Source organism: Hordeum vulgare, chromosome 4H (assembly GCF_904849725.1).
Source record: "Hordeum vulgare subsp. vulgare chromosome 4H, MorexV3_pseudomolecules_assembly, whole genome shotgun sequence".
NCBI classification, from domain to species: domain Eukaryota; kingdom Viridiplantae; phylum Streptophyta; class Magnoliopsida; order Poales; family Poaceae; genus Hordeum; species Hordeum vulgare.
The window spans coordinates 537483534-537627712 of NC_058521.1; positions in this window are offsets into that span (position 1 = coordinate 537483534).

Here is a 144179-nt window from a genome sequence, read left to right on the forward strand (position 1 = left end):
AGAGACCGGATTGAATCCGAATGCCCATGGACGATTCATCATCAGTGTTGACCAGCGTGGTTTCCTGGGTCGCTGAGTGTTCTGGTTCCTCAGATCCCTGCGTGAATCCAACAAAGACCGGGCGAGTTAGATTTGGCGTCACCACCGGGCGGACGTACCTGGCCGGCTCGACGATGTCAGAGGAGATGTCCGACTCAGGCACGGACGATCCAATCATGCCGATGAAGACGCTGATCTTGCCGAAAGGGACCCTGTAACCAGATTCGATCGAATCCGCCTCGGGTCCCCATAGCAGGTTGTTGATGTAGTACTTCCCACGGTGGCTCCGAGTCATGAGCCCCGTCGTGTAGCTCCCAAACCCTGGTAGGGCTCCCTTTGAGAACTCAACTCCACCGTGCGCAGGCCCCACGGTGGGCGCCAACTGTCGTGGTTTTGTCACGGCAGATGTCCTCGTGAAAGGACTTAGTATTGGAGCCATCGCACCTTGGTGGCGACTCAAAGGGGTTGAACGGGAGTGAGACGGCGATTTACCCAGGTTCGGCCCCTCGAGAGGAGGTAAAAGCCTACGTCCTGCTTTGTGTTGTATTGATGGAGTTTCGATTACAAGGAGGGCGTAACTCGCCAGACCTAGCACTCGATGATTTCTAACCTACCTCCTTCTTCCCTGGGACTCGCCTTTATATACAGGTCGAGTCCCTAGGGTTTACAAGGGTACTTTCCTTTCTACAGACCGTGACTCTTACGATCTCTAAGTCGCCACCTTTCCAAAGCTTGGAGACCTTCCCCGTCGTGGACTCCTTCCGGAAGTTGTAAACCGCCATACAACCTCCGGTCCTGCCAGGCCAAGGCCCGAACCATATTTTAGATGAATCGCCAGATTTGGTGACCCGGCCCAACTAGGGCGGGTTATCAATAGATAATATCTCCAACAGTACCCAGCCCACATGTTTTACGTCTTACGAGCACCAACTCTGGACAGTACCAACCATGCACGGACCAACGATGTGACTGGAACTCATAAAAATGGCATAGTCGTCCTACCCTGCACGACCCCATCACGAGAGTGACCACATATCACTCCCGCCACTAGTAATGTGGCTCTTTGCTAGCACCAACCAGAGTAATTGACATAGCCCCGTCCCATAAGGGGTAATGTGGTCGTACTGGTAAGGTTGGGATGGTCGACACATCATAAATCTAATCCCATTTCCGAAACCTTACTCACACAAATACCGGGTGCATCACTTCACCAAAAGTGACCACCTAACTCTTCATCACCCTCGGGCATTAGTGGCACCCGACGGGGTTTTCATAAACTCTTGCTTTATGACAACATCATGCTCATGATGAACCTACATCTATCTTTACTTGTCAACATGGTATTAGCATGACCCTAAGGGGTAGAGTCAAGCTCAATGCATGTGCTCCGGGGGAGCCTTCGGTAAAATCATATCAAATGATTACCGGCACTTATGATCATATGCAACGGGAATACTTGCTACTATAACATGCAAAGTAACATATGCTCAGTCATGGTCAAAGGGCTGCTTGCCTTGGTCAGCTAAGTATCCGGGGTCTTCGAGGTCTTCTGCTCTGATTCCCTCGTCACACGGGTTTTCTATCGTCGATAAAACAATAAATAAGAAATAGCTCACACAGAAAGAGTCCACAAAGTCATTTTAAAAATGTTCCCTATTACTGATAAATCTAAGTTATCATTTAAAAAATATTTGCCTTAATTTCCCTTGAAGGAATATTTTTAAAAACAACCAAGCAGAAGCAAAGCAATTCCATTTTAACCCTTTTTAATATTGTAAAATAGATTAGTTGCTGGAAAAAATTCATCTAAGCATATCATTAAATACTATACATTTTTAGAAGAATAACAGTGGAAGAATTATATTTTTACACTGGTTAAATGTTTTTATAAAAATCTTACAAATCCAGGTTTAAAAATAAAAGAAAAATAGGCCAGCTCCTGGCCTGGCTCGGCCCAGAGTTGGGGTGGCCCATGGCCAGCCGACGGCCTGCCTAGGTGCGCGTGCCGTCAGCTTTGAACCTGACGCGCAGGGCCGTGCGGTCAGCGACCGAGGCCAGCGCGGGGGAGGAGGCTGGGCCACCGACAGGTGGGGCACACGTGTCGGGGTCGTCTCCTACCTCCAGCCAGAGAGGAGGAGGAGGACGCCGACGAGGCTGCCAACGTGCTCATGCCCTAAGGAACACGGGAATGGGTCCGCCTGACCGTCACCTACCTGCAGGTGTTCGAAACAACGATGGGGAGGCAGGGGTTCGCCGGCGACGAGGAGGCCGTGGCGGAGGGGTTTCGAGAAGTGGTCGAGGGGGTGGCTAGAGACACGGAAAAGCTCGGGCGAGTTAGGGGAAAGCTTCCTGGGGTCAAGGGGGTCAGTTTGGTGGGTCGAGGGGCGCAGGAGCCGTTGTGTAGCCGGAGATCGACCGGAGCTCCGAGGCGGAGGGGCCTCGGTCGATCTCGAGCACCGGGGCTCTGCTGGGTTGCTGGGGTGGCTAGGGGGATGCTAGTGGATGCGGCGAAGGTATCTGAGGGGTGCTGGAGCGAGGGGGAGGGCTATTTATAGGCCCGCGACGGTGAGCAGACTCGGGAGCGCCGGTGACTCACCGTGGCGCGCATGGGGGCGCAGAGAGGCGTTGGGGTTGAAACCACGGTCTCAGGACATGGTATTGGACTGCCCGAACCGTCTGCTGCAGAGAGAGAGAGAGAGAGAGAGAGAGAGAAGAGCCGTGCATTCGTGGTCACGCAAGCTTGGCCGAATCTGGAGCACGCGGGCACGCGTCCCGCGAGCTCTAGCGCAAGAGAGGAGGGGCCCTGAGGCTTGCCCGACGTAGAGGGGCTGTCGGGGAGGAGGTTGGACATCTCGGGGGAGGCTGGAACTGGCCGAGGGCGTTGCCCCCACCTTGGTGACTCCCTGTAGCGCGCCCAGAGCGCAGTTTTGGCATGCCACGGCATGCTGGTGCGATCTGAGGCACTTTGGACGTGTCTAGCATGTCCTGGCACTTGCTGGGGGTGTGGCTAGCCGTTTGGTTTTAGTGGGAGATTCGGCTGGTCAAAGGAGGCAAGAAATACTGGTGCTGTCAGTCATGAACTGAGGTCTAAATTGGGTTTTTTGGCCTTTTCACTTTGAACCAGTGAGGGGCCAGTTGACTGGGGTTAGATACATGTGCTGGCTGTTTAATCTAAGAGTTTGAAGCAAAGGAGTTTGGTTTAGCTGTGGCTAAGGTGGCTTTTTCCTATCTGCCAGAAGGTGTTCGATAGTGGTCACAGGGGGTTGCACCCCACCACTCGTGCTGAGACTTAACATGTTTGGTTTTGGTGATAAACCATGGAGTTCCACCAAATTTGAGCTCCAATGGACAAGTTTAGCTTTGTAAACTTGAAATCACTCAAATATGACCAGATCTGTTCCTTCCAAAGGGAGTGTGGGCAAACTAAGTCCCACAAATCCCATTTTAGGTGTAGAACCCTCCTTTGAGGTATTAGGCACTCCTGCAAACTTTTAGCCTCATTGGACAAACTTTGCTATGTAGAGTTGCTCTAACTTGATTCTGGACACACAAGTTTTTTGGGTTATTTGGGGTCCTTATCCACCTTTGATCAAGGTGAAACTTTATGTGGACACCAAACAAGGCTTTGGGACATCACTGGAATTTTCTAGGAATTTATTGGAAATATCTCAAAATGCCAAAACAGACAGAAATAGCTTTTATAGTTTTAATCAATAAATATAATATAAAATGGGGTTTAAAATCCTATGTATGGAAAATATATGTCCTTCTGATCATCTCTAAATTTAATCAGATTTTTCCAAAGTAGAAAAGTATTTTTCCATGTTGGAATACCAATTCTGACCTTAGAAATGGACAGGTTATTTAATTAGGAAAATACTCACAAAAATAATTATTTTTGTGGTTTTGAAATATATGGATAGGTAAAAATCAGATTACCAAATATGAGTAGTAGCACTTCTTGCTATCAAGGACATGTAGTGCAACTTAAGGTGGTTTTACTATGGTTATCAAAGGTTTTTGGAAATCAGCAAAATACCGAAAAGGAATTTAGGGTTTTGAAACCTCACATGATCAAGCATACAAGCATACAATGTCAATCATGGCACTCACAATATTAGTTTTGAAATAGTTTTAACAAGCTCGGAATTTTACAACACAAACAGGTGATAGCAAAAATAGGGTGTGACAAATTTGCATGATTTGAATGGAACTAACTCGGACTAACCCTGTTTTCAGCAGAATTGCCATGGTGTTGTTTTTGTGCAGAAATAAAAGTTATCGGATTGTCCTGAAAATTTACGGAGAATTTTTCTGGAATGAAAGTAAAATACTTGCGCAAAGATCCGCCGGAGGGGGCGTGCGAGTGGGCCACAAGCCCGTGGGCCGCGGCCACCCCCTAGGACGCGCCGTGAGGGCTTGTGGGGCCCACGTGGCACCACCGCCCCCAAACTCAGCTCTATATCTTCCGTCTCGCCCGGAAAAAAAATTAGGGAGAAGGATTCATCGCGTTTTACGATACGGAGGCGCCGCCACCTCCTGCTCTTCATCTGGAGGACAAATCTGGTGTCCGTTTTGGGCTCCAGAGAGGGGAAATCGTCGCCATCGTCATCATCAACCTTCCTCCATCGACAATTCCATGATGCTCTTCATCGTTCGTGAGTAATATCATCGTAGGCTTGCTGGACGGTGATGAGTTGGATGAGATCTATCATGTAATCGAGTTAGTTTTGACGGGGATTGATCCCTAGTATCCACTATGTTTTAGATTGATGTTGCTACTACTTTGCCATGCTTAATGCTTGTCACTAGGGCCCGAGTGCCATGATTTCAGATCTGAACCTATTATATTGTCGCCAATATATATGTGTTTTAGATCCTATCTTGCAAGTTGTAGTCATCTACTATGTGTTATGACCCGGCAACCCCGGAGTGACAATAGCCAGAACCACTTCCGGAGATGACCATAGTATGAGGAGTTCATGTATTCACCGCGTGTTAATGCGTTGGTCTGGTTCTTTATTAAAAGGAGAACCTTAATATCCCGTAGTTTCCATTAGGACCCCGCTGCCACGGGAGGGATGTACAATAGATGTCATGCAAGTTCTTTTTCCTAAGCACGTATGACTACATACGGAATACATGCCTACATTAGATTGACGAACGAGAGCTAGTTACTTATCTCTCCGTGTTATAGTTGTTACATGATGAATCACTTCCATCATACTCATCCATCACCGATCCACTGCCTACGAGTCTTTTACTAATGGTCCTTGCTATGTTACTTTGTCCTGGCTTGTCCCTTGCTACAAAAGGGATTGGGCCACTTTGCTGCTACTGTTGCTACTGCTGTTACTCTGCTGCTGCTGCTACCGCTGGTCCTTGCTACTTCGCTATTACTTGTTGCAAGACCCTTTTCCAACACCGTTGCCGGGAAAGAATAGTTACTCGTCCACGTGCAACTTACTGTCGCCATTGATACAACAGTTACGAATAGTCTGCCGTCAACAGATCTTTTTTGACACCGTTGCTATCATACTACTTTGCTACTGATACTTTGCTTGCAGACACTAATCTTTCAGGTGTGGTTGAATCTGACAAACTCAGCTGCTAATACTTGAGAATATTCTTTCGCTTCCCCTTGTGAGCGAATCAATAAATTTGGGTTGAATACTCTACCCTCGAAAACTGTTGCGATCCCCTACACTTGTAGGTTATCACACTACTTCCCACCAATCCCCCCTCCTCGCAGCCCGCGCCTGCCAGCCCTGTGTTACAAACACCCGAATCTGCATCATGGCCCTCACTTATTGGATATGCCTCCCCTCTTGTTGGCCGACCCATCGCATCCACCTCGCTTTTCATGTCGCCCACTACCCCATTGCCACGTCTGCTCCATCACGCTATTTTGGCAGAGCCAAGCCAAAATTTACACCACATGTCCACACGAGCTAAATCTGGTTTTATCATGCCTAAACAACCTTTTCTAGCTAGCTCCACTTTGACCGCCCTTTCCCCTATTCCACCCACGTACAAATCCGCCCAAAAGGACCCAAATTGTCTATAAGCTATGCAAGATTAATTTCATGCTTTAACGAATAACTTCACTTGGTCTTTGGTGCGTGATACGTCTCAAACGTATCTATAATTTTTGATGGTTTCATGCTGTTATCTTGTCAACTTTGGATGTTTTATATACCTTTTATATCTTTTTGGGACTAACTTATTAATTCAGTGCCAAGTGCCAGTTCCTGTTTTTTCTATGTTTTTGACTCTTTTCAGATATGATTTTGGAACGGAGTCCAAACGGAATAAAATCCCCGAAATGAATTTTTCCACAACAGAAGAAGATCGGGGGACTTGAGGGCCAAGGCAGGAGGCCCACAGGGAGCCCACAAGCCCTGACGTCGCGGCTAGGGGGGGCCGCGGCCACCAGGCTTGTGGCCTCCCTGGCGCTCCCCTGCCCTAGCTCTTTGGCCTATATATTCCCAAAAATCCCAGAAAAAATAAGGGCGTCCACGAAACCACTTTGCCGCTGCCGCAAGCTTCCGTTTCCGCGAGATCTCATCTGGAGACCCTTCCCGGTGCCCTGCCGGAGGGGACTTTGGAGCTGGAGGGCTTCTACATCAACATTATCGCCTCTCCAATGACTCATGAGTAGTCTACTTCAGACCTACGGGTCCGTAGTTAGTAGCTAGATGGCTTCTTCTCTCTCTTGGATCTTCAATACAAAGTTCTCCATGATCTTCATGGAGATCTATCCGATGTAATCCTCTTTGGCGGTGTGTTTGTCGAGATCTGATGAATTGTGGATTTGTGATCACATTATCTATGAATTATATTTGAGTCTTTGCTGATTTCTTATATGCATGATTTGATATCCTTGTAAGTCTCTCCGAGTCTTGGGTTTTGTTTGGCCAACTAGATCTATGATTCTTGCAATGGGAGAAGTGCTTGGTTTTGGGTTCATACCGTGCGGTGACCTTTCCCAGTGACAGAAGGGGCAGCAAGGCACGCATCATGTTGTTGCCATCAAGGGTAACAAGACGGGTTTTCATCATAGATTTGAGATTGTCCATCTACATCATGTCATCTTGCTTAAGGCGTTACTCTGTTCTTATGAACTCAATACACTAGATGCATGCTGGATAGTGGTCGACGTGTGGAGTAATAGTAGTAGATGCAGAAAGTATCGGTCTACTTGTTTTGGACGGGATGCCTATAGATATGATCATTGCCATAGATAACATCATGACTTTGCGCGGTTCTATCAATTGCTCGACAGTAATTCGTTCACCCACCGTCTACTTGCTTTCATGAGAGAAGCCACTAGTGAACACTACGGCCCCCGGGTCTATTCACAACTATCATCTCAGCTTTCACTTTTACTTTGCTTTGTTTACTTTTTGCTTTCAGTTCTCACTTTGCAAACAATCTATAAGGGATTGACAACCCCTTCATAGCGTTGGATGCAAGTTCTTTGTGTTTGTGCAGGTACTTGTGACTTGACGCGATCCTCCTACTGGATTGATACCTTGGTTCTCAAACTGAGGGAAATACTTACTTCTTCTATGCTGCATCACCCTTTCCTCTTCAAGGGAACACCAACACAAGGCTCCAAGGCCGCGGGGGAATCCTTTGCATATTTGCCAAGGAAATCCCTATAGGCGTAGCTAGCAGCAGAAGGACCTCTGACGCCGTTGCCGGGGAAGGTCTTTTGTTGCCGTAGCAGTGCCTAAGCCTGCAGTTATGAATATCTTCACGGGAAAATGGATACTTTGGGACAAATTCTATGCGGATGTCATGTTGGATCACTACAAGGCACGATGGGCTGTGCGCGGATTCACTCAATAGGAAGGTGTTGACTACAACGAGACCTTTAGCCCCGTGGTGAAACCAGCAATAATTCGGGTTGTGCTCAGTCTTGCCACCACTCATGCTTAGCCTATTCATCAATTGGATGTCAAGAATGCCTTCTTACATGGAGATCTCAAGGAGACCGTCCACTGTTCTCAACCTGCCGGGTTTGTGGATCGCTGATGCCTAGATCATGTTTGTATACTGTGCAAGTCCTTATATGGGCTCAAACAGGCTCCCCGGCAATGGTTTCTCAAGCTCAAAAGATTCCTCCTCGCCATTCGTTTTTGCGCTTCCAAGACTTATTCTTATATGTTAATTCTCCACCAAGGCACCGCTATTGCTTATCTACTCGTTTACATCAACGATATCATACTCACCGCCAGTTCCCCTACCAAACTTCACTCCATCACCACCTCTCTCAAGTCTGAATTCTCCACATCAGACCTTGGTGAGTTGCACCACTTTCTCAGCATCAATGTCACACCTAACACCTCAGGTCTCTTTCTCTGCGAGCAGCAATACACTCTTGAGGTCTTATATCTGGCAAAGATGCTCAATTACAAGCCAATTTCTACTTTGATCGACACCAGCTCAAAACTCTCCTCCGCGGATGGCCACCTCCTCTCCAGTCCAACCCATTATGGGTGTCTCGCAGGTTCCCTCCAGTACCTCACTCTCACACGGCCCGACATCACCTATGACATGCAACAGATGTGCTTGTTCATGCACGTTCCCCGCGACACACACATGCAATTGATCAAGTGGATCCTTTGGTATCTTCGAGGTACTTCCCACAATGGCATACAATTTTACAAATCCTCCTCCAAGGATGTGGTGGCATATAAAGATGCGGATTGGGCCGGCTGTCGTGACACCCATAAAGCCACATCTGGGTTTTGCGTTTTTCTCAGCTCCAACCTCGTGTCATGGTCCTCAAAACATCAACCCACTGTTTCACGATTCAATGCAGAAGCTGAATACAGAGGAGTTGCCAACTGTGTCACGGAGTCTTGCTGGCTACGACAGCTGCTGCTTGAGCTCAAGCACCCGCCACCTTGTGCTACACTAGTCTACTTCCACTACTGCAGGAAGGCTTAGCAGTGGCGGGCGCAAAATGGCCATCACTGGCGGGCTAGGGGCCAGGCAAGCCCGCCATTGACCTCCCGCCACTTCTAAAAGGCCACCAGTGGAGGGCACTAACTAGCACCCGCCACTAGTAATTGGATGCACCAGAACCCTGCACCTCACCCACGCATGGCCATGCCTTTACCACTGCGCTGCTGCGCTGCTACTAAACAAACAGGCGCAAAATACCAGCTAAACCTGACCTGCTATTGAATCCACACACGAAAGCATTAAACCGAAAAACAAAAGGGCCAGGGGGAAACTCGAACCCCAGACCTGCCACGCGAGAGGTGGTTCTGATGCCACTGCGCCGCGCTTCGGACACTGACCCATACGAGGAATCAATCTAGGTAACCTCTTACTGGCGCTACTACAACAAGGAAGGAAAAACATATAGGTTTAAAAAGGGGCGCTTGGGGAGGATCAAACCCACGCCCACCTGCACTCCATGCACGCACGCTGCCACTATGCTATGCCATCGTTGCCCTTTTGGACAGGCCCCTCTGACTGTGCATCTACCGCGGCGGCCGAAACAGGGGAGGCACACCGGCGAACACTTCGATGCCTATCCCACAATCTAACCACCAGCGAGGGATGCGGGGTCCCTGAAGGATCCATTCCCGGGGATAACCCACTTGGAGGTAGCCCACGACGGCGGCGCGACGGGGCTGCTGCATCGGGCCAAGCAGAGCTCGACGCCGGCGACGAACACGCGCAGATAGGAGATCCTATGCGCGGGGAAGGAAGAGGAGGAGATGGCGCTCACCCGGGGGGGGGGGGGGGGTTCGGAGACGAGCGCGGGCGCCGAGAAGAGAAGAAGAGGCGGGGCGGCCTGCGACGACCCGCTGCTCCTCTCCAGCGATGTCGACGTGGACGAGACGACGGGGAGGGGGAGTTTCCCTCTTAGCGACGGGAATGGAATGAGGATGCCTCCTGCATTCTCGTTCCCAACTTGGCCTCCACGGGGAGTTGCCGACGAGAGGGGAAACGGCGGCGACGACGGCTTGACACCCTCTGAACCTACTGAAGCCTCTGCTCTCTAGATCTCACCTTGCAGAGGGGAACGAAGGAGGGGGAAAGATGTGGCGGTGGGGAGAGGGAACCCTAGGAAGGCACGCATGCCGATGAGGCTTAATAGGCGACGGGGCTGATGGCCTCGACGTCCGTGAAGGTGCCACGCGACACCCACTCTCTCACGTGTCCCTGCTATTGACGGAAAAGGGCGGGAAGGGAAGGAACAGTGTCAGGGACGAGAAAGGAGAGGGAGGTGGGCTACACAAGGGAGAAAGGGAAGATGGGCCAGGAGGAGAGGTACTAGCCCAGGCCTCTCTCTCACTTACACAAAAATAGGCAGGCCTTAAAAAAATAAATCCAAACGAGTTTGAATTAAAACCAGGAGAAAAGAAGAGATTTTTCCCAAAGCATAAATTCATAGACATTCAAAAATGATCCCCCTATTTATAAAAATAGGTGGGGCATTTTTGAGCAAGCAAAATAAATTGGTTTCATAGAAATTGGCCCTGTTTTTAAAATAAAAAGAAAGGAATAATAATTCAAATAGGTGAGTGTTGCCACCCACAAATAATTAAAAGGTTTTCCAAAGATGTTGAACATTTTTAATGGGCCAAAACAGAAACTTCAATTCTGCCCCAAGTTAGAAAAGAGAGAGGGGCTTTATTTGGTCCATGGTGCAACTAAGATTTTTTGAAGGGCTCTTGTTGCACCCACACCACACTCCACAAGAACATCACAAGACACATGCAATCACATATTACCAGGGTGGCACAACACACAAGATCAAGGACGAAGCAAAAGGAACAATATGATATGCATGATGCATGAGATGCACATGAAATGACAAAGCCACAACCTCAACTCCATAACATTGCCTCGACATGGTTGCCACATATGGAAAAGCTTACAAAAGGGGAAAGAAAGCACTTGGGCTGTTACACATTCTTCACACGTGTTTGCAGACCTCCCAAGGAGCGCGACAAATGCTTGAAGGCACTATGCGTCCTAGGAGGGGGATGCTGAGCAGAGGCTATTCTGGGCACAGTTCCAACCCCCGAGCAACCTCTCCTTGTCCCCGATCAGCTGAGACAATTGATTAAGCTTGAAAGGATCGATATGGTTGACTAGAGGGGGGGGGGCTGAATAGGCAACAACGAATTTTAAGCTTTTCTTTAGCAAATTACGTTTAGTAACAAATGGGTTGTCTAGATATCCAACTAGGTGAGCAACCTATACGATGATAACAATAAAAATAATAAACAAGTAACAAATACAAGTAAAGGTAAGAAGTAAACACAAGTGGAACCGATGAAGACGAGGATGTGTTTTCGAAGTTCCTTCCCTTTGAGGGGAAGTACTTCTCTCTTAGAGCGGTGTGGAGGCAGAATGCTCCCCAATATGCCGCTAAGGCCATCACATTCTCCTCACGCCCTCACATAATGCGAGATTCCATTATTCCACTAGCGGTTCCCTTAAAGGCGGTGACCTAACCTTTACAAACAAGGTTGGGGCAATCTCCACAACAGAGTTGGAGGCTCCCAACGAAACCACGGATCTTCACCATAATGGAATATGGCTTCAAGGTGACCTCTTCGTCTAGGGTGCTCAAACATCGAAGAGTAACAAGATCCACAAGGGATTAATGGGGGGAACAACTTTTTTCTTGGTGGAAGTGTAGATCAAGGCCTTCTCCTCCATACTCTAGAGCATCAACAAGAATCAATGGTTAGGGAGAGAGATTGGGCAAGATTAAGCTTAGGAGCAACAATGGAGCTTTTTGAGGAAGAAAGGTGGGGTCTCTTGGGGGAAGAAGACCTACTTATATAAGAAGAACAATCTGGCCGTCGCGCATAAGCAGTAGTACCGCTTAGGGGAGCGACACTTCTGCTTGCACGGAAGTACCGGGCATCACAGTCAATTGGACACAGTCCGAGAGGCGGTAGTTCCTTGGAGCGATACTACCATTCCCGCCAGTGGTAGTTCCGCTTTGCACTGATGGACGCCCGAACATAGCATAAATGAGGAGCTACACGTCAGTACCATCCAGAGCGGTACTTCCGCGTATTACTATCGCTTTAAAACTGCTCGAGTGCAAAAGACAATAGAGAGATAAAATAAGCGGAAGTGGGGCTAGAAGAGGAGGCGGTAGTACCGCCAGAGCGGTACTACCGCTCCACTCCTAGCGGTACTTACGGTCAAAATGGGCAAATGCATTGAATTAAGTCACCAGAATTAAAATATAAACGGAAGTGGGACCGGAACTGGAGGTCAGCACTACCGCTCGGGCGGTACTACCGCTCTTCAGCATGGTACTTCCGATTATATGACTTTGAGGGACTTTGGGAGGGGGGGGGGGGGCAGAAACGAGGCTCCAAAGTGCCAGGAACCGAATGGGGTGCAAATGTATACGTGTTTGTTCCTCCCAACCTTTCCAAATGCCAATCCGCTTTTGATAGTACGGATTTTTTCCTATGACTCAAGTCTACCAACACTAAATCGATAGAAAAACACCATCTTATCTTTTAACCACCAAGGGGATAATAATCGTCTCGTGCCACCTCATAATCTCTGAAAGCTTTATGCACACAACTAGTCTGCAAGGGCATCGTCATCAACCACTAAAACTACTTAGGATAAATTATGCTTTTACAGTCTCCCCCCTTTTGGTGGGTTGATGACAATACGGGATTTTCCATTTCAAGAATAAACAGAAAGACTTAGGCAAACCCAATATCTAGAAAATATATATAGGATCACCTAGATGTGTGCTCTATTTGAATAAGCTTTTGGAATGCAAAAAGCAGACACTAGTATCAACGCTCCCCCTATATTTTATAGACACGACCATACTTGCACATACAGGAAATGAGTTAAACATGGATGCAAGCATAGGCAATATAATCTCACATAATACCTAAAGTTGACATAACAAAGTAGGAGAGTTAACATATGTCTTACACCATACTTTAGTTCATATAAGTCTGGACAACACAAACCAAAGCAAGCAAATAAATTGAGTTCACGAGAGGAAATAGCAGATAGAAGATAAAGCACTCGTGACTCGGCAAATCCAGCCCGAACACTCGTCCCCCTTTGGAATTGAGACACCAAAAGGGGCATAGAGGACTAAAACAAGCCAAAGTGATTGTGAGCTCATTCCTCCTTATCATCATCTCCCTCGGACTCGTCAGAAGTGTTGGGGAATTTTGCATGGGAAACAAAAAAAATTCCTACGCGCACATAAGATGTATCCATGGTGATGACAATCTACGAGGGGAGAGAGTGCATCTACATACCCTTGTAGATTGCTAAGAGGAAGTTTATATAACGCGGTTGAGGTAGTCCAACATCTTCGCGATCCAAATCGCAATCCGTCCTGCGATCCCATCATGCTCCGTCCCAGGAACTCATCACAATCCGTCCCGCGATATCATCACGATCCCTCCCTCAATCTAGTGCTAAACAGGCGACACCTCCACGTTCGGCACACATATAGTTCAATGACAATCTCCGCCTTCTTGATCCAGCAAGAGGGAGCGGAGAGGTAGCTGAGTTCTCCGTCAGCCTAACAGCATGGCGGCGATGGTGGTGGAGTTGATCCGGCAGGGCTTCGTCGTGCACTGCATAACCTATTCTAGAGGAGGAACGAACTAGAGGGAGGGAAAGGGGATGTGCCTTGGAATAAGGTGTTGGCTGCCCTCTCTCCCCTCTAGTATATATAGGAGGAAGGGGAAAGGGAGGCGCACCAAGAAGGAGGAGTCCTCTTCCACTAAGGGAGGTGGAGTCCTACTCTTAGTAGGATTCCCTTCCACTTGGCCTCCTCCCACCTCCTTGGCGCGAGGGCTTTCGGGGGCTGGCTGACCAGCCCACTAAGGGCTGGTGTGCGACCTCTTAGGCCCATGTGCCCCCGGGTGGGTGGACTTCTCCCGATGGACCCCCGGGACCCATTCGCCATTACCGGTACACTACACTATCGGAAATGTCTGAAACCATTTCGGAGCCCAAATACCCTCTTCCTATATATCAATCTTCATCTACGGACCATTCCGGAACTCCTCGTGACGTCGGGGATCTCATCCGGGACTCCGAACAACCTTCGGTCACCAACATACATAACTCAACTATACCGAAACGTCACCAAACCTTGAGATTGCAGACCCTGTGGGTTCGAGAACTATGAAGACATGACCGAGACACTCTACGGTCAATAACCAATAGTGGGACCTCGATGCCCATATTGGCACCTACATATTCGACGAAGATCTTTATCGGTCGAACCTCTATGTCAAGGATTCAGTTAATCCCGTATACTATTCCCTTTGTCCATCGGTATGTTACTTGCCCGAGATTCGATCGTCGATATCTCTATACCTATTTCAATCTCGTTACTGGCAAGTCTCTTTACTCATCCCGTAATACAAAACCCCGTAACTAAATCCTTAGTCACGTTGCTTGGAAAGGCTTGTTGTGATGTTGTATTACCGAATGGGCCCCGAGATACCTCTCCGTCACACGGAGTGACCGAGTGACAAATCCCAATCTTGATCCTTTCCAACCCAAGAGACACCTTCGGAGATACCTGTAGAGCACCTTTATAGTCACACAGTTACATTGTGACATTTGATACACACAAGGTATTCCTCCGGTGTCCGGGAGTTGCATGATATCATGGTCATAGGAATAGTTACTTTGACATGCAGAAAATAGTAGCAATAAACTCATACGATCATATGCTACGTTCATAGTTTTGGTCTTGTCCATAACATCATTCTCCTAATGATGCATCATGTTATCAAACGACATCTCATGTCTATGGTCAGGAAACCTTGACCATCTTTGATCAATGAGCTAGTCCTTCAAAGGCTCACTAGGGACACTGTGTTGTGTATGTATCCACACATGTATTTGAGTTTACAATCAATACAATTCTAGCATGGATAATAAACGATTATTATAAACAAGGAAAGATAACAATAACCAATTTATTATTGTCTCTAGGGCATATTTCCAACAAGAAGAAACAACCACCGCCTCCTCAAACTCAGTCCACGGACAATGCGCCTTGATACAGTCCTTCTCATTAGTGATCTTGTCCTCAGACCTGCTCTGGACATCTAGGCCAATCTTCCTCATGATGAGCTTGTCGCGACTGTGCACCTTCTTGGCCTCTACATGTGCCTTATACTGTCCCTTAACCTAGAAGCATAGAAGATTCTTCATCTTTGTCTTGAGCTTGGATGCCCATGAAGGTTCAGTCTGAGACCTTGGTACAAACTCATAGTGTGGCTGTCGCTCATCATGAGAGTCAGTGGGGGTAATCTCAGGAACCGCAGGTGGAATGCCCCAATTCTCCTTCACACGGAGCTTAAGGATACCATGATGCAACAAATGGCCAGTCTCAAGAGGCTCGTTGGGGAATGTAGCAATCCAGGTATCCTCAATCAGCTTAAAGAGATAAGGGCCATAGATAGGCACCTTCCTGTCAAACATGGCTTAACACATCTCCATCCACATGATGAGGGAAACATCAAAAGTAGACTCATGGCCCTTCTCCTTTATGCACAAAAGTAGCAGGTTCACGAGATAAGAATGAACCTGGTCCTTGTTCCAAATGCGAGGAAACAGAGAGTTGTGAAAGATCCTGTGCATGATGTCCACAAAGGGAATGAGCTCAATGTGGTCACCCTTGGCAGTCTTCACAACCCTGGAGTAACAGATAAGCTTGGACTTGTGAATAGCTTGAACTCCCTCAGTGTCTGGCCTTACTGCAATAGACTCCTCGAGACCTCGATCAGCATAGCCTAGAGAGTTCAGGAAGGTCTTCCAGTTGGAGCGTAACACACGACCACTAGTCATCCTTGGTAAGCTTCTATCTTCACCCCGGTGAAAGTGAACGATGGCATACAATTGAGCCACAATCTCGCTGTCAAAGTCCTTGTTGAATCCGATGATGGGAAAAAGACCCCACTGCAGACAGAGAGCACAAGCTTCAGCCAAATATTTGGTGTGAGGATGGGTCCCAATGTTCCCTGTATCAGTAGACTTGACATCCACATAGAGGTTTGTCTTGTGTTTGGGAACCCCCGCATAAATGAGTGTCTGGGTCTTGTTCCAAAAAGGACGCCCAACAAGAGCCTCGTCCTGAGGCAGGCGATATGGATTACATTCACGAAAAGCTAGAAAGTCTTGGGCATTCATATCTTGAGGATCTGTGGGAGTCTTCTTTTTTCTAATAGTTTTCTTCTCATACCGCCGTTGAGGTTGAGCACTAGAACCAGCCTATGCATCGTTAGATGTGCAAAAATGCTTGGAGCCACGGCGAGGGTTCATGCGACTAGCAGCAGGAGCAGACCTACCATCATCTGGAATGCACAAAAAGAGTGGCGAGGAAAAACAGGTGTAAAAGAACTGCATAAGCCAAGGGAAAAATGAGAATAGAGAGAAGCACAGAGAAGACTTGTATTCTGTGGCTCAAGCGGTAGTACCGCAGGTGCATGACTGGTACTTCCGCCACAATGGTAGTACCGGTCATGCACGAGCGGTAGTACCGCCCAGAATGCATTAGAACTTCCACGACATGGGGACGACAATACCGAATCCGTAAGGCCCAACACTTCAGGTGACCATCTACTCTACTCAAACTAACATCCATTTCACATCCATCCCAAGCCAAGATAATGCGAAAGAACGTGGAAACCGCATGCATTGCCCTAGATCTAAGATCCAAAAGTTTAAACCAAAGATAAGATGATCGAGGGAAATACCGGTGTCCATGGGACAAGGGATACGGGGGGAATAATCCCACCGGACGGAAATGCGAAGGACGACACGGAATGGGAGATCCGGAGTCGGCCTCTGGTGGTGTTCTTGGTCGCCACAAGGAGAAACTGAAGGGGAGGAGGAGTGAATGGGTATGGGGGAGTTAGAACTCCCCGTGCCCACCACTTTAACCGTCTAGGAGTCCCGGAAGCGGTAGTACCGCGGTCGAGTACGGTAGTACCCGCCTGCGAGCATTAGTACCACTTGCAACCAACAAACATCCCACCAGCAATACAAAACCAAGACCTATGCATCTATTCAGTTTGAGAGAAAGATAAAACCTAAGAAGGAGATTCACAAAAACATTCAGTGTAATAAAAGATACTCCAACTTAAAAGAGTCCAAACATGAAGAAAGAAACCTTGGAGTGACTGATGTCAGCTGTGCTTCCCCGGCAACGGCGCCAGAAATGCTTCTGCTACTACAACAAAAGACCTTCCAATGGCGCCAGAAATAGGCACGTCGACGGGAGAATACTTGGCTTGATCCTTCTGCTGCGGCTACGCCTTAAGGGACTTCTTGGGCAAGTATGCAAAGGATTTCCCCCGTGGCCTTGGAGCCTTGCGTTGGTGTTCCCTCGAAGCGGAAAGGGTGATGTAGCGTAGCGGTGGTAAGTATTTCCCTCAGTTTGAGAACCAAGGTATCAATCGAGTGGAGGAGTATCTCAAGATCCTGCACAAACACAAAAGCTTGCTCCCAACGCTATGAAGGGGTTGTCAATCCCTTATAGATTGTTTGCCAAGTGAGAACTGAAAGCAACAAAGTAACAAAGCAAAGTAAAAGCGGAGGTGTAAAGGATGGATGTGAATAGACCCGGGGGCCGTAGTGTTTACTAGTGGCTTCTCTCATGAAAGCAAGTAAACGGTGAGTGAACAAATTACTGTCGAGCAATTGATAGAACCGCGCAAAGTCGTGACGGTATCTATGCAATGATTATATCTATAGGCATCATGTCCAAAACAAGTAGACCGATACTTTCTGCATCTACTACTATTACTCCACACGTCGACCGCTATCCAGCATGCATCTAGTGTATTAAGTCCATAAGAACAGAGTAACGCCTTAAGCAAGATGACATGATGTAGAGGGATAATCTCAAACCAATGATAAAAACCCCATCTTTTTACCCTTGATGGAAACTACTTGATGTGTGCCTTGCTGCCCCTACTGTCACTGGGAAAGGTCATCACATGGTAGAACCCAAAACCAAGCACTTCTCCCATTGCAAGAATCATAGATCTAGTTGGCCAAACAAAACCCAAGACTCGGAGAGACTTACAAGGATATCAAATCATGCATAAAAGAAATCAGCAAAGACTCAAATAAATATCATAGATAATCTGATCACAAATCCACAATTCATCGGATCTCGACAAACACACCGCCAAAGAAGACTACATCGGATAGATCTCCATGAAGATCATGGAGAACTTTGTATTGAAGATCCAAGAGAGAGAAGAAGCCATGTAGCTACTAACTACGGACCCGTAGGTCTGAAGTGAACTACTCACGAGTCATTGGAGGGGCGATGATGATGATGAAGAAGCCCTCCAGCAGGGCGTCGGGAAGGGTCTCAAGATGAGATCTCGCGGAAACGGAAGCTTGCGACGGCGGAAAAGTATTTTCGAGGCTCCCCTAATTTTTTGCTGAATATTTGGGAATATATAGGCCAAGGATCTAGGTCTGGGGCGGCCAGGGAGGCCACAAGCCCTGACACCGCCACCTCCCCCTGGTGGCGGAGTGGGAGTTTGTGGGCTCCTTGGAGCCCACCTGGCTTGGCCCAGAGGCCCCCTGTTCTTCTTCCATTCGGGAAAAAATCATTTTGGGGTTTTTATTCCGTTTGGACTCCGTTCCAAAATCAGATCTGAAAAGAGTCAAAAACATAGAAAAAACAAGAACTGGCACTTGGCACTGAATTAATAAGTTAGTCCCAAAAAAGATATAAAAGGTACATAAAACATCCAAAGAAGACAAGATAACAGCATGAAACCATCAAAAATTATAGATACGTTTGAGACGTATCAATCATCCCCAAGCTTAACTCCTGCTCGTCCTCGAGTAGGGAAGTGATAAAGAATGAATTTTTGATGATTTCATGCTACCTAGCATAGATGTCCTTTGTAATTCCTCTTATGTGACGTGAATGTTCAGATCCATTAGATTCAAAACAATAGTTTGCTATTGACGTGGAAACAATAATAATTCAAGCAAACTAGCAAGGTAATCATGAACTTTCAAAATAACAAGGCCAAAAGAAAGTTATCCCTACAAAAGCATATAGTATGGCTATGCTCTATCATCATTGCACAAGGAATTTAAATCATGCACAACCCCGGTATTGGCCAAGTAATTGTTTCACACCTTTACTTTCTCAAACCTTTTAAACTCTCACGCAATATATGAGCGTGAGCCATGGTTATAGCACTATAGATGGTGTGGAATGTGGTGGAGGTTGCAAGACAAAAAAGGAGAAGATAGTCACATTAACTAGGCATATCAATGAGCTGTGGAGATGCTCATCAATAGATATCAATGTGAATGAGTAGGAATTGCCATACAAATGATGCACTAGAGCTACGAGTATGTGAAAGCTCTTAAAGAAAACTAGTGGGTGTGCATCCAACTTGCTTGCTCACGAAGACCTAAGGCAATTTTGAGGAAGCCTATCATTGGAATATACAAGCCAAGTTATATAATGAAAATTTCCCACTAGCTATATGGTGGTGACAAAACGAGAGACTCTCAATCATGAAGATCATGGTGCTTAATATGCACAAGTGTGGAAAAAGTGGTAGCATTGTCCCTTCTCGCTTTTTCTCTCATTTTTTTATTTGGTGGGCTCTTTGGCCTCTTTTTTTGTGGGCTTATTTGGCCTCTTTTATTTCCTCACATGGGATAATGCTCCATTAATGATGATCATCACGCTTTCAACTCAAAACTTAGAGCAACTATGACTCTATATGGAATTCCTTCGGTAGTGTACCGTGGCAATGATCTAGCATGGCATAGACATCAATGGAAACATCATGCTAGCTATCTTACGATCATGCAATGTCAATGTAGACATGGTGGCACATGTCATGGTGGTAGTTGCATGACAATATATCTTGGAATGACTTTGAAAAAGCCATAGTAGGTAGGTATGGTGGCTGTTTTGAGGGAGGCTAATGGTGGGTCTTGTGCACCAGCGGAAGTTGCACGACACTAAGAAGATAGTGATGGTGGTAGGTGAAAGTGCATCTAAACCATGGACTCAACATTAGTCATGAAGAAGTCATATACTTGTTGCAAAAGTTTTATTAGTAATCGAAACAAAGCATTCAACGCATACTCCTAGGGGAAGGGTTGGTAGGTATAAACCATCGCACGATCCCGACCGCCACGCAAATGATGACAATCAATATACTAATCATGCTAAGATTTCATCACATAGCGGTTCACCATACGTGCATGCTACGGGAATCACTAACTTCAACACAAGTATTTCTAGATCCGCAACACCTTACTAGCATGACTTCAATATTACCATAACCACAACTCAAAACTAATTGATATGAATCAAACTTCTCTAACTATTCAATGCACATGAAGGTGGAAGTTTTCGTATCCCTTTGGATAACTACCCCTTTTGAGATTACTATCAAAGCATAGATCAACTACCAAGCCACTCACCGCTGTGCTCTAAAAGATATAAGTGAAGCACACAGAGCAAAAGTATCTAGCTCAAAAGATATAAGCGAAACACATGTGAGCTGAATTGTCTACCAAAAGATATAAGTGAAGCTCGACAAAATCATGGTGTGTGCATGTCTCTCTCTCTAGGTGTGCAGCAAGGATGATTGTGACACAACAAATATAAAAGACTCCTATGATACAAGACGCTCCAAGCAAAAACACATAACATGTGGTGAATAAAAATATAGCCCCAAGTAACGTTACCGATGGATTGAAGACGAGAGAGGGGATGCCTTCCCGGGGCATCCCCAAGCTTAGGCTTTTACGACATCCTTGAATCTCTTGGGGTGCCTTGGGCATCCCCAGGCTTGAGATCTTGCCACTCTTTATCTCTTTGTCCATAAGAACTTCACCCAAAACTTGAAAACTTCACAACACGAAACTTAAACAGAAACTCGTGATAACATTAGTACAAGAAAGCAAACCACCACTTTCTTAGGTACTGTAGCAAACTTAAATTCTACTTGTGCTGATGTTGGGTTACTGTACTTTCAATCTTCCATGGCTAATACCCCCCGATACTATCCATAGTTTCATCAAAATAAGCAACCAACACAACAAAAACAGAATTTGTTAACAGCAGACCAGTCTGTAGCAATCTGGTACTTCAAATATTCTGAAAAATTACGATAGTCTGAAGAATTTGCGTAGAAATCAGCAGCAAAAAGAATCAACTTAGAAGCTCTTACAGAAAAAATGCAAATTCCTTTCGGGAGCAGAAAGTTTCTGTCTTTTCCAGCAAGACCAAACGATCATCCCCAAGACTAATCATAACGATTTTGCTTGGCACAAACGCAAAAAGAAACACAAAAAACACAATCATAACAGAATTATGAAAGTGTGAAAAACACAAAACAGAAAGAAAAAGGATAGATTTGTCGGGTTGCCTCCCGACAAGCGCTTTTGTTTAACGACCTTAGCTAGGCATTGATTTCAATGATGCTCACCTAAAAGACAAGAATTGAAGAACAACGAGAACATCATAAAGCATGTGAAAATCACATCGAAGTCTAACATACTTCCTATGCATAGGCATTTTATAGGAAAACAAATTGCCAAGACAACCAATAGCTGCCATATGCAAGGAAGAAGAAAGAGACAAGAGCAATCTCAACATCACGAGAGGTGATTTGGTGGTATGAAAGTTTCTACCACAATATTTTCCTCTCTCATAATCATTACATGTGGGATCATATTAAAATTCAACGATATAGCTATCCCATAGGATATTCTATTCATGACCCACATGCATGCAAAGTTGACGCTCTTCAAAAATAGTGGGATTATCATCAAATAAACTAATGACTTCTCCAATCCCACTTTCAGTATTGTTGCAAATATCATATTCATCATGAGTTTTGAACAAATTCTCAATATCATAAGAAAGATCATCACCCCAATCATGATTATTGCAACAACTAGGGGACATAGCAAAACTAGCATCCCCAAGCTTAGGGTTTTGCATAATTTTAGCATGATTGTCACTAATAGAATTTATAGTGAAACCATTGCAATCATGCTTTTCATCCAAGGAGACCTCGTGAATCACTTCATAAATTTCTTCCTCACAATTTTACAGATTCATGCATCTCACGCAACACTCCATAAAGATAGTCAAGTGCCCTCAACTCACTAGCAATTCGTTCCACATAAGTGGGTCTCTTAAAGAGATTAACAAACGAAGATGCAAGCATATTGAAGGCACATGGCACACAAGCGAACATAAAGCAAGCGAGAGAAAAAGGGCGAACGAAAAAGGCAAAAGGCAAAAGAAAACGGCAAAGGAGAAAAGCAAATGAAAACGGCAAATGTGAAGTGGTGGAGAGGAAAACGAGAGGCAACTGGCAACAAAAGTAAATGCAAGAGAAGAGTTTGTGAGACCTACTTGGATAGATCTTGATTTCTCCTCCCCGGCAATGGCGCCAGAAATACTTCTGATGTCAGCTGTGCTTCCCCGGCTACAGCGCCAGAAATGCTTCTGCTACTGCAACAAAAGACCTTCCAATGGCGTCAATAATAGGCACGTTGACAGAAGAATACTTGGCTTGATCCTTCTGCTGCGGCTACGCTTAAGGGACTTCCTGGGCAAGTATGCAAAGGATTTCCCCCGTGGCCTTGGAGCCTTGCGTTGGTGTTCCCTCAGTTTGAGAACCAAGGTATCAATCCAGTGGAGGAGTATCTCAAGATCCTGCACAAACACAAAAGCTTGCTCCCAACGCTATGAAGGGGTTGTCAATCCCTTATAGATTGTTTGCCAAGTGAGAACTGAAAGCAACAAAGTAACAAAGCAAAGTAAAAGCGGAGGTGTAAACGATGGATGTGAATAGACCCGGGGGCCGTATTGTTTAATAGTGGCTTCTCTCATGAAAGCAATTAGACGGTGGGTGAACAAATTACTATCGAGCAATTGATAGAACCGCGCAAAGTCGTGACGATATCTATGCAATGATTATATCTATAGGCATCAGGTCCAAAACAAGTAGACCGATACTTACTGCATCTACTACTATTACTCCACACGTCGACCGCTATCCAGCATGCATCTAGTGTATTAAGTCCATAAGAACAGAGTAACGCCTTAAGCAAGATGACGTGATGTAGAAGAATAATCTCAAAACAATGATAAAAACCCCATCTTTTTACCCTTGATGGCAACTACTTGATGTGTGCCTTGCTTCCCCTACTGTCACTGGGAAAGGTCACCACATGGTAGAACCCAAAACCAAGCACTTCTCCCATTGCAAGAATCATAGATCTAGTTGGCCAAACAAAACCCAAGACTCGGATAGACTTACAAGGATATCAAATTATGCATAAAAGAAATCAGCAAAGACTCAAATATATATCATAGATAATCTGATCACAAATCCACAATTCATCGGATCTCGACAAACACACTGCCAAAGAAGATTACATCGGATAGATCTCCATGAAGATCATGGAGAACTTTGTATTGAAGATCCATAGAGAGAAGAAGCCATCTAGCTACTAACTACGGACCCGTAGGTCTGAAGTGAACTACTCACGAGTCATTGGAGGGGCGATGATGATGATGAAGAAGCCCTCCAACTCCAAAGTCTCCTCCGTCAGGGCGCCGGGAAGGGTCTCCAGATGAGATTTCGCGGAAACGGAAGCTTGCGGCGGCGGAAAAGTTTTTTCGAGGGTCCCCTAATTTTTTGCTAAATATTTGGGAATATATAGGCCAAGGATCTAGGTCAGGGGGCAGCCAGGGAGGCCACAAGCCCTGACACCGCCGCCTCCCCCTGGTGGCGGAGTGGGAGCTTGTGGGCTCCCTGGAGCCCACGTGGCTTGGCCCAAAGACCCCGTGATCTTCTTCCATTCGGGAAAAAACATTTTGGGGTTTTTATTCCGTTTGGACTCCGCTCCAAAATCAGATCTGAAAAGAGTCAAAAACATAGAAAAAACAGGAACTGGCACTTGGCACTGAATTAATAAGTTAGTCCCAAAAAAGATATAAAAGGTACATAAAACATCCAAAGAAGACAAGATAACAGCATGAAACCATAAAAAATTATAGATACGTTTGAGACGTATCAGTGACCTAACACACGAATAAGCTCTCAAAAGGAAATGCCTGACTTGTAGGGGGCGGTGGCCGAAGCCACCTATGTTTGAGTCAATTAGTATGGCACCGCGAAGATTTTAACCTTGCGACCATGACCAAAACTCGTCTTTGAAGCACAAGTGTCATCTAAGATGACTAATGTGAAAGACTTGATTGATTTTTTCATAATAGGGGAAGGGAGAGTTCATTGAGAGAACAACACTCCCCCTAAATCCATGCCTACATCTAAATAAGGTAGTATGATGAGAGTGGTGGGGTGTGCCTAAAATCAATCCACATTTCTTGAATCAATGATATTTAGCTCATGCCTCAACTCGCAAAATCTTGCTTCATCCAATGGCTTTGTGAAAATATATGCAAGTTTTTCATTAGTGTTGAGGTGAATAAGATCAATATCCCCACACTTGTTATGATCCGGGATGAAATGATGACGAATATCAATGCGCTTCGTCTTGCAGTGTTGAACCGGGTTGTTGGAGAACAAGATTGCACTTTCATTATCACAATAAAGAGGCACTTTGTCACAAATGACACGATAACCCTTTAAAGTTTACCTCATCCAAAGTAATCGAGCACAAAAACTTGCAGGAGCTACATACTTAGCCTTGGCGGACGAGAGAGAAACATAGTTTTGTTTCTTTGAAGACCAACTTACCAGAGAGCGACCAAGGAATTGGCAATCTATGGAAGTTGACTTACTCTCCACATGATCTCCCATCCAATCCGTGTATGAGTATCTTATGAGATAAAATAAAGCACCTTTGGGATACCATAAGCCAAAGTTTGGGTAATGAGCCAAATATCGAAAGAATCGCTTGACAGACACCAAGTGACTTACCTTTGGTGCGGATTGAAATCATGCACAAATTCCCACACTCAACATATTATATTATCTAGATGCACAAAGGTAAAGCAAAGATCTAATCATAGAATGATATACTTTTTGATCCACATTAGAATGATATACTTTTTGATCCACAACTTTACCATTGGTATCTATGTCAAGTTGGCATTTGAGTGGCATGGGAGTGTTTGCCTTGGCCGGTTTGAGTTCATCCATCTTGAACCTCTTGAGAATGTCATGAGTCTATTTTTCTTGGTTGATGAAGGTACCTTGGCTTTGTTGCATGACTTAGAATCCAAGGAAGAACTTCAACTCTCCAGTCATAGGCATTTCAAACTCTTTGGTCATTAGTGCAACAAATTCTTCATTAAAAGCTTTGTTAGGAGAACCAAAGATATGATCAACATATAGTTGGCATATGAACAAGTTCCCTTTGACCTTCTTCGCAAAAAGAGTGGGATCAATTTTCCCAATTTCAAACCATGATCTTGCAACATCTTGGTAAGGTGCTCATACCATGCACGTGGGGCTTGTTTAAGGCCATAGAGTGCCTTATGGAGAACGTATACATCATTGGGGAACTTGGGATCCTCGAACCACGGGGATGGCTTGACATATACCAACTCCTTAAGAGTACCATTAAGAAATGCACTCTTCACATCCATTTGATGAAGTTTTAAATTATGACGAGATGCATATGCAAGCAACAAGAAAATAGATTCAAGGCGAGCAACGGGAACAAAAATTTCATCGTAGTTGATACTCTCGACTTGGGAGTATCCTTGTGCCGTGAATCTTGCCTTGTTGCGAATGATGACACCATTTGCATCTTGCTTGTTCTTAAAGATCCATTTGGTCCCAATGACATCGTGATTCTCCTTGGGTCTTGGAACTAAATTCCACACTTTGTTGCACTCGAAGTTCTTGAGTTCATCATGCATGGCATAAAGCCACTCCATTGTTGGGGAACGTTCCATCAGAAACAAAAAATTACCTACGCTCACCAAGATCAATCTATGGAGATCAACATCTACGAGAGGGGGAGTGGATCTACATACCCTTGTAGATTGCTAGCGGAAGAATATATAATGTGGTTGATGTAGTCGAACATCTTTGCAATCCAATCACGATCCGTCCCGCGATCTCATCATGATCCGACCCGCGATCCCATCACGATCCGTCCCGATCTAGTGCCGAATGTACGACACCTCCGTGTTTAGCACACATACAACTCGATGATGTTCTCCACCTCCTTGATCCAACAAGAGAAGGTGGAGAGGTATATGAGTTCTCCGACAGAATGATGACATGGCGGCTTTGGTGGTGGAGCTGTTCCGGCACGGCTTCGCCAAGCAATATCGAAACCAATGTAGTGGAGAAAACTGATCTATGGGACAGATAGGGCTGCACCATTGCGTTAGATTTCTCCAGCCCTTCTCCCCTCTCCACTATATATAAGGGAAGGGAGGAGAGGCTGCATCCTAGTGTTCCCCCTAGGAGGGGGGGGGGCAGCCAAGAGAGGGAGGGGCCGCTGCGCTAGGGGTGGCTTGCCACCCAAGTTAGGGTTTCGCCACCTCCTTGGGTTGGCCCTCCACTAGCCCAACCGCATGGGCCTTAGGTGGGGTGGTGTGCGTAGGCCACCAGGGGTTTGTGCGCATCCCTCACAACCCATGTGGCCCCTCCGGGGCTGGTGGACCCCCAGAACCCTTCCGGCACTCCCGGTACGTTACCAGTAACGCCCAAACTTTTTCCGGTGACCAACTCGAAACTTCCCATATATCAATCTTTACCACCAGACCATTCCGGAGCTTCTTGTGACGTCCGGGATCTCATCCGGGACTCTAAATAACCCTTGGTCACCATCATTCATAACTCAACAATACCAAATCGTCACCGAACTTTAAGTGTGCAGACCCTGCGGGTTTGAGAACTATGCAGACATGACCTAAGACACTCTCCGGTCAATAACCAATAGCGGAACCTGGATGCCCATATTGGCTCCTACTAATTCTACGAAGATCTTTATCGGTCGAACTATGATGTCAAGGATTCAACCAATCCTACATATTGTTCCCTTTGTCCATCGATATGTTACTTGCCCGAGATCCGATCATCGGTATTTCCATACCTAGTTCAATCTCATTACCGACAAGTCTCTTTACTCGTTCCATAATACAAGATCTCGTGACTAAATCCTTAGTCACATTGCTTGCAAGCTCATTGTGATGTTATATTGTCGAGTGGGCCCAGAGATACCTCTCCGTCATACGGAGTGACAAATCCCAGTTTCGATTCATGCCAACCCAACAGACACCTTCGGAGATACTTATAGAGCACCTTTATAGTCATGCAGTTACATTGTGACATTTGATATACACAAGGTATTCCTCCGGTGCCTGGGAGTTGCATGATCTCATGGTCATAGAAATAGATACTTGACATGTAGAAAACAGTAGCAATAAACTGGCACGATCACATGCTACGTTCATAGTTTGGGTCTTGTCCATCACATCAATCTCCTAATGATGTGGTCCCGTTATCAAAGACAACTCATGTCTATGGTCAGGAAACCTTGACCATCTTTGATCAACGAGCCAGTCCTTAGGGGCTCACCAGGGACAATGTGTTGTCTATGTATCTAGGCATGTATTTGAGTTTCCAATCAGTACAATTATAGCATGGATAATAAACGATTATCATGAACAAGGAAATATAATAGTAACTAATTTAGTATTGCCTCCAGGGCATATTTTCAACAGTCTCCTGATGACGAGTTGATGTATATGCTTCTCGCCCCTCGTTGGACCCCAAGTGGAAGGTAGAGATGTAGTCAACAGCAAATTTCCCTCACACAAAGACTGTAAGGTTTATCGAACTAGTAGGACTCCTAGGATCAACAAGTAGTTGTCTTCCATCCTGGCGCTAGCAGAAGACGTGGACGTGCACACACAACAAATAACTTTGCTCCCAACAAGTACAAAGAGGTTGTCGATCTCTCCGGCCTTCTAGTTTGCAAAGGATCAAAACACAAGCGGGAAGGTAATTGTGATTGCAACGGAAAAGTAAATAAAGCGGTAAATAGTGGAGGTGTAAACAATGATGGTGATATGGACCGGAGTCACATGATGTTCACTAGTGATGTGTCTCTCCCAAAAGACGATAAACAACTATGATAGGGTAAACAAATCATAGTTGGGCAATTGACAGAATTATGATCGCACCGCAATGCTAATTATGCTCCTTGATAGTATGAGGTTCAAGCGTAATGGGAAGTACGACAAGACAAGTAGACCGTTTATTCATCAGCATCTACTTACTAATCATCCACCTTGAGATATCTATCCAGAACATCTCTCCGGTACTAAGTTGCGAGCCCCACCCAAAGTGTAAACTCAAAGCAAGAAACAACTGCATTAACGAACTACGCGTAAGGTAAACAATCCTTGCAACCATGGTCACAAGCACCGTTGTTTTCCCCCTGGTGGCAACAAGAACATCCCCTAGTCTCATGTTTCTGTCAGTCAAGCTAGACATCGAGGGGCCCGAACCCACAATCATGCATAACGCTCCCTCTTGGAGTTACGATCTACTACTTGGCCAAAGCAATAAAAAGCAACGGAGAACATGCATGAATAACTAAGGAACATAATATAAAAGGATAATCAAATATATAACTCATAACAATCTGAACATAATCTCATCCATCGGATCGCAACAAACCGAGCATAGCAAAAGCAAGAGAGTTACATAGATGCCTTGATCATGTAGGGCAGCTCACAAGGACTAACCATTGAAGCAAACGATTGGAGAGAAGACATCACATAGCTACTGGTGCAAGGGAAACTACTCACGGCACATCCGGGAAGCGTCCATGACGGTGGAGAAGCTCCCAGAGGTCAATCCCCCCTCAGACAGGGTGTCGGGAAGAGGTCTCCTGACGCTCCCGATCTTGGAAGCGCTGTGGCGGCAGAACGATAGAGAAATTCGCGATTCCAGAAAGTCTGTGAGGGTTTCCTCACAGAACACTAAATATAGGCCAAAGGAGGGCACCGGAGGAGGTGGGGCCCACCCAGGCGACCTCCTGGCGCGGTTTGGGCCCTGGCCGCGCCAGCAGGCCGCCTGGGAGGCCCCTGGCCGTCTTGTGGCCCTCCTTCGGTGATCCCGAAGCTTCTGTTTCGCTGTTTATTTTAATATATTTTCTTAATTTTTTCGGGCTTCGGAAAATTGGGTAAAAGCCCCTGCAAAAAAGACATCAGCAGACAGAAACTGGCACTGGGTGTACTGAGTTAGTAGGTTAGTCCAAATATGTGTAAAATGATATGAAAGTGTAGCAAAACATATAACAATGTCACCCAAAAGATCATGGAACTAGCATAAATTATAGATACGTTTGGGACGTATCAACATCCCCAAGCTTAATTTTTGCTTGTCCTCGAGTAGATAAATGATAACACATTAATTTCTCTGGTGACATGCTAACACACATATAAGAACTTCAAAGTAAAGTAAGTGAGATATGCAACTCAAGTCAAGACAATAACAAGCAAGAGTCTATATCTAGGATTGAATTTAGCAAAGTAAGAACATAAAGGTGCAAGAGCTCTCCCTATCCGTGACTCGAATGTCTCCAAATGGTGTTTGCGTGCAAGAAGTGGGAGATGGCTTCAGAGATAAAATATTTTTTTAATTGAGAACTCAATCTAGTAAACCCCACACTTAGTCTCCTTTGGAATCTTATTTTGACTCATCCCTAGACCACTTGTGAGGCACAAGTCAAAATGATCCTCTCCCTTTCGACTTTGATCACTCATGCAATGAATGAGCATAACAAAGATATGTTGGCACTTAGGATGGCAAATAGAATAATGATGGGGAAGGAAGACAAAAAGGTGTGAAAGGCTCACATCAATGAGGATAACCATAGGCGAGAGAAAGCCGAATGATATATGTGATGTGAGGAGTAGGGATTGTCATGTAACGGATGCACATATGAGCTAAGGTAAGCTCTCCAATGGAACTAGTGGGGGTGCATCCAACTTGTTTGCTCATGAAGACCTAGAGCTCATTTGAGGAGGCTCATCACTGGAATATGCAAACCAAGTTCTATAGTGTAAGTATCCCCACATAGTTATGCATGAATGATAATCTCTATGTAGTACCAATATAGTAATTTAGTACGAGTGTGGATCTTTCAAAAGGAATAGTAATGTTGGCCCCTTCTCTCTATTTTTTTATTTTTTCTTTTTCTTTTTCTCTTTTTCTTTTTATTTTTTTGTGGCTTCTTTGGCTCTTTCTTTTTATCTCTCATTTGTCCTCTTTGGGATCTTTTGTTTGTCCTCTTTGGGATCTTTTCCTCTCTTAAGGACAACACTCTATATTTTACATGAATAGAAAGAAAAATCATCACACTTTATAAGAAGTACTCAACATAAAGACAAGTGAAAACTATCATGATGTATGCAAATGTATGCCTCTGCCAGTGTAGCAGGATATGCAATGATACTAGCGCGTCATGTAGCAGTAATGAGGGCAAGGCCCAACTAGCATGCGACTCTATGATCAAGCAAAAGCATGTATGACATGAAGATCAAGTCATGAGATGATGGATGTTACATGGCAATGTATCTCGGAAAGGCTATGTAAATGCCTTAATAGGTAGGTATGGTGGTTGTTTTGAGGAAAGATATAATGAGGCTTATGTATGACAGAGCGTATCATGTCATGGTTTGGATGCACCGGCGGAGTTTGCACCAAATCTCAATGTGAGAAAGGGAAATTCACAGTACCGAAGAGGCTAGCAAAATATGGATGGTGGAAGTGCCAAAAATCAAACACTCACATTAGTCCGAAGAACTCATACACTTATTATCGGTAACTCTTTATCTAGTTAGGAAATTCACAAAAAGGCAAGTACCCCGAGGAGGAATGTTTGGGGGTTTGGTTATCCTTGCGCATCCCCTACTCATGGTAACGTGAGGATACTCTATATATTCCAACCCCTCAAGAGGTTAGCGATCAATTTAGTAGCTAGAGTTCTCAACTAAATTTTAGTTTTTGAAAAACACACGGATTTCCCAAAATACGACACCTATCACTAATAGGCTCAAGCTCTTGGCACCGATAGTTTAAACATTACTCAAATCAATACCTCAAAACGATTGCAAGTTACTATTATACTTAAATAGCAACCTCAATTACCTACTTATGCAAGACACACAACTCAGTGCAACAAGCAAACTCTCTAAACAAGATAATCATGATAACTCAACAGAGTTCCAAAATCAACCTAAATAAAAGCTCTTAAAAAGATAAGCATGAAAACTAAGAGCTAAGCATGACAATAGCTAGGAAAAGATGAGGAACACACAAAAATAATAAGCAAGAAAACCTATGTTGTGTTCTAGAGTGGAATGGAGCGTGTCTTTCTCGTAAAAAAGGTAGGCTAGGTTCTGACTTGTTATGACCAGCAAACAAAACTAAAACAAACTAAAAAGCAAATAGCGGGACACTCCAAGCATAGCACATATCATATGAAGTGATAGAAATATAGTATGGAGATGGACGACATGATGATTGTTTATAGAGAAGGGGATGCACGGGGGCATCCCCAAGCTTAGACGCTTGAGTCTCCTTGAATATTTCTTGGAATGCATGGGGGCATCCCAAAGCTTGAGCTTTGACACTCCTTTATCTTCTTTCATCATCTCTCCCATCGCAATACTTGAAAACTCCCTTCATACAAAACTCATCATAAGCTGATTAGAGTAGTTAGTTCCCTTAATAAAATAATTCAATACTTGTTGGAAATAAAAATTCTCATGAAAAGCTACTGCTTCTCATGAATGACAAAGGGTTTTTGCAAATAAAATCAAGCTTAGGATTCGCAAAACAATGAAAACACAAAACATGGCAGAATCTATGAAAACAGAACAATAGGTAGTAAATAATTTATTCGGGGCACTTCTGCAACTCAAATCAAAAAACTCAGAACAGATGCCAAAAAGACAATTATATAGAGCATGCTGTCAAAAAAGTCAGGTCAAAAAGATGATCTCATGATTTTTGGCGAATTTTTCCGTCAAGCAGACAAAATCTGTTTCTGGACAGCATGTCACAATTTTTGAACTTTCTTGCAATTAGAGGCTATAACTTGGCACAAAGCTTAAAAATAAAGATACAATGATGTTGCTACAGCAGTAAAACACATCAAGACCACTAAAACAGAAAGTAAAAACATATTGGGTTGCCTCCCAACAAGCGCTTTCTTTTATGCCTTTGAGCTAGGCACAATGCAAGAAGATCAAGTTTTATCAATTGAACCATCATCAAGATCATCAAAGAGCTCTTCAATGACACAACTAGTCTTAAGAGGACTCTCAAAGAGAGGCTTAGTGGCAACACTTCTAGGAGCAAAAGCAAAGCTAGTAAGACCAATTGGAATTTCATTTCTAATTCTATTTAAGAGAGGTATCTCTTCCAAGGTCTTCACAGTTTCAACAACCTTAGCAATATGCATACTTTTTTGGGTTGAGGAATGATACGTCCCCATCGTATCTACTTTTCCAAACTCTTTTGCCCTTGTTTTGGACTCTAATTTGCATGATTTGAATGGAACTAACCTGGACTGACGCTGTTTTTAGCACAATTGCCTTGGTGTTATTTTTGTGCGGAAATCAAAGTTCTCCAAATGTCTTGAAAATTTACGGGGAGCAGTTTTGGAAAATATCAAAAATATCAGCGCCAAGTTCCACCTCAGGGGGTGGGCGAGTGGGCCACAAGCCCGTGCTCCGCCACCACCCCCCTGGTGGCGGTGGGCAGGCTTGTGGGGCCCACAGGCACCTGCCGCCCCCAACTCCAGCTCTATAAGTTTCCTTTTGTCCCAAAAAAAATAAAAAGAGAAGTTTTCATTGCGTTTTCGATACGGAGGCGCCGCCACCACCCGTTCTTCATCTGGAGGGCAGATCTGGAGTCCGTCTTGGGCTCCGGAGAGGGGAAATTGTCGCCATCGTCATCATCAACCTTCTTCCCTCTCCAATTCCATGAAGCTCCTCGTCATTCGTGAGTAATCTATTCGTAGGCTCGCTGGGCGGTGATGAGTAGGATGAGATCTATCATGTAATCGAGTTAGTTTTGATGGGGATTGATCCCTAGTATCCACTATGTTCTGAGATTGATGTTGCTACTACTTTGCCATGCTTAATGCTTGTCACTAGGGCCCGAGTGCCATGATTTCAGATCTGAAATTATTATGTTGTCACCAATATATGTGTGTTTTAGATCCGATCTTCCAAGTTGTAGTTACCTACTATGTGTTATGATCCGGCAACCCCGGAGTGACAATAACCGGAACCACTCCCGGTGATGACCATAGTTTGAGGAGTTCATGTGTTCACCAAGTGCTAATGCGTTGGTCCGGTTCTTTATTAAAAGGAGAACCTTAATATCCCGTAGTTTCCTTTTGGACCCCGCTGCCACGTGAGGGATGGACAATAGATGTCATGCAAGTTCTTTTCCCTAAGCACGTATGACGACACACGGAATGCATGCCTACATCACACTGACGAACGGGAGCTAGCCACATATCTCTCCGTGTTATAGCTGTTGCATGATGAATATCATCCAAACAAATCACCCACCCATTGCCTACGAGTTTGTCCTACTACTGCTGTTACTTGTCTTGATCTGTTGCTGCTACTACCGTTGCTACTGCTATTACTTGTCTTGCTCTGCTGCTGCTGCTACTACTGTTGCTACTGCTGTTACTTGTCTTGCTCTGCTGCTACTGCTACTACTGTTGCTACTACCATCGCTTGCTACTGTTGCTACTTGCTACTGCTGTCACTACTACTGTTCCTTGCCACTGCTATTGCTCGTTACACTTCCGTTACTTGTTACTTTGCTGTTACTACTTTGCTTGCAGATACTAATCTTTCAGGTGTGGTTGAATCTGACAAATTCAGCTGCTAATACTTGAGAGTATACTCTCACCTCCCGAGGCTTATCAACAAATTGGGTCGAATACTCTACCCTCGAAAACTGCTGCGAACCCACGCGCTGATGGGCCATCAACAACATTCTTCTAGTCTCATTACTGGGGAGTGCTTTCAGCATTCTTCTGGTGCCGTTGTAGGAGAAGGTTTGTTGTCATAAGCATTCGTCTAGTTAATGCCAGAGATTGCAAATCAGCATTTTTCTGGCGTCGTTGCCGAGGAGGTATTGCTATATTCTCTGAGTTACTTGGGATTTATATCTGCTGATCACTATGAAGAATCTGAAGGATCCGAAGACCAAAGTCTTGCCCTCAACTACGAGGGGAGGTAAGGAATTGCCATCTAGCTCTGCACTTGATTCACCTTCAGTTATGAGTAAGTTTGCGACATCACCTCCTGCTAGAAATCTTGATATGTCGCCTATGCTTGATGATGCTTATGATGCTACTCTAGAGATGCTATGCTTGATACTATGCCTGATGATACTATGCTTGATACTATGCCTGATACTGCTTTGCCTGATACTGCTAGAGATGCTATGCTTGATACTATGCCTGATGATGCTAGAGATGCTATGCCTAATACTGCTTTGCCTGATGATGCTAGAGATGCTATTTTGCCTGATGATGCTATGCTTGATACTGCTAGAGATACTACTTTGCCTGGTGTTCCACTAGGAGTGTTCCTTGATGCTCATATTGCTAGAGTTACTGCCAATGCTTGTGATGCTTCTGAAACTACCGATACTATTGAGATAGAACCTGCTTTTGCTCCTGCTAGATCTAGCTCTCCTAGATATGAATTGCCGGATATACCAGAGGGTTACGTTATGGAGGGAGAGATAGCTGAGGATTTTCTGGCGTGTAAGGATGCCTATGACACTGAGAAATTACTTCTCAAGTGGAAGGAACAATCTCGGGAAGCTAGGATGAAAAATGACCCAAAGTTTGCCACTTCGCCTATCTTTGTCACCTATAAGGATTATGAATTCTTTGTCGACCCTGAGAAAATCTCTCTAGTCGAATCTGATCCTTTTCATGGTTATGAGTCTCAGACGGTCATAGCCCATCTTGCCAAACTATCCGAAATAGCCAACCTCTTCACTAATGAGGAGAAGATCCGCCACTACTATATCCTTAAGCTGTTTCCTTTCTCTCTAAAGGATGATGCTAAAGCCTGGTTCACCTCTCTTGCTCCTGGATGTGTGCATAGTCCCCAGGAGATGGTCTATTACTTCTGTGAGAAATATTTCCCTGCCCATAGGAAGCAAGCTGCCTTGCAGGAAATATACAACTTTGCTCAACTCCAAGACGAGAGTCTTCCACAAGCTTGGGGGAGGCTCGTCCAGCTACATAAAGCTTTGCCTGATCACCCTCTTAAGAAGAACGAGATACTTGATGTCCTCTATAACGGACTTACCGATGCCTCTAGAGACCACCTAGATAGTTGTGCCGGTTGTGTTTTTAGGGAACGAACTGTAGAACAAGCTGAGACCCTACTGAATAACCTCTTGATCAACGATAATGCTTGGACTATTCCTGAACCACCTCCTAAGCCAACTCCGAAGAAAAGAGATATTCTATTCCTCAGTCCCGAAGATATGCAAGAAGCCAAGAAATGTATGCAAGAGAAAGGCATTAGATCTGAAGATGTAAAAAATCTACCACCTATCGAAGAGATCCACGGTCTCGATAACCCGATACAGGTAGTAGAAGTGAATTCTCTGCGTAGGTTTGATGAGAGTGATATTCCTTTTGATAAACCTGCTAGCCTATGCTTTGATGAATTTGACAACTTTGTTGCCAAACAACAGAGTTTCAATGATTATGTTAGCAGACATTTGGAACAAAGCACTCGTATGCTTAGCCATTTAAGTGCTTGTGTAGACAGAAATGTCAATGATCTGAAGGTTCTGAGTAAACATGCCTCTATGATTACTACCCAGGTAGAACAAGTACTTAAAGCTCAGAATGACCTGCTCAATGAACTAAATGACAACTCTATCAAAGTCATTACTAGAGGAGGCAAAATGACTCAGGAACCTTTGTATCCTGAAGGTCATCCTAAGAGAATTGATCAAGATTCTCAAGGAATCAATGCTGATACACCTAGTCATCCTAAGGAGAAGAAGAAGGATGATAGAAACCTGCACGCCAGTTCACCAAATACTGTCACACCTGAAGAACCTAATGATATCTCTGCGTCTGATGCAGAAACACAATCTGGTGATGAACATGAACCTGGTGACAATATGGACAGTGATGTTCATAATAATGCTCAACCCAGCCATGATGAGGATGTGGAGATTGAACCTATGATTAATCCTGATAATCCACAACCTAAGAAATACGACAAGAATGACTTCACTGCTAGGAAGCATGGTAAAGAAAGAGAGCCATGGGTTCAGAGACCTATGCCCTTTCCTCCTAAGCCATCCAAGAAAAAGGATGATGCGGATTTTGAGCGCTTCGTTGAGATGATAAGACCCGTCTTTCTGCAGATGCGGTTAACTGATATGCTCAAGATGTCTCCGTATGCCAAGTACATTAAAGATATCGTGACTAATAAACGGAAGATACCAGATCTTGAGATCTCCACCATGCTTGCCAACTACACTTTCAAAGGTGGAACTCCTAAGAAACTTGGTGATCCCGGAGTGCCCACTATACCTTGCTCCATTAAAGGAAACTACGTAAGAACTTCCTTATGTGACATTGGAGCCGGTGTTAGTGTTATGCCGCTTTCTCTTTATCATAGACTTGAGTTGGATAAGTTGACACCCACTGAAATTTCTCTGCAAATGGCCGACAAATCAACTGCTTTCCCTATCGGCGTTTGCGAGGATGTGCCTGTTGTGGTTGCTAACACCACTATCTTAACGGACTTTGTTATCTTGGATATTCCCGAGGACGATGCCATGGCTATCATCCTCGGAAGACCCTTTTTTAAACACTGCAGGGGCTGTTATAGATTGCAACAAAGGCAATGTCACTTTCCATGTCAACGGTAACGAGCACACAGTGCACTTTCCGAAGAAACGTTATCAAGAACATTGCATCAATGCTATTGAAAAGACTTCATAGATTCTTATTGGGAGCTTTGAATGCCCTATTCCTCGTGTCAAGATGAAGTATGATTTGCTTGTTGGGGAGATTCATATCCCATTGAAGTGACCTAGTGGCTATTCGAAAATTCTCCATTCTCTCTTGCGATTCGAGAAGGTTTTGTCATAAGGACTTGATCAATCCCATTGACGGATTTCTTTCGATGACCATGAAACAGATGAATCAAAGAGTCACATACCTCTGTTTTGATCTTTCCTTTTCTGTTGCTTAGAAGAAAAATGATAGAATTAGTTTAGCTTTTCCTGTTTTCTGTTTTAGCGTCCCGGAGAAAAATACCTCGAAAAAAAAAGTTCTCCGATGGTCCTGAAAATTTAGTATGATTTTTTCTGGAATTTTTGAAAATTTCTGGGCCTGAGAGCTGGCCTAGGGGCCTGACCAGTGGGCCACAAGCCCCCCCACCGCCACCTACCCCCTGGTGGCAGGGTGCATGGTTGTGGGGCCCACAGGCACCCCCTCCACTCATTCCAGCTCCCAGCCTCTTCTTCCACCTCCAGAAAAAATTGTTTCGCAGCTCAAACCCGTGTTCTTGCTCATTTGGCTGTGATTTTCGATCTCCTTGATCAAAGCACCATTCTCTGAACTGTTTTGGGGAAATTACTCCTTGGTAAGTGACTCCTCCATTGGTCCAATTAGTTTTTGCTCTAGTGCTTTATCCTTCGCGAATTCTTGCTACCTTGGTGACCCTATTCTTGAGCTAGAAAAGTTGATTTTAATTGGTCCCAAGTAGTTTTAGCGTGTGATACGGTCTCTAGGCACTAGTAGGAGTAGTTTCTACAAGGTGTGGTGGGTCTTTATTCACTTTTCTTTTGAACTTCAAAAATTTCAGCATAAGGAAATTATGTTCATGAGGAAGTTTGATGGTGGTTCCTCAAGTAAGAAGGCTCCTCGTCTCTCCTTTCGGGAGCCCAAACCTTTTCAACTAAGGGACGTACCGGTGTAACCATGTGAATGGCCTTCCGATGAGTTCATGATCGAAGCAGGCTTCAAGGATGAGTTTGATGCACTTGTCCGCAATGCCGGGTTAGAATAATTCCTCTCAGATAAATGTGAACAGTATGCTATGCTCACTGCCTCTTTCGTGCGTAGATTTAAATTTTTAGCTGGCCGTGAATCATCCATACTGTTTGATCTGTACGATAAATCCTATACCGTGGATTTGGAGGATTTTAGTAGGATTTGCAAGATACCCGATGGGGGTAGTGTTAATGATCCTCCTAAGTCTTCGGTCAGAGACTTTGTCACCAGTATAACTGTGGGAGAAACCAGAGATATCACGCAAGCCACCATAGGAAGCTTCCATTTCCCTGCCTTGCACTACCTTGCCCTCTTCATAGGTAGGTGCATTAACGGCAAGGGTGCACATTGTCACCTATGCGCTTCCGACCTTAGTATCCTTAAGAGCGCAGTAACAGGTGACGAGAGCTTTAATGTGGGAGCTATTATAGCAAGGAGGCTGAATAAAAATGCCAGTGAGGGGGACTTCTTTGGTGGAGTTTATGCTACGCGCTTAGCAAATTTTCTTGGAGTATCCATCCGTCCAGAAGACTCTCCTCTCCGTACAGCCTACCTTGATCGTGTCGCTCTAACACGCTACCAGTTCCTTGAGAGAATCATGGATCCCTCCTATACCGCTTGATATTTAACCGGTAGCGTGTTTTCCATATTACCCTTCCTGCTCCTGCTTTCTTTGACTTTCAGGTAAAACAAAGATACTACATAACCATAGGAGAGGCAGAGGAGTATGAGAGGGAGGCGACTGCTGCTCGACTTCGTGAGGCAGCTATTCAGGCAATGGTTGCAGCACTCCCGTATAACACCCATTATGACTTTGGGTTTCGCCAGGATCATCCATGGGAGTAGACCAAGCTAGGCCAAAAGCCTAAGCTTGGGGGAGTACGTGTTCTCACCGACTTTACATTCATGCTTATGCTTTCACTCTGTTAGCCGGTGATTACACTTTGCCACTGTATTATCCAGGCTAGTTTCTTTTCGTTTTCTTGTTTTCTTGTTTTGTGTCCTTTTGAGAAAACCCAAAAAGATTTTTCTTTCTTCTTTTGCTTGTTGGGAGCTTTCCTGTCTAAATAGTTTTCTTTTGTCTTTGTGTCAAGGTAGAAGATATTGGTTACAATGTTTATTGGTTCTTGCATGCTTACCTGTTTAACTTTCAAAGAGCCATATTACTTTGTCTTCTCCTTTGTGTTTGCCTGCAGATTCAGCTTAGTCCAATGCGCTTATTATCGTTTTCATCGTTCGATCGTGCAAATGAAAGGCAACAATGATGATATATGATGAAGTGACTGAGACTGAAAAGCTGGTATGAACTCTATCGATTTTGTTTTTGTAAATATGACTAGCTTGTCGACCCAGATTTAGCTTTGTTGTGAGAGAACCATGTTTGCAATGACAACTTAGAGATCATAGTTTCTGATTCCATGCTTATTTAGCTGAGAGCTTTTAATGGTTTGTCTTGGATGCCAACATAGATTTTGAGATGACTATGATGTAGTATGATAGGATGGTATTCTCCTTTGAATGTTTCAAGTGGCTTGACTTGGCACATGTTCATGCATGTAGTTGAAACAAAATCAACATAGCCTCTATGATGTTTGTGTTCATGGTGATTTATATCCTGTTCATGCTTGCATTCAATGTTAGTCAAACTCATTGCATCTTGATGACTGTTGTCGCTCTCTAGTTGGTCGCTTCCCAGTCTTTTGCAAGCCTTCACTTGTACTAAGCGGGAATACTGCTTGTGCATCCACTTCCATAAACCCAAAAGTTTTTCCATGAGAGTCCACCATACCTACCTATTTGCGGTATCTACCTGCCGTTCCAAGTAAATTTGCATGTGCCATTCTCTAAACCTTCAAGAAATAATCTGTTTTGCATGCCCGAACCGCTCATGTGGTGACAGAGGGCTATTGGTATCTTCCATGCTAGGAGTGTTATCCTCGACATGTGTTTATTCACTGTCATTCACGAGAAAAGGGGTCGGTAATTGGAATGCCGAGTTCCACGCTTAAATCGAAAACATAACTGTAAAACAAGACTCCCCCTGGATTGATGTTAGTATGGACGGTACCCGAGGATTCGGCTAGCCGTGGAGTGTGATTGATTGGTGGTGGGGGAGTTAAAACTTTACTTTTCTGTTTGGGAACCGCCTATAGCATGAGTAGCATGGAAGATATTGAGAACTCTTGGTCATTGCGTTGACAATGAAAGCATGCCACCTAAAATTATTATCTCTGTTTTCAAAGCTTGAGCTCTGGCACCTCTGCAAATCAATGCTTCCCTCTGCGAAGGGCCTGTCTATTTATTTTCCTGTCGAGTCATCCTCCTCTTATATAAGCACCAATTAGAGAGCACCTCGGTCATTTTTATGCTTTGCTTTTGATTGATATTGAGTATGACTATGACTGGATCTTCGTTGCTATGAATTTTAATGTTTAGTCAGCCCTTGATCTTTGAAAGTGCTCTGCATTTATGTTTTGCGGTCTCAGAAAGAGCTAGCGAGATACCACCTATTCATATTGCTTCATGCTTGTTTTGATTGAAGTGTTGGTATTTGGAACTCTTTATTATTTGCTCGTTAGCTGATTATGCCATTGTATTAGTTTACCATGAGACCTTTGTGTCATTTGCTTATGTGGTTAACTTGTGATCTTGCTGAAATTCTAGTTATGAGTTAGATATAGTTGCAACAACAAGATCAAACAGAGTTTGCCAATTTTTTTCTTTCTCTTTCAGTTTGTCAACTGAGTTGCTTGAGGACAAGCAAGGTTTTAAGCTTGGGGGAGTTGATACGTCTCCATCGTATCTACTTTTCCAAACTCTTTTGCCCTTGTTTTGGACTCTAATTTGCATGATTTGAATGGAACTAACCTGGAGTAACGCTGTTTTCAACAGAATTGCCTTGGTGTTATTTTTGTGCAGAAATCAAAGTTCTCCAAATGTCTTGAAAATTTACGGGGAGCAGTTTTGGAAAATATCAAAAATAACTGCGCCAAGTTCAACCTCAGGGGGTGGGCCAGTGGGCCACAAGCCCCTGCTCCGCCACCCCCTGGTGGCGGTGGGCAGACTTGTGGGGCCCACAGGCACCTGCCGCCCCCAACTCCAGCTCTATAAGTTGCCTTTCGTCCCAGAAAAATAAAAAGAGAAGTTTTCGTTGCGTTTTCGATACGGAGGCGCCGCCACCACCTGTTCTTCATCTGGTGGGCAGATCCGGAGTCCGTCTTGGGCTCCGGAGAGGGGAAATCATCACCATCGTCATCATCAACCTTCTTCCCTCTCCAATTCCATGAAGCTCTTCGTCGTTCGTGGGTAATCTATTCGTAGGCTCGCTGGGCGGTGATGAGTAGGATGAGATCTATCATGTAATCGAGTTAGTTTTGATGGGGATTGATCCCTAGTATCCACTATGTTCTGAGATTGATGTTGCTACTACTTTGCCATGCTTAATGCTTGTCACTAGGGCCCGAGTGCCATGATTTCAGATCTGAAATTATTATGTTGTCACCAATATATGTGTGTTTTAGATCCGATCTTCCAAGTTGTAGTTACCTACTATCTCATGCAAGTTCTTTTCCCTAAGCACGTATGACGAGACACGGAATGCATGCCTACATCACATTTACGAACGAGAGCTAGCTACATATCTCTCCAAACAAATCACCGACCCATTGCCTACGAGTTTGTCCTACTACTGCTGTTACTTGTCTTGCTCTGCTACTGCTACTACCGTTGCTACTGCTGTTACTTGTATTGCTCTGCTGCTGCTACGACTGTTGCTACTGCTGTTACTTGTCTTGCTCTGCTGCTACTGCTACTACTGTTGCTACTACTGTCGCTTGCTACTGTTGCTACTTGCTACTGCTGTCACTACTGCCGTTCCTTGCCACTGCTATTGCTCGTTACACTTCCGTTACTCGTTACTTTGCTGTTACTACTTTGCTTGCAGATACTAATCTTTCAGGCGTGGTTGAATCTGACAAATTCAGCTGCTAATACTTGAGAGTATACTCTCACCTCCTGAGGCTTATCAACAAATTGGGTCGAATACTCTACCCTCAAAAACTGCTGCGAACCCACGCGCTGGTGGGCCATCAACAACATTCTTCTAGTCTCATTACTCAGGAGTGCTTTCAACATTCTTCTGGTGCCGTTGCAGGAGAAGGTTTGTTGTCATAAGCATTCGTCTAGTTAACGCCAGAGATTGCAGATCAAGGAACCTTGGGTACATTAACGAACCTAGGTCCCTTCCTTGCGGGGGTTTCTACCTTTTTAGTCTTGATGGAGGATAGAGTAGTTCCTAAAGTTTCAAAAGTATCTTCGATCTTATCAATCCTAGAAGGATCCACATCATGGGATTTAAGGGTCTCCAAAATTTTATAAATTTTGTTCATGGAGATATCAAGCCTATGTAAGTTCCCTTGAATCCTACGATCTACTTCATTAGTCTTACTCATGCTTGGCATCTCTACCTGTATTTTCTCAAGTTTACTCATAACATGAGATAAAGTGATATCCTCCTTAATGTCAGCAATAGGTGGGATTCCGACAAGATTTTCCATAACATTAAGAGCCTCCCCAACGGGAGCTTCCAAGAAATTCCTCCTATTGCTGTGTCTAGAACAAACCTATGCCAAGAAGTAATACCAACGTAAAAATTTCTAAGCAAAATAGTGGTGGATTGCTTCTTGGTGGCTCTATCTTGAGAATTTTTATTTCTATACCAAGCATCGTTCCAACTTTCTCCAACCCTTTGTTTGAAGGTAAGAATCTCTCCTTCGGGTGCAACACTAGAGGCAAAGGATTTAGGCATTCTGACTAAACAAAGCAAAGTAACTAATTTTTTGTGGTTTTTGGTATAGGACTCTAAAGCAAAAACTAGAAAGCAAACTAACAAGACTAAAAAGCAAATGTAAAAGATAGTGTGCAACTCCCCTATCTTGAAGAGTGGAGTCCCCGGCAACGGCGCCAGAAATTCGCTTGATGACGAGTTCATGTATATGCTTCACGCCCCTCGTTGGACCCCAAGTGGAAGGTAGAGATGTAGTCAGCAACAAATTTCCCTCACACAGAGACTGTAAGGTTTATCGAACTAGTAGGACTCCTAGGCTCAACAAGTAGGTGTCTTCCACCCTGGCGCTAGCAGAAGATGTGGACATGCACACACAACAAATAACTTTGCTCCCAAAGAGTACACAGAGGTTGTCAATCTCTCCGGCCTTGTAGTTTGCAAAGGATCAAAACACAAGAGGGAAGGTAATAGTGATTGCAACGGAAAAGTAAATAAAGCGGTAAATAGGGGAGGTATAAGCAATGATGGTGATATGGACCGGAGTCACATGATGTTCAATAGTGATGTCTCTCTCCCAAAAGACGATAAACAACTATGTTAGGGGTAAAAAAATCATAGTTGGGCAATTGACAGAATTATGATCGCACCGCAATGCTAATTATGCTCCTTGATAGTATGAGGTTCAATAGTAATGGGCAGTTCACTAAGACAAGTAGACCGTTCATTCATCAGCATCTACTTACTAATCATCCACCTTGTGATATCTATCCGAAATATCTCTCCGGTATTAAGTTGAGAGCCCCACCCAAAGTGTAAAATCAAAGCAATGGACAACTGCATTAACAAACTATGCATAAGGTAAACAATCCTTGCAACCCTGGTCACAAGCACCGTTATTTTCTCCCTGGTGGCAACAAGCGCATCCCCTAGTCTCTTCTTTCTGTCACTCAAGCTAGATATCGAGGGGCCCGAACCCACAATCATGCATAACGCTCCCTCTTGGAGTTACGATCCACTACTTGGCAAAAGCAATAAAAAGCAACGGAGAATATGCATGAATCACTAAGGAACATAATATAAAAGGATAATCAAATATATAACTCATAACAATCTGAACATAGTCTCAAATCCATCGGATCCCAACAAACCGAGAAGAGCAAAAGCAAGAGAATTACATAGACGCCTTGATCATATAGGGAAGCTCACAAGGACTAACCATTGAAGCACAAGATTGGAGAGAAGACATCACATAGCTACTGGTCATGGACTCATGGTCCAAGGAAAACTACTCACGGCACATCCGGGAAGCGTCCATGGTGGTGGAGAAGCTCCCGGAGGTCAATCATCCCTCCGGCAGGGTGTCGAGAAGAGGTCTCGTGACGCTCCCGATCTTTGAAACGCCACGCCGGTGGAACGATGGAGAAATTCGCGATTCCAGAAAGTTTATGAGGGTTTCCTCATGGAATACTAAATATAGGCCAAAGGAAGCCACCGGAGGAGGTGGGGCCCACCCAGACGACCTCCTGGCGCAGCCTGGGCCCTGGCCGCGCCAGGTGGCCGCCTGGGAGGCCCCTGGCCCCCTTGTGGCCCTCCTTCGGTGATCCTGAAGCTTGTGTTTCGCTGTTTTTATATATTTTTCTGGATTTCCTCGGGCATCAAAATATTAGGTAAAAGCCCCTGCGAAAAAGACATCAGCAGACAGAAACTGGCATTGGGTGCACTAAGTTAGTACGTTAGTCCAAATATGTGTAAAATGATATGAAAGTGTAGCAAAACGTATAACAATGTCACCCAAAAGATCATGGAACAAGCAGGAATTATAGATACGTTTGGGACGTATCATCTCCCACTTGCACTAGAGTCAATAATCTAGTTCACATCACTATGTGATTCACACCCAATGAGCTTGGGGGTTTGATCATGTTTTGCTTGTGAGAGAGGTTTTAGTCAAAGGGTCTAATCCTTTCAGACCCGTGCGTGCTTTACAAATCTCTATGTCATTGATACGTCTCCAACGTATCTATAATTTTTGATTGTTCCATGCTATTATATTATCAACTTGGAATGTCTTATATGCATTTATATGCCTTTTTATATCATTTTTGGGACTAACCTATTAACTCAGTGCCTAGTGCCAGTTTCTGTTTTCCCGTGTTTTTGACCTTTTTCACAAAAGAATATTAAATGGAGTCCAAACGGAATAAAACCCGCGGGATGATTTTTCCATAACAGAAGATACCCAAAAGACTTGAGAACCAAGGCATGAGGTCTCGTGGGAGGTCACGAGCCCCCTAGGAGCGCCTTAGGGGGGCGCGCCTAGCAGGCTCGTGGGCCCCCTTGCCTCCTCTGCCCTACCTCTTTCGCCTATAAATTCCCTAAAATCCTGAAACAAACAGAGAGAGCCACGAAAATACTTTTCCGCCGCCGCAAGCTTCTGTCTCCGCAAGATCCCATCCGGGGACCGTTCTGGTGCCCCGTCGGAGGGGGATTCGGAAACGGAGGGCTTGTTCATAAAAAAAATTGCCTCTCTGATGATGCGTGAGTAGTTCACTACAGACCTTCGGGTCCATAGCTAGTAGCTAGATGGCTTCTTCTCTCTCTTGGATCTTCAATACAAAGTTCTCCATGATCTTCATGGAGATCTATCCGATGTAACTTTCTTTTGCGGTGTGTTTGTCGAGATCCGATGAATTGTTGATTTATGATCAGATTATCTATGAATATTATTTGAGTCTCCTCTGATTTCTTTTATGCATGATTTCGTATCCTTGTAATTCTCTTCGAGTTATTGGTTTCGTTTGGCCAACTTGATCTATAATTCTTACAATGGGAGAAGTGCTTGGTTTTGGGTTCATACCGTGCGGTATCCTCACCTAGTGACAGAAGGGGTAGCGAGGCACGCATCATGTTGTTGCCATCAAGGGTAAAAAGATGGGGTTTATATCATATTGCATAATTTATCCCTCTACATCATGTCATCTTGCTTAAGGCGTTACTCCGTTTGTTATGAACTTAATACACTAGATGCATGCTGGATAGCGGTCGATGTGTGGAGTAATAGTAGTAGATGCAGAAAGTATCGGTCTACTTGTCTCAGACGTGATGCCTATATGCATGATCATTGCCTTAGTATCGTCATGACTTTGCGCGATTCTATCAATTGCTCGACAGTAATTCGTTCACCCACCGTAATACTTGCTATCATGAGAGAAGCCTCTAGTGAACACTATGGCCCCTGGTCTATTTTACACATTATATTCAGATCTACATACAAAAACACCAAAAATACCTTGCTGCACTTTTACTTTTATTGACCTCTCATCACTATGAGATCTCACCTTGCAAGTTATCGTGAAGGGATTGACAACCCCTTTATCGTGTTGGGTGCAAGTTTGTTTGTTTTTGTGCAGGTTCATTGGTGCCTCATCTTGATACTCCTACTGGATTGATACCTTGATTCTCAAACTGAGGGAAATACTTATCTCTACTTTGCTGCATCACCCTTTCCTCTTCAAAGGAAAAACCAATGCAAGCTCAAGAAGTAGCAAGAAGAATTTCTGGCGCCGTTGCCGGGGAGTATTCAAGTGAAGCATATCTACCAAGTACCTATCGCAAACTCACCTCTTGCATTTACATTATTTTCCTTTTGCCTCTCGTTTTCCTCTCCCCCACTTCTAAAAAAAACAAAATTTACAAAAATATTTGCCTTTTCTTTTGCTTGCTTTCTGTTTGCTTGTGTGCTTGTCTCCTTGCTAAGTCACCATGTCTGAAAACACTAAATTGTGTGACTTCTCCAGTACTAATAACAATGATTTTATTAGTACTCCAATTGCTCCCGCCACTAGTGCGAATTCATATGAAATCAATGCTGCCTTGTTGAATCTTGTTATGAAAGAGCAATTTTCCGGCCTTCCTAGTGAAGATGTCGCATCCCATCTTAATACCTTTATTGAGTTATGCGATATGCAAAAGAAGAAAGATGTGGATAATGATATGATTAAATTGAAGCTATTTCCATTCTCATTACGAGATCGAGCAAAAACTTGGTTTTCATCTTTACCCAAAAATAGCATTGATTCATGGAACAAGTGTAAAGATGCCTTTATTTCCAAGTATTTCCCACCAGCTAAGATTATCTCTCTCCGTAATCATATCATGAATTTTAAGCAACTAGATCATGAACATGTTGCACAATCTTGGGAGAGAATGAAATTGATGATTAGAAATTGTCCCGCTCATGGCCTGAGTCTTTGGATGATTATTCAAATTTAATATGCTGGTTTGAATTTTGCTTCTAGAAATATCTTGGATTCCGCCTCTAGTGGAACTTCTATGGAAATCACTCTAGGAGAAGCTACAAAACTACTAGATAATTTCATGACAAATTATTCTCAATGGCACATTGAAAGGTCACCTACTCGTAAAAAAGTGCATGCTATAGAAGAAATTAACTCTTTGAGTGCTAAGATGGATGAGTTAATGAAGTTGTTTGCTAGTAAAAGTGCTCCTCTAGATCCAAATGATATGCCTTTATCTTCCTTGATTGAGAATAGCAATGAAAATTTGGATGTTAATTTTGTTGGTAGGAATAATTTTGGTAACGACAATGCTTATGGAGGTAACTTTAATCCTAGGCGTTTTCCTAGTAATCCCTCTAATAATTTTGGCAATTCCTACAACAATGCTCATGGAAATTATAATAAAATACCCTCTGATCTTGTGAGTAATATCAAAGAGTTTATTACTTCGCAAAAGATTTTCAATGCTTCCATAGAAGAAAAACTGCTTAGAATTGATACCTTGGCTAGGACTGTTGATAGAATGTCTCTTGATATTGATGCTTTGAAATTGAGATGTGTTCCTCCCAAGATTAATATGGATGAAACTTTGAAAGCTATGCGTGTTTCTATGAATGAGAGTAAAGAAAGAACCGCCCAAATTTGTGCTAGACATGAATGGCTTAAAAGGGCGTGTTCTCGTGATGAGAATCACAAAGATCTTAAAGTGCTTGGTGTGACTCCTATTGAATCCTTGTTTTCTAATGTCAATCTTAATTATGATGGGTCTGGATGTGAATCCACTTTGGTTGAGATACGCCCTAATGATTCGGAGTCTATTTATCTTGATGCTAAAAATACTATAAGTGGAGTAGAGGATATCAAAACTTTGATTAGTGATGAAATTACTACTTTGGATTTCAAGGAATTTAATTATGATAGTTGCTCTTTGATTGAATGTATTTCCTTGATGCAATCCATGCTAAACTCTCCACATGCTTATATCCAAAATAAGGCTTTTACCAATCATATCGTTGATGCTATGATGAAGTTTCTTGAAGAGAAACTTGAGTTGGAAATATCTATTACTAGAAAACTTCATAATGAGTGGGAACCTACTATACAAATTAAGATTAAAAATTATGAATGCCATGCTTTGTGTGATTTGGGTGCTAGTGTTTCCACAATTCCAAAATATTTATGTGATGTTCTAGGTTTCAATGAGATTGATGAGTGCTCTCTTAATCTGCACCTTGCGGATTCTACTATTAAGAAACCTATGGGAAGTATCAATGATGTTCTTATTATTGCAAATAGGAACTATGTGCCCCTAGATTTCATTGTGCTTCATATTGATTGCAATCTGACATGTCCCATTATTCTTGGTAGAGCTTTCCTTAGGACTATTGGTGCTGTTATTGATATGAAGGAAGGGAATATTAAATTCCAATTTCCATTAAGAAGGGCATGGAACACTTTCCTAGAAATAAAATAAGATTGCCTTATGAATCCATTATGAGAGCTACTTATGGTTTGAGCACTAAAGATGACGATACTTGATTCTATTGCCTTATGCCTAGCTAAGGGCGTTAAACGATAGCGCTTGTTGGGAGGCAACCCAATGAATAAATTTATTTTTTCTTTTCACTTTCTGTTTTTTTGAGTCTACACCATCATGATTCTGTTATGATTGTGTTTTTTATGTTTTAATTAGTGTTTGTGCCAAGTAGAACCTTTATGATTAGTTTTGGTGATAGTTGTTTAATCATGCTGAAAAAGACAGAAACTTTGTGCTCACGAAATTATTTTAAATTCCTAACCATAAAGAGATTTTGAGTTGATTCTTTTTTGCTTGTGATTGATATGCAAATTTCCCTAATTCTCATGATTTTTCAGAATTTTGGGATAGCAGAGGTATACGAAATATACAGATTGCTACAGACTGGTCAGTTTTTGACATATTCTGTTTTTGTTGTGTTGATTACTTATTTTGATGAAACTATGGTTAGTATCGGGGGGTACGAGCCATGGAGAAGTGAGAATACAGTAATACAACATCAATCTAAATGGAAATTAAGTTTATTATAGTACCTAAAAAGTTGGTGGTTTGTTTTCTTATGCTAATGATATCACGAGTTTCTGTTTAAGTTTTGTGTTGTGAAGTTTTCAAGTTTTGGGTGATGTTCTTATGGACAATGGAATAAAGAGTGGAAAGAGCCTAAGCTTGGGGATTCCCAATACATCCCAATCCAAATTCAAGGACACCAAAAAGCCTAAGCTTGGGGATGCCCCGGGAAGGCATCCCCTCTATCGTCTTCAATCCATCGGTAACGTTACTTGCTGCTATATTTTTATTTACCACATGATATGTGTTTTTCTTGGAGCGTCGTGTATTATAGGAGTCTTTGCTTTTTGTTTTATCACAATCATCCTTGCTGAACACCTTTTTGAGAGGGACACGCACTCATCGTGAATTTGTTAGAATACTCAATGAGCTTCACTTATATCTTTTGAGCTAGGCAATTTTGCTCCCATGAGCTTCACTTATATCTTTTGAGCTAGATAATTTTTCTCTAGTGCTTCACTTAAATCTTTTTAGAGCACGGAGGTGTCATATTTTGTAGAAATAAAAACTCTCGATCTTCACTTATATCATTTTGAGTGAGCTCTCTCTAAGTAACTTGGTAATTGGCGTGTGTTATGAAATTAGTCCTATATATGATAGGCATACAAAGAGGATATAATAAAAACTTTCATATTCAAGTGCATTGATTAGTAAGAGAAGTTTGATTCCTCACAATTAGTTTTGAGATATGGATATGGTAATATTAGAGTTATGTTAGTAGGGTGTTGTGAATCTAGAAATACTTGTGTTGAGGTTAGTGATTCCCGTAGCATGCACGTATGGTGAACCGCTATGTTAGGAAGTCGGAGCATAATTGATTTATTGATTGTCATCCTTTGTGTGGCGGTCGAGATCGCGCGATGGTTAACACCTACCAACCCTTCCCCTAGGAGTATGCGTTTAGCACTTTGTTTCGATTACTAATAAAACTTTCGCAATAAGTATATGAGTTCTTCATGACTAATGTGAGTCCATGGTGTAGATGCACTCTCACCTTCCACCATTCCTAGCCTCTCTAGTGCCGCACAACTTTCGTCGGTGCACAAACCCACCTTATACCTCCATAGCCCATTGATACGCCGAGTCGATGTGACCATCTCCTCCTTTTTGCCTCACAACCTCCACCACACTCTATTCCACGTATAGTGCTATATCCATGGCTCACGCTCATGTGATGCGTGAGAGTTGAAGAAGTTGAGAAAGTAAGAGTGCGAAAACAATTACTTGGCCAATACAGGGGTTGTGCATGATTTAAATTCGTTGTGTGGGGATGATGGAGCATAGCCAGACTATATGATTTTGTAGGGATAACTTTCTTTGGCCTTGTTATTTCAAAAGTTCATGATTACTTTGCTAGTAGGCTTGAAGTATTATTGTTTTCATGTCAATATTAAACTATTGTTTTGAATCTTACGGATCTGAACATTCATGCCACAATAAAGAAGTTACAAAGAACAAATATATTAGGTAGCATTCCACATAAAAATTTTAGTCTTTATCACTTCCCTACTCGAGGACGAGCAGGAGTTAAGCTTGGGGATGCTTGATACGTCTCCAACGTATTTATAATTTTTGATTGTTCCATGCTATTATATTATCAACTTGGTATGTCTTATATGCATTTATATGCCTTTTTATATCATTTTTGGGACTAACCTATTAACTCAGTGCCTACTTCCAGTTTCTGTTTTTTCCCATATTTTTGACCTTTTTCAAAAAAGAATATTAAACGGAGTCCAAACGGAATAAAACCTGCGGGATGATTTTTTCCATAACAGAAGATACCCAGAAGACTTGAGAACCAAGGCAGGAGGTCTCGTGGGAGGTCATGAGCCCCCTAGAGGCGCCTTAGGGGGGCGCCTAGCAGGCTCGTGGGCCCCCCTTGCCTCCTCTGCCCTACCTCTTTCGCCTATAAATTCCCTAAAATCCCGAAACAAACACAGAGAGCCACGAAAATACTTTTCCGCCGCCGCAAGCTTCTGTCTTCGCGAGATCCCATCTGGGGACCGTTCTGGTGCCCTGCCGGAGGGGGACTCGGACACGGAGGGCTTCTTAATGAACACCATTACCTCTCCGATGATGCATGAGTAGTTCACCACACACCTTCGGGTCCATAGCTAGTAGCTAGATGGCTCCTTCTCTCTCTTGGATCTTCAATACAAAGTTCTCCATGATCTTCATGGAGATCTATCCGATGTAACTTTCTTTTGCGGTGTGTTTGTCGAGATCTAATGAATTGTGGATTTATGATCAAATTATCTATGAATATTATTTGAGTCTCCTCCGATTTCTTATATGCATGATTTCGTATCCTTGTAATTCTCTTCGAGTTATTTGTTTCGTTTGACCAACTTGATCTATAATTCTTGCAATGGGAGAAGTGCTTGGTTTTGGGTTCATACCGTGGGGTGTCCTCACCTAGTGACAGAAGGGGTAGCGAGGCATGCATCATGTTGTTGCCATCAAGGGTAAAAAAATGGGGTTTATATCATATTGCATGAATTTATCCCTCTACATCATGTCATCTTGCTTAAGGCGTTACTCCGTTTGTTATGAACTTAATACACTAGATGCATGCAAGATAGCGGTCGATGTGTGGAGTAATAGTAGTAGATGCAGAAAGTATCGGTCTATTGTCTCATATGTGATGCCTATATGTATGATCATTGCCTTAGATATCGTCATGACTTTGCGCGATTCTATCAATTGCTTGACAGTAATTCGTTCACCCACTGTAATACTTTCTATCATGAGAGAAGCCTCTAGTGAACACTATGGCCCCCGGGTCTATTTTACACATTATATTCAGATCTACATACAAAAAAACCAAAAATACCTTGCTGCACTTTTACTTTTATTTACCTCTCATCACTATTAGATCTCACCTTGCAAGTAATGTGAAGGGATTGACAACCCCTTTATCGCGTTGGGTGCAAGCTTGTTTGTTTTTGCGCAGGTTCATTGGTGCCTCACCTTCATACTCCTACTGGATTGATACCTTGTTTCTCAAACTGAGGGAAATACTTATCTCTACTTTGTTGCTTCACCCTTTCCTCTTCAAGGGAAAAACCAACGCAAGCTCAAGAAGTAGCAGTCATATTGTAGATGTTGCTACCGCCCTCCATTTGGAACTATTCCAAAGGACTCCTCCATTTTACAAATCTGGTCTGCTACTCAGAGTCATCTGGATTGGTGTCAAAGCTTGCATCGACGTAACCCTTTACAACGAACTCTTTTATCACCTCCATATTCGAGAAACATTTCCTTAGGCTCAAGTTACTAAGGATAATTTTGACCGCTATCCAGTGATCCATTCCTGGATCACTCTTGCACCCCTTGATACACTTATGGAAAGGCACATATCAGGTGCGGTACACAACATGGCATACCATAGAGCCTATGGTTAAGGCATAGGGGAGGACCTTCGTCCTTTCTCGTTCTTCTGTCGTGGTCGAGCTTTGAGTCTTACTCAAATTCACACCTTACAACACAGTTAAGAACTCTTTCAAAATCTTGTCAAGGTATGTATTCATTGAAAGTTTTATCAAGCGTCTTGAACTATCTCTATAGATCTTGATGCTTAGTGTTCAAGTAGCTTAATCCATGTTTTCCTTCAAAAAACTCCTTTCAAACAACCCTATATGCTTTACAGAAATACTACATCATTTTCAATCAACAATATCTCAACGACATATACTTATCAGAAATTCCATAGTGCTCCCACTCACTTTCTTGGAAATACAAGTTTCTCATAAACTTTGTATAAACCCAAAAGCTTTATCATCACATAAAAGCATATATTCCAACTCCCAGATGGTTTCTCGAGTCCATAGAAGGATTGTTGGAGCTTGCATACTTGTTAGTATCCTTAGGAATGAAAAGACCTTATAGTTGTATCACGTACAACCTTTCCTCAACGAAACCTTAAGGAAACAATGTTTCCACATCCATCTGCCAGATTTCATAATCGAAAAATGCAGCAACTGCTAACATAATTCCAAGAGACTTTAGCATCGCTACGAGTGAGAAAGTCTCATCGTAGTAAACTCCTTGAACTTCTCAGAAACCTCTTTGCGACAAGTCGAGCTTTCTAAATGGTGACATTTACCATCATCGTCTGTCTTCCTTTTAAGGATTCATTTGTACTTAACAGACTTACGGACATCAAGTAGTTCTTCCAAAGTACAGACTTTATTTTCATACATGGATCCTATCTCAGATTTCATGCCCTCCATCCATTTGTCAGAATCCGGGCCCACCATCGCATCTCCATAGCTCGTAGGTTCATTGTTGTCCAACAACATGACCTCCAAGACAAGATTACCGTACCACTCTAGAGAAGTACGTGTCGGTGTCGACCTACGAGGTTCGGTAGTAACTTGATCTAAAGCTTCATGATCATCATCATCATTGGATTCCTCTTCAATTTGGTGTAGGCGTTACATGATCAACTTCTTGTGCCCTGCTACACTCTCTTTGAAGTCACGGTTCAACAACATCATCAAGTTCCACCATCCTCCCACTAAATTCTTTTGAGAGAAACTCTTCCTCGAGAAAGGACCCGTTTTTCAGCAACAAACACTTTGATTTTGGATCTATGATAGGAGGTATACCCATCTGTTTTGGGTATCCTATGAAGATGCATTTATCCACTTTGGGTTCGACCTTACCAGGCTGAAGAGTTTTGACATAAGCATCACAATCCCAAACTTTAAGAAACGACAGCTTAGATTTCTCCAAACCATAGTTCATACAGTGTCATCTCAACAGAATTAAATGGTGCCCTATTTAAAGTGAATGTGGTTGTCTCTAATGTATAACCCCAAAATGATAGTGGCAAATTGATAAGAGACATCATAGCACGCACCACATCTAATAGGGTACGACTACGACGTATGGACACACCATCACACTATGGTGTTCCAGGTGGCATGAGTTGTGAAAACAATTTCCACATTGTCGTAAATGTATACCAAACTCGCAACTCCGATATTCACCTCTACGATCACATCATAGACAGTTCATCCTCTTGTCACGACGATCTTCAACTTCACTCTGAAATTGCTTGAACTCAATATTTTAGATTCGTGGTTCATCAAGTAAATACACTTGTATCTACTCAAATCATTTGTGAAGTAAGAACATAACGATATCCAATGCGTCCTTTAGCACTCATTGGGCTGCATACATCAAAACATATTACTTCTAGTAAGTTACTTGATTGTTCTATCTCACTGAAAATGAGGCCTTCAGTAATCTTTCCCATTTGGCATGGTTTGCATGTCTCAAGTGATTAAAAATCAAATGACTCCAAAAGATCCATTTGCATGGAGTTTCTTCATGCGTTTACACCAATAGGCATGGTTCACATGTCTCAAACGATTCAAAATTGATTTAGTCCAAAGATCCATCAGCATGGCGTTTCTTCATGCGTTTTTATACCAATATGACTTAAGCGACAGTGCCACAAGTAAGTAGTACTATCATTACTACTTTGTATCTTTTGTCATCAATATTATGAACATGTGTATTACTATGATCTATATTCAATAAACCATTCATATTAGGTGGATGACCATTGAAGGTATTATTCATGTAAACGAAATAACCATTATTCTCGGTCTTAAATGAATAACTGTATTCCAATAAACACGATCCAGTCATCTTCATGGTCAACGCAAACTCCAAAAAACATTTGTTTTAGGTTCAACATTAATCCCGAAGGCAGAGGGACCGTGCGATGGTGATCACATCAACTTTGGAAACACTTCCAACACACATCGTCACCTCGCCTTTAGCTAGTCTCCGTTTATTCCCTAGCTTTTATTTCGAGTTGCTAATATTTAGCAACCGAACCGGTATCTAATAGCCATGTGCTACTAGGAGTACTAGTAAAGTACACATCAATAACACGTATATCTAATATACTTCTGTTGATATTGCCAGCCTTCTTATCTACAAAGTGTCTAGTGTAGTTCCGCCCGATTGATCATTCCCCTCATCATAGAAGCACATAGTCTCGGGTTTGGGTTAAACCTTGCGTTTATTCATTAGAGTGACAACCGACTTGTGATTCTCGAAGTTTCCTTCTTTCCCCCGCCCTTCTTGAAACTAGTGGTTTTACTAACCATCAACACTTGATGCTCCTTCTTGATTTCTACCTTCGTAGTGTCAAACATCGCAAATAGTTCAAGGATCATCTTCTCCATCCCTGGTATGCTATAGTTCATCACGAAGCTCAGTAGCTTGGTGCAGTGACTTTGGAGAACTATGTCAATCACCATCTCATCTGGAAGATCAACTCCCACTTGTTTCAAGTGATTGTAGCTCCCAGGCAATCTGAGCACAAGCTCAATGATTGAGATTTTATCTTTTACTTTGCTGGCAAATAATCTTGTCGGAGGTCTCATACCTCTCAACATGGGCATGGGCCTGAAATCCTAATTTCAGCTCTTGGAACATCTCATATGTCTCATGATGTTCCAAACATTTTGGAGCCTCAATTCTAAGCCGTAAAGCATGACGCACTGAACTATCATGTAGTCATCAAAATGTGTATGTAAGATGTTTGCAACATTCGCACACGATGCTAGGGGTAGCACACCGAGCGGTGCGTTAAGGACATAACCTTCTGTGCTGAAATGAGGACAATCATCAGTTTATGGATTCAGTCCACACAATTGCTACTATCATCTTCAACTTATTTTCTCTAGGAACATATCAAAATATAGGGGAGCTACAGTGCAAGCTAGTCATCTACAACATAATTTGCAAAGACATTTTGACTATGTTCATCATAATGAGTTTAATTAAGCATATTACTTATAAACTCCCACTCAAATTGACATCCCTCTGGTCATTCGAGTGGTACATGATCCAAATTCACCAACCCATGTCCGATCATCACGTGAGATGAGGTGGCTTCAACGATGAACATCTCTATGTTGATCATATCTACTATATGACTCATGTTCGACCTTTCGGTCTCCTGTGTTCCGAGGCCATGTATGTACATGCTAGCTCATTAATTTTAACCCGAGTGTTCTACTGTGCAAAACTATCTTGCACTCGTTGTATGTGAACATAGAGTCTATCACACCCGATCATCACGTGGTATCTCAAAACAAAGAACTTTCACAACGGTGCACAATCGGGGAGAACACAATTTTATCTTAAAATTTTAAGGAGGGATCACCTTATAATGCCAAAGTCGTCCTAAGAAAAACAAGGTGCATAAAAGGATTAACATCACATGCAAATCATAAGTGACATGATATGGCCATGAACTTGTGCTTCTTGACCTCCATTTTCAAAGAACCAACATGATCTCCATCGTCACTGGCACAACACCATTATCTCCAGCATCATGATCTCCATCATTGTGTTGCCATCAAGGTTGTCGTGCCAACCATGCTTGTACTACTATTGTTACCATTTAGCAATTAACTAAATCATTACATAGCGCTTAATGATTGACACACATGCCATACAATAATTAAAGACCACCCTATGGCTCCTGCCGGTTGCCGTAGCATCGACATGCAAGTCCGTATTAACTAGTACAACATGATCATCTCATACATCAAATATATATCATCATGTCTTTGGCCATATCATATCACAACATACCCTACAAAAACAAGTTAGACGTTCTCTAATTTGTTGTTGCATATTATATGTGGCTGCTATGGGTATCTAGTAAGAATGCTTAATACCTACACAAAAACCCAACGGTGATATGCAAGTTCCTATTTAACCTTCTACATGGATCGCCTTTGTCGAATCCGATTCAACTAAGGTGGGAGAGAGAGACACCCGCCAGCCATCTTTATGCAACAAGTTGCAGGCTAGTCGATGGAACCGGTCTCTCGTACGTGGACGAGTAAAGTTGGTCCCGACCGCTTCATCCCACAATACTGTTGAATCAAGAAAAAGACTAAGGAGGGAAGCAATCTTAATATCAATGCCCATAAACTCCTTTGTGTTCTACTCATGATGAGATCTAGCATAGACCTAGATCATGATGCCACTGTTGGAGAACGTTGCGTGGGAAAAAATCCTATGCTCACCAAGATCAAACTATGGAGATCAACATCTATGGGAGGGGGTGCATCTACATACCCTTGTAGATTGCTAAGCGAAAGTGTATATAATGTGGTTGATGTAGTCGAACATCTTGGCGATCCTACCACGATCCGTCCCGCGATCTCATCACGACCCGCCCTGCGATCCCATCACGATTCGTACAATTCTAGTGCCGAACAGACGGAACCTCCGCATTCAGCACATGTATAGCTTGATGATATTCTCCACCTCCTTGATCCAGAAAGCGAGGGTGGCGAGGTAGATGTGTTCTCCGGCAGCACGACGTCATGGCGGCTTTGGTGGTGGAGCTGTTCCGGCTGGGCTTCGCCAAGCAATACCAAAACCGATCTAGTGGAGAAAACTGATCTATGGGAGAGACAGGGCTGCGCTATTGCGTTAGATTTCTATAGCCCTTCTCCCCTCTCCACTATATATAGGGGAAAGGGAGGAGAGGCTGCGCCCTAGGGTTCTCCCCTAGGAGGGGCGGTGACCAAGAGAGGGAGGGGCGACTGCCCTAGGGGTGGCTTGCCACCCAAGTTAGGGTGGCGCCACCTCCTAGGGCTGGCCCTCCACCAATCCAGCTGCATGGGCCTGAGATGGGGTGGTGTGCCCAGACCACCACGGGCTGGTGCGCATCCCTCACAGCCCATGTGGCCCATTCAGGGCTGGTGGCCCGTTTCGGTGGACCCCCGGAACCCTTTCGGCACTCCTAGTACGTTACCGGTGATTCCCGAACTTTTTCCGGTGACCAACTTGAAATTTCCCATATATCAATCTTTACCACCAGACCATTCCAGAGACCCTCGTGACATCCGGGATCTCATCCGGGACTCTGAACAACCTTCGTTCACCATCATTCATAACTCAACAATACCAAGTTGTCATCGAACCTTAAGTCTACAGACCCTGTAGGTTCGAGAACTATGCGGACATGACGTGAGACACTCTTTGGTCAATAACTAATAGCGGGACGTGGATGCCCATATTGGATCCTACATATTCTACGAAGATGTTTATCGGTCGAACTATGATGTCAAGGATTCAATCAATCCCGTATAATGTTCCCTTTGTCCATAGGTATGTTACTTGCCCGAGATTCGATCGTCGGTATTTCCATACCTAGTTCAATCTCGTTATCAGCAAGTCTCTTTACTCGTTCCGTAATACAAGATCATGTGACAAACTCCTTAGTCACATTGCTCGCAAGCTCATTGTGATGTTATATTACCGAGTGGGCCCAGAGATACCTCTCCGTCATATGGAGTGACAAATCCTAGTCTCGATTCACGCCAACCCAACAAACACCTTTATAGACACACAGTTACATTGTGACGTTTTTACACACAAGGCATTCCTGTGGTGCCCTTGAGTTGCATGATCTCATGGTCATAGAAATAGATACTTGACATGCAGAAAACAGTAGCAATAAATTGACACAATCACATGCTAGTTCATAGTTTAGGTCTTGTCCATCACATGATTCTCCTAATGATGTGATCCCGTTATCAAATGAAAAATCGTGTCTATGACTAGGAAACCTTGACCATCTTTGATCAAGGAGCTAGTCCTTAGAGGCTCACTAGGGACAGTGTGTTGTCTATGTATCCACATATGTATTTGAGTTTCCAATCAATACAATTATAGCATGGAGAATAAACTATTATCATGAATGAGGAAATATAACAATAACTAATTTATTATTGCCTCTAGAGCATATTTCCAATATCCATGTCCTCGAGCGCTTCTCATACCTTTAGGGGTTCAATGCAAGAAACAAATGCATAATGTGCACTAAAGTTTGTGAACTAACGATGAGTGGTTACCCCTATCTACAAGATACCGTAGACATTCTCCAAAACATCTTGTCTCTTGTGAAGCTTGACATCATTCTTGGTTGCATGTATTTCTTGAATATCCTCCATGGAAAGTTGCGGAGAAACATTTTTGTGACCTTGATCGCCATCATGAGCTTTGTCTTGATCTTGAGCTTGGTCTTGATCTTGAGCTTGGTCTCGATCTGAGCTTGATCTTGATCTTGAGCTTCCTCGGAGGATTGAGCTTGATCTAGCACATCACTTAGTGAATCACCATCATGCGGTTGATCTTGTCCTTGATCTTTATCACAAGGTTGAGGGCCTTCACTTTGTTCTTCAGAAGCGTGTGGGTTGTACGTCGGTGATGGTTCCACTTGTGTAAAATAGTGTTCTTCTCCTTCGACCACAAGGGTTTCCTCAACGGGTAGGAAGTGTCCCACATCCATTCTTCTTATGGCATGCGGAGGAATTTCATCACCTACATGAAAAAGACCAATTGTCATCAAACTCCATTTTACACGTATCCTCAATGAGTCCATTGGACTTGTTGAGGACATGGTAAGCACGAGAGTTTGTAGCATAACCAACAAATATGCCCTCTTGATCCCTAGGTTCAAATTTAGAGAAGCGAGCACCTTTCTTGAGAATGATACATGTACAATCGAACAACCAGAAGTACTTGAGGTTGGGCTTGTTACCGGTAAGAATTTCATATGGAGTCTTGTTCAAGCCTTTGCGGAGGTAGAGACGATTAGATACATGACATGCGGTGTTGATGGCTTCAGCCCAAAAGTTGTACGGAGATTTGAACTCCGCCATCATGGTCCTTGTCGCGCCCATCAACGTTCGGTTCTTCCTTTCTGCTACACCATTTTGTTGAGGGGTATATGGTGTGGAGTATTGGTGTTTGATCCCCTCATCACAAAGAAACTCATTCAAGGTGTAGTTCTTGAATTCGGTGCCATTGTCACTTCTAATCATCAATATCTTTGCCGCATGTTGTCGTTGAGCTTCATTGGAAAAGTCGATGGTGGTTTGTTGGGTCTCACTCTTCCTCGTGAAGAAGTATACCCGAAGTATATCTTGAGTAATCATCCACTATCACCAAGCAATACTTTCTTCCCCCAAGACTAGCGAAAGATGGAGGACCAAAGAGATCCATGTGAAGGATCTCCAAGGTCCTCTTTGAGTAGATGGTAGTCGTGGGTTGATGAGTCCTCTCATGTAGCTTTCCTTCAATAAAAGCACTGCAAGCAAGATCTTTGGCAAAACTTACATTTGTTAGTCCAAGAATGTGATCCCCTTTGAGGAAACTTTGCAAAGATCTCATATTGACATGGGCTAGCTCGCAATGCCAAAGCCATCCCACATCAACTTTAGCCATTAAGCAAGTCACAGTCTTTGTGGGTCGCTCCAAGAAGTTAACCACATAAAGACCATTCTCTAAATGCCCAACAAAAGCTACTTTAAGAGTCTTGCTCCATAAAAGGCTACGGTGTCAACACGAAAGAAAGTACAAAAGTCCATGAGTGGGAGTTGAGAACGGAAACTAAATTGTATGCAAGGGTCTCGACAAGCATGACATTCTCAATGGAAAGTTCCGGTGAGATTACCACCTTTCCACGACCCAATACCTTAGAGATTGTATCATAACCAAAGGAGACTTGAGTGGCCACAAATAGGTCAGGATGAATGTCCACCACCAAGTCCTTGCTTCCGGTCATATGATTTTTTTCTCCACTATCAAGCAATCATGACACTCCTCCGGAAGCAAACTCCTACATGAGATCAATGCTTGGATTTAGGTACCCATTCATTGATGGGTCCTTTCAAGTTAGTGACAAGGATCTTAGGAACCTAAATGGAACATTCAATGTACTCATAAGAAGAACCAACAAATTTCACAAATACATTCCCATCACTAGCATGTCATAAAACATAAGAGGGTTCAAGTTGACGACATTGTTGGGTGAGATGGTTTTTCCCTTCTTGGCACTACCACCCTTAACCTTCTCCTTCTTCTCATGATTACCCTCCTCGGCTCTAACAAAGGTTTCCTTGAGCAGGGGAGGTTGTTGGGTCTTGACCTTCTTGTTCTTATTGGACTTGGGTGTAAAACCAAATCCTTCCTTTCCAATAACTTCCTTTTGATTGCTCAAAAGGCCATTAAGGTTCTTTTTGCCTTGGACGCATGTCACAAGGCCTTTCTCAAGCTGCTCCTTCAACTTGGCATTCTCCTCCGCAAGATGCACATGCTCACAACACGGGTTAGTCGCATGGGTGTTATCAATTAATACACAAGGAGAACGTGTGTCTAGTTCCTTAGTAAGTTTTACTTGGAGTTGATAATGATACCTTTTTTAGAGAAGCGTGAACACACTTCGAAGCCTTGCCAGCCTTTTCAAGTGTGGCAAAATATTCCTTGAGTCTATCATGGTCAGCCCCAAGTGCAACCTTTTTGGACAGAAGCACACGAGTAAGAACAAGAGCATGATCCTGATCTTTTTGTAATTTATCAAGATCATCGTTGTGTGACTCCTCAAGAGTCAAATGAAGACCTTGCTATTGCTCAATACCAATGGAAAGAACCGCTATCTCAATGGCATAGTAACGACAATATCCTTGTAATGTAGACATGGTTTCTTCATGAGATTCAGTGAGGTCACTAGCCTCACCTAGTTGTTCCAAGAGAGCAACAAAATGCTTATTGGTGTTACTCTTGAACTTTCTCACGAACCTATCAAAAGAATTTTCCTCAACATTTACCTCCTCTTTTTCATCTCCACTATCCATAGGAGAAGGGGTAGTGGAAATGGTAGTTTTGATGTTTGAGGTTACCTTGTTGGATGCCTTGGCCATAAGGCACTTGGCAATGCGGTTCTCGTTGGTGCGTCAAAGAGGGACACCTTTGTTGGAGAAGAGGATGCAATGTCCACCGTGGCCATTGGCATTGATTCAAAACTTGCATCATGATCATCATCCTCATAGCAGAGGTACTCTTTTAGAGCCACCAACACCTTTTAGGGCATCTTCTTGGATATGTTGTTCTTGTTCGGGAAGGGCTTGGCCTTGTCTTTGTGAATAAGGTTGCCACCATTGTCTTCCCTCTTCTAATAAGGACAATTTGCCACAAAGTGACTCACATTGCCACAATTGTAGCAAGTCCCCACGCGTTTCTTTCCCTTGGACCTGCTTGAGTTGTTCTTGGAGAAGTTCGACCTTGAGTGTCAATTGTTGCCCCAAAATTGCCTTGACGCAAGAGCCATGTACTCGTGGTAAGCATATTTGGTGTCTTCGGGACAACTTTCCTCTTCTTATTCTTCATCTCCCTCCAAAACAACCTTGGCCTTCAAAGCAAGGTTGGAGGAGTCTTTTCTTGACCGTTGGACACGAGTTAGAGCGTTGTTGGCGGTCTTGTTCAATATGTTCATGGCAATGAACTCATCCAACACATTGCTTGAGGACAAGGAACGGAAGTCCGGCCTTTGACGAATGATGGAGGACATGGCCTCGTTGAAAGGCATGATAGCCTTGAGAAACTTCTTCTTGATCTAGTTGTCATCTACATCCTTGCTTCCATGATCTTGAAGAGCAACAACAAGGGTTTTCACTCTCTGATAGAGCTCACGAGGGTCCTCATCATCAAGCATCACAAATTCATCGGCCGCATCAAGAATCATTTCATAGTTGGACCATTGAATACTTGAGCTTCCCTTGTACATGGAAATAATGTATTCCCAACAATCTTTGGCATGAGTGAAGGGACGGAAGTGACAAAGACCTTCAATGGGAACAAGTGCTTGAAGGATAAACAAGGCGGAGTGATTGAGCTGATTATTGACCTATTCTCTTGGAGTGAGGTTGCTTGGGTCATGTAGGTAGTACCCTTGCTCAATGATTCTCCAAAGTTGTGTTGAGATATCATTCAAATGAGCCTTGATGCAAAAACCCAATTAGCAAAATCATTCTTAACAAGTTTAGGAGGAGGACCAAGGTTAATAATATGCGATGGGTGAATCGGTCGTCCATAGACCATGGGAGGGGGAACCTAGGCATAGGTATCTGCTACGGCAACAGACAACAGCGCCAGAAATTGACACGTTGACGGAGACTGGCTTGCGTTGGTTTTTCCCTTGAAGATGAAAGGGTGATGCAGAGGAGCAGTAAGTATTTCCCTTAGTTTGAGAACCAAGGTATCAATGCAGAAGGAGGGTCTCGTCAAGTCCAGAGTACCTGCACAAACACAAACAAGCTTGCACCCAACGCTTCAAAGGGGTTGTCAATCCCTTCAAGATTGTTTGCAAAGTGAGATTTGAAGGTGGAAAGTGCAACGAAGTAAAAAGTATAAGGCTGAAAATATGGTTTGGAGTAGACCCGGGGGCCATAGTGTTCACTAGAGGCATCTCTCAAAATAGCAAGTATCACGGTGGGTGAACAAATTACTGTCGAGCAATTGATAGAACCGCGCAAAGTCATGACGATATCTAAGGCAATGATCATACATATAGGCATCACGTCTGAGACAAGTAGACCGATACTTTCTGCATCTACTACTATTACTCCACACATCGACCGCTGTCCAGCATGCATCTAGTGTATTGAGTTCATGACGAACAGAGTAATGCCTTAAGCAACATGACATGATGTAGAGGGATAATCTCAAACCAATGATGGAAACCCCATCTTTTTACCCTTGATGGCAACAACAAGATGCGTGCCTCGCTACCCCTTCTGTCACTGGATGAGGTCACCGCACGGTATGAACCCAAAACCAAGCACTTCTCCCATTGCAAGAATCGTAGATCTAGTTGGCCAAACAAAACCCACAACTCGAAGAGAATTACAAGGATATGAAATCATGCATAAGAGAGATCAGAAGAAACTCAAATAAGATTCATAGATAATCTGATCATAAATCCACAATTCATCGGATCTCGACAAACACACCGCAAAAGAATATTACATCGGATATATATCCATGAAGATCATGGAGAACTTTGTATTGAAGATCCAAGAGAGAGAAGAAGCCATCTAGTTACTAGCTATGGACCCGTAGGTCTATGGTGAACTACTCACGCATCATCGGAGAGGTCATGGTGTTGATGAATAAGCCCTCCGTATCTGAATCCCCCCTCCGGCAGGGCACCAGAACGTGCCCCATATGGGATCTTGCGGAGACAGAAGCTTGCGGCGGCGGAAAAGTACTTTCGATGATCTCCTAATTTTTTTGGGATTTTTAGGGAATATATAGGCGCAACCCCTAGGGCAGAGGGCGTCCAGGGGGCCCACAAGCCTGTGGGCCGCGGCCTCCCCCTGGCCGCGGGGTGAGGGCTTGTGGGGCCCCTGGGGCCCCCCTTCCTTGGCTCTCAAGTCTCCTGATCTTCTTCCGTTACAGATTTTTTTTGGAGATTTTATTCCGTTTGGACTCCGTTTCAAAATCTCCTCTGAAAGGGGTCAAAAACATGGAAAAACAGGAACTGGCACTTGGCACTCAATTAATAAGTTAGTCCCAAAAAATATATAAAAGGCATGCAAAACATCCAAAGTTTGACAAGATAATAGCATGAAACCATCAAAAATTATAGATATGTTGGAGACGTATCAGTATCTGCTCCGCTCGTTCCCTGAGGCAACTTACTCTTATCACTACTAGCCCTCTCATTATCGGAGTTGGAATGATGCCGATGGAGTGGGGTTAACCACTTGATATGTATCCAACGTATCTATATTTTTTTATTCTTCTATGCTATTATCCTATCATTCCTATATGTTTTATATTCATTTTATAGTAATTCTATATCATTTTTGGGACTAACCTATTGACATAGTGCCTAGTGCCAGTTGTTGTTTTTGTTGTTTCTTCCTTCATAGAAAATCCATATCAGATGAGGTCCAATTGCCACGAAACTTTATGAAGATATTCTTTGGACCATAAGGAAACTTGGGGGCCAAGATTGAGCAACAACCAAGGCCCAAGGGGCCACTTGACACCACGGCACGAGAGAGGCCCCTCGCGCGGTCTGGTGTCTAGTGGGGCCCTCTCGAAGCTTCTCCACCGCATCTGACCTCTATAAATACCCTAATATTCCATAAACCCTACAGGAGTCTATGAAAAATCGTTTGAGCCGCCGCAAGTTCTAGAGCCACGAAATCCAATCTAGAGTCCGTTTTAGAGAGGAGCACGATCGTAGAGGGGTTCACCATCCTCATTGGTGCTCCTCCCATGATGCGTGAGTAATTCATATCAGACCTACGGGTCCGTACACATCAACTAGATGGATTTCTTTCTCGTTTTGTTTCTCAATATGATGGTCTCTTGGAGGTCCATATGGTGTAACTCTTTCTTTTGCGGTGTGTTTGTTGGGATCCGATGAATTGTGAGTTTATGATCAGATCTATGAAAAATATTCATGCTTGATTATTATAGCCTCGTATTTGTTCTCTGATATTTTGTTTTGGTCTAGCCAACTTGATCTTTTATCTTGCAATGAGAAGAGGTGTTTTGTGATGGGTTCGATCTTGCGCTGCTCAATCTCAGTGACAGAATGAGACATGACACACCTGTATCGTTGCTATCAAGGATAAAATGGTGGGTTCTATTACTACATGAATAGATCTTGTCTACATCATGGCATAGTTATTACTCTGTTTCTCCGTGAACTCAATACACTAGATGCATGCTGGATATCAGTCGATCTATGGAGTAATAGAAGTAGATGCATGCATAAATTGGTCTACTTATCTTGGACGTGATGCCTATATACATGATCATTCTCTTGAATATCTTCATAATTATTTGCTCTTCTATAATTTGCCCAATAGTAATTTCTCTACCCACCGCTTGCTATTTTCTCGAGAGAAGCCACTAGTGAGACATACGATCCTTGGGTCTACTTCACATCATTTATTTGCAATCTCTAATTTGCTATTTGCTTTCCTACTTTATTTTCTCTTTTGTTTTTAGATCTATATTATAAAAAAACAAAAATACCTTGTTGTGCTCTATTTTCTGTAACTCTTATTTGCATCTATCAATCTATCCTTTCTTTACCCACGAGGGTTTGACAACCCCTTTATGCATTGGGTTGCGAGGATTTGCTATTTGTGTGCACGGGATGCTTACATATTCTTGTGTGTGTTCCTATTAGATTGATACCTTGGTTTCTTAACCGAGAGAAATATTTGTCATCGCTATGCTACATCATCCTTTAAACTTGGAGGGGGACCAACACACTTGCAAGGAGTCAGCAAGATTTCTGGCGCTGTTGCCGAGGAATATCAAATCAAGATCTATCTGGTTCCTACATACAAGTCTCATCTCCTTGTAATTACATTATTTTGCCATTTGCCTCTCGTTTTCCTCTCCACCAGTTCACAAAAAATTGCCTTTTTATTTGCCTTCTTTCCATTTTTTCTTGCTTGCTTGCTTCTATTGCCTTCATGTCAACACTCAAAAATAGAAAAATAAATAGGGAAAGTAAATACATATGGATCCTCATCCACTTGCTAATATTTTCAAAATATCTAATTATCTAGTAAGTTGAGGGCTCTTGATTATTTTTGTGAAGTTATGCTTGAAAGTTGTGAATCTAAATATTGCGATGATGTGTTAAAAGAAGAAATTTATAAAGTGATCCATGATATCTCATTGAATGAAAAGGATGATTTCAATGATGTTATTATAAATTATATTAATGTCAAGTGTGCAAATAATATGCAAAACTACAAGATTGGGGATGGCAATTTTGTCATGTCCACTACTCATTGTAATGATCATGATTGGGGTGGTGCTTCTTATTATCTTTAAAATTTATTTAATCCTCATGATGATTATGGTATTGATAATAATGTTTGCAATACTATTGAAAGGGGGTTTGGAAGAGTGTCAACTTTAGGTAATAATGATCCCACTATTTTTGAGAATTATCCATCTCATAAATTTTATGATAAAAGTGGGTTTGGAGAGGTCACGACTTTGGTTAATGTTAATCCCACTACCTTGGAAGATTATAAGAATTTTATGGATGTGGATCATGAAGATAATATTTTATGTGATAGATACAACATTGAATTTAAATATGATCCTACATGTAATTATTAGGAGAGAGGGAAATATGGTTATAGAAATATTCATGTTACTAAATTATCTCTCTTCATGTTGAGATTGCTATTGTTTCTTTTTTCTTTCATGCATATGTTAGATATTTATTGTTTTGATAATTTGTATGCTTATGATATGCCTATGCATAGGAAGTATGTTAGACTTAAATGTGTTTGTCTCATGCTACATGTTGCTCTGTTTGTGTTTCAACTACTATCTTTCATGTGTGCATCAATAAAATATCAAGCCTATCTTAATGGCTATAAAGAAAGAGCTTGTTGGGAGGCAATCCAATGAATACAATTTATTTTCACCTTTTCTTTCTGTTCTTGACTGTTAGCACAATTATTCTAGTCTTATAATTGTTGGGGAATGTCGCATGGGAAAAAATCCTACGCTCACAAAGATCAATATATGGAGATCAACATCTACGAGAGGGGGGAGTGCATCTACATACCCTTGTAGATCGATAAGCGGAAGCGTATATAACACGGTTGATGTAGTAGAATGTCTTTGCGATGCAATCATCATCCATCCCGCGATCTCGTCATGATCCGTCCCGATCTAGTGCCGAACGGACGACACCTCCGCGTTCATCACACATACAACTTGATGATGTTCTCCACCTTCTTGATCCACCAAGAGGGGGCGGAGAGGTAGATCAGTTCTCCATGAGCACGACAACATGGTGACAATATTGGTGGAGCTGATCCGGCAGGGCTGCGATGTGCGCTACCGAATCGATCTAGAGGTGGAACGAACTAGAGGAGGGAGAGAAAGCTGAGCCATGACCTAATTGGGTGCCGTTTCGCGCCATGACCTAATTGGGTGCGGTTGCGCGCCATAAAACTTTCTCGGTGCGACTGCCTCTCTCCTCTCCACTATATATAGGAGGGAGGGAAGGGGTGGCGCCCCAGAGGAGGAGTCCTCCTCCGATTGGGAGGCGGAGGCGCTAGGGAGAAGTCCTCCTCCAATTCGGACTACCTCCCCTCCTCATACTTCAGCGCATATGCCCATAGGGGCTGGCCGCCCAGCCCACCAGGGGCTGGTGCTCCACCTCCTGGGCCTATATGCCCCCCAGGGTGGATTGCCCCTCCCGGTAAACTCCCGGAACCCATTCGTCACTCCCCGTACTTTACCAATAGTGCCCGAAACCTTTCCGGGACCTGTATACCTCTTTCCTATATATCAAACTTCGTCTCTCGGCCTTTCCTAAACTCCTCATGATGTCCGGGACCTCATCCGGGAGTCCGAACAACCTACGGTCACCAACATACATAACTCAACTATACCAAAATGTCACCGAACCTTAAGTGTGCACACCCTGCGTGTTCGAGAACTATGCAGACATGACCCGAGACACTCTCTGGTCAATAACCAATAGCGGGACCTAGATGCCCATATTGACTCCTAAATATTCTGCAAAGATATTTATCGGTCGAACCACAATGTCAAGGATTCAATCAATCTCGTATATTGTTCCCTTTGTCCATCGGTATGTTACTTCCCCGAGATTTGATCGTGGGTATCTCCATACCTAGTTCAATCTCATTACCAACAAGTCACTTTACTCGTTACATAATATAAGATCTCGTGACTAACTCCTTGGTCACATTGCTTGCAAGCTCATTATGATGTTGTATTACCGAGTGGGCCCTAGAGATACCTCTCCGTCATACGGAGTGACAAATCCCACTCTCGATTCACGCCAACCCAACAGACAACTTCAGAGATACCTCTAGAGCACCTTTAGAGTCATCCAATTATGTTGTGATGTTTTATACACACAAGGCACTCCTTTGGTGCCGGGAATTTTCATGATCTCATGGTCATAGAAACAAATACTGGACATGCAGAAAACAGTAGCAATAAACTGAAACGATCACATGCTACATTCATAGTTTGGGTCTTGTCCATCACATCATTCTCCTAATGATGTGATCCCGTTATCAAATGACAACTCATGTCTATGGTGAGGAAACCTTGACCATCTTTGATCAACGAGCTAGTCCTTAAAGGCTCACTAGGGACAGTGTGTTGTCTATGCACCCACACATGTATTTGAGTTTCCACTCAAAACAATTATAGCATGGATAATAAATGATTATCATGAACAAGGAAATGTAATAATAACTAATTTATTATTTCCTCTAGGGCATATTTCCAACATTATCCCACTTGCACTACAGTCAATAATCTAGTTCACATCACTATGTGATTCACACCCAATAAGTTCGGGGGTTTATCATGTTTTGCTTGTGAGAGAGGTTTTAGTCAATGGGAATGAACCTTTCAGATTCGTGTGTGCTTTACAAATCTCTATGTCATACTATAGATGCTGCTACAACATTCCATTTGGAACTATTCCAAAGGTCTGCTCCATTATACGAATCCGGTTTGCTACTCAGAGTCATCCGGATTGGTGTCAAAGCTTGGATTGATGTAAGCTTTTACAACGAACTCGTTTGTCACCTCCATAATCTATAAATATTTCCTTACACCTCAAGTTACTAAGGATAATATTGACCACTGTCCAGTGATCCTTTCCTAGATCACTCTTGTACCTCTTGACAGACTCATGGCAAGGCACACGTCACATGCGGTACACAACATGGCATACTATAGAGCCTACGGCTAAGGCATAGGGGACAACCTTCATCCTTTCTCTTTCTTCTGCCGTGGTCGAGCTTTGAGTCTTACTCAAATTTCACACCTTTACAACACTACCAAAAATTCCTTCTTTGACCGATCTATTTTGAACTCCTTCAAAACTTGTCAAGGTATGTATTCCTCAAAAGTTTTATCAAGCTTCTTGATCCATCTCCATAGATCTTGATGCTCAATGTTCAAGTAGCTTAATCCATGTTTTCCTTTGAAAAACTCCTTTCAAACAACACTACATTCTTTCAAGAAATCCCACATTATATCCTATCAACAATATATCAACCACATATACTCATCATAAATTCTATAGTGCTCCCACTCAGTTTCTTGGAAATACAAGTTCCTCATAAACTTTGTATAAAACCAAAAGCTTTGATCATCACATCAAAGCGTACATTCCAACTTCGAGATGCTTGCTCGAGTCCATAGAAGGATTGATGGAGCTTGCATACTTGTCAACATCCTTAGGATTAACAAAACCTTCTGGTTATATCACATACAACCTTTCCTCAAGGAATCCGTCAAGGAAACACCATTTTGACATCCATCTGCCAGATTTCATAATTGAAAATGCAGCAAGTGCTAACATATATCTAAGAGATTTCAACATCGCTACGAGTTAGAAAGTCTCAACCTATTCAACTCCTTGAACTTGTCAAAATCCTCTTTGCGACAAGTCGAGCTTCCTAAATGCTGACATTTACCATCATTGTCTGTCTTCCTTTTAAATATCCATTTGTACTTAATAGCCTTACATCCATCAAGTAGTTCTTCCAAAGTCAAACACTTCATTTTCATACATGCATCCTACCTCGGATTTCATGGCCTCCAGCCATTTTTCAGAATCCAGGCCCACCATCGCTTCTCCATAGCTCGTAGGTTCATTGTTGTCCAACAACATGACCTCCAAGACAGGATTACCGTACCACTCCAGAGTAGTACGTGTCCTTGTCGACCTATGAAGTTTAGTAGTAACTTGATACGAAGCTTCATGATCACCATCATCAGCTTCCACTTCAACTGATGTAGGCGCCACAGGAACAACTTCCTGCGCCCTTCTACTCACTTGTTGAAGTGACGGTTCAAAAACCTCATCAAGTTCCACCATTCTCCCACTCAATTCTTTCGAGAGAAACTCTTTCTCATGAAAGGACCCGTTTAAGGAAACAAACACTTTGCTTTCGGATCTGAGATAGGAGGTATACTCAATTGTTTTGGGTATCCTATGAAGATGCATTTATCCGCTTTGGGTTCGAGTTTATCAGTCTGAAGCCTTTTGACATAAGCATTGTAGCCCCAAACTTTAAGAAATGACATCTTAGGTTTCTCCAAACCAAAGTTCATACAGTGCATCTCAACTGAATTACATGGTGCCCTATTAAAGTGAATGTGGTTGTCTCTAATGCCTAACCCCAAAACGATAGTGGTAATTTGATAAGAGACATCATAGTTTGCACCATATCCAATAGTGGTAATTCGATAGTGGCTATGACGTTTAGACACACCATCACACTATGGTGTTCCAGGTGGCATGAGTTGTGAAACAATTTTCACATTGTCTTAAATGTTTACCAAACTCACAACTCAAATATATATTTACCTCCACGATCACATCATAAACATATTATCCTCTTGTCACGACGATCTTCAACTTAACTTTGAAATTTCTTGAACTTTTCAATATTTCGGACATGTTATTCATCAAGCAAATACACATATATCTACTCAAATCATCAGTGAAGTAAGAACATAACGATATCCACTTCATGCATCAGCACTCATTCGACTGCATACATCAAAATGTATTATTTCCAACAAGTACTTGCTCGTTCCATCTCAGTGGAAAAATGAGGCCCTCACTCATCTTGCCCATGTGGCATGATCAACATGTTTCAGGTGATTCAAAATCAAGTGAGTCCAAAATATCCATCTCCATGGAGTTTCTTCATGCGTTTACAACAATATGCATGGTTCGTATGTCTCAAATGATTCAAAAACGAGTGAGTCCATAGATCCATCAGCATGGAGCTTCTTCATGCATTTTATACCAATATGACTTAAGCGGCAGTGCCACAAGTAAGTGGTACTATCATTACTAATTTGTATCTTTTGGCATCATATCAACCTTGGAAACACATCCAACACACATCATCACCTCGCCTTTAGCTAGTCTCTGTTTATTCCATAGCTTTTATTTTGAGTTACTAACATTTAGCAACTGAACCGGTATCTAATACCCATGTGCTACTAGGAGTACTAATAAAGTGCACATTAATAACACGTGTATCTAATATACTTCTTTTGACATTGCCAACCTTCTTATCTATCAAGTGCCTAGGGTAGTTCCGCCTCAGTGATTATTCCTCTCATCGTAGAAGCACTTAATCTTGGGTTTGGGTTCAACCTTGGGTTTCTTCATTGGAGTGACAATCGACTTGTCATTCTCGAAGTTTCCCTTTGTTCCATTGCCCTTCTTGAAACTAGTGGTTTTACCAACCATCAACACTTGATGCCCCTACTTGATTTCTACCTTCATGGTATCAAACATCGCAAATAGCTCAAGGATCATCTTGTCTATCCCTAATATGGTATAGTTTATCAGAAAGCTGAGTAGCTTGGTGGCAGTCACTTTGGAGAACTATGTCAATCACTATATCATCTGGAAGATCAACTCCCACTCGATTCAAGTAATTGTAGCACTCAGACAATCTGAGCACATGCTCAACAATTGAGTTTTCTCCTTTACTTTGCAGGCAAAGAATCTTGTCGTAGGTCTCATACCTCTCAACATGGACATGAGCCTAAAATCCTAATTTCAGCTCTTCGAACATCTCATATGTTCCGCAACATTCAAAATGTCTTGAGCGCCTCAATTTTAAGTCGTAAAGCATCACGCACTGAACTATCACGTAGCCATCAAAATGTGTGTGTCACATGTTCGCAACATCTACAAACGACGCTTGGGGTAGCTCACCGAGTGGTGCATTAAGGACATAAGCCTTCTGCGCAGCTATGAGGACAATCCTCGGTTTACGGACCCATTCTGCATAATTGCTACAATCATCTTTCAACTTAGTTTTCTCTAGGAACATATCAAAAACAGGGGAGCTATGGCGCAAGCCAATCATCTACAACATAATTTGCAAAGACATTTTGTACTATGTTCATGCTATGAGTTCAATTAATCATATTACTTAAGAAGTCCCATTCAAATTGAAATCCCTCTAGTCATTCCAATGGTACATGATCCAAATTCACCAACCCATGTCCGATCATCATGTGAGATGAGGTGTCTTCAATGGCGAACATCTCTATGTTGATCATATCTACTATATGGCTCATGTTCGACCTTTCGGTCTCGTGTGTTCCGAGGCCATGTTTGTACATGCTAGGATAATCATGTTTAACCCGAGTGTTCCGCATGTGCAAAACTATCTTGCACCTGTTGTATGTGAACGTACCGTCTATCACACCCAATCATCACGTGGTGTCTCGAAACGATGAACTTTTGCAACGGTGAACACTCGGGGATAACACAATTTTTATCTTGAAATTTTAGTGAGGGGTCACCTTATAATGCTACCGTCGTCCTAAGCAAAACAAGGCGCATAAAAGGATTAACATCACATGCAAATCGTAAGTGACATGATATGGCCATGATCTTGTGCCTTTGATCTCCATCTCCAAAGCACCAACATGATCTCCATTGTCACCGGCACCACACCCTGATATCTATCATCATGATCTCCATCATTGTGTTGCCATCGAGGTTGTCGCGCCAACCATGATTTTACTACTATTGCTATCGTTTAGCTATAAAGTAAAGCATTATCTAGCACTTACTGAGTGACACGAAGGTCATACAATAATTAAAGACAACCCTATGGCTCCTGCCGTTGTCGTAGCATCGACATGCAAGTCGATATTAACTATTATAACATGATCATCTCATACATCAAATATATAACATCATGTCTTTGGCCATATCATATCACAACATACACTTCAAAAACAAGATAGACGTCCTCTAATTTGTTGTTTCCTGTTTTACATGGCTGCTACGGGTATCTAGCAAGAACGCTTCTTACCTTCGCAAAAACAACAACGGTGATATGCAAGTTGATATTTAACCTTCTACGAGGATCGCCTCTATCGAATTCGATTCAACTAAAGTAGGAGAGAAAGACACCCGCCAGCCATCTTTATGCAACAAGTTGCATGTCAGTCGACGGAACCGGTCTCTCAAACGTGGACGCGTAAAGTTGGTCCGAGCTGCTTCATCCCACAATACCGTTGAATCAAGAAAAAACTAAGGAGGGAAGCAATCTCAATATCAACGCCCACAAACTCCTTTGTGTTATACTCATGTTGTCATCTATGCATAGACCTAGCTCATGATGCCATTGTTGGGGAACATCGCATGGGAAACAAAAAAAATCCTACACTCACCAAGAACAATCTATGTAGATCGACATCTACAATAGGGGGAAGTGCATCTACATACCCTTGTAGATTGCTAAGCATAAGTGTATATAACGCGGCTGATGTAGTCGAACGTCTTCGCGATCCAATCATGATCCATCTTACGATCTTGTCATGATCCGTCCCGCGATCCCATCATAATCCGTCCCGATCTAGTGCCGAACAAACGACACATCCACGTTCAGCACACGTACAGCTCGATGACGTTCTCCGCCTTCTTGATCCAGCGCGAGGGGGCATACAGGTAGATGGGTTCTCCGTCAACAAGACGGCATGGTGGCAGTTTTGGTGGAGCTGATCCGGCAGGGCTGTGATGTGTGCTACCGAATCGATCTAGAGGTGGAACGAACTAGAGGAGGGAGAGAAAGCTGCGCCATGACCTAATTGGGTGCGGCTGCACGCCATGACCTAATTGGGTGCGGTCGTGCGCCATAACCTTTTCGGGTGCAGCAGCCTCTCTCGTCTCCACAATATATAGGAGGAAGGGAATGGGTGGCACCCAAGAGGAGGAGTCTTCCTCCGATTGGGAGGTGGAGGCACTAGGGAGGAGTCCTCCTCCAATTTGGACTCCCTCACCTCCTCACACTTTGGTGCATAGGCCCATACGGGCTGGCGTCCCAACCCACCAGGGGCTGGTGCGCCACCTCTTGGGCCTATGTGCCCCCCGGGGTGGATTGCCCCTAACGGTAAACCCCCAGAACCCATTCGTCACTCCCGGTACTTTATCGATAGTGCCCGAAAAACCTTTTCGGAACCCCGTATGCCTCTTTCCTATATATCTACCTTTGTCTCCGGACCATTTCGGAACTCAACATGACGTCTGATATCTCATCCGGGACTCCGAATAACCTTCGGTCACCAACATACATAAGTCAACTATACCGAAATGTCACTGAACCTTAAGTGTGCACACCCCGCGAGTTTGAGAACTATGCAGACATGACATGAGACACTCTCCGATCAATAACCAATAGCAGGACCTAGATTCCCATATTGACTCCTACGTATTCTACTAAGATCTTTATCGATCGAACCACGATGTCAAGGATTCAATCAATCCCGTATACTGTTCCCTTTGTCCATCGGTATGTTACTTGCCCGATTTGATCGTCGGTATCTCCATACCTAGTTCAATCTCGTTAACGAAAAGTCTCTTTACTCGTTCCATAATACAAGATCTCGTGACTAACTCCTTAGTCACATTGCTTGCAATCTCATTATGATGTTGTATTACCGAGTGGGCCCTACATATACCTCTCTGTCATACGGAGTCAAAAATCCGAGTCTCGATTCACGGCAACCCAACAGACACCTTCGGAGATACCTGTAGAGCACCTTTATAGTCACCTAGTTACATTGTGATGTTTGATACACACAAGGCACTCCTTCGGTGCCCGGGAGTTGCATGATCTTATGGTCAAAGAAACACATACTTGACATGCAGAAAACAGTAGCAATAAACTGACACGATCACATGCTACGTTCATAGTTTGGGTGTTGTCCATCACATCATTCTCCTTATGATGTGATCGTGTTATTAAATGACAAATCATGTCTATGGTGAGGAAACATTGACCATCTTTGATCAACGAGCTAGTCCTTAGAGGCTCACTAGGGCGAGTGTGTTGTCTATGCACCCACACATGTATTTGAGTTTCCAATCAATACAATTATAACATGGATAATAAACGATCATCATGAACAAGGAAATATAATAATAACTTATTTATTATTCCCTCTAGGGCATATTTCCAACAATAACTATGTTTTTTGTGTTTTATTTAGTGTTTGTACCAAGCAAAGCCTTTGGGATCATGTGGGGTATTAGTTGCTTTAATCCTTATGTAAAACAAAAACTTTTGCATCTAGTAGAAAAATTCCTAAAATCAGAGAAACGTCAATAGTGTCTATGTTTTTTTTACACAAGATTGATATACAAATTCCCTATATTGTCCTGACTTTCCAGAAATTTTTGGAGTTACAGAATTATAAGTAAATTTTGAATCTTTACACACTCTTTTGCTTTTAATAGATTCCATTTTCTTTGTGTTACGTGCTTATTTTAATGATTCTATGGTTTATATCGGGGGGTGAAAGGGTGTGGATGTTGCCTAGAGGGGGGGGGGGGTTAATAGGCGCTTTAAAATAATTACGGTTTAGGCTTGAACAAATGCAAAATAAAACTAACATTTAACTAGTCAAGCAAAAAATCCAAAACAACTAGGCTCATGTATGTGCACCAACAACTTATGCTAAGAAAGATAAAAAACTAAGTGATAACAAGATATGTTACAAGAAACAATATGGCTATCAAAAAGTAAAGTGCATAAGTAAAGGGCTCAGGTAAGAGATAACCGAGGCACGCGGCGACAATGATGTTGTTGGGGAACGTCGCATGGGAAACAAAATATTTCCTACGCGCACGAAGACCTATCATGGTGATGTCCATCTACGAGAGGGGATATTCGATCTACGTACCCTTGTAGATCGCACAGCAGAAGCGTTAGTGAACGCGGTTGATGTAGTGGAACGTCCTCACGTCCCTCGATCCGCCCCGCGATCAGTCCCACGATCTAGTGCCGAACGGACGGCACCTCCGCGTTCAGCACACGTACAGCTCAACGATGTTCTCGGCCTTCTTGATCCAGCAAGAGAGACAGAGAGGTAGATGAGTTCTCCGGTAGCGTGACGGTGCTCCAGAGGTTGGTGGTGATCTAATCTCAGTAGGGCTCCGCCCGAGCTCCGCAGAAACGCGATCTAGTGGTAAAACCGTGGAGATATGTGGTCGGGCTGCCGTGGCATAGTTGTCTCAAATCAGCCCTAAAACCTCCGTATATATAGGGGGAAGAGGGGGAGCCTTGCCTTGGGGTCCAAGGACCCCCAAGGGGTTCGGCCGAGCCAAGGGGGGGAGTCCTCCCCTTCCAAACCGAATCCAACTAGGTTTGGAAGGAGGAGTCCTTCCCCCTATTCCCACCTCCTCTTTTTTTTCCTTTCTCTTTGATTTTCTTCCTATGGCGCATAGGGCCTTCTTGGGCTGTCCCACCAGCCCACTAAGGGCTAGTGCGCCACCCCAAGGCCTATGGGCTTCCCCGGGGAGGGTTGCCCCCCCGGTGAACTCCCGGAACCCATTCGTCATTCCCGGTACATTCCCGGTAACTCCAAAAACCTTCCGGTAATCAAATGAGGTCATCCTATATATCAATCTTCGTTTCCGGACCATTCCGGAAACCCTCGTGACGTCCGTGATCTCATCCGGGACTCTGAACAACATTCGGTAACCAACCATATAACTCAAATACGCATAAAACAACGTCGAACCTTAAGTGTGCAGACCCTGCGGGTTCGAGAACTATGTAGACATGACCCGAGTGACTCCTCGGTCAATATCCAATAGCGGGATCTGGATGCCCATATTGGATCCCACATATTCTACGAAGATCTTATCGTTTGAACCTCAGTGCCAAGGATTCATATAATCCCGTATGTCATTCCCTTTCTCCTTCGGTATGTTACTTGCCCGAGATTCGATCGTCAGTATCCGCATACCTATTTCAATCTCGTTTACCGGCAAGTCTCTTTACTCGTTCGTTAATACAAGATCCCGCAACTTACACTAAGTCACATTGCTTGCAAGGCTTGTGTGTGATGTTATATTACCGAGTGGGCCCCGAGATACCTCTCCGTCACACGGAGTGACAAATCCCAGTCTCGATCCATACTAACTCAACGAACACCTTCGGAGATACCTGTAGAGCATCTTTATAGTCACCCAGTTATGTTGCGACGTTTGATACACACAAAGCATTCCTCCGGTGTCAGTGAGTTATATGATCTCATGGTCATAGGAACAAATACTTGACACGCAGAAAACAATAGCAACAAAATGACACGATCAATATGCTACGTCTATTAGTTTGGGTCTAGTCCATCACGCCATTCTCCTAATGACATGATCCAGTTATCAAGCAACAACACCTTGTTCATAATCAGAAGACCCTGACTATCTTTGATCAACTGGCTAGCCAACTATAGGCTTGCTAGGGACAGTGTTTTGTCTATGTATCCACACATGTATATAAGTCTTCACTCAATACAATTATAGCATGGATAATAAACGATTATCTTGATACAGGAATTATAATAATAACTATATATATTATTGCCTCTAGGGCATAATTCCAACAGTCTCCCACTTGCACTAGAGTCAATAATCTAGCCCTCACATCAACATGCGAATTACATTGTAATAAATCTAACACCCATACAGTTCTGGTGTTGATCATGCTTTGCCCGTGGAAGAGGTTTAGTCAGCGGATCTGCTACATTCAGATCCGTGTGCACTTTGCATATATTTACGTCCTCCCCTTCGACGTAGTCGCGTATGAGGTTGAAGCGTCGTTTGATGTGTCTGGACTTCTTGTGAAACCATGGTTCCTTTGCTAGGGCAATGGCACCCGTGTTGTCACAGAACAAGGTTATTGGATTCAGCGCGCTTGGCACCACTCCAAGATCCGTCATGAACTGCTTCATCCAGACACCCTCCTTAGCCGCCTCCGAGGCAGCCATGTACTCCGCTTCACATGTAGAATCTGCTACGACGCTTTGCTTGGAACTGCACCAGCTTACCGCACCCCCATTAAGAATAAATACATATTCGGTCTGCGACTTAGAGTCGTCCGGATCTGTATCCAAGCTTGCATCAACGTAACCCTTTACGTCGAGCTCTTCGTCACCTCCATACACGAGAAACATCTCCTTAGTCCTTTTCAGGTACTTCAGGATATTCTTGACCGCCATCCAGTGATCCACTCCTGGATTACTCTGGAACCTGCCTGCCATACTTATGGCCAAGCTAACATTCGGTCTAGTGCACAACATTGCATACATGATAGAACCTATGGCTGAAGCATAGGGGACGGTGCTCATATGCTCTCTATCCTCATAGTTTGCTGGGCAGTGAGTCTTACTCAATCTCGTACCTTGTAAAACTGGCAAGAACCCTTTCTTGGACTGTTCCATTTTGAACCTCTTCAAAACTTTATCAAGGTATGTGCTTTGTGAAAGTCCTATCAGGCGTTTCGATCTATCCCTGTAGATCTTAATGCCTAGAATGTAAGCAGCTTCTCCTAGGTCCTTCATAGAGAAACTTTTATTCAAGTAATCCTTTATGCTCTCCAAAAACTCTACGTTGTTTCCAAGCAGCAATATGTCATCCACATATAATATTAGAAATGCCACAGAGCTCGCACTCACTTTCTTGTAAATACAAGATTCTCCAACCACTTGTATAAACCCAAATGCTTTGATCACCTCATCAAAGCGTTTGTTCCAACTCCGAGATGCTTGCACCAACCCATAAATGGATCGCTGGAGCTTGCACACCTTGTTAGCATTCTTAGGATCGACAAAACCTTCGGGTTGCATCATATACAACTGTTCCTTAAGGAAACCGTTAAGGAACGCCGTTTTGACATCCATCTGCCAGATTTCATAATCGAAAAATGCAGCTATTGCTAACATGATTCTGACGGACTTAAGCATCGCTACGGGTGAGAATGTCTCATCGTAGTCAACTCCTTGAACTTGTGAAAAACCCTTTGCCACAAGTCGAGCTTTATAAACGGTCACATTGCCGTCAGCGTCCGTCTTCTTCTTAAAGATCCATTTGTTCTGAATAGCCTTGCGGCCCTTAGGTAGTACTTCCAAAGTCCATAGTTTGTTCTCATACATGGATCCTATCTCGGACATTATGGCCTCTAGCCATTTGTTGGAATCTGGGCCCACCATTGCTTCTTCATAATTTGCAGGTTCATTGTTGTCTAACAACATGATTGACATGACGGGATTACCGTACCACTCTGGAGCAGCACGTGGTCTTGTCGACCTGCGTGGTTCGACAGGAACTTGAACCGGAGTTTCATGATCATCATCATTAACTTCCTCCTCAACCGGCATCGCAAGGACAGAGGTTTCCCCTTGCCATGTGCCACCATCTAGAGGGATGAGAGGTTCGACAACCTCATCAAGTTCTATCTTCCTCCCACTCAATTCTCTCGAGAGAAACTCCTTCTCGAGAAAAGCTCCGTTTTTAGCAACAAACACTATGCCCTCGGATTTGAGATAGAAGGTGTACCCAACTGTCTCTTTTGGGTAACCTATGAAGATGCACTTTTCTGCTTTGGGTTCTAGCTTTTCAGGCTGAAGCTTTTTGACATAAGCATCACATCCTCAAACTTTAAGAAACGACAACTTTGGCCTTTTGCCATACCACGGTGTTGGAATTATGCCCTAGAGGCAATAATAAATATAGTTATTATTATAATTCCTGTATCAATATAATCGTTTATTATCCATGCTATAATTGTATTGAATGAAGACTCATTTACATGTGTGGATACATAGACAAAACACTGTCCCTAGCAAGCCTCTAGTTGGCTAGCTAGTAGATCAAAGATAGTCAGTGTCTTCTGATTATGAACAAGGTGTTGTTGCTTGATAACTGGATCACGTCATTAGGAGAATCACATGCTAGTCCATCACGTGATTATGAAAAAGGCCGAATTTGTCGTTTCTTAAAGTTTGGGGATGTGATGCTTATGTGAAAAAGCTTCAGCCTGAAAAGCTGGAACCCAAAGCGGAAAAGTGCGTCTTCATAGGTTACCCAAAAGAGACAGTTGGGTACACCTTCTATCTCAAATCCGAGGGCAAATTGTTTGTTGCTAAAAACGAAGCTTTTCTCGAGAAGGAGTTTCTCTCGAGAGAATTGAGTGGGAGGAAGATAGAACTTGACGAGGTTGTCGAACCTCTCATCCCTCTGGATGGTGGCGCAGGGCAAGGGGAAACCTCTGTCGTTGCGACGCCGGTTGAGGAGGAACTTAATGATGATGATCATGAAACTCCGGTTCAAGTTTCTGTCGAACCACGCAGGTCGACGAGACCACGTGCTGCTCCAGAGTGGTACGGTAATCCCGTCTTATCAATCATGTTGTTGGACAACAATGAACCTGCAAATTATGAAGAAGCAATGGTGGGCCCAGATTCCAACAAATGGCTAGAAGCCATGAAGTCCGAGATAGGATCCATGTATGAGAACAAAGTGTGGACTTTGGAGGTACTGCCTGAGGGCCGCAAAGCTATTCAGAACAAATGGATTTTTAAGAGGAAGACGGACGCTGACGGCAATGTGACCGTTTATAAAGCTCGACTTGTGGCAAAGGGTTTTTCACAAGTTCAAGGAGTTGACTACGATGAGACATTCTCACCCGTAGCGATGCTTAAGTCCGTCAGAATCATGTTAGCAATAGCTGCATTTTTCGATTATGAAATCTGGCAGATGGATGTCAAAACGGCGTTCCTTAACGGTTTCCTTAAGGAAGAATTGTATATGATGCAACCCAAAGGTTTTGTCGATCCTAAGAATGCTAACAAGGTGTGCAAGCTCCAGCGATCCATTTATGGACTGGTGCAAGCATCTCGGAGTTGGAACAAACGCTTTGATGAGGTGATCAAAGCATTTGGGTTTATACAAGTGGTTGGAGAATCTTGTATTTACAAGAAAGTGAGTGGGAGCTCTGTGGCGTTTCTAATATTATATGTGGATGACATATTCCTGATTGGAAACAAGGTACAGTTTTTGGAGAGCATAAAGGATTACTTGAATAAAAGTTTCTCTATGAAGGACCTAGGAGAAGCTGCTTACATTCTAGGCATTAAGATCTATAGGGATAGATCAAAACGCCTGATAGGACTTTCACAAAGCACATACCTTGATAAAGTTTTGAAGAGGTTCAAAATGGAACAGTCCAAGAAGGGGTTCTTGCCAGTTTTACAAGGTACGAGATTGAGTAAGACTCAGTGCCCAGCAAACTATGAGGATAGAGAGCATATGCGCTCTGTCCCCTATGCTTCAGCCATAGGCTCTATCATGTATGCAATGTTGTGCACTAGACCGGACGTTAGCCTGGCCATAAGTATGGCAGGTAGGTTCGAGAGTAATCCAGGAGTGGATCACTGGACAGCGGTCAAGAATATCCTGAAGTACCTGAAAAGGACTAAGGAGATGTTTCTCGTGTATGGAGGTGACGAAGAGCTCACCGTAAAAGGTTACGTCGATGCAAGCTTTGACACAGATCCGGACGACTCTAAGTCGCAAACCGGATACGTATTTATTCTTAATGGGGGTGCAGTAAGCTGGTGCAGTTCCAAGCAAAGCGGCATAGCAGATTCTACATGTGAAGTGGAGTACATGGCTACCTCGGAGGCGGCTAAGGAGGGTGTCTGGATGAAGTAGTTCATGACGGATCTTGGAGTGGTGCCAAGCGCACTGAATCCAATAACCTTGTTATGTGACAACACGGGTGCCATTACCTTAGCAAAGGAACCACGGTTTCACAAGAAGTCCAGACACATCAAACGACGCTTCAACCTCATCCGCGACTACGTCGAAGGAGAGGACGTAAATATATGCAAAGTGCACACGGATCTGAATGTAGCAGACCCACTGACTAAACCTCTTCCACGGCCAAAGCATGATCAACACCAGAACTGTATGGGTGCTAGATTTATTACAATGTAATTCGCATGATGATGTGAGGGCTAGATTATTGACTCTAGTGCAAGTGGGAGACTGTTGGAATTATGCCCTAGAGGCAATAATAAATATAGTTATTATTATAATTCCTGTATCAAGATAATCGTTTATTATCCATGCTATAATTGTATTGAAAGAAGACTCATTTACATGTGTGGATACATAGACAAAACACTGTCCCTAGCAAGCCTCTAGTTGGCTAGCCAATAGATCAAATATAGTCAGTGTCTTCTAATTATGAACAAGGTATTGTTGCTTGATAACTGGATCACGTCATTAGGAGAATCACGTGATGGACTAGACCCAAACTAATAGACGTAGCATGTTGATCGTGTCATTTTGTTGCTACTGTTTTCTACGTGTCAAGTATTTGTTCCTATGACCATGAGATCATATAACTCACTAACACCGGAGGAATACTTTGTGTGTATCAAACGTCGCAACGTAACTGGGTGACTATAAAGATGCTCTACAGGTATCTCCGAAGGTGTTAGTTGAGTTAGTATGGATCAAGACTGGGATTTGTCACTCCGTGTGACGGAGAGGTATCTCGGGGCCCACTCGGTAATACAACATCACACACAAGCCTTGCAAGCAATGTGACTTAGTGTAAGTTGCGGGATCTTGTATTACGGAACGAGTAAAGAGACTTGTCGGTAAACGAGATTGAAATAGGTATGCGGATACTGATGATCGAATCTCGGGCAAGTAACATACCGAAGGAGAAAGGGAATGACATACGGGATTATATGAATCCTTGGCACTGAGGTTCAAACGATAAGATCTTCGTAGAATATGTAGGACCCAATATGGGCATCCAGGTCCCGCTATTGGGTATTGACCGAGGAGTCTCTCGGGTCATGTCTACATAGTTCTCGAACCCGCAGGGTCTGCACACTTAAGGTTTGACGTAGTTTTATGCGTATTTGAGTTATATGGTTGGTTACCGAATGTTGTTCAGAGTCCCGGATGAGATCACGGATGTCACGAGGGTTTCCGGAATGGTCCGGAAACGAAGATTGATATATAGGATGACCTCATTTGATTACCGGAAGGTTTTCGGAGTTACCGGGAATGTACCGGGAATGACGAATGGGTTCCGGGAGTTCACCGGGGGGGCAACCCACCCCGGGGAAGCCCATAGGCCTTGAAGGTGGCGCACCAGCCCTTAGTGGGCTGGTGGAACAGCCCAAAAGGGCCCTATGCGCATTGGAAGAAAAATCAAAGAGAAAGAAAAAAAGGAGGAGGTGGGAAGGGAAGGAAGGACTCCCACCCACCAAACCAAGTCCAACTCGGTTTGGGGGGGGGGGGGGAGACCTTCCCCCTTGGCTCGGCCGACCCCCTTGGGGCTCCTTGAGCCCCAAGGCAAGGTCCCCTCTCTCCCACCTATATATACGGAGGTTTTAGGGCTGATTTGAGACGACTTTTCCACGGCAGCCCGACCACATACCTCCACGGTTTTTCCTCTAGATCGCGTTTCTGCGGAGCTCGGGTGGAGCCCTGCTGAGACGAGATCATCACCAACCTCCGGAGCACCGTCACTCTGCCGGAGAACTCTTCTACCTCTCCGTCTCTCTTGCTGGATCAAGAAGGCCGAGATCATCGTCGAGCTGTACGTGTGCTGAACGCGGAGGTGCCGTCCGTTCGGTACTAGATCGTGGGACTGATCGCGGGATTGTTCGCGGGGCGGATCGAGGGACGTGAGGACGTTCCACTACATCAACCGCGTTCACTAACGCTTCTGCTGTACGATCTACAAGGGTACGTAGATCACTCATCCCCTCTCGTAGATGGACATCACCATGATAGGTCTTCGTGCGCGTAGGAAAATTTTTGTTTCCCATGCGACGTTCCCCAACACACAGTTCGTATGGTGTCGTCTCAATGGATTTTGATGGTGACCTATTTAAAGTGAATGCAGCTGTGTCTAATGCATAACCCCAAAGCGATAATGGCAAATCGGTAAGAGACATCATAGATCGCACCATCTCTAATAAAGTACGATTATGACGTTCGGACACACCATTACGCTGTGGTGCTCTAGGCGGTGTCAACTGTGAAACAATTCCACATTGTCTTAAGTGAGCACCAAACTCGAAACAAAGATATTCACCCCCACGATCAGACCGTAGGAACTTGATCTTCTTGTTACGATGATTTTCAACTTCACTCTGAAATTGCTTGAACTTTTCAAATGTTTCAGACTTCTGCTTCATTAAGTAGACATAACCATAACTACTCAAATCATAAGTGAAGGTGAGAAAATAACGATATCCGCCGCGTGCCTCTACGCTCATCGGACCGCACACATCGGTATGTATGATTTCCAACAAGTCACTTGCACGCTCCATTGTTCCGGAGAACGGAGTTTTAGTCATCTTGCCTATGAGGCATGGTTCGCACTTGTCAAGTGAATCAAAATCAAGTGACTCCAAAAGTCCATCGGCATGGAGTTTCTTCATGCGCTTTACACCAATATGACCTAAGCGGTAGTGCCACAAAAATATGGCACTATCATTGTTAACTCTAACTCTTTTGGTCTCAATGTTATGTATGTGTGTATCACTATCAAGATTCAATATGAACAATCCTCTCACATTGGGTGCATGACCATAAAAGATGTTACTCATAGAAATAGAACAACCATTATTCTCTGACTTAAAAGAGTAACCGTCTCGCAATAAACAAGATCCAGATATAATGTTCATGCTCAACGCAGGCACTAAATAACAATGATTCAAGTTCATAACTAATCCTGATGGTAACTGAAGTGAAAGTGTGCCGACGACGATTGCATCAACCTTGGAACCATTTCCTACGCGCATCGTCACTTCATCTTTCGCCAGCCTTCGTCTATTCCGCAGTTCCTGTTTCGAGTTGCAAATATGAGCAACAGAACCGGTATCGAATACCCAGGCACTACTACGAGAGCCGGTTAAGTATACATCAATAACATGTATATCAAATATACCTGATTTTTCTTTGGCCGCCTTCTTATCAGCTAGATACTTGGGGCAGTTGCGCTTCCAGTGACCCATACCCTTGCAATAGTAACACTCTGTTTCAGGCTTAGATCCAGCTTTGGGTTTCTTTGTCGGATTGGCAATAGGCTTGCCGCTCTTCTTTGAATTACCCTTCTTGCCTTTGCCGTTTCTCTTGAAACTAGTGGTCTTATTCACCATCAACACTTGATGCTCTTTACGGAGTTCAGACTCTGCGACTTTCAGCATCGCAAACAACTCGCCGGGTGACTTGTTCATCCCTTGCATGTTGTAGTTCAACACAAAGCCTTTATAGCTTGGCGGCAATGATTGAAGGATTCTGACAGTGATAGCCTCTTGCGGGAGTTCAATCCCTAGCTCAGCTAGATGGTTTGAGTACCCAGACATTTTGAGCACATGTTCACTGACAGACGAGTTCTCCTCCATCTTGCAAGCATAGAATCTATCGGAGGTCTCATACCTCTCGATCCGGGCGTTCTTCTGAAAGATGAACTTCAACTCCTGGAACATCTCAAATGCTCCATGACGCTCAAAGTGACGTTGAAGTCCCGGTTCTAAGACATACAAGACTGCACATTGAACTACTGAGTAGTCCTCCTTACGTGTTAACCAAGCGTTCTTAACATCCTGGTGAGCCGTAGCAGGTGGTTCATCTCCTAGCGCAGCATTAAGGACATAATCCTTCTTCCCAGCTTGTAAGATTAGCTTAAGATTACGAGCCCAGTCTACAAAGTTGCTTCCATCATATTTCAACTTAGCTTTCTCTAGGAACGTATTAAAATTCAGGGTGACTGTCGCGTGAGCCATGATCTACAACACAAATATATTCAAAGTGGACTTAGACTATGTTCAAGATAATTAGAGTTTAACTTAATCAAATTACTCGCTAAACTCCCACTCAAAAAGTACATCTCTCTAGTCATTTCAGTGGTTCATGATCCACTTACACTAGCTCAAGTCTGATCATCACATGAGTTGAGTATAGTTTCAGTGGTAAGCATCCCTATGCTAATCATATCATCTATATGATTCATGATCGACCTTTCGGTCTCATGTGTTCCGAGGCCATGTCTGCACATGCTAGGCTCGTCAAGCTTAACCCGAGTGTTCCACGTGTGCAACTGTTTTGCACCCGTTGTATGTGAACGTTGAGTCTATCACACCCGATCATCACGTGGTGTCTCGAAACGAGGAACTGTAGCAACGGTGCACGGTCCGGGAGAACACAATTTCGTCTTGAAATTTTAGTAAGAGATCACCTCATAATGCAACCGTCGTTCTAAGCAAAATAAGGTGCATAAAAGGATTAACATCACATGCAATTCATAAGTGACATGATATGGCCATCATCACGTGCTCCTTGATCTCCATCACCAAAGCACCGGCATGATCTTCTTGTCACCGGCGCCACACCATGATCTCCATCAACGTGTCGCCATCGGGGTTGTCGTGCTACTCATGCTATTACTACTAAAGCTACATCCTAGCAAAATAGTAAACGCATCTGCAAGCACAAACGTTAGTTTAAAGACAAGCCTATGGCTCCTGCCGGTTGCCGTACCATCGACGTGCAAGTCGATATTATCTATTACAACATGATCATCTCATACATCCAATATATCACATCACATCTTTGGCCATATCACATCACAAGCCTACCCTGCAAAAACAAGTTAGACATCCTCTAATTTTGTTGTTGCATGTTTTATGTGGTGACCATGGGTATCTAGTAGGATCGCATCTTACATACGCAAACACCACAATGGAGATATATGAATTGCTATTTAACCTTATACAAGGACCTCCTCAGTCAAATCCGATTCAACTAAAGTTGGAGAAACTGACACTTGCCAGTCATCTTTGAGCAACGGGGTTACTCGTAGCGATGAAACCAGTCTCTCGTAAGCGTACGAGTAATGTCGGTCCAAGCTGCTTCAATCCAACAATACCGCGGAATCAGGAAAAGACTAAGGAGGGCAGCAAAACGCAGATCACCGCCCACAAAAACTTTTCTGTTCTACTCGAGAAGACATCTACGGATGAACCTAGCTCATGATGCCACTGTTGGGGAACGTCGCATGGGAAACAAAAATTTTCCTACGCGCACGAAGACCTATCATGGTGATGTCCATCTACGAGAGGGGATATTCGATCTACGTACCCTTGTAGATCGCTCAGCAGAAGCGTTAGTGAACGCGGTTGATGTAGTGGAACGTCCTCACGTCCCTCGATCCGCCCCGCGAAACGTCCCGCGATCAGTCCCACGATCTAGTGCCGAACGGACGACACCTCCGCGTTCAGCACACGTACAGCTCGACGATGATCTCGGCCTTCTTGATCCAGCAAGAGAGATGGAGAGGTAGATGAGTTCTCCGGCAGCGTGACGGCGCACCGGAGGTTGGTGGTGATCTAATCTCAGCAGGGCTCCGCCCGAGCTCCGCAGAAACGCGATCTAGAGGTAAAACCGTGGAGATATGTGGTCGTGCTGCCGTGGCAAAGTTGTCTGAAATCAGCCCTAAAACCTCCGTATATATAGGGGGAAGAGGGGGAGCCTTGCCTTGGGGTCCAAGGACCCCCAAGGGGTTCGGCCGAGCCAAGGGGGGGGGGAGTCCTCCCCTTCCAAACCGAATCCAACTAGGTTTGCAAGGAGGAGTCCTTCCCCCTTTTCCCACCTCCTCTTTTTTTTCTCTTTGATTTTCTTCCTGTGGCGCATAGGCCCTTCTTGGGCTGTCCCACCAACCCACTAAGGGCTGGTGCGCCACCCCCAAGGCCTATGGGCTTCCCCGGGGTGGGTTGCCCCCCCCCCGTGAACACCCAGAACCCATTTGTCATTCCCGGTAACTCCGAAAACCTTCCGGTAATCAAATGAGGTCATCCTATATATCAATCTTCGTTTTCGGACCATTCCGGAAACCCTCGTGATGTCTGTGATCTCATCCGGTACTTCGAACAACATTCGGTAACCAACCATATAACTCAAATACGCATAAAACAACGTCGAACCTTAAGTGTGCAGACCCTGCGGGTTCGAGAACTATGTAGACATGACCCGAGTGACTCCTCGGTCAATATCAATAGCGGAACCTGGATGCCCATATTGGATCCCACATATTCTACGAAGATCTTATCGTTTGAACCTCATTGCCAAGGATTCATATAATCCCGTATGTCATTCCCTTTGTCCTTCGGTATGTTACTTGCCCGAGATTCGATCGTCAGTATCCGCATACCTATTTCAATCTCGTTTACCGGCAAGTCTCTTTACTCGTTCCGTAATACAAGATCCCGCAACTTACACTAAGTCACATTGCTTGCAAGGCTTGTGTGTGATGTTGTATTACCGAGTGGGCCCCGAGATACCTCTCCGTCACACGGAGTGACAAATCCCAGTCTCGATCCATACTAACTCAACGAACACCTTCGGAGATACCTGTAGAGCATCTTTATAGTCACCCAGTTACGTTGCGATGTTTGATACACACAAAGCATTCCTCCGGTGTCAGTGAGTTATATGATCTCATGGTCACAGGAACAAATACTTGACACGCAGAAAACAGTAGCAACAAAATGACACGATCAATATGCTACGTCTATTAGTTTGGGTCTAGTCCATCACGTGATTCTCCTAATGACGTGATCCAGTTATGAAGCAACAACACCTTGTTCATAATCAGAAGACCCTGACTATCTTTGATCAACTGGCTAGCCAACTAGAGGCTTGCTAGGGACAATGTTTTGTCTATGTATCCACACATGTATATAAGTCTTCATTCAATACAATTATAGCATGGATAATAAACGATTATCTTGATACAGGAATTATAATAATAACTATATTTATTATTGCCTCTAGGGCATAATTACAACAGATGTATCCTGAAGTTCACACCCTTGTGGATGCTAATCTTCGTTTGGAGTGGTGTGGAGGCACAATGCTCCCCAAGAAGCCATTAAGGCCACCATAATCTCCTCACGCCCTCGCACAATGCAAGATGTCGTGATTCGAGTAAGGGACCCTTGAGGGTGGTCACCGAACCCGTACGAACGAGGTTGGTGCATTCTCCACAACTTATTTGGAGGCTCCCAACAACTCCACGAAGCTTCACCACAATGGATTGTGGCTCCGAGATGACCTGAGATGCTCAGGGAAATCTCCACAACCTAATTGGAGACCCCAATGCTTTCCCGGAGCTTTACACCACAATGATTGAGCTCTGAGGCACCACCAAGCTTCTAGGATGCCAAAGCACCCAAGAAGAACAAGCTCTAGGGTACTAAGCACCCAATAGTAATAAGATTCTCAAACTTCACTTCCATGTATCACAGTGGAGAACTGAAACCTATGCACGAAATGCCATGGCAAGGGCACACGGAGTGCCCAAGTCCTTCTCTCCCAAATCCCCCAATAACAACTAGTGTTATGGAACAAATGAGAGGAAGAACAAAGAAGAACAAAGAAGAACACGAAGAACTCCAAGATTTACATCCAAGGGGTTCCCCTCACATAGAGGAGAAAGTGATTGGTGGAAATGTGGATCTAGATATCCTCTCTCTTTTCCCAGAAGAACTAGCAAGAATCATTGGAGGGATTGAGAGTAGCAAGCTCGAAGAAGGTCAACGATGGGGGCCAAACATGAGCTCAATGGATAGGGACCATTGGGGAAGAAGGCCCCCTTAAATAGGCCCCCCCGAATCCAACTGTTATGCCCATAAGTCGTGCTCAAGCAGTATTGTCACTCGGGGGAGCGGTACTACCGCTTAGCACGGTCAAAACAGCCAAGTGAGACCCAAAAACACGAGTGAAGTTTTGTGAGAGAGGTAGTACCGCTCGGAGGAGAGGTAGTACCGCTTGAGAGATAGTACCGCTTGGGGGATAGGTAGTACCTCTTATCAGAGGTAGTACCGTTCGGGGGAGAGATTGTACCGCTTGAGTGGTAGGACCGCTCGGGGGAGAGTTGGTACCTCTTATCAGAGGTAGTACCACTTGGGAGAGAGGTAGTACTTCTTGAGAGGTACTACCGCTCGATAAACCGTTCAGTCCGACACGAAAAGTGTCGAGAGCCCGAGGCAACGGCAGTGGTGAGGGTACTACCGTCTAAGAGCGATACTACAGCTTACCTGGGCAGTACTACCTCAGATAAGAGGTCGTATCGCTCCTCAGAGGGGTACTACCGCTTGGACCTTTTCAGGATGAAAAGCATGAATACCAGAACGGCCATAACTTTCGCATACGAGCTCCGAATTGAGCAAACTCAAGTTTGTTGGATTTAAGACGACAAGAGCTATCCAACAGTGACAAAAGTTATCTTAAGAAGATGTAGTATAAAAATTCCAATGCTATAGAGGTGGGAAACCTCTATGAGAGAAGAACCGTCAAAAACTCCAACATCGAAAACATCATAGAAGATGCATATGGACTCCGTTTTCGATGAACTTGAGCTTGTCATAAATATGACCATACGCTCAAGAACCCACATAGAGAAAAGACAACCAAGAACCAAGAAATATGATGATGCCAAGAATGCAATGGTTTGAGCTCTCAACGAACAATATGATCAAGCTACTCACTTGAGAGCCCCCTTGATAGTACGCCAATCTATCCTATAACCCAGTCTCCCAACTACCACTGTGAGACCGGAAAAATGGAAAACCTATCAAGGGAAAACCTATACCTTTCACATAGTCCAATTGAGCTAAAAGATAATGATCTTGACTTCCTCAAGATGGATCACCTTTCTTGATTGTGTTGGTGCGATTAAGACTAGTTGATTGCTCCCATACTCACTATGGGTGAGTCACTCTTCAGCACAACTTCACAAGTCCATTGAACAAGGTATGGGGATACCGATGATTGAATCTCGGGCAAGTTCTATACCGGTAGACAAAGAGTTGTATACGGGGTTGATTGAATCCTTGACATCGTGGTTTATCTGATGAGATCATCATGGCACATGTGGGAACCAACATGGATATCCATACCCCACTGTTTGTTATTGGCCGGAGATATGTCTCGGTCATGTCTGCACGTCTCTCGAACCCGTAGGGTCTACACACTTAAGGTTCGATGATGCTAGGGTTATAGGGAAATAATGTACAAGGTTACTGAAGGTTGTTCGAAGTCCCGTATGAGATCCCGGACATCACGAGGAGCTCCGTAATGGTCCGGAGGTAAAGAATTATATATAGGAAGTGAGGATTTGGTCGCCGGAATTGTTTCGGGCGACACCGATAATTTACTAGGACCACTGGAAGGGTTTCGGGGGTCCACCGGGAGGGGCCACCAGCCCCAAAGGCTAGCATGGGCCAAAAGGTGGAAGCGAACCAGCCCAAAGTGGGCTGGTGCGCCTCCCACCTAGGCCCAAGGCGCCACAAGAGAGGGAAGGTGGAGAAACCCTAGTGCAGATGGGCCTAAAGCCCATCTAGGGTGCGCCACCCCCGTCTCCCTTGCCCTGGGTGCCACCACCAGCCTAGATGGGGCTACCGCACCCTTTCGGGGTGGGAACCCTAAAGGGGGCGCCCCCTCCCTCTCCCCCTATATATAGTGGAGCTTTTGGCTGATTTGGGACACACGAAATCTCTCTCTCGGCGCAGCCCTGCTTCTCCTCTTTCTCGTGTCCCACGGTGCTTGGCGAAACCCAGCCGGGAGACCTCGTAGCTCCACCGCCACCACGCCGTCGTGATACCGGAGCTCTCCCTCAACCTCTCCCTCCTCCTTGCTAGATCAAGGCGTGGGAGACGTCACCGGGCTGTACGTGTGTTGAACGCGGAGGTGTCGTGATTCGGCACATAGATCGGAATCGAAAGCGATCTGAATCACTGCGAGTACGACTCCATCGACCGCGTTCATAGTAACGCTTCCGCTTCACGATTTTCAAAGGTACGAAGATTCTCTACAACCTCTCTCGTTGCTGGTCTCTCTATAGATAGATCCTTGTATTGCGTATGATAATTTTGAATTTACTACGTTCCCCAACAGTGGCATCCGAGCCAAGGTTCTATGCGTAGATTCTATGCACGAATAGAACACAAAAGTTGTGGGCGCTGATTTTTTCAATTGCTTGCCGTTACTAGTCTTATCTTGATTCGGCGGCATCGTGGGATGAAGCGGCCCAGACCGACTTTACACGTACTCTTACGTGAGAATGGTTCCACCGACAGACATGCACTTGTTGCTTAAGGTGGCTAGCGGGTGTCTGTCTCTCCCACTTTAGTCGGATCGGATTCGATGAAGAGGGTCCTTATGAAGGGTAAATATCATTGGCATATCAACTTTGGGGCTGTCACGTAGGTAAGAAACGTTCTGGCTAGAAACCCAAATCAACCACGTAAAACTTGCAACAACAATTAGAGGACGTCTAACTTGTTTTTGCAGGGTATGCTATGTGATGTGATATGGCCAAAAGGATGTGATGTTGCATATGTGATGTATGAGATTGATCATGTTCTTGTAATAGGATTCACGACTTGCATGTCGATGAGTATGACAACCGGCAGGAGCCATAGGAGTTGTCTTAATTTATTGTATAAGATGCAACGCCATGTTGATTACTTTACTTTGTTGCTAAATGTTAGCTATAGTAGTAGAAGTAATAGATTGGCGTGACGACTTCATGGAGACACAATGATGGAGATCATGGTGTCATGCCGGTGATGATGATGATCATGGTGCCCCGAAGATGGTGATCAAAGGAGCAAGATGATAATGGCCATGTCATGTCACTATATCATTGCATGTGATGTTTATCTTGTGTTACATCTTATTTCTTAGAACGATGGTAGCAAAGATAAGATGATCCCTCATGAAAATTTCGAGAAAGTATTCCCCTAAGTCTGCACCATTGCGAAGGATCGTTGTATTAAAGCACCACGTGATGATCGGGTGTGATAGATTCTAATGTTCGCATACAACGGGTGTAAGACAGTTTACACACGCAGAACACTTAGGTTGACTCGACGAGCGTAGCATGTACAAACATGGCCTCGAATACGGGAGACCGAAAGGTCGAACATGAGTCATATGGTTGATACCATCAGCATGGAGATGCTCACCATTGATGACTAGTCTGTCTCATGTGATGATCGGACACGGGCTAGTCGACGTGGATCGTGGAACACTTGGATGACTAGAGGGATGTCGATCTAAGTGGGAGTTCATCAGATGAACTTAATTATCATGAACATAGTCAAATAGGTTTTTGATACGTTCCTAGAGAAAACTTAGTTGAAAAATAAAAGTAGCAATTATGCGGACTCGGTCTGTTAACTGAGGATTGTCCTCATTGCTAAGCAGAAGGCTTATGTCCTTAATGCACCGCTCCGTGTGCTGAACTCCAAGCGCGATCTGTGGATGTTGCGAACATCCGACATACGTGTTTTTGATAACTACATGATAGTTCAATGCATATTGCTTAAACGGCTTAGCATTGAGGCGCTAAAGATGTTTCAAACGTCGAGGGACATACGAGATGTTCCAAGATATGGAATTGGGATTTCATACTCGTGTCCTTATTAAGAGGTGTGAGACCTCCGACAAGATTCTGTCTACAAATTAAAGGAGAAAAGATCAATCGTTGAGCATGTGCTCAGATTGTCTGAGTACTACAATCGCTTGAATCAAGTGGGAGTTGATCTTCGAGATGAGACAGTGATAGTTCTCCAAAGTCACTGACACCAAGCTACTAGAGCTTCGTGATGAACTATAACATATCAAGGATGGATATGATGATCCTTGAGCTATTCGCGATGTTTGACACCGCGAAAGTAGAAATCGAAAAGGAGCATCAATTGTTGATTGTTTGTGAAACCGCTAGTTTCAAGAAGGGAAAGGGCATGAAGGGATACTTCATTGAACGGAAGACCAGTTGCTGCTCTAGTGAAGAGACCCAAGGTTGAACCCAAACCCGAGGCTAAGTGCTTTTGTAATGAGGGGAACAGTCACTGAAGAGGAACTACCCTAGATACTTGGTAGATGAGAAGGCTGGCAAAGTCGACAAAAGTATATTGGATATACATGATATTGATGTGTACTTTACTAGTACTCCTAGTAGCACCAGGGTATTAGATACCGGTTCGGTTCTTAAGTGTTAGTAACTCGAAATAAAAACTACGGAGTAAACAGAGACTTGCTAAAGGCGAGGTGACGATGTCTGTTGGAAGTGTTTCCAAGGTTGATATGATCAAACATCGCACGCTCCCTCTACCATCAAGATTAGTGTTAAACCTAAATAATTGTTATTTGGTGTTTGCGTTGAGCATAAACATGATTGGATTATGTTAATGGAAAACACGATTATTCATCTAAAGAGAATAATGGTTATTATGTTTACTTGAATGATACCTTAAATGGTCTTGCACCTAGAATGAATGGTTTATTGAATCTCGATCGTAGTGATACACATGTTCATAATATTTTTGCCAAAAGATACAAAGTAGTAATGATAGTACCACTTACTTGTGGCACTTTTGCTTGAGTCATATTGGTATAAAATGCATGAAGAAGCTCCATGCTGATGGATCTTTGTACTCACTCATTTTGGAAACGTTTGAGACATGCAAACCATGCCCATTGGTATAAACGCATGAAGAAATTCCATGCGGATGGAACGTTTGACTCACTTGATTTTTGAATCACTTGAGACATGCAAATCATACCACATGGGCAAGATGACTGAAGACCTCTTTCTTCAGTGAGATGGAACAAGAATGTAACTTTTTGGAAGTAATACATTTTGATGTGTGTAGTCCGATGAGTACTGAGGCACGCAGTGGATATCATTATGTTCATACTTCAGAAATGATTTGAGTAGATACTAGTGTATTTACTTGATGAAACACAGGTATGAATTATTTAAAAAGGTTCAGGTAATTTCAAAGTGAAGTTGAAGATCATCGTGACAAGAGGATAATATGTCTACGATGTGATCATGGAGGCAAACATATATATCTAAGTTACGAGTTTGGTAAAAGTTTAAGACAAGGTGAAAATTGTTTCAGGTGAAAAATGTTTCACAACTCATGCCACCTAGAACACCATAGTCTGATGGTGTGTCCCTATGTCATAATCGTGCACTATTAGACATAGTGCATACTATGATATTTCTTATCAAATTACCACTATCGTTTATGGGTTAGGCATTAGACACAACCGCATTCACTTTAAATAGGGCACCACTCAATTCCGTTGAGATGACACCGTATGAACTATGGTTTAGAGAAACCTAAGCTGTCATTTCTTAAGACTTCGGGGCTACGATGCTTAGGTGAAAGAGTTTCAGCCGGATAAACTCGAACCCAAACCGGATAAATGCATCTTCATAGGACACCCAAAACAGTTGGGTATACCTCCTATCTCAGATCCGGAAGGAAAAGTGTTTGTTTCCAGAAACGGGTCCTTTCTCGAGGAAAGGTTTCTCTCGAAAGAATTGAGTGGGAGTTTTGGTGAAAACATGATGAGGTTATGTGAACAATCACTTCAACTAGTGTGTGTGTAGTAGGGCGTAGGAAGTTGTTCCTGTGGCGCCTACACCAATTGAAGTGGAAGCTAATGATAGTGATCATGAGACTTCAAATCAATTTACTAGAAACCTCGTAGGTGGACAAGGTCACGTACTGCTGCTACAGAGTGGTGCAGTAACCCTGTCTTGAAAGTCATGTAGTTGGACAACAATGAACCTACGAGCTATGGAGAAACGATGGTGGGCCCGGATTCCGACAAATTGCTGGAGGCCATGAAATCCAAGAGAGTATCCATGTATGAAAACAAAGTATAGACTTTGGAAGAACCACTTGAGGGTCATAAGACTATTAACTGTGAATGGATCTTTAGAAGGAAGACAGACAGTGATGGTGAAAAGTCACCATTAAGAAAGCTCGACTTTTCGCAAAGATGTTTCCGACAAAGTTCAAAGAGTTGACTACGATGAGGATTTCTCACTCGTAGTGATGCTGAAAGTCTGTTGGAATTATGTTAGCAGCTGCTGCATCATTTATGAAATCTTGCAGATAGAATGTCAAAATATTGTTTCCGCGACGGTTTCCTTGAGGAAAGGTTGTATGTGATACAACCAGAAGATTTTGTCGATCCTAAAGGGTGCTAACAAGTATGCAAAGCTCCAGCAATCCTTCTATGGACTGGAGCAAGCATCTCGGAGTTGGAATATACACTTTGATGAGGTGATCAAAGTTTTTGGTTTTATAAAGTTTATGGGAAACTTGTATTCCCAAAGAAGTGAGTGGAAGCACTATAGAATTTCTGATGAATATATGTGGTTGACATACTGTTGATCGGAAATAATGTAGAATTTCTGCAAAGCATAAAGGGTTGTTTGAAAGATTTTTTTTTCAAAGGAAAACCTAGATGTAGTTACTTGAGAGTTGAGCATCAAGATCTATAAAGATAGATCAAGGTGCTTAATGGAACTTTCAACGAAATGCAAGCCTTGACAAGTTTTTGGAGGAGTTCAAACTAGATCAACAAAGAGGGAGTTCCTGGCTATGTTGTAAGGTGTAAATTTGAGTACAACTCAAAGCCCGACCATGGCAGAAAAAAGAGAAAGGACGAATGTCGTCCCCTATGCATCAGTCATAGGCTCTACAAGTATGCTATGATGTGTACCGCACCTAAAGAGTGCCTTGCCATGAGTCAGTCATGGGGTACAAGAGTGATCCAGGAATGGATCACTGGAAAGCGGTCGAAGTTATCCTTAGTAACTAATGGACTAAATAATTTTTCTCAATTATGGAGGTCATTAAAAGAGTTCGTCATAAAGGAGTTACGTCGATACAAGCTTTGTCACTAATCCGGAGGACTATGAATAGTAAACTGGATTCGTATAGTGGAGCAATCATTTGGAATGGTTCCAGATGAGGTGTAGTAGCATCTATAGGATGACGTAGATATTTGTAAAGCACACACGGATCTGAAAGGTTCAAACCAGTTGACTATAAACCTCTCTCACAAGGAAGACATGATCGAACCCCAGAACTGTATGGGTGTTGAATTCATTGCAATCACATAGTGATGTGAACTAGATTATTGACTCTAGTGCAAGTGGGAGACTATTGGAAATATGCCATAGAGGCAATAATAAAATGGTTATTATCATATTTCCTTGTTCATGATAATCGTCTACTGTTCATGCCATAATTGTATTAACAGGAAACAGTAATACATGTGTGGATAAATAGATCACAATGTGTCCCTAGCAAGCCTCTAGTTGGCTAGGTCATTGATCAATAGATGATCATGGTTTCCTGATCATGGACATTGGATGTCATTGATAACGGGATCACATCATTAGGAGAATGGTGTGATGGACAAGTCCCAATCCTAAGCATAGCACTAGATCGTGTTGTTCGTATGCTAAAGCTTTTCTAATATCAAGTATCTTTTCCTTCGACCGTGAGAATGTGCAACTCCCGGATACCGTAGGAGTGCTTTGGGTGTATCAAACGTCACAACATAACTGGGTGACTATAAAAGTGCACTATGGGTATCTCCGAAAGTATCTATTGGGTTGGTACAAATCGAGATCGGGATTTGTCACTCCGTGTGACGGAGAGGTATCTGTGGGCCCACTAACAACATCATAATGAGCTCAATGTGACTAAGGAATTAGTCACGGGATGATGTGCTATGAAACGAGTAAAGAGACTTGCCGGCAACGAGATTGAACAAGGTATGGGGATACCGATGATCGAATCTCGGGCAAGTTCTATACCGGTAGACAAAGAGAATTGTATACCGGGTTGATTGAGTCCTTGACATCGTGGTTCATCCGATGAGATCATCGTGGAACATGTGGGAACCAACATGGATATCCAGACCCCGCTGTTGGTTATTGGCCGGAGATATGTCTCGGTCATGTCTGCACGTCTCCCGAACCCGTAGGGTCTACACACTTAAGGTTCGATGATGCTAGGGTTATAGGGAAATAATGTACAAGGTTACCGAAGGTTGTTCGGAGTCCCGTATGAGATCCCGGACATCAGGAGGAGCTCCGGAATGGTCCGGAGGTAAAGAATTATATATAGGAAGTGCGGATTTGGTCGTCGGAATTGTTTCGGGCGACACCGGTAATGTACTAGGACCACTGGAAGGGTTTCGGGGGTCCACCGGGAGGGGCCACCAGCCCCAAAGGCTAGCATGGGCCAAACGGTGGAAGGGAACTAGCCCAAAGTGGGCTGGTGCGCCTCCCACCTAGGCCCAAGGCGCCACAAGAGAGGGAAGGGGGAGAAACCCTAGTGTAGATGGGCCTAAGGCCCATCTAGGGTGCGCCACCCCCCTCTCCCTTGCCCTGGCTGCCACCACCAGCCCTAGATGGGGCTGCCGCACCCTTTCGGGGTGGGAACCCTAAAGGGGGCGCCCCCTCCCTCTCCCCCTATATATAGTGGAGCTTTTGGCTGATTTGGGACACACGAAATCTCTCTCTGGGCGCAGCCCTGCTTCTCCTCTTTCTCCTCTCCCACGGTGCTCGGCGAAGCCCTGCCGGGAGACCTCGTAGCTCCACCGCCACCACGCCGTCGTGATGCCGGAGCTCTCCCTCAACCTCTCCCTCCTCCTTTCTAGATCAAGGTGCCGGAGACGTCATCGGGCTGTACGTGTGTTGAACGCGGAGGTGCTGTGATTCGGCACATAGATCGGAACAGACCGCGATCTAAATCGCTGCGAGTATGACTCCATCGACCGCGTTCATAGTAACACTTCCGCTTAGCGATTTTCAAAGGTATGAAGATGCTCTACAACCTCTCTGTTGTTGGTTTCTCCTGAAATAGATCCTTGAATGGCGTAGGAAAATTTTGAATTTACTACGTTCCCCAACAGAAATATGCTCTCACATGGGGGCATAAGCCGTGGTAGAGTTAGAATACAGTAGATAGAATGCAAAAATAAAATTGGAATAGGTTTTCAATAGTACCTATAGTAAAGTTTGGTTTTTCTTATACAAGGGATCTCACAAAATTTTGTTAAAATTTGTGTGATTGAAGTTTTTAAGTTTTGAGTGAGATAACGATGGACGAAGGAATAAGGAGTGATAAAAGCATAAGTTTGGGGATGCCCCATGGCACCCCAAGGAAATATCTAAGGAGTACCAAGCAGCTAATCTTGGGCATGCCCCAGAAGGCATCCCCTCTTTCTTCTAGAAACCATCAGTAATTTAATTGGAGTTATATTTTTATTCATCACATATCATGAGTTTTGCTTAGAGCGTCTTCTATCATTTGTGTCTTTGCTTCGTTTGCTGGTTAGTTTGTCATAATAAAACTTGCTCAACACACCCATTCGAGAGAACTAAATTATGCTATGATTTGTTAGAATCGCTCTTCATGCTTCACTTAGATTATTTTGAGTGTTGCTAAAATTTTGAAGAAATCCACTCTTTCTTCATTTATATAATTTTGAGAGTTGAAAACTTTACAGAAACTTGTGCTCTCATGTTTCACTTATACTTGTTTGAGAGCTTGTTATTTGCATTAGCAATTTGCTTTAAATGAAAATTAGTCCCAAAGTGATGAATGTCCATGAAAGATATAATAAAAACTTTCGTGCATATCACTGGATATTAAACTTAATTATTTGCAATAGTTTTGCGATATAAAGATAGTAATATTTGAGTATGTTGATGAGTAATTATGCTCTAGTAAGAATATTGGTGTTAAGGTTTGTGATTCCCTATGCACGCACATGAAGTCAATAATTATGCTATGAAATTATATCCTACTTGTTTCTCATTATTCAGTGTTAGTTATGTTTAATGTTCACCTATGATTATTTTTGTTCCTTGGTTGGGAGCTTCTCAATCTATTTGCTAGCCTTCACTTGTACTAAGCGGGAATACTGCTTATGCATCCAAATCCTGAACCCAAAGTTGTGCCAAATGAGTCCACCATACCTACCTATATGCGGTATTTCAAGGTCGTTCCAAGTAAATTTGCAAGTGCCAACTCTAATATTCAAAATAAATTTCTGTTTTGTGTGCCGATACCGCTCATGAAGCGGCGAGGGGTGGCCGGTATCTTCCATGTTAAATAGGTTATTCTCAAGATGAGTGTCTATTCACTTGTCATTACACGAGAGTATGGTGGTAATAGGGATGCCCAGTCTCAAAAATAAAAATATATATTTTACGTTATCAAATGATAAATTCCTTGGGAAGTGTTGGTATGGATGGCACCTGTGGATACGGATAGCCGTGGAATGTGAAAGAATGGTGGAAAAGGAATAAACTTTATTTTTAGTTTGGGAACTGCCTATAATTTGTTTAGCATGGAGGATATTGGAAACTCTTAGTCACTCTCGTTGACAGGAAAAGCATGCCAGCCTAAAAAATTTTATCCCTAAATGTTTCACTTTGGGCTATGGCACCTCTACAAATCCCTGCTTCCCTCTCTGAAGGGCCTATCTATTTACTTTATGCAACTTTTATTTTTAAATTTGAGTCTCCATCTTGTCTTATAAAGCACCAACTAAGGAACACCATTATCACACTTGAGCATTGGATGTAGTTAACATTTGAGTGTGTTGCATGAATGGATCAATGATAGAGCATGATGGGCCAGGGATAACATTTTTAGCGTTGATATTTTGAAAGACTAAGTTGCTTGTTGGTATGCTTGAGTATTGAAATCTCCATGTCAAATTATAGATTATTGCTTTGCATCATCTACAAGTCCATATGTCCATGTTGAAAATAAAAAGAATATGATAAACATGTGAGGCAGCATTTCACAATCGAAAATTCTATTTTTATCATTTACCTACTCGAGGACGAGCAGGAATTAAGTTTGGGGATGCTGATACGTCTCCAACGTATCTATAATTTTTATTGTTCTATGTTGTTATGTTATCACTCTTGGATGTTTTATAATCATTTTATAGCTATTTTATATCATTTTTTGGGACTAACCTATTGACATAGTGCCTAGTGCCAATTGCGTATTTTTCCTTCGCAGAAAATCCATATCAGATGAGGTCCAATTGCCACGAAATTTTACGGAGATTTTTTGGACCAGAAGGAAACTTGGGGGCGAAGATTGATCTGCAGCCAAGGCCCAGGGGGGCCACTAGACATCATGGCGTGCCAGAGGCCCCTCGCATGGCTGGTGTCTAGTGGGGCCCTATGGAAGCTTCTCCATCGCCTCTGAGCTCTGTAAATACCCCAATTATTCCAAAAACCCTAGAGGAGTCGACGAAAAATCGTTTCAGCCGCCGGAAGTTCCAGAGCCACGAAATACAATCTAGAGCCCGTTCCGGAGAGGAACACAATCATGGAGGGGTTCACCATCCTCATCGGTGCTCCTCAGATGATGCGTGAGTAGTTCATATCAGACCTACGGGTCTGTAGGCAATATCTAGATGGATTTCTCTCTCGTTTTGTTTCTCAATACGGTCTCTTGGAGATCCATATGATGTAACTCTTTCTTTTGGGGTGTGTTTGTTGCGATTCATTGAATTGTGAGTTTATGATCAGATCTATGTAAACATATTCATGCTTGGTTATTATAGCCTCGTATTTCTTCTCCGGTATTTGGTTTTTGACTGGCCAACTTGATCTTATATCTTGCAATGGGAAGAGGTGCTTTGTGATGGGTTCGATCTTGCGGTGCTCAATCTCAGTGACAGAAAGAGACATGACACACATGTATCGTTGCTATCAATGATAAAATGATGGGTATATTCCTACATGAATATATCTTGTCATGTCATCGTTCTTAAGGCATAAATCTGTTTCTCCATGAACTCAATACACTAGATGCATCCTGGATAGCGTTCGAAGTTTGGAGTAATAGAAGTAGATGCAGGCACAAATCGGTCTACTTATCTTAGACATGATGCCTATATACATGATCATTGTCTTGAATATCATTATAATTATTTGCTCTTCTATGAATTGCCAAACTGTAATTTTTCTACCCACCACTTGCTATTTTCTCGAGAGAAGCCACAAGTGAAACCTACGGCCCGCGGGTCTAGTTCACATCATCTATTTGCAATCTCTACTTTGCTAAATGCTTTTCTACTTTGTTTGCTCTTTTGTTTTCAGATATATATTATCCAAAACCCCAAAAATACCCTGCTTCATTTTATTTGCTATCACTCTTATTTTCCTCTATCAACCTATCCTTACTTTACCCACGAGTGACTCACAACCCCTCTACGTGTTGGGTTGCGAGAATTTGCTATTTGTGTGCAGGGGTTGCTTACATAGTCTTGTGGATCTTCCTACTCGATTAATACCTTGGTCTCTTAACTAAGGGAAATACTTGTCGTCACTGTGCTGCATCACCCTTTAAGCTTGGAGGGAGATGTAACACCCAAGATGCGGTCCTATCCTTATTTTGGCGTGAGGGCCTCGACAGGGATAGAAACGCATCTCGTCGTTTCACAAGAATGGATATCGTTACAAGTACATGTACTGAAAAGATGAGTATATGGAATTGGCTTACACTCGCCACAAGCTACATCTGAGCCATATCAGTACATTATATACAATCATCATGAAGTAGAGCAAGGTCCGACTACGGACGAAAAAACCGATAAAATAAGGACGTCCATCCTTGCTATCCCAGGCTGCCGGCCTGGAACCCATCCTAGATCAATGAAGAAGAAGAAGAAACTCCATAAGCACAATCATCATGCTCACGTTATAATATCACCTTACATGTACCTTCAACTGGTGTTGTAGTAATCTGTGAGCCACAGGGGACTCAACAATCTCATTTCCAAAGGTATCAAGACTAGCAAAGCTTAATGGGTGAGGTATGGTTAAGTGGTGAGGCTGCAGCAAGCGACTAGGCATTTATTGAGGTGGCTAACTTACGAGTACAAGAATAAAAGAGGTGGATGATCTACACATAATCGGACGTGAACTAAAATGATCGAAAGAATGATCCTGAACACCTACTTACGTCAGACATACCCCCACCATGTCCTCGATCGGAGAAGGAGCTCACGAAAGAGACAGTCACGGTTACACACTCAGTTGGCAAGTTTTAATTAAGCTTTCTTCAAGTTATACAGTACCGGATGTTAAACAAAGTTTCCATGCTGCCACATAACCGCGGGCACGGCTTTCCGAAAGATTTGACCCTGCAGGGGTGCTCCAACTAGTCCATCACAAACTACCACACGCTGCGACGGAATGACCTCAATCAGGGAAACCCGTGATCTCCTCGGGTTCCTGTTCGAAAACCTCAACCTCGAGATAACCCAAAGCATCCTGGGAATCCCTCGCACAATACGCCCGAGAAAGGTAAAACAAGTCCAACAAGGCCGCCCGACGTGTCGATGAACCCGATAGGAGCCGCGTATCTAGTTCCCACGACACGACTGGATGGGACTAGCTACGAGTAAAACCAAACCTCGAGTTTCCTCGCGGTGGCCCCGCAGGCATCCCATTTGGGACTGATTGCAATCTCTGGCGATGGCTAGACGAATGCTGATGACAACAATCCTTCCCCTGCAACGGCACCAGAAGAATGTTGCTAGCACTCCCCGGCAACAAAACTAGAAGAATGGTGTTGATGGCCCACCAGCGCGTGGGTTCGCAACAGTCTTCGAGGGTAGAGTATTCGACCCAAATTTGTTGATTCGCCTATAGGAGGTGAGAGGATACTCTCAAGTATTAGCAGCTGAATATGTCAGATTCCACCACACCTGAAAGATTAGTATCTGCAAGCAAAGTATCAGTAGCAAAGTAGTATGATAACAACGGTGTTAGAAACGATCTCTTGACGGCAGAATATTCCTAACGATTGTATCAATGGCGCCAAGTTGCCTCGTTGATGGGAATTGTCAGTTCCCGTCAACGATCAGCGAATCAAGATTGTAGCAGGTAGCAGCAGTGTAACGAGCAATAGCAGCGGCAAGGAACAGCAGTTGTGACAGCAGTAGCAAGTAGCAACAGTAGCAAGCGACAGTAATAGCAACAGTAGTAGCAGCAGTAGCAGAGCAAAACAAGTAACAGCAGTAGAAACAGTAGGAGCAGCAGCAGCAGAGCAAGACAAGTAACATCAGTAGCAACAGTAGTAGCAGCAGCAGTAGAGCAAGACAAGTAACAGCAGTAGGAAAAACTCGTAGGCAATGGGTCGGTGATTTGTTTGGATGATATTCACCATGCAACAGCTATAACACGGAGAGATACGTGCCTAGCTCCCGTTTGTCAATGTGATGTAGGCATGCATTCCGTGTGTCGTCATACGTGCTTAGGGAAATAAACTTGCATGACATCTATTGTCCATCCTTCCCGTGGCAGGCGGGTCCAAAAGGAAACTACGGAATATTAAGGTTCTTATTTTAATAAAGAACCAGACCAACGGTGAACACATGAACTCCTCAAACTATGGTCATCACCGGGAGTGGTTCCGGTTATTGTCACTCCAGGGTTGCCGGATCATAACACATCGTAGGTAACTACAACTTGCAAGATCAGATCTAAAACACACATATATTGGTGACAACATAATAATTTCAGATCTGAAATCATGGCACTCGGGCCCTAGTGACAAGCATTAAGCATGGCAAAGTAGTAGCAACATCAATCTCAGAACATAGTGGATACTAGGGATCAATCCCCATCAAAACTAACTCGATTACATGATAAATCTCATCCTAGTCATCACCGCCCAGCGAGCCTACGAATATATTACTCACGAACGACGAAGAGCTTCATGGAATTGGAGAGGGAAGAAGGTTGATGATGACGATGGCGACGATTTCCCCTCTTCGGAGCCCAAGACGGACTCCAAATATGCCCTCCAGATGAAGAACAGGTGGTGGCGGCGCCTCCGTATCGAAAACGCGACGAAAACTTCTCTTTTTATTTTTCTGGGACGAAAGGGATCTTATAGAGCTGGAATTGGGGGCGGCAGAGCCATGTGGGCCCCACAAGCCCGCCCACCGCCACCAGGGGGGTGGTGGCAGAGCCAGGGCTTGTGGCCCACTGGCCCACCCCATGAGGTGGAACTTGGCGCAGATATTTTTCTTATTTTCCAAAACTGCTCCCCGTAAATTTTCAGGACGTTTGGAGAACTTTGATTTCTGCACAAAAATAACACCAAGGCAATTCTGCTGAAAACAACGTCAGTCCAGGTTAGTTCCATTCAAATCATGCAAATTATAGTTCAAAACAAGGGCAAAAGAGTTTGGAAAAGTTGATACGATGGAGATGTATCAACTCCCCCAAGCTTAAAACCTTGCTTGTCCTCAAGCAACTCAGTTGACAAACTGAGAGAGAAAGAAAAACTTTGAGAAACTCTGTTTGATCTTGTTGTTGCAACTATGTCTAACTCATAACCAGAATTTCAGCAAGATCACAAGTTAACCACATAAGCAAATGACACAAAGGTCTCTCGGTAAACTAATATCAATGGGATAATCAGCTAACGAGCAAATAATAATGAGTTTCAAATACCAACACTTCAATCAAAACAAGCATGAAGCAATATGAATAGGTGGTATCTCGCTAGCTCTTTCTAAGACCGCAAAACATAAATGCAGAGCACTTTCAAAGATCAAGGGCTGACTAAACATTGTAATTCAAAGCAACGAAGATCCAGTCATAGTCATACTCAATATCAATCGAAAGCAAAGCATAAAAATGACAGAGGTGCTCTCTAATTGGTTCTTATATAAGAGGAGGATGACTCGACAGGAAAATAAATAGACAAGCCCTTCACAGAGGGAAGCATTGATTTGCAGAGGTGCCACAGCTCAAGCTTTGAAAACAGAGATAATAATTTTGGGTGGCATGCTTTCATTGTCAATGCAATGACCAAGAGTTCTCAATATCTTCCATGCTACTCATGCTATACGCAGTTCCCAAACAGAAAAGTAAAGTTTTAACTCCCCCACCACCAATCAATCACACTTCACGGCTAGCCGAATCCTCGGGTACTGTCCATACTAACATCAATCCGGGGGGAGTCTTGTTTTACATTTATGTTTTTGATTTAAGCGTGGAACTAGGCATTCCAATTACCGACCCCTTTCTCGTGAATGACTGTGAATAAACACATGTCGAGGATAACACTCCTAGCATGGAAGATACCAATAGCCCTCGGTCACCACATGAGCGCTTCGGGCATGCAAAACAGATCATTTCTTGAAGGTTTAGAGAATGGCACATGCAAATTTACTTGGAATGGCACGTAGATACCGCAAATAGGTAGGTATGGTGGACTCTCATGGAAAAACTTTTGGGTTTATGGAAGTGGATGCACAAGCAGTATTCCGCTTAATACAAGTGAAGGCTAGCAAAAGACTGGGAAGCGACCAACTAGAGAGTGACAACAGTCATCAAGATGCAATGAGTTTGACTAACATTGAATGCAAGCATGAACATGATATAAATCACCATGAACACGAACATCATAGAGGCTATGTTGATTTTGTTTCAACTACATGCATGAACATGCGCCAAGTCAAGCCACTTGAAACATTCAAAGGAGAATACCATCCTATCATACTACATCATAGTCATCTCAAAATCTATGTTGGCATGCAAGACTAACCATTATAAGCTCTCAGCTAAATAAGCATGGCATCAGAAACTATAATCTCTAAGTTTTCATTGCAAACATGGTTCTCTCACAACAAAGCTAAATCTGGGTCGACAAGCTAGTCATATTTACAAAAAAAATATAGAGTTCATACCAGTTTTTCAGTCTCAGTCACTTCATCATATATCATCATTGTTGCCTTTCATTTGCACGATCGAACGATGAAAACGATAATAAGTGCATTGGACTAAGCTGAATTTGCAGGCAAACACAAAGCAGAAGACAAAATAATATGGCTCTTTGAAAGCTAAATAGGTAAGCATGTAAGAACCACTAAACATTGTAACCAATATCTTCTACCTTGACACAAAGAAAAAGAAAACTATTCACACGGGAAAGCTCCCAACAAGCAAAAGAAGAAAGAAAAATCTTTTTCGGTTTTCTTAAAAGGACACAAAACAAAAAACAAGAAAACGAAAATAAACTAGCATGGATAATACAGTGGCAAAGTGTAAACACCGGCTAACAAAGTGAAAGCATAAGCATGAATGTAAAGTCGGTGAGAACACGTACGCCCCCAAGCTTAGGCTTTTGGCCTAGCTTGGTCTACTCCCATGGATGATCCTCACGAAACCCATAGTCATAATGGGTGTTATACGGGAGTGCTGCAGCCACTGCCTGAATAGCTGCCTCACGAAGTTGAGCAGCCGTCGCCTCCCTCTCATACTCCTCTGCCTCTCCTATGGTTATGTAGTATCTTCGTTTTACCTAAAAGTCAAAAAAAGCAGGTGCAGGAAGGGTAATATGGAAAACACGCTGCCGGTTAAATATCAAGCGGTATAGGAGGGATCCGTGATCTCTCTCAAGGAACTGGTAGCGTGTTAGAGCAACACGATCAAGGTAGGCTGTACGGAGAGGAGGGTCTTCTGGACGGATGGGTACTCCAAGAAAATTTGCTAAGCGTGTAGCATAAACTCCACCAAAGAAATCCCCCTCACTAGCATTTTTATTCAGCCTCCTTGCTATTATAGCTCCCATATTGAAGCTCATGTCACCTGTTACTGCGCTCTTAAGGATACTAAGGTCGGAAGCGCATAGGTGACAATGTGCACCCTTGGCGTTAATGCACCTACCTATGAAGAGGGCAAGGTAGTGCAAGGCAGGGAAACGGATGCTTCCTATGGTGGCTTGCGTGATATCTCTAGTTTCTCCAATAGTTATACTGGAGACAAAGTCTCTGACCGAGGACTTAGGAGGTTCATTAACACTACCCCCATCGGGTATCTTGCAAATCCTATTGAAATCCTCCAGATCCACGGTATATGATTTATCGTACAGATCAAACAGTATGGATGAGTCACGGCCAACTGAGAATTTAAATCTACGCACGAAAGAGGCAGTGAGCATAGCATACTGTTCACATTTATCTGAGAGGAATTCTTCTAACCCGGCACTGCAGACAAGTGCATCAAACTCATCCTTGAAACCTGCTTCGATCATGAACTCATCGGAAGGCCATTCACATGGTTGTACCGGTGCGTCCTTTAGTTGAAAAGGTTCGGGCTCCCGAAAGGAGAGATGATGATCCTTCTTACTTGAGGAACCACCATGAAACTTCCTCCTGAACATAATTTCCTTCTGCTGAAATTTTTGAAGTTCAAGAGAAAAAGTGAATAAAGACCCACCACACCTTGTAGCAACTACTCCTACTAGTGCCTAGAGACCATGTCACGCGCTAAAACTACTTGGAACCAGCTAAAATCAACATTTCTAGCTCAAGAATAGGGTCACCAAGGTAGCAAGAATACGTGAAGGATAAAGCACTAGAGAAAAAACTAATTGGACCAATGGAGGAGTCACTTACCAAGGAGTAATTTCCCCCAAAACGGTTCGGAGAATGGTGCTTTGAGCAAGGAGATCAAAAATCACAGCCAAAGGAGCAAGAACACGGGTTTGAGCTGCGAAACAATTTTTTCTGGAGGTGGAAGAAGAGGTTGGGAGCTGGAGTGAGTGGAGGGGGTGCCTGTGGGCCCCACAAGCTTGCACCTCGCCACCAGGGGGGTAGGTGGCAGTGGCACGACTTGTGGCCCACTGGTCCGGCACACTGGCCAGCTGTCAGGCCCAGAAATTTTCAAAAATTCCAGAAAAAATCATACTAAATTTTCAGGACCATCGGAGAACTTTTATTTTCGAGGTATTTTTCTCCGGGACGCTAAAACAGAAAACAGGAAAAACTAAACTAATTCTATCATTTTTCTTCTAAGCAAAAGAAAAGGAAAACTTAAAATAGAGGTATGTTATTCCTTGATTCATCCATTTCAGGGTCATCAAAAGAAATCCGTCAATGGGATTTGTCGTGGGCATAAGCCTGACAGTAGATGTGTAGGGTACGAAAAGGATGGGCAGAGTCCTAGCTACGGCGAGAATGTATGAGTTCAGGCCCCTCTGCGGTGGAGGTAATAGCCCTACGTCTCAGTGCTCAGGGAGCTTGTTATTGAGTGGAAATATGGAATACAATGAATTGCTAACCCCTCTACCAGTGGGGGAGGGTGGCTTATATAGAGTGCGCTGCCCTCCACAACAGTTCCGGTACAAGGGTGGAGTAGCGGGGATTGAATGCGTACCTTACAGGTAACGTATGCTCTGAATGCTAATAAATGCACCTGGAAACATACGACCGTTTCCCTCCAGAGAGGTTACGATGTACCGAGTGTAGCGAGTCGGTTAGCTTGGTATCCTCCGAATGCTAGTCTCCGACTGGATGGTCGAGGACCTGGTACCGACTGGATGATGGGGACTCCTTAATTCAGTCGGGACTGACTAAGGGCCTTGTCCTTTGTGAGGGCTAGTCCTTGGGTAGGACCTACATGACAGGCCTATGACCCTACCCTAGGACTATGACCCCATCATTAGTCCCCGAATGGATTGGGGTTAAAACGACGAAGCGGTGCTTGAAGTTTGGATCCGACTGGTACAGATTTGGCTTGGGCGTCGCTTGCCTCGATCCATTTTATCTTTTCTGACCAACGATCCGAGTGGAAGTACTCGCGAAACAGACTGTTGGAAGCCGAGTGCTTCTGCGGCATCTTTTGACGCGACTGGTCAACTGACAGCGGCGGATTTTCCGGGATCTCAAATTTCGGATTCCGCGCGCTCAGCGGGGATGACGCCATCGCGCTTGAGTAGCGCCTGACGCCTCGATTCTTGCACCTTCAACCTCTCCGCTAATATCGCCGCGGTGGGTCGGGGGATAAGGTTTCGGACCCACCCGCCAGCGACCCAGTCGGAGCCCTACTTAAATCTCGGCGGCGAGGGTTCTTCGTTACGCTCACCGAATCTCTTGCCTTCGCCTGCTCCGTCTCTCTCGCCACCTCTAGCGCCTCTACACTCTTCCCTCCCCCTTCCTCCCGCGGGCTCGCAGTTTCCGCCATGACCAAGGGTCAGACGAGCAAGATGGAGGCGAGGAAGAAGAAGGGGAAGGCGGCGGCTCTTGCTCAGCGACGGCAGCGGCCGCTGCCGGCGGGGTGGATTCAAGGCGACTTCCTCCCCTCCACAGTGACAGAGGGGGATCTGCTGCAGCTGGTCGAGCACGGGATGATCGTGCACAAGACTTGGAGGCTGCCGGCGGAGAACGAGGTCGAGCCGGCGCCCCGGGAGGGGGAGCGCGTCTTGCTTCTCAGCCACGTCTATCGAGGTTTCTCCTTGCCCCCGCATCCTTTCTTCAAGGGCATTATGAATCACTTCGGGGCACAACTTCACCACTTTCCCCCGAACGCCATTGCCCATCTCTCTGCCTTTATAGTTCTGTGCGAGTGTTTCATTGGCTGCCCTCCCCATTGGGGGCTGTTCAAGCACATATTTTCTACTAGATCCCAGACCATCAAACGACTTAGCCAGTCGGATGATAAAACACATCTTCTCCAGCTCTGCGGGGGTCTAGGTTTCCAGAAAAAGAGTCGGAGCAGTTATCCTGCCCTCCATCTAAGTGAGTCGGTCAGGAACTGGCAGTCGACGTGGTTCTACTGCCAGGATATCGCCTGTCTGAATGCTTCGACAGGGCTGCCTCCCTTTAGCTTAGATCGGCCCGCCCCACCTAAGCAACTCGCGCTCACGAGGGCGGAGAAGAACGACATCCAGCCTCTGGTCGGGGCGCTCGTAGATGTCGTCAGGAGGGGGGTCACTGGCATAGACTTGTTGGAGGTCTTCCTCGGTCGGCGTATCCAACCCCTGCAGGCTCGCGACCATGCCATGTGGCATTATACGGGGCCCGAGGATTCCACTCGGACCAACGTCGTGGGCGTGACTGAGGAGAGGGTGACCTCGTGGGTGCTCCAGATCACAGGCCCCTGTGAGAATCCCAAAGGATCTCAGCGAGTGAAGCCCTTATGCGCGGATAATCCTCCTCCGAATCAGGTGAGTGGCACTTGTCGAGTTCTCCTAACTGTCTTAATATTATCGTTTGCTTGAATCTCTGTGTGACGTCTGATGTCGCCGACTGAATTTTATGCAGGAGTGGACCAACTGGTTTTCTCCCGTCTCGAACGGGAACCCGGCCGAGGAGGAGGAAGGTAGCCAGGAGGGCAGCGTGGAGAGCGCTGAATATGTCTCCGACAGCGGGGAGTCGGAGGAAGAGACTAGCGAGGGAGAGGAGGAAGACGAAGAGCAGGACTCGCCGCCTCCGCAAACAGAGCATCGGACCAAGCGCCGACACGAGCCTGCCGTTCCCTCGGCCCCTCCAGCATCTTCGAGTGCTCCGCCCACTGCCCCGGTGGTCCCGAGTGCTCGGAGCGCCAAAAGGGCCAGGGATGCTGCCGCTGAGCCTGCGGGTCAGTCTTCCAAGGCGGCCAAACCGAGTGGGTCCAAACCTCGGAAGGCTCTGCCGCGGATGAGGGTTGCTGTCCCCGTCAGCTCCACGTAAGTGTATCGATCTTCTAATTTCTTCTGATATCCGAGCGAATTCTTGTTCATTGGTCGAATGGATTTCACTCGACAGAGTCGCTACTTCTGCCACCTCTCCGGCGCGCCAAGAAGATGACCCCATGGACACGGACAACATCGTCTCGTCGCAGCCAGGTGCGTTGTAGTGACTTCGAGTGTTTTATTCTATCAGGGGCGTTGTAGTGACTTCTGCCTCTTTCTTTTTCTGAGATCTTGCGTCGTTCGGTCTATCAGGGGCGATTTGCGTGGACGAGGGCGATCAGGGGAAAGCTGAACAGACTGCGGAGCCCGTTCTTGAGGCTGCTCCGCCTGTTGTTGCTCTCGCCGCCGACGTGCCGCCGACTGAGGCACTGCCGCCGACTAAACCGGCGCTGGTGGTTGAGGTGCCGACTGGAGCGGACCTCGGGATGCCTCAGGAACTTCCGACGATGCGAGGCTCGTCGAATGTCGAATTCAACATCCAGCGTCTCCCGGAGGAGCAGGTGGGAGCGGCCAAGGGAGCCATGGTGCAGGCGGAGCTGATGGCTGGGGAAGCCAAGAGGGCCTACGACTCCGTCGCGTCCTTGTACCAGCGGAGCTTGGAGCTGTGGGATGATATCCGAGTAAGTGGGCTAGTAAGTATTTACTTTTCTCTTGTAACCCACTTGGTGTTTTTGGATAGCATCTGTTGTTTGCAATGGGTTCACTCTGAGTGAACCCAGTGGGTTTAGTCCCCGAGACTTCTGTCGAGTGCTTGCACCGGCAGTTTGTCTTTATACATATTGTCTTTGTTTTGGTCAAGTGTGTAAATATCATGACCGAGTGCGAGTAGTTGTGGCACTCGGAGTGCACTTACTGTAAGAGTCTCCGAGAGTAATTTGTACTCAGGTCGGGTAGTATTGGCCTCGTAGGCGTAGGTGGTAACATGCATCTCAATAGGGCGGGCCTGCTTGAGTTGCATGCTAGTGGGGTCACTCTTAGTGAACCCACTGGGTGTAGTCCCCGAGGCCACTGTCGACTGCTTGCGTCGGCAGGGGTCTGAAGAACTTAGACTTTTGTTGTTGGATTTTCTGATTGTCCCTTGGTGTTTGCTGGCAGAAAACTTGTGAAATGGGAACAGCCTATGAGACTCTCAGGGCGGAGAAGAATTAGTTAGCTGGTGAGCTTGATGCGGTGCTGCTTGCAATAGCTGGCATGAACGATGCTCTGGCGGGGCGAGAGAAGTCATTGGAGCAGGCGCGTGAAGCGAACAAGGTGTTGACTGAAGAAGTTGAAATGATGGGGAAACAAAGGACTGCTCTGATGGGACAGATGGACGTGCTGAACAAACGGTGCAGAGCACAAGAGAAATACGTCAGCGAGTGGGCTCGGCAGATGATGACCCGTCTGGCTGGTAAGTCCTGCTTTTTCCGAGTGCTTGTGTTATGCGCATCACACTCAGTGCTTATTGTTTGCTTGTCCTGCTGTCGCAGATTTTTTGCTTTGACGCTGAAGCTGAAGCAGCTGATGTGGAGCGGTCGATTCTCGAGAACATTCCACCCGGCGAGGACGCCAATCGGGATCTGCTCCGTGCGCACATCCGCGTGGGCAAAGTTGGTCCTTTCATTGGTCGACTGAGAGAAGTCGTCCGCCAAATCGACAAGGAGCTTTGGCCAGAAGATGAGTCGCGGCAGGAGATGGAGAACCTGATGAACCGACTGGAGGAGATTCCCAACCGACTGCAGTCCTGGAAGAAATCTACAGCTCGTTGTGGTGCAGATGTTGCTCTGTCCCTGGTCCGAGTCCATTGCAAGGAGGTGCGCGAGGAGAAACTGAAGATGTTGAAGTTCGCCAACACGAAGAAACTTCGATTCGAAGACTTCATGGAAACCTTCCTTGAAAGTGCTACCCGCATCGCCGACGGTATTGATCTAGACACGTTCGTAGAGCCCTCTAGTCCTGGTGTCAATCCAGATGAAGCGTAAAAACACTTTTATCCTCGGTATGCCGAGTGTTGATCTGTAAGAAACTTTTCCCACTGCTGTTGGCCGTCACATTCTTGGTTCGGTGTGGGTCTGCTTGATCCACACCGAGCCACTATCTTTGGTTGAACTTTGAATCGAATCTTTTGCTCTTCTGTTGCAATGCTGACTCGAGTTTTTGTTTGGCGTTTCTTGGTGAAGCCAAAGGCAAACATTCGGAACATGTCAGTTGTTTTGACATCTGCATGAGCCTCATTGAGGGTCCGTGGAATTCCCTAAGTCCCCGAGGATGACGTTAAGTGTACACTCGGAGAAGGTTAATACTTAGGCGATTCTGGATCGCAGCTAAGTCCCCGAGTGTGACGTTAAGTGCACACTCGGAGAAAGTTAATACTTAGGCGATGCTGGATCGCAGCTAAGCCCCCGAGTGTGACGTGAAGCGCACACTCGGAGAAAGTTAATACTTAGGCGATTCTGGATCGCAGCTAAGCCTCCGAGTGTGACGTTAAGTGTACACTCAGAGAAGGTTAATACTTAGGCAATTCTGGATCACAGCTAAGTCCCCGAGTGTGACATTAAATGTACACTCGGAGAAAGTTAATACTTAGGCGATTCTGGATCGCAGCTAAGCCCCCGAGTATGACGTTAAGTGCACACTCGGAGAAGGTTAATACTTAGGCGATTCTAGATCGCAGCTAAGTCCCCGAGTGTGACTTGAAGTGCACACTCGGAGAGGGTTAATACTTAGGCAATTCTGGATCGCAGCTAAGTCCCCGAGTGTGACGTTGAGTGCACACTCGGAGAAAGTTAATACTTAGGCGATTCTGGATCGCAGCTAAGCCCCCGAGTGTGACATTAAGTGCACACTCGGAGAAAGTTAATACTTAGGCGATTCTGGATCGCAGCTAAGTCCCCGAGTGTGACGTGAAGTGCACACTCGGAGAAAGTTTATACTTAGGCGATTCTGGATCGCAGCTAAGCCCCCGAGTGTGACATTAAGTGCACACTCGGAGAAAGGTAATACTTAGGCGATTCTGGATCGCAGCTAAGTCTCCCGGAGTGTGACGTTAAGTCCACACTCGGAGAAAGTTTATACTTAGGCGATTATGGATCGCAGCTAAGCCCCCGAGTGTGACATTAAGTGCACACTCAGAGAAAGTTAATACTTACGCGGTTCTGGATCGCAGCTAAGTCCTAGAGTGTGACGTGAAGTGCACACTCGGAGAAGGTTAGTACTTAGGCGATTCTGGATCGCAGCTAAGTTTTTTTTTTGAGACTGGATTCTGCGACCGTGAAAGAACTTTGAACCTGCAGAAAACTCAATCTGCTTTGTATTATTTCATCAACACTTGTTCTTTACATTGCTTGAGTCGATGGTCACGTGTAGAAGCGCTTGAGGAGATCTCTGTTCCATGCTCGCAGCTCGTCTGTCTCCCTGTCGACGTTGTAGAGTCTGTATGCCCCATTGTTCAGCACCTTGGAGATGATGAAGGGTCCTTCCCAGGCAGGAGCCAACTTATGAGGTCTTTGCTGATCCACTCGGAGCGCCAGGTCGCCTGCTTGGAACGTACGACTCCTGACGTGTCGCGCGTGAAAACGCCGCAAATCTTGTTGATAAATGGTTGAGCGAGTTAGTGCCATCTCGCGCTCCTCCTCTAAAAGATCCACTCCGTCTTGCCTTGCTTGTTCTGCTTCAGCTTTGGAGAAGAGTTCGACTCGTGGCGCATTGTGAAGCAAGTCACTCGGAAGGGCCGCTTTTGCTCCATAAACGAGGAAGAACGGTGATCGCCCTGTAGATCTATTCGGGGTTGTGCGAAGTCCCCAAAGCACTGAAGGTAGCTCGGTAACCCAAGCGCCAGCGGCGTGTCCTATCTCTCATAGGAGTTGGGGCTTCACACCTTGCAAGATAAGTCCGTTCGCCCGCTCTGCTTGTCCATTGGACTGCGGGTGCGCCACGAAAGCAAAGTCCACTCGGATACCTTGGCTTGTACAGAATCCTTTGAATCTGTCCGAATCAAAGTTTGTCCCGTTGTCCGTGATTATGCTATGTGGTACACCGAATCTGAAGATGATGTCCCTGACAAACTTGACGGCTGTTGACGCGTCGAGCTTCTTGATGGGCTTCGCTTCGATCCATTTCGTGAACTTGTCGACTGCCACCAACAAATGTGTGTATCCACCTTGGCCTGTCTTGAATGGTCCGACTGTATCTAATCCCCAAATAGCAAACGGCCACACAAGAGGGATCGTCTTCAACGCAGACGTCGGCTTGTGGGACTTATTGGAGTAGAACTGGTAGCCCTTGCATCGGTCAACCATATATTTAGCCATCTCATTAGCCTGCAGCCAGAAGAAACCAGCCCTGAATGCCTTGGCGACGATTGCTCTTGAAGAAGCGTGATGAACACAGGTCCCCGAGTGAATATCCTCCAGAATCAGCTGCCCCTCCTCTGGGGAGATGCATCGTTGAAGAACGCCTGCGATACTTTCTTTGTACAATTGGCCATCAATGACAGTGAACGACTTCGACCTGCGGATTATCTGCCTGGCCTGGACTTTGTCTTCTGGTAGTTCCTGCCTCAGGAAATATGCAATGATCGGCACAGTCCAATCGGGGATGACGGCAAGAATCTCCAAGACCAGGTCAACCACAGCAGGTACGTCGACTTCAGTCGGATCCGTTGAACTCTTTGGTTGTACCGGCTCCTCTGTGAAAGGATCTTCTTTGACTAAGGGAAGGTGGAGGTGCTCGAGGCACACGTCACTCGGGACTGGTCTTCGAGTGGATCCGAGTTTTGCCAACTCATCAGTGCTTGGTTCTTCAGTCTTGGAACATGGTGAAGTTCTAGACCTTCAAACTTGTTCTCAAGCTTCCTCACTACATTGCAGTATGTAGTCATGATGGGGTTCCTGACGTCCCACTCTTTCATCACTTGATTGACCACCAAATCCGAATCGCCGTAGACCATCAGGCGACGGACGCCGAGTGAGATGGCCATACGCAACCCGTAGAGGAGAGCTTCATACTCTGCCTCGTTGTTGGAGGAATCGAAGTGTATTTGTAGCACATACTTGAGCTTGTCGCCCCTTGGCGTTATGATCACAACGCCAGCGCCGGAGCCATTCAACATCTTGGACCCATCGAAGAACATTGTCCAATGGGCCGAGTAGATATGGGTCGGTTGCTGTTGATCTACCCATTCTGCTATGAAGTCAGCCAGAGCTTGAGTCTTAATAGCTTTCTTGGCCTCGAACTTGATGTCACAGTACAACATCTCCATCGCCCACTTCGCCACTCGGCCTGACGCGTCTCGATTGTGGAGAATTTCCGACAATGGAGCATCAGAAACGACAGACACTGAGTGGTCTTGGAAATAATGGGCCACATTCTTCGCAGTCATATAAATCCCGTAGATAAGTTTTTGATAGTGGGGATACCTCTGCTTGGAAGGAGTCAGGACCTCGGAGACGTAGTACACTGGCCGCTGAACTTTGTATGCTTTGCCTTCTTCTTCTCGTTCGACTGTAAGAACAGTACTGACGACTTGATTTGTAGCGGCGATATACAGAAGAAGGGGCTCTTTACTGAGCGGAGCAGTAAGAACCGGCTGGGTGGAAAGTAGGACTTTGAGGTCGTCGAATGCGACTTGGGCTTCATCTATCCACTCGAAAGTATCTGATTTCTTCATGAGTCGGTACAGAGGAAGTGCTTTTTCGCCGAGTCGACTGATGAACCTGCTCAAAGCCGCTAGGCAACCTGTGAGCCGTTGAACATCGTGTATTCTGACCGGCCTCTCCATTCGGACGATGGTCCCGATCATTTCGGGGTTGACATCGATCCCTCGTTCGAAAACGAAGAAACCGAGTAACTTTCCGCTGGGAACGCCGAATGAACATTTGGCAGGGTTGAGCTTGATATCGTACCTACGAAGGTTGGCGAATGTTTCTGCCAAGTCAGTCAGCAGGTCGGAACCTTTGCGTGACTTGACTACGATATCATCCATATACGCCCCCACATTCCGACCGATCTGGTCAAGGAGACATTTTTGGATCATGCGCATAAAGGTAGCTCCTGCATTCTTCAGACCGAATGGCATAGTGATGTAGCAGAAGCACCCGAATGGGGTGATGAAGGTTGTTTTTAACTCATCAGGACCATACAGACGGATCTGATGATAGCCCGAGTAGGCATCAAGAAATGACAGACGCTCGCAACCCGTAGTGAAATCGACAATTTGATCTATCCGGGGGGAGCGGAAAATGGTCTTTCGGGCAGACCTTATTGAGATGCTTGAAGTCGATGCACATTCGGAGCGACTTGTCCTTCTTGGGCACCATGACAACATTGGCGAGCCACTCGGAGTGGTGAACCTCGCGAATGAAGTTGGCTGCCAGTAGCTTGGCCACCTCTTCCCCGATTGCCTTCCTCTTGTGCGCGGCGGACCGGCGCAGGCGCTCTCGGACAGGCCGAGCAGTGGAATCCACGGCAGTCGGTGCTCAGCCAACTCCCTGGGTACACCAGGCATGTCCGAGGGTTTCCATGCGAAGATGTCCCAGTTCTTACGGAGGAATTGGGTGAGCTCGGCTTCCTATTTAGGATCGAGGGTGGTGGAGATGTTCGTCGGGGCAGCAGTGGCGACCGTCGGGTGGATGCTGACTTTCTTCGTCTCTCCCGCCGAGTGAAATGCAGACCCTGAAGCTGGCTTCTTCGAGCGCATCAGGTCGGCGGGGTCGACTGTTTTCTTGTACTCGTCCAGCTCGAGGACGGCCATCTGCTGGTCGGCGATTTTTGATCCCTGCTGCAGACACTCTTCAGCCCGCTGCCGATTGCCTGTGATGGTGATCACACCCTTCGGGCCTGGCATCTTCAGCTTCAGGTATACGTAACATGGACGGGCCATGAAGTGCGCATACGCTAGGCGACCCAGAATTGTGTGATAAGCGCTCTGGAAGTCAACCACTTCGAACGTCAGCTTTTCCTTGCGGAAGTTCTTGTCGGAGCCGAAAACGACGTCCAACGCGATCTGGCCGAGTGATTTGGCCTTCCGTCCAGGGACGACTCCATGGAACTGCATGTTGCTCTCGCTGAGTTTGGACATCGGGATGCCCATCCCCTTGAGTGTGTCGGCGTACATGATGTTCAAGCCGCTGCCGCCATCCATGAGGACTTTGCGCAGTCAGACTCCTTCTACCACCGGGTCGACGACCAGAGCCTGTCTCCCCGGGGTGGGTACATGCGCCGGATGATCCGGCTGGTCGAAAGTGATCGCAGTCTGAGACCATTTGAGGAACTTGGGGTTGGTAGGGGTGGCCATGTTCACCTCTCTGTTCACCAGCTTCAGTCGGCTCTTACTCTCGACGTCAGCAAAGATCATCAGGGTTGCATGGACTTGGGGGAACGGATCCTCCTTATCCTCCTCATCCTATTCATGGTCCTTCTCACTCGGTTGCCCTTCGCTGAACCCCTGGATCAGGAGGCGACACTGTCGAGTGGTATGCTTCGCATATATGGGGTTGCCTTCTTCGTCCATCTTCGTATGAACCGGACATGGCTGGTCCAGGATGGGGTTATTGAATTGCTTCTTCTTGGGGGTGAACTGAGCCTTCCCTTTGCCCTTGAACTTGGCATTGGTTACGGCTGCAGCTTCTGCTTGCGGAGCGGTCGAAGCTTTCTGCTTCTGCTTCCGAGTGTTGCCCCCATCGCCATCAACGACTGTTTTGTGCTTGCCGCTTCGGATGTGGTCCTCTTCGTCACCATTTGCATAGCGTGTTGCTATCTCCATCATCTTGCTCATGGAGATGTCGCCTGTTCGGCCGAACTTCAGGTACAGATCCCTGTACCGCACGCCTGCCTTGAAGGCGCAGACTGCTTGATGCTCGGTGACGTTCTCCACCGTGTGATAGAGAGTTGTCCAGCGCTGGATGAAGTCACGCAGGGGCTCATTCTGCTTCTGGACGCAGTGCTGGAGCTCCACAAGGCCAGCAGGATGCTTGCACGTCCCTTCGAAGGTCCTGATGAACACTCGGGCCAGATCTGCCCAACTGTAGATGCTTGAGGGGGCCAACTGGTTCAGCCACGCTCGCGCCGAGCCGTCGAGCATCAGAGGGAGGTGCTTCATGGCGACATGGTCGTCCCCTCCTCCGATCTGGACTGCCACTCGGTAGTCATCCAGCCATGTTTCTGGCTTGGACTCTCCTATGAACTTGCTAATTCCCGTCGCCAATCGAAAGTTGGGAGGGATGTCAGCCGAACGGATGGCTCGACTGAAACACTCGGGACCAGAAACGGTGGCCCTGCTTCCACTCGAACGGTCGATATCGCGACCATCGCGGTGGGCTCGACCCCTGTCGACCCTCCGCTGGGCGATATGCCCTCTTGCGTCGGGCCTTGGGTCGTAAGTGTCACCGACTGAACGCTGATCATCATGATGTCGGGGCCCGTAGGGCCCACCCCGCGGAGGGGTGCGTGAACGGCGGCGATCTTCGTGATTTATGGAACGGCTGCCCCCTCTGCGCCGCTGATGGGAACCTGGGCTGTGAACCGACCGATGCATATTCGCATGAACAGAACTATTATAGACCCTGTTGTGCGACTCGGAGACCGCCGAATTCTGCTGCTGCGCCGTGTGCAACAGGGCTCGGATCTGCTTGATCCCTCTACCAGCCTCTGAATCAGTCGGCTGGAGGGAATCGGCTATCTTGGCAGTTGCAGCCAAGTTGAGGAGGGGTGTGCGGAACAGCTCCACGTTGCTCCGCCGAGTGTGCCGACTGGCCGAACAGCGAGGAAGACGACGTGCGCCGGACGCTTCGCCGATCTCGTGCTCGTTCCGGCTAGATTGACGGAGATCTTCATGGGAATTGGCCATGTGTACTTCTGCTGCAGGCCCGCGACCCGCGTACTCGGAAGGAAACTCAGTCGGAACCGAGCCCGAGCGTTGGGACGGCGGGGCAGACACAACTGATTCTAGAACCACCACTTGTGAAGATGCGTTCTGGCGCCTGGGCGTGTTGCACCCAACGCTGGAGCCGCGGACGGCGAGACCGCTTGACGCGGCGCGTGACAGCGGTGTAGGTCGACACCGGAGCCGACTGCTGGAGAAGAAGAATGCCGCGGGCGCCGGCACAGAAGTGTGTAGCCCCGTGACGGGGAAGCGCCTCGACGTCGAGGGGCGCAGCCCGAAGCCACGCCGAATCATCGACGATGAAGGAGAGAGCGCTGAAGAAGATCTGGTGACCCATGCTCGAATCTCCATCGGACGACATGACGAAAGGAAGTAGTCGCAAACTCGCCGGAAGTTGCTTAGACGCCTGCCCCACGGTGGGCGCCAACTGTCGTGGGTATAAGCCTGACAGTAGATGTGTAGGGTACGAAAAGGATGGGCAGAGTCCTAGCTACGGCGAGAATGTATGAGTTCAGGCCCCTCTGCGGTGGAGGTAATAGCCCTACGTCTCAGTGCTCAGGGAGCTTGTTGTCGAGTGGAAATATGGAATACAATGAATTGCTAACCCCTCTACCAGTGGGGGAGGGTGGCTTATATAGAGTGCGCTGCCCTCCACAACGGTTCCGGTACAGGGGTGGAGTAGTGGGGATTGAATACGTACGTTACAGGTAACGTATGCTCTAAATGCTAATAAATGTACCCGGAAACGTACGACCGTTTCCCTCGAGAGAGGTTACGATGTACCGAGTGTAGCCAGTCGGTTAGCTTGGTATCCTCCGAATGCTAGTCTCCGACTGGATGGTCAAGGACCTGTTACCGACTGGATGATGGGGACTCCTTAATTCAGTCGGGACTGACTAAGGGCGTTGTCCTTTGTGGGGGGTAGTCCTTGGGTAGGACCTACATGACAGGCCTATGACCCTACCCTAGGACTATGACCCCATCAGGATTGATCAAGTCCTTATGACAAAACCTTCTCGAATCGCAAGAGAGAACGGAGAATTTTCGAATAGTCACTAAGTCACCTCAATGGGGATATGTATCTCCCCAACAAGAAAATCATACTTCATCTTGACACGAGGAATAGGGCATTCAAAGCTCCCAATGAGAATCAATGAAGTCTTTTTGATAGCATTGATGCGATGTACTGGATATCGTTTCTTCGGAAGGTGCACTGTGTGTTCATTACCGTTGACATGGAAAGTGACATTGCCTTTGTTGCAATCTATAACAGCCCCTGTCGTGTTTAAAAAGGGTCTTCCGAGGATGACAGCCATGTCATCGTCCTAAGGAATATCCAAGATAACAAAGTCTGTTAAGATAGTGGTGTTAGCAACCACAACACGCACATCCTCGCAAATGCCGATAGGGAAAGCAGTTGATTTGTCGGCCATTTGCAGAGAAATTTCAGTGGGTGTCAACTTATCCAATTCAAGTCTACGATAAAGAGAAAGCGGCATAACACTAACACCGGCTCCAAGGTCACATAAGGCAGTTCTTACGTAGTTTCCTTTAATTGAGCAAGGTATAGTGGGCACTCCGGGATCACCAAGTTTCTTAGGAGTTCCACCTTTAAAAGTGTAATTGGCAAGCATGCTGGAGATCTCAAGATTTGGTATCTTCTGTTTATTAGTCACGATATCTTTCATGTACTTAGCATACGGAGACATCTTGAGCATATCAGTTAACCGCATCTGCAGAAAGACGGGTCTTATCATCTCAATGAAGCGCTCAAAATCCTCATCATCCTTTTTCTTGGATGGCTTAGGAGGGAAAGGCATAGGTCTTCGAACCCATGGCTCTCTTTCTTTACCATGCTTCCTAGCAGTGAAGTCATTCTTGTCGTATCTCTTAGGTTGTGGATTATCAGGATTAACCGTAGGTTTAATCTCCACATCCTCGTCATGGCTAGGTTGAGCATTATTATGAACACCACTGTCCATACTGTCACCAGGTTCATGTTCATCACCTGATTGTGTTTCTGCATCAGACACAGAAATATCATTAGGTTCTTCAGGTGTGATAGTATTTGGTGAACTGGCGTGCAGGTTTCTATCATCCTTCTTCTTCTCCTTAGGATGACTGGGTGTATCAGCATTGATTCCTTGAGAATCTTGATCAATTCTCTTAGGATGACCTTTAGGAAACAAAGGTTCCAGAGTCATTTTGCCTCCCCTAGTAATGACTCTGACAGAGTTGTCATTTAATTCATTGAGCAGGTCATTCTGAGCTTTAAGTACTTGTTCTACCTGAGTAGTAATCATAGAGGCATGTTTACTCAGAAGCTTCAGATCATTGACATTTCTGTCTACACAAGCACTTAAATGGCTAAGTGATCGTGCAATCTCTGGCGTTAGCTAGACGAATGCTTATGACAACAAACCTTCTCCTGCAACGGCACTAGAAGAATGCTGAAAGCACTCCCCAACAATGAAACTAGAAGAATGTTGTTGATGCCCCACCAGCGTGTGGGTTCGCAGCAGTTTTCGTGGGTAGAGTATTCAACCCAATTTGTTGGTTTGCACGACGGGAGGTGAGAGGATACTCTCGAGTATTAGCAGCTGAATTTGTCAGATTCAACCACACCTGAATAATTAGTATCTGCAAGCACAGTAGTAACAACAAAGTAGCGAGTAACAGCAGTGTAACAAGCCATAGCAGCGGCAAGGAACAGCAGTAGCAAGTAGCAACAGTAGCAAGCAACAGTAGTAGTAGCAGCAGCAGAGCAAGACAAGTAACAGTAATAACAACAGTAGTAGCAGCAGTAGCAGCAGAGCAAGACAAGTAACAACAGTAGCAAGAGTAGGACAAACTCATAGGCAATGGGTCGGTGATTTTTTTGGATGATATTCATCATGCAACAGCTATAACACGGAGAGATATGTGGCTAGCTCCCGTTCGTCAATGTGATGTAGGCATGCATTCTGTGTGTCGTCCTACGTGCTTAGGGAAAAGAACTTGCATGACATCTATTGTCCATCCCTCCCGTGGCAGCGGGGTCCAAAAGGAAACTACGGGATATTAAGGTTCTCCTTTTAATAAAGAACCGAACCAACGCATTAGCACTTGATGAACACATGAACTCCTCAAACTATGGTCATCACCGGGAGTGGTTCCAGTTATTGTCACTCCAGGATTGCCGGATCATAACACATAGTAGGTAACTACAACTTGCAAGTTCGGATCTAAAACACACATATATTGGTGACAACATAATAATTTCATATCTGAAATCATGGCACGCGGGCCCTAGTGACAAGCATTAAGTATGGCAAAGTAGTAGCAACATCAATCTCAAAACATAGTGGATACTAGGGATCAATCCCTATCAAAACTAACTCGATTACATGATAGATCTCATCCTACTCATCACCGCCCAACGAGCCTACGAATAGATTACTCACGAACGACGAAGAGCTTCATGGAATTGGAGAGGGAAGAAGGTTGATGATGACGATGGCGACAATTTCCCCTCTCCGGAGCCCAAGACGGACTCCAGATCTGCCCTCCAGATGAAGAACAGGTGGTGGCGGCACCTCCGTATCGAAAACGCAACGAAAACTTCTCTTTTTAATTTTTTTGGGACGAAAGGATCTTATAGAGCTGGAATTGGGGGCGGCAGAGCCGTGTGGGCCCCACAAGCCTGCCCACCGCCACCAGGGTGGTGGTGGCGGAGCCAGGGCTTGTGGCCCACTGGCCTACCCCGCGAGGTGGAACTTGGCGCAGATATTTTTCTTATTTTCGAAAACTGCTCCCCGTAAATTTTCAGGACGTTTGGAGAACTTTGATTTCTGCACAAAAATAACATCAAGGCAATTCTGCTGAAAACAGCGTCAGTCCAGGTTAGTTCCATTCAAATCATGCAAATTAGAGTCCAAAACAAGGGCAAATGAGTTTGTTCCCTAAAAACACAGCCGGCACAACTATCTAGGTGTTCTCTAGAGGCATCGGTAAGTCCGTTATAGAGGATATCAAGTATCTCGTTCTTCTTAAGAGGGTGATCAGGCAAAGCATTCTGTAGCTGGACGAGCCTCCTCCAAGCTTGTGGAAGACTCTCTTCTTGGAGTTGAGCAAAGTTGTATATTTCCCGCAAGGCAGCTTGCTTCTTATGGGCAGGGAAATATTTCTCATAGAAGTAATAGACCATCTCCTGGGGACTACGCACACATCCAGGAGCAAGAGAGGTGAACCAGACTTTAGCGTCATCCTTTAGAGAGAAAGGAAACAACTTAAGGATATAGTAGTGGTGGATCTTCTCCTCATTAGTGAAAAGGTTGGCTATTTTGGATAGTTTGGCAAGATGGGGTATGACCGTCTCAGACTCATAACCCTGAAAAGGATCAGATTCGACTAGAGAGATTATCTCAGGGTCGACAGAGAATTCATAATCCTTATCGGTGACAAAGATAGACGAAGTGGCAAACTTCGGGTCATTTTTCATCCTAGCTTCCCGAGATTTTTCCTTCCACTTGAGAAGTAATTTCTCAGCGTCATAGGCATCCTTACGCACAAGAAAATCCTCAGCTATCTCTCCCTCTATAATGTAACCCTCAGGTATATCAGGCAATTCATATCTAGGAGAGCTAGATCTAGCAGGAGCAAAAGCAGGTTCTATCTCAATAGTATCGGCAGTTTCAAAAGCATCACGAGCATTGGCAGTAACTCTAGCAATATGAGCATCAAGGAACACTCCTAGTGGAACATCAAGAAAAATAGTATCTCTAGCAGTATCAAGCAGAGCATCATCAGGCAAAATAGCATCTCTAGCATCATCAGGTAAAGCAGTATCAAGCATAGCAACTCTAGCAGTATCAGGCATAGTATCAAGCATAGCATCTCTAGCAGCAGTATGACAAGCATCATCAAGCACAGGCAACATATCAAGATTTCTAGCAGGATGTGATGTCGCAAACTTACTCATAACTGAAGGTGAATCAAATGCAGAGCTAGATGGCAATTCCTTACCTCCCCTCGTAGTTGAGGGCAAGACTTTGGTCTTCGAATCCTTCATATTCTTCATAGTGATCAACAGATATAAATCCCAAGTAACTCAGAGAATATAGCAATACCTCCCCGACAACAGCGCCAGAAAAATGTTGATTGCAATCTCTGGCGATGGCTAGACTAATCCTGATGACAACAAACCTTCCCCGGCAACGGCGCCATAAAAATGCTGATTGCAATCTCTGGCGATGGCTAGACGAATGCTGATGACAACAAACCTTCCCCTGCAACGGCGCCAGAAGAATGCTGCTAGCACTCCCCGGCAACGAAACTAGAAGAATGTTGTTGATGGCCCACCAGCGTGTGGGTTCGCAACAGTTTTCGAGGGTAGAGTATTCGACCCAAATTTGTTGATTCGCCTATAAGAGCTGAGAGGATACTCTCATGTATTAGCAGCTGAATATGTCAGATTCAACCACACCTGAAACATTAGTATTTGCAAGCAAAGTATAAGTAGCAAAGTAGTATGATAACAACGGTGTCAGAAACTATCTGTTGATGGCAGACTATTCCTAACGATTGTATCAATGGCGCCAAGTTGCCTCGTTGACGAAAATTGCCAGTTCCCGTCAACGATCAGCGAATTAAGATTATAGCAGGTAGTAGCAGTGTAACGAGCAATAGTAGCGGCAAGGAACAACAGTAGTGACAGCAGTAGAAAGCAGCAACAGTAGCAAGCGACAGTAATAGCAACAGTAGTAGCAGCAGCAGCAAAGCAAAACAAGTAACAACAGTAGCAACAGTAGTAGCAGCAGCAGCAGCAGAGCAAGACAAGTAACAGCAGTAGCAATAGTAGTAGCAGCAGCAACAAAGCAAGACAAGTAACAGCAGTAGGAAAAACTCGTAGGCAATGGGTCGATGATTTGTTTGGATGATATTCATCATGCAATAGCTATAACACAAAGAGATATGTAGCTAGCTCCCGTTCGTCGATGTGATGTAGGCATGCATTCCGTGTGTCGTCATACGTGCTTAGGGAAAAGAACTTGCATGACATCTATTGTCCATCCCTCCCGTGGCAGCAGGGTCCAAAAGGAAACTACGGGATATTAAGGTTCTTCTTTTAATAAAGAACCGGACCAATGCATTAGCACTTGGTGAACACATGAACTCCTCAAACTATGGTCATCACCGGGAATGGTTCCGGTTATTGTCACTCCGGGGTTGCCGGATCATAACACGTAGTAGGTAAATACAACTTGCAAGATCGGATCTAAAACACACATATATTGGTGACAACATAATAATTTCAGATCTGAAATCATGGCACTCGGGCCCTAGTGACAAGCATTAAGCATGGCAAAGTAGTAGCAACATCAATCTCAAAACATAGTGGATACTACGGATCAATCCCCATCAAAACTAACTCGATTACATGATAGATCTCATCCTACTCATCACCACCAAGCAAGCCTATGAATAGATTACTCACGAACGACGAAGAGCTTCATGGAATTGGAGAGGGAAGAAGGTTGATGATGACGATGGCGACGATTTCCCCTCTCCGAAGCCCAAGACGGACTCCAGATCTTCCCTCCAAATGAAGAACAGGTGGTGGCGGCGCCTCCGTATCGAAAACGCGACGAAAACTTCTCTTTTCATTTTTTCTGGGACGAAAGGGATCTTATAGAGCTGGAATTGGGGGCGGCAGAGCCATGTGGGCCCCACAAGCCTGCCCACCGCCACCAGGGGGGTGGTGGAGGAGCCAGGGCTTGTGGCCCACTGGCCCACCCCCTGAGGTGGGACTTGGCGCAGATATTTTTCTTATTTTCCAAAACTGCTCCCCGTAAATTTTCAGGACGTTTGGAGAACTTTGATTTCTGCACAAAAATAACACCAAGGCAATTCTACTGAAAACAGCGTTAATCCAGGTTAGTTCCATTCAAGGCACTAAATTAATTAGCAATAATATGGTGATATTACAAGGAACCCATGTTACCACATGGAAGTAGCTGCTCGTGCAACTAGCAACGCTAACTCATGGTTAAGCAAGTGGTAACATACCCAATCAGTGGTTTGCTAGGTTGTGAACAGGTTGAAGGTTTCATGGCAATGTTGAGAGGCTGACATTTAACAGGTGGTAGGCAGCGAGACATAACGGTAGAAATGAGATAACTAGCATGGTAATGATAGTAATGGTATCTAGCGAAATGATCATCTTGCCTGAGATCCACCTTGAAAGAAGAACGACTCCGTGAAGCAGACGAACCGACGTAGTCGAACGGGTCCTCACATTCCGATATGCTTGAGGAACTCTATCAAGATGAAGCAAACCAGAAACAAGAATGAACACACGATATTCACCACACACATGCATGACATGATGCAACACATATGATGCATGATCATTTTCAAATATGCAAGTCATGGCATGGCAATTCACATCACGCAAACACTACACATTAAGTGAAGCTCAATATGCCACGAGTTGCATATTGGCAAAACTTCACGTTTAATTATTTAGTTCACTCTTGTTTATTTCCATGACAATATTAAATGTTGTTAAACATGGCAAGGGGTGAAGCACAAATAATCTACCTATCTAGGCATTTTAAATGAGGCCGGAAGCGACATATAGCATCTCTGAAATGACCCCACGCATTAAATTCTAAATCTGTCCAGATTTGTCCAAATCACATTTTGGGTTTGTTAAACGGCAAAACAAATTGGTTCACATGAAACTACACATCGTTCTGGTCCATTTACATATATGGCTCATCTCCTACGGAGCTACGGATAAATAACTACGACCTAAACCGTTTTTAACATGATGACACGCAAACCGATGCAAACATGTTTAAGTATTTTTATCATGCATGAAAGTTGTAAATTATTAATCTACGCGAAATTCTAGCCATGTTACATATACAACTTGTCACGATCCGACGCACGGACTAAAAGCTACACGCGTTTGAAAACATGCCGATTTTCTGAAATTAATAAATCCGAAACCAAAAAAATAAAGCTACCGGGCCTAATCTGCTATCAGGCCGAATCAGGCAGCTGCACAAAATAACTAAACAGCGCACGCGCGGGGCATAGCGGCTCGGGGCTCACCTTGAGGCCTTCGCCCCGGTTGGAGGAGAGGCTGAGGTGGGCCGAGGGAGCAGGCCGAAGGCTGGGCCACGGTTGCTGGAGGAGGCCAGGGATGGGCATGGCTGGAGCGCTGGCTGGGCCAGGCTCGGGGACCAGGCTCGCGAGCGCTGGAGCAGGTCAATGCGAGCGTTACGATCGAACATCGTGCTCCTCCCACTCGATCTGGTGAGCACGGCGGTGGCGGCTCCACGAGTTCCAAGGGGCGGCAGCTAGTAGAGCCTGTGGCTGGCCAGGAATGAAACACGGCAATGGGAGGGCTGCTCCGGCGAGGGAGATCAGGAACGGCGGTGGCTGCTCGGGGCGACACTGGCGGCGGGGTCCGGTGGCGTCGAGACTCCGGCCAGTGGAGTGAGACTGGCGAGGGGCGGCTCTTGGGGCCGGCGGCGGCGATGCAGCCTGGCAGGGCTCCGGCGAGGCAAAGGCTGGCAGCGAACAGGGCGAACTGGATCGAGGGGCTCCTCCCTTCGAGCACGTGCAGACGCGGGGAGCAGCTGCGAGCCGCGACGTCGCTGTTCGGACCAAGATGGGCTTCACAGGGCCCCGATCTGGACTTCCAAGGCCCGCGCATGAGGTGGGAGGAGACACGCGAATGGGTGGCGGCTGGCTGTTGGTTTAGCATGGAAATCGAGGCTAAGGATATAGAGGTCCAGATTAGGCAGGTGGGGGCTGGTTTAAATAGGAAATGGGGGATAGAGTTAGCAATTTGCACCGTTTTCAGGCCGTCAGATCCCGATCGGACGGTCCGAAACGGAGGGGTAGGCTCGATGGGTTGCGGTGGTTGCGTAGAGGGGCTAGGCAGGGAAGAGAGGTAATAATTGTACGGCCCGTGACAGAGTTTTATAAACCGAAAACGTCCGTTGATAAACCGAAGACGGTGCCGCTACGATCGACCGTTCGGCTATCAAACGGACTCCGATTGCGACGAAATTTGGCAGGCGGCCTACCTATAACATATAAAGACCGCACACCAAGTTTCAACCCAATCCGAAAAAGTTTTATACACATTTTTAAAAATAATATTTTAAAGATGTTGCGGGCGCGTGCGTGTGTAGTTGGTCTGAAAACGGTCAACGACGAACACGGAGAGAACAAGCAACTAATAACGGATGCAAGTTTTGAAAACGGACGGCAACGGAGTGCCGACACAATGCATATGATGCGCTTGATGCAATGATGAATGTGACAGACAAATAATAACACGGCATCAATGGAATAAAAGGGGAATCTTCTGGAGCGTCGGTCTCGGGTTGTCACATGAGACTAACACACTCGCGAGGAGTCACCACTCGCAACGAGTCGGTGGGAAGTTTGAGACCTTCAAATCGATCCCCTTCGTCCGCCATGCTCTTTGGGTGGCAAAACCCATAACTAAGATACGTAGCTCTGGTACCAATTGAGAGGATCAATATGCTTGACTAGATGGGGGGTGAATAGGCAACTATCAATATTAAGCTTTTCTTTAAGAAATTGTGCTTAGCAACAAATAGGTTGTCTAGTATTCAACTAGGTGAGAAACATATATGATGCTAACAACAACAATAACAAACAAGTAACAAATACAAGTAAAGACAAGAATTCACCACAAGTGGAACCGATGAAGACGAGGATGTGTTTCCGAAGTTCCTCCCCTTTGAGGGGGAATACGTCTAAATTACAGCAGTGTGGAGGCATAATGCTCTCCAAGGTGCCACTAAGGCCACCATATTATCCTCACGCCCTGACATAATGCGAGAGGTCGTGATTCCACTAGTAGTGCCCTTGAAGGCGGCTACCGAACCTTTACAAGCAAGGTTGGGGCAATCTCCACAACTAAGTTGGAGGCTCCCAACGAAACCACGAAGCTTCACCACAATGGAATATGACTTCGAGGTGACCTCTTTCATCTAGGGTGCTCAAACACCCAGGAGTAACAAGATCCGCAAGGGATTAATGGGGGGAAGAACTTTTCTGTTGGTGGAAGTGTAGATCAAGGCCTTCTCCTCCAAACGCTAGAGCATCAACAAGAATTGATGGCTAGGGAGAGAGATAGGGCAAGATTAAGCTTAGGAGAAAGAACGAAGCTTTTTGAGGAAGAAAGGTGAGGTCTCTTGGGGGAAGAAGACCTACTTATATAGGGAGAAGAATATGATCGTTTTTCTGCCCACAAGTCGTGCATAAGCGGTAGTAACGCTCAGAGGAGTGGTACTTCAAATTGCACGGAAGTACTGGGCATCACAGTCAATTGGACACAGTCTGGGAGGCGGTAGTTCCACCCGAGCGGTACCACCGTTCCCGCCGGCGGTACTTCCGCTTGGCACTGAAGAACGCCCCGACTTCGCAGAAATGAGGAGGTTGCACGTCAGGACCACACAGAGAAGTACTTTCGCGTATTACTGTCGTTCAAAATCTGCTCGAGTGCCAAAGACATTAGAGAGATAAAATAAGTTGAAGTGGGGCCAGAAGAGGAGGGTGACAGTACCGCTAGAGTGGTGCTACCGCTTTGCTCCCACTGCTACTTCCGCTCAAAATGGGCAAAGGCACCAGAAATAAAATATAAACAGAAGAGGAATCAGAACTGGAGGGCGGCAGTACCGTTGGGACGGTACTACCGCTCTACAGCGTTGTACTTCCGCTTATATGACTTTGAGGGCCTTAGGGGCAGAAGAGATGCTCCGAAGTGTCGGGAACCGGATGGGGGTGAAAATGTGTACGTGATTGTTCCTCCCAACCTTTCCAAATGAGGATCCCCTCTTGATAGTATGGATTTTCCTATGACTCAAGTCCACCAGCACTAAATTGATAGAGAAACATGGTATCCTCTTTTAACCATTGAGGGGCTAGTAACTGTCTCATGCCACCTCATAATATCTGAAAGCTTTATGCACACGATTAGTCTGCATGGGGCATTGTCTACAACAACCAAAACCACTAAGGATAAATTATGATCTTACACAGCGGCATCGCCTCGCGGAGCCAGCCATGAATGATCTATGCACCAGACTATGGTCGACAAAGCCGCTGCCGAGCAGCTACTCCGGCCTCGTGCAAAAAGTGACTGTCGTTACACCCCGGGTTGAGGTCCTGAAACGCTCCTCACGTATGGAGGGAACTCGGATAGCATTCACGAGGACCATGGTGCATTGGCCGAAGTTGAAGCCCATTGAGATGGCCACCGCACCACCGCCTCGTGGAAAGGGACATAGGCGCCCCGAGCTTTATTTTGCCAATGTCATGGAGGGTGTTAGCTCGATAGAGGCTCAGTGCTCCAAAGATGTAATTTTGAGTAAAAATATTGCCCTCTATTAACGGTTAAACCTTTGTGCAATACGATGCTCTTTTGCTTTGCATGTCATGCCATGTCTTACTTTCTTAATTTTGACTCATGTGCGGTCTTTTTAACTTGAAAGTTTCCAATCGTCGGCTTCAACCCCCGGGTAGATGCTATCAGAGGTGTTTTCGGCTTCCATACTGTTACCCTTAGAAAACGTCTTGGTACCCGGAGGTGGTAGAGTAGAAGGAAACAAGGCAATCGGACTATGCGGTGTTAATTCTTTCACTTAACCATAGGAGCTTGACTACGGGGACTAATTACTAGCCCCTTGTATTTTGTCATGTTCGGACATACCGAGGTTAAAAATCATTATCACTTGGATTGGGTAACTACAAACCATCAGTATAACACAGTGAAACCCCATCGATTCTTAGTTTAACACTTGTCATCGGATCGCAGATCGGTTCTCATTTATCACGACAGTCAGTTTTTGGCTTTCTCCACTATGGTACTTAACGAGATGAACTCGAAGTACAATCCTAGTGGTTCTCCCTTTACCCCTTTATCCGCAAGCGGAACATAAAAGGGTAAGCAAAGGAGCCGAGCAACCCAACTATTGACCCAAGACATAATCGGAATTCATGCATATAACACAATATCCAAGACGGCGAACACACAAGATAAAAAATGGTGTCAGAATAATGCTTAGGGCGAGTGTAACAACCAATCCCCCAGTTGATTAGACAAACACATCTTTAAAGTATGCATTGAACATATATGAAGTATTAGAGAAAGGAAAAAACAAAGTAAAAAAGGTTGTACAATATTAATGTCTGCCATGGAACCATAAAAATTGGTCTTTATTCCTGATTAACTCGTGGTGTCTATGCATACAATCCAATCTGCTGCAACAACTGTTATAGATTCTATAAAAATAAATTTACATAGGAAAGGTTTACACAGGGTCTATCGCGTGTGGCTTGATGTCCTTTGCTGCACCCTACTGCACGTCTGCACCTTTTCTCTGCAACAAGTGCTCCTTAATGGGAGGGAATAGTTGACAAGCGGACCATTGATAGAGATGGTCTTGAGAAGTCATCGTGGTGTGTGTAGCTTAATGCTGAGTAAGTCCTTTATGATACGTGAATTTGTTCGAAGACGTGTGATGACCATAGTTCGGTCAAGCCGGCTACTTGGTATTTTGTATTCCGTCCCCACAGCTGCCCATGGTATTTTAAGCGTGAAATTGGGCCTCCAGGACACGTATTTTACGACTAGGAATGCCCAGTTATGGGGAGTGTATCCCTATTTATGTTGAGTATGAGAAGGATCCGGGAACTATGACGGGGCTCAAGCTCATTTCTTTGTCCCGCGTATTGGGAACGACGCATGGGAAACAAATAAATTCCTACGCTCACCAAGATCAATCTATGGAGATCAACATCTATGAGAGGGGGCAGTGCATCTACATACCCCTGTAGATCGCTGAGCCAAAGCGTATATAACGCGGTTGATGTAGTCGAACATCCTTGCGATCCAAATCACAGTCCGTCCCATGATCCCATCACGATCCGTCCCGCAATCCCGTCACAATCCATCTCGATCTAGTGCCGAACGGATGGCACCTCCGTGTTCAGCACACGTACAGCTCGATGACGATTTCCGCCTTCTTGATCCAGTAAGAGGGGGCGGAGAGGTAGCTGAGTTCTCCAACAACACAACGGTGTGGTTGTGGTGGTGGCGGAGCTGATCCGGCAGGGCTTCGCCATGCACTGCCGAACCGATCTAGAGGAGAAACGAACTAGAGGGAGGGAGAGGGGTTGTGCCTTGGATTGAGGTGTTGCTGCCCTCTCTCCCCTCCACTATATATAGGAGGGAGGGGGAAGGGTGGTGCCCTAGGGTTTCCCCTAGGATTGGCTGGCCGCACCCAATAGGAGGAGGAGTCCTCCTCCAAGCGGGTTTGGTGGAGGCGCTAGGAGGACTCTTCCTCCTAGTAAAACTCCTCCCCTTCTCCACTATTCGGCCGAATAGGCTCATGAGGCTAGCCGCCCAGCTCACCAGGGGCTTGTGCGCCACCTCTAGGCCTATATGGTTCCCCTCCGGGTGGGTGGTCCCTCCTGGTGAAACCCAAGAACCCATTTGTCACCCCCGGCACCTTACCGGTATTGCCCAAAATCTTTCCGGAACCTGAGTACACATTTCCTATATATAAATCTTTGTCTCCGAACCATTCCGTAACTTATCATCACGTCCGAGATCTCATCCGGGACTCCAAACAACATTCGGTCACCAACATACATAATAGCGGGACCTGGATGTCCATATTGGCTCCTTGATGATGAGTTGATGGATATACTTCTCGCCCCACGTTGGTTACCCCAAGTGGAAGGTGGAGATGTAGTCAGCAGCAGTTTTTCCTTACACGGAGACTGTAAGGTTTATCGAACCAGGAGGACTCCTAATCTCAACAAGTAGGTGTCTTCCGTCCTGGTCAGCAGAAGACGTGGACCTGCACACATAGAAAATAACTTTGCTCCCAACGAGTACAGAGAAGTTATCAATCTCTCTGGCCTTGTAGTTTTCAAAGGATCAAAACACAAGCGGGAAAGTAGTAGTGATTGCAACGGAAAAGTAAACGAAAGCGGTAAATGATGGAGGTGTAAACAATGATGGTGATATGGACCGGAGTCACATGATGTTCACTAGTGTTGTGTCTCTCCCAAAAGACGATAAACAACTATGCTTGGGTAAAATAATCACAGTTGGGCAATTGACAGAATTTTGATCGCACCGCAATGCTAATTATGCTACTTGATAGTTAGAGGTTCAATAGTAATGGGTAGTAAGCCAAGACAAGTAGATCATTTATTCATCATCGTCTACTTACTAATCATCCAACTTGAGATATCTATCCAGAACATCTCGCCGGTATTAAGTTTCGAACCCCACCCAAAGTGTAAACTCAAAGCAACAGACAACTGCGTTAATGAACTATGTGTAAGGTACACAATGCTTGCAACCGTGGTCACAAGCAACGTTGTTTTCTCCCTGGTGGCAACAAGCACATCCCCTAGTTTCATGTTTTTGTCACTCAAGCTAGACATCGAGGGGCATGAACCCACAATCATGCATAACGCTCCCTGTCGGGGGGATAACCCCGGGGTAGGCTCATCAAGCCTACTCCTTTTCCTATAACCAAGAAGGAGCAACAAGAACCATTCTGTAAAGACCAAGTCCCCCTGGCTGGCTAGGAAGTACCTGTTGGCTGGGGGCAAGACGACCAATTCTCTGGCCGGCCAGGAAGCACCTGTCGGTTAGAGGCGAGGCGGCTACCTCCCCGTGGCCGTCTAGGCCAAGCCAGCCAGCTAGGGGCGAGGCGGCCGTGCCCAGGCCGGCTAGTCAAGCGACTAGCCGGCTAGGGAGCACCAGTCACATCATACCGTAGGTCATGATGAGACCCTACGGTTAAAGGTGTCTACGCGTCAGCAAAGGTACTGGATTGGGGTACACGACAGGTACAAGCGTCAGCAGCCACGCCGCTAACCTCAACCGGCTCCGATCCATCACCCAGCACAGTGTCGGCCCGTCAAACTCCCACTCCACTACTGCACTCGGTGTGGGAACAGTGGAGACGGTCGTACTTCCTGCCCATGACGATCCTCGCTGGATGATGCCGGACGTACCACACATGTCCTTTGTCAATCTTACGCGAGAGCCTTATTGGCTAGCCGGCGGGTCCCACGGCCAGACGGGACCTTGCAGCCGGCGGGCCCCATCAGCGACAAGACAATACCCCGTGGGCCCCCTGGCAGGCCGGCGAGGCTGCCAGCCGGGTCCCACTCTTGTACCTTTTATCCATATTGTAGGTCGGTGGGTTCGTCTATAAAACCCCTCGACCCCCTCCATGCAGAGGGTCTGTCAACTCAGCACACACACACCACATAGAAGAGGCAGACGCGAGCCGGCAGCTCCTTCTTCCTCCTCCGCAATACAGCTCCAGGAGCACTTTGTAGTCACATTCATACATCATACACTCACGCAGGATTAGGGGTGTTATCTCTACGGAGAGCCCTGAACCTAGGTACATCGTGCGTTCCAGGCTTGTACCATCCTCGTTCCCAGTGCCCTCCGGTGCCACTTCGGTTCCCACCATCTTTAGCCTACCCATGGCTTATATTGTGAGTAAACACCGACATTTGGCGCCCACCATGGGGCCGTCCGCAGCATCGGCTGGCTTCACGCACTGGGCGGGGCCCTGCTCTTACACCGCCAGATACATCGCGTCCAGACCAATCTGCATGCCCGTGGAGCCTGCTTTCGATGAGGCTTCACCGATGATAATCGACGTCCTAGTCCGTCATGCGGATTCGGACGGGGAGTCTGACGACGAGTCACTCCCCAACGTCGTCGTCGCTGCTATGGAGAACCTCATCGTTCTCTTTAGTGACTTGCGTCTCAGCGACGGTCCTCGCTACCCTGGCGAGGACTTAGATGTCGAGGCGTTATGCGCCAGCTTCAGTAGGCTCTCTATCGCTAAGACGCCTACGTTCGACTTGTACCCCAGCACCGTACTCGTCTTCGACAGTCCTCCGTCGTCTGCGGGGTTCTTTACCACGTATCGCGTCGCCGCTGTCTCCAGTGTTGTGGAGGTGATGGTTATCGGTGTCGGCACCAGCAAGGCTCATGGCAAGGCGTCATCAGACGCTGGTCAGCCTGCTGTTGTCTCCGCCGATATGCTTTAGGCCGCTCTTACCGGCTTGAAGACACCCATCCCCACCTCCATGAACTCCACCGACGCGCGGGCCTCGCTGGAGGAGGCTCGCACGCAGATCCTGGAGGAGGGCATCGCCGTTGCCGTGGATAAACGTCGGATGGAGGCCACACAGCGCGAGTATAACTCCGCATACGGCCTCACTCCGGTTTCCGAGGGCCGTAGCCGGCTTGGCGCGGTTCGCGACCGCGGCCGTGTCATTGCCAAGATCCTAGGCGGCAAGCAGCCCATCTACGAGACTCCTGCGGCCAACTTACGAGCGGCCCAGGCGGCCATGGCAGAAATGCCAGTCTTGGAGGGTGAGGAGCGCGTCCTTTAGGAGAAGCGGGTCAAGGATCTCCTTGACGCCGCCAACGAGCAGCAGACACCGCTTGACCCCAGTGAAACTCAGTCGGAGTCTCCGGGACCCAATCCCGGAGCGCGCCATAACCCCAGCAGTCATCATCAAGCCGAGGGATCTTCCTCGCATTGCACTTCCGGCCGGAAGGGCGAGGGCAGCCACGACAGGTGTTCTCGGCGCTAGAGCAAGCCAACTTCGAGCCGGTGTCACGGGGATGATGAGAGTGATTTGGTGTATGAGGTTACTCGTCCGGGGAGGACCCATGCGGCCGGCTCACAAGGCACCCTTCCGATCATGGCTTGGATCGGCGCTTGCGTCCCACATGGTGACGGCGACACTCGTAAGCGTCTCAACGCCTTGGTGCAGTCAGCTCTTCTGGAGGAAGACGGTCCTATCGGTCCGGCATGCTTCGGCCCCCGGATCCGAGGGGAGCCGTTCCCCCAAGGCTTCACTCTTCCTCGGGACACCCCCCAATACAACGGCACAGCCAAGCCAGAAGACTGGCTGATCGACTACACCACCGCCGTTGGCATCGCCAGGTGCAACAAGCGCGTAGCCATCCGCTACGTGCCACTCATGCTGGCCGGCTCGGCTCGGACATGGCTTAACAGCCTTCCAGCCGGCAGCATCAACTCGTGGGTCTACTTCGAGGAGGCATTCGTCTGCAACTTCGCTGTCACCTACAAGCACCCTGGCCGGCCTCGCGAGCTAGCCAGGTGCGTCCAGAGGCCCGACGAACCCCTTCGCGACTACTTCACGCGTTGTACGGAGCTTCCCAACTCCTGCGAGGGAGTGCATGAGGTGCAGGCCATCCAGTACTTCATCGACGGTTGCCGAGACAGCACTCTCCTCAAGCACAAGCTCATGTGCTCCGAGCCCACCTCTCTGGCGGTGCTCATGGCCAAGGCGGACAAGTACGTCACGGCCGACTCCGCAATGCGTGTCAATGTGACCGCCTTAGACAAAGTTGTCCCCATGCTGACTACCCCCAAGCTGACATGCGACAATCGAGGCAGCCAGAACAACAACAAGCGCAAGGCGGATCAACTTGATTCGCGCTCCAACAACAAGGTGGTAGACAATGTGGAGGGAGAGGCGCCGGCTACTCAGGCCGGGTCTCACCGGAGGCGGACCGACGAGAACGATTGGTCGCCAAGCTTAGCTTCGAGCAGATGCTAGACGCACCCTGCAAGATACACTTTGGGGCAAAGCCCTCTACCCATACCCTTCGACGGTGCAGCTTTGCACGACGAATGTCGCAAGGGGAGGGCCTGCCGGCTGCCCCAGGCACAGCTGCAGCGCCTCACGCTCCGACTCCCAGTCCGGCTCCGGCTCCGGCTCCACCGCCGCCGCCTCACAACGACGGTTGTCTCCACGATGACTACCCCCATCAAGACGGAGCATTCGTGGTCTTGACTAGTGAAGGCGATGACAAGCACAGCCAGCGCCAACGTCGGCACGAGGTGAATGCCACGGTCCCCCCGGTTCCTCAATACATGCATTAGTCTGAAAAGACCATCACATGGAGCCGGGTTGACCATCCTGCAATGATGCCAAACTCTGTCTCATACGCCCTCATCCTCGACCCCACTTTCACCTCCGAGAGGCTCACCTGTCGTTTCTCCCGGGTATTGGTCGACTGCGGCAGCAGTATCAACATCCTCTACCTTGACACTCTCCTCAAGCTTGGGCTCAAGGAGAAGGACGTCCTTCCGACCAGCATTGTCTTCCATGGCATCGTGTCGGGACAGTCCTGCTCGCCGATCGGCAAAATCTAGCTGGACGTCCTTTTCGGTGACAAGGCTCTCTTCCGCCGTGAGTCCATATGGTTCGAGGTGGTGGATCTCAGCAGCCCGTATCACGCGTTATTGGGCAAGCCGGCTCTGGCCAAATTCATGGCTATCCCCCACTACGCCTACCTCAAGATGAAGATGTCGGGTCCGAAGGGCATCATCTCCATAGCTGGCGACTACAAGAAGTCGCACGAGTGTGCACGGGACAGTAGCCGCCTGGCCGACACAATGGTGATTGCTCAGGAGAAAAGGCAGATTGACCGGCTCGTGGCTCAGGCTATCGAGCAGCCAGCAATCCCTACTCCTCCATCCCAATCGGCCTACGAAGGCTCCTTTAAGACGGCCAAAGAAACAAAGCAGGTGCCACTCCACCCTCGAACCCCAAGCAGTGTGTCACCATCGGGGCTAACCTTAGCCCCAAATAGGAAGGCAAGCTCATCGACTTCCTCCGTGAGAATCGGGACATCTTTGCATGGTCTCGCAAAGACATGCCTGGTGTTCCGAGGAAGTACGCCGAGCACAAACTTCACGTGCGACCGGATGCAAAGCCGGTGAAACAACCTTTGCGCCGCTCGCCGAGGGGAAGCAACGCACAATCAGAGAAGAGATTGCTTGGCTCCTTGCAGCCGACTTCATCATGGAGGTTTTCCACCCGGACTGGTTAGCCAATCCAGTCCTGGTGCTGAAGAAAAACAACACCTGGCGCATGTGTATCGATTACACGAGCCTGAATAAGGCATGCCCGAAGGACCCTTTTGCCTTGCCCCGGATAGATCAAGTGATCGACTCCACAGCCCGCTGCGAACTGCTATCGTTTCTGGATGCTTATTCAGGTTACCGTCAAATCAAGCTGGATCCAGGTGATCGCCTGAAGACCTCCTTCATCACGCCCTTCGAGGCCTACTTCTACACCACCATGACGTTCGGTCTGAAGAACGCTAGTGCGACATTCCAACGCTGCATGCAGCAGTGCCTGCTGCCACAGATTGCCAAAAACATCCACGTCTATGTGGATGATATCATTGTCAACACTAAGCAGCACTTCAGCCTCCTCGACGACTTGCGGGAGACGTTTGCCAACCTGCGTGAATACAAGATCCATCTCAACCCGGAGAAGTGCGTCTTCGGGGTTCCAAGCGCCAAGCTCTTGGGGTTCTTCGTGTCCGCTCGTGGCATCGAAGCAAACCCTGAGAAAATCGGCACCATCGAGCGGATGGTGAAGCCGGCTCGAATCCTCGACGTCCAGAAGTTCGCCGGCTGCCTGGCATCCCTTAGCCAGTTCGTCAGCCGGCTCGACGAGAAGGTGCTTCCACTCTACCAACTCATGAAGAAAACAACCAAGTTCGAGTGGAACGACCAAGCAGACGAAGCCTTCCGCGACCTCAAGTGGGTCATCTCAAGCCTGCCAATCTTGGCAGCACCAGCTGAAAGGGAACCCATTCTCATATATATTGCAGCGAACACTCGCGTGGTTAGTGTAGTGGTGGTAGTTGATCGCAAGGAGGAGGGCAAGGTACTGTTAGTGCAACGCCCTATCTACTACCTCAGCGAGGTATTGTCCGCCTCCAAGCAAAACTACACCCACTACCAGAAAATGTGTTACGGTGTTTACCTTGCCGCAAAGAAGTTGAAGCAATACTTCCAAGAGCATGCCATCACTGTGGTGAGAACTGCTCCACTTTCAGAAATCATGGGCAACCGTTATGCGACTGGCCGGATTGCCAAGTGGTCTATCTCCATGGCCGACCCCGACATCCGTTACGAGCCACGCACTGCCATCAAGTCTTAGGTGGTGGCCAACTTCCTTGTCGACTGGGCTGAAACAAAGTTTGAGCCACCGCCGCCTCCAGATTCCACTCATTCGCGGATGCACTTTGACGACTCGAAGATGCGAACTGGTCTAGGAGCCGGCATTGTCTTGACGTCTCCGAAAGGAGACCAGCTCAAGTACGTTCTCCAAATTCACTTCTCTACCTCCAACAACGTCGCCGAGTACGAAGCGCTCGCTCATGGCCTCTGGCTTGCCAAGGAGATTGGCATCCGGCGACTCCTTTGCTTCGACGACTAGGATCTCGTGGTGCAGCAAGTCTCTGGCGATGGGACGCCAGGGACGCCAACATGGCGAGCTATCGCTTCCTCATCCAGCAGCTCAGCGGCCCTTTCAAGGGTTGCGAGTTTCACCATGTTCTGAGGGTGGACAACGAGGCGGCTGATACATTGGCCAAGATTTGCTCTACAAGACAAGCAATTCCAGTCGGTGTCTCCCTCGAACACCTGCGCAAGCCGTCCATCAAGCCGTCTCCAGAGTCGGCGTCAATTTTTTGCCGGCTGATCGCTTGGTACAAGCGTCTTCGGCTACGCCAGCTGCACCGGCTACAGCTCCTGTGCCGGCTACACTGGCTCTGCCGACTCCAATTGCTGCACCGGCTACGACTACTTCGTCGGTTACAACCACAAATCCGGCTCCGCCAAGCCTCGAATCATATCGTCTCGACACCCAATGGGTGGACGTCATGGAGGTAGACGGCGAGCCGGCTGCCACGACGGCATCGGAGATAGAGAGTCTCGAGCCTGCGACTGCTTCATCAAGCGCGGGGGCTGGAGAAGCCCTTGACACTCAGGTCGAGACGGAGCCAGCCCTTGTGTCGGCTACGTCGTGGGCTCAACCCATCTTGGTCTTACTTCTTCGTGGCAAGCTTCCTCAAGATGAGGCGGAGGCAAGGAAGATTCAGCGCAGCTTAGCAACCTACGCCATCATCAATCACGAGCTAGTTCGGCGTAGCGTGACTGGATTGTTCCAGCGCTGCGTTGAATCAGAAAAGGGACGGGAGATCCTCAGAGACATTCACTAGGGGAAGTGCGGGCATCATGCCGCCTCTAGAACCCTAGTAGCCAAGGCATTCCGCCATGGATTCTATTGGCCCACGGCCCTCGAGGAAGTCGTGGACATGGTCAACAAATGCGAGGGCTGCCAACGCTTTGGTGCGCAGAGCCACATGCCACCTTCGGCCCTCAAAACCATCCCCTTGTCATGGCCATTCGCCGTCTGGGGGTTGGACATGGTGGGCCAATCAAGACTGCTCGAGGTGGCATGACTCATCTCTTGGTAGCCATCGATAAATTTACCAAGTGGATCGAGGCTAGGCCCATCAAGAAGCTTGACGGCCCCACGATCGATAGGTTCATCAAGGACATCACTGTCCGATACGGCGTCCCCCACAGCATCATCACCGACTACGGCACCAACTTCGCCAAGGGTGCTTTGGCACTCTACTGCTCCAAGGAAGGCATATGGATTGACTTGGCGTCGGTGGCACACCCCCAGTCCAACGGCCAGGTAGAGAGGGCTAACGGCCTGATCCTGGCCAGCATCAAGCCAAGACTGGTGGCACCACTCGTTAGGTCAACCGGCTGCTGGACCGAAGAGATGCCGGCAGTGTTGTGGAGCCTCCGCACCACGCCCAACCGGTAAACCGGCTTTACCCCATTCTTTCCGGTATATGGGTCCGAGGCTATCATCCCTACGGATGTCGAGTTCGACTCGCCTCGGGTCACCCTATACACAGAAATAGAAGCGAAGGAAGCAAGAGAAGACGACGTCGATCTGCTCGAGGAGGCACGGGATCTAGCCTTGAGCCGAACGACTATTTATCAACAGAAGCTGAGATACTACCACAGCAAGAAGATCAAGCCTCTCTCTTTCAGAGAGGGGGACTTGGTGCTCCGAAGAATCCAGCGAACAGCTGGCCAGCACAAGCTCTCATCCCCATGGGAGGGACCCTTCATCATCAGCAGGGCATTGCACAATAATGCATACTACCTGATCGATGCCCAGAAGCGAAGGAAGCGCAAGAGAGACGACTCCGGCCAGGAGACGGAGCATCCATGGAACGCGGCATTGCTTCGCCCGTTCTATTGCTAGAAGGCAAGTAAGAAAAATGGAAATAGCATGTACATGTGTATCTTTCTCCCTCTTCGGGATTTCCAATGAATGCAATGGGTGTTTCAAGCCGAGGCTTGAGGCATGCCCCCTTTGGATTCATAACTAAAGTCTTCACTCATTTTGTGAGTCCCCTGGTCCAGCTCTAACGGCCTCGGGGCTTGCTAGCCGGCCCGAACAATTACCTTAGTTGTAGACGAACATATAGTGTACGCCGGATCGAACCCTGGCAGTCTCGTAACAGCTACAGACCGGCTCCCGGCTGTTCGGCTAGCAAGGCGGCGCGAGGTAAGGCTGGCTGCATGAAAAGTTCAACTACAAAAAGGGTTGTCGGCTCGGGTTGGTTTGATCCTTTTTTGCGATCTTATTCTAGCCGGCCTGTGTTGGCTTGTGTTTGAGTCTTTAAGTCTTGATGGCTTCGAAAAATCTAAGTGCAATATTCTCAAAGGGAGAAGCCTCGGCCCAGTCACAGACCGGCTCCCGCCTGTCGGGCTAGCGGGGTAGATGCTAGAGGGAGTAAAGGGGTTGGAGAAAAAGAAGTCAAGCAGGAATCAAAAGATGAAAATACAAGGCAGCACACATGGTGTTACG